The sequence below is a fragment of the Epargyreus clarus genome, unplaced genomic scaffold (genome assembly GCF_041222505.1).
Source record: "Epargyreus clarus isolate Ecla_fem2 unplaced genomic scaffold, WU_Ecla_fem_2.2 ptg000001l, whole genome shotgun sequence".
In the NCBI taxonomy this organism is placed as follows: domain Eukaryota; kingdom Metazoa; phylum Arthropoda; class Insecta; order Lepidoptera; family Hesperiidae; genus Epargyreus; species Epargyreus clarus.
In genome coordinates this window covers 10559040-10703218 of record NW_027332209.1, presented here as the reverse complement: position 1 = coordinate 10703218, position 144179 = coordinate 10559040, and the positions used below count along the sequence as shown (strand labels likewise).

Below are 144179 nucleotides of genomic sequence, written 5' to 3'. Positions count from 1 at the left end.
ATGTCTTCTTGTTTGAAGGGTGTGGTAAGGAATACATATTTTTCCGAGGCATTCCATAATAGTCCTCAGGCCTACCGTCTGTGGCCGACCTCAGATAAGATTAGATTCACTCTGTGCTCCGGCACACATTTCCGTGGGTGGCATTGCCACTTACTGCATGCTCGTCTGCTACTCTTGTATTATAAAAAAAAGTAATGAGTTCAGAAACGACATAGAAATATAAGTAGGTACTTATAGAAGTTTAAGGGCTTAATTTATGACAAACCATGTGCTTTCGGTCTACACACCTTTTCCTAATAGATTATGAGGGTTGGAAGAGGTAAAAGCGCTTTGTAAGTCTCTCTGGATAAAGGTTCTGAGATACATAGGTATGAGTATGAACGGAGATATTCGAATGAACAGAAACAGTTACTGTTGTTTTACATTTCCAGCGTACAGAATACAATAACAGAAATATTAATTATTTTTTCTTTACAAAAATTGAAGAAACTTTCTTAAAAATATTTTTCAATCAAACGATACTGTTAGTTTTATAGTTTTAATATAAAATTCTCGTGTCACAGTGTTAGTTACCGTACTCCTCCGAAACGGCTTTACCGATTTTCACCAAATTTTATATGCATATTCAGTAGGTCTGAGAATCGGCTACTATCTATTTTTCATACCCCTAAGTGATAAGAGTTGTTCACCGTTAACATTTTTTTATTTTTATGCCAACACGACAATACAATTTTCTTAAACTGTTTTGCCATGGGTCGTTGGTTTGAGTACGTAATCTTTGGAAACAATCTTTCCTAGTCTAACCTTAGAAAATTACAGCTCCGAGGTGTAATATTCCACAAAGGAGCGCTGAGATCTTTTGTGAAAGAACTCTTTGTATTTCGGAGGAAATGCGAAAACTAGGAGCATAGTCCTACAAATACACTCGCCTCGCCGTGACTGCGCACGTGCCATTAAGTTTCGCCTTATGTAGTCATAAGTATGTAAGAGGCGAAGAAAATTACTATTGTCACTTTGGATGGTATTTTCGGATTACGGACTTTCAACAGTAATTTTTAGTGAATTTTACATAATGGAAGGAGAAATTAGTCAAATCAGTCAAAGCAGTTGGTAAATATCTACAATGAACATAAAGTAACAGTTATGTTCTATCAAAAATACGCAGTGATGTATATATATTAAAAGAGGTATAGTCCGCGTAAAACTGCTAGTCCGCTCTGAATATAGAAATGAATCGCTTCGCCATAGCAAATTGTATGACTACACCTGCTCGCAATAACTTCAGAGCGGAATAGCAGTTTGGCGTGGACTATAGAATCACTCCATATGTGTACTTTTGAAGACTAATTAAAGCGCCCTAGGATTCAGGGTAAATGCTTTTTTAATACGTATAATTAGCATTACTTTTTAAATCAGCTATCGATTGTCGATAAAACATATTTTTCTATTACCTGCTAGGTACCTACATAATATAACTTTGTAAGGTACAATACAACACATATGATTTCTCTTTTATAATATAAGAGTAGTAGACGAGCATGCAGTACACCTGATGGTAAGTGGCTACTGCCGCCCATGGACATCTGTAATCAACCCCAGATAGGATTAGATATTTTGGATGTTTTGGACTTCAATTAAGTATATGAAAAAAGGAGAAGACATTACTTTTAGTTTAGTCTTTAATTTCAGTTAGTAATAGGTTACATAATAATATATTATCTGAGATAAGTCCTACACGTTTTCAAGCAAGTATCTATATATAATGGTTACGGGTTTGAGAAATATCCTCAGGCCTTTCCGAATATTGCGACCGCTTCCCGGATTTATTATATCCGAAGGTTGTTACGAACAAAGGATCTATGTGGTACAGAATTATTTGTATTGTACTACCCAAGTTTTAGGCAATTTTCCAAGAACTTAGATGACATAGTGTACCCGTTATGTAGGTAAATATTTAGCGGAAAAACTATTTTGGGTGAAATAAATAGGCCTGTTCAATCCCTACCTCAAATGAGTGTGTATTAGTAGGTAACTCTTGGAGTCGGAACAATCGGCCACAGGGGTACTTTTCTAAAGTTAAAATAATCCGGTTTCTTTAATTTAATCGACCCGAAAATAACCGATGTGAAGCTATTTACCTGAATTTTGAAGACATGTACATATACAGGGTGAATTTTTCAAACGGGCCTTTAGGGCCAAATCCGAAACTATAAGGATTAGCGAAAAATGCTGAAAGGAGTTACGAGGCCGATTTTGGTAAAAACTAAAACTGCATCATTCGTTTTTAAAAATATCTTTTTCCCTAGCCGGGAATCGAACGAGTTCATTTTGAAAAAAATACACTCTCTATTTTATTCCACTATCTGATAGTGTTGCTTATAAGGATCAAATTCTGGGAAGTAATGTTATGTGACAAATTAAAGGAAAAGGAAAATTTTGAAGGAAATACACTTTTTTTTCATACATTGGCAAACTAATCCTTAAGGATTAAACATAACAAATGATTTATGTATAATTCTTTAGAAACATACATAAGTCATACCATTGAAAAATTTGTTGGTTAATCAACTAATTATTCGATGTTATGACCATGACATACGGCTTAGTATGAGAAAGTAATAGTTTGGCAAATAAGTTACCGCCGTGTTTAGGATTTATTTTTTAATAAAAATAGATAACTGATTAAATAGTAAATCCTTATTGTTTGTTGTTTACAACTTCGTTTCAACGGTGAATATTATTTTCTATATCTCTTTATTTAGTAATCACTCGGATTTGACTCGAAAAAGTCATTCTCGCAAATTGTCAACTTTACATCTGTATTAAATGAAACTCCGCCCATAGCAAGTTAAATCTATTATAATGGTCCTAAAAATAACCTTAACTAATTCGGACATAAAAATATAAATTTTTGGAGAATAAAACATCTGTTTCGAATGATTTGAAACATTGAGCCAAAAAAATTGTAAATACACGAAATGTTTAAATTGATGAATGGCGGGAACTTAACTGTCAAATTAATATGAAAAAATATGTATTTTCTTAAAATTGAGGCTTATCCTTTAGTTCGTCATCTATCATTACTTCCCAGATTTTGATCCTTATAAGCAACACTATCAGATAGTGGGATAATATAGAGGGTGTATTTTTTTTTCAAAATGAACTCGTTCGATTCCCGGCTAGGAAAAAAGTTATTTTTAAAAAGTAATGATGCAGTTTTAGTTTTTATCAAAATCGGCCTCGTAACTCCTTTCAGCATTTTTCGCTAATCCTTATAGTTTCGGATTTGGCCCTGAAGGCCCGTTTGAAAAATTCACCCTGTATATTTTATAAAACGGATGGTAAGTAAATATAATAACCAAAATTAGCATAAAGTATTATTTTGTGTTAAAGTATGTAAACTAACTTCATTAGCTATTTATAAAATACAGTAAAAATGTGTTTACGATGTTGCGAAGTGTCGAAGTTCCACCGATGTTACGACACTCCCCAATGTCATATCTGAAACGATTTCGCATAATATTAGGTACACGAACATGTGAAAACCCGAGAAAATGATACTTCGCACGAAAGGTGCCCATTATTCCACTTTTTCTACTTTATTAAACTGGAAACCATTTTGCTAACAATAGGTAAGTACCTGGGTACAACTATTTTATATTAGGCACTTGCAAATAGAGTAAATTCTATAATATTTTAACTGCAAAGTCACCATCACACTTTTGAGCTGCTGTTTGACCTGGAGGGCCTGGTAAGACAGATATCTACTAATATGAAACGTTGAGGACAGCAACGCATCTCCTACCAAGCTCTGTAATGACAGTTCCGTAAAGAATCACACATTCTTTCCGTGGATATTACAGAAGGTAACTACCTTAAAGTCCAGATGATAAGAAGCAGTGTCATGTACCACTATCATCGTGTTGACTACCGCATACTCTCTGAGTATCCACAACCAAACCACCTCCTATAACCAGCAACCATTCCTGTACCCTTACCAGGAGTTTTTACGTTTCGACAAATATGACTGTTTTGTTATTTGTTTACCTATTGGCCCATACGATTTCACCATCTTTATAAATTGAAGTAGCAAGCTAGCATGCTAGTCCATCTGAAGAAGGGGCTACCTAAGAATGTGATCTGCGGTGGTGGAACCGGAGACAGCGACCACTTACGTTTTAGGCCACAAAAAATACGCAAATTATCCTTGTTTAATTATCTTGGTTAAATATCTTCATTGCGAATATTTTCACCATTAAGTTAAGTAATTACCAATTACTAAAAGAACATAAAACAACAAAGTAACGAAATATACAGAAAGTAACGAAATATTTTGTAAAGCTACAAGAAAAACATGCGAAGGTAAATAGGACCTAATTCTAATTAGAACGTTCCCCATCTTACCTCTATTTGATTATTTACATGTTTGGCTTAGCTTTTAATTAATTACAAATATTAGATGTTGCCTTGTAATTTTGTGAAACACTTTAAGTGTAGAATCAAAATGAATTTAATGGTGGTAGAACATCTTATGGTCGGACGACGTCGGTGCCGTCTGCCTCATGCGTGATGGGTGACATCATTTCTGCCTCATAAAAACACTGATAGGTACAGTTGTTTTCCTCTCGGATCCCGGGGATCCCGGAGTCCCCTACGCAGCGCCGAGGTCGGCCACCGGGGGGGTTTTAGTGCGGTAAGAATCCCACATAACCCCGTGTCGCTCCCACGGCATAGGATTTCCTAGTTCTGACACAATGCGCTAGGGGCGCTGATTGGAATTTGTATGGGCAAATACGTAAACAAATACCAAAACAGTCATATTTGTCGAAACGTAAAAACTCCTGGTAAGGGTACTGGCTATAATATTATACCTATTGTCACTGAACAAATAACTAAACTTTCTTATTACAAGTTAATTTAACACTTTTAGGCATTCCAATCAAAGATTACGTTGCTCGCGAAACATTAGTAGAAGTTTAATAGAATTATAACGAGGTTTTGTAAACAAATTAGTTGGTTGCTTCAGAAGCAACGTCGAATTCGCAAAGTTTTAAGTGGCTATTTGAAGTTAAGCAGAGATGAAGCGGCATAGTAACCTTTTAAAATGTCCTTTAAAAGCTATTTAGTTACTAAGTACACGTAAATAGGCAAGTTTAGTTAGTGTCCTAAAGGTTAAAGTTCCTAATTGTATCTACATTGTCTAAATTTAAAATGGAAAAGATTTAATATTCTTGGATATTTTTTCTACAAAATAGATTGTGCGTAAGAAAATTTAGGTTACAAAAATTACACTGTATACTTTTATTTCAGTTTTCTCTTTTACGTAGATAATGAAAGTTGAGCATGTAGTTGACCTGATGAAGAACCTTCAAGGATATCATAATCTTTAAAAATAATGAACTGCTCAAGTGTCCACGTTGCTGTCAAAAGTTTTTACCCATTAAGAATACGTTAAAATATAGACAAGAACAAAACAACAGTATTTTTTTTTTGTTTACGAGGGGGTAATCTTCAAAAGGTACCCTATGCCGTGGGAGCGACACGGGGTTATGTGGGATTCTTACCGCACTAAAACCCCCCCGGTGGCCGACCTCGGCGCTGCGTAGGGGACTCCGGGATCCCCGGGATCCGAGAGGAAAACAACTGTACCTATCAGTGTTTTTATGAGGCAGAAATGATGTCACCCATCACGCATGAGGCAGACGGCACCGACGTCGTCCGACCATAAGATGTTCTACCACCATTAAATTCATTTTGATTCTACACTTAAAGTGTTTCACAAAATTACAAGGCAACATCTAATATTTGTAATTAATTAAAAGCTAAGCCAAACATGTAAATAATCAAATAGAGGTAAGATGGGGAACGTTCTAATTAGAATTAGGTCCTATTTACCTTCGCATGTTTTTCTTGTAGCTTTACAAAATATTTCGTTACTTTCTGTATATTTCGTTACTTTGTTGTTTTATGTTCTTTTAGTAATTAGTAATTACTTAACTTAATGGTGAAAATATTCGCAATGAAGATATTTAACCAAGATAATTAAACAAGGATAATTTGCGTATTTTTTGTGGCCTAAAACGTAAGTGGTCGCTGTCTCCGGTTCCACCACCGCAGATCACATTCTTAGGTAGCCCCTTCTTCAGATGGACTAGCATGCTAGCTTGCTACTTCAATTTATAAAGATGGTGACGCCACATAAAATTACCAATATCGCTCGCATACGCAATATAATAAATCCTGTTGCACTCTGTTTGTCCCCCATGCGTGTGGCTTGCGTGACAGGAAAAGTATAATAATAAAACAGCATACAAGCACCACGCATGCGAACTGCTCCCTGGTTATAAGAACATTTCTGTCTAATAACACCAGCGTTAAGCGCTGTTGTTTGTGTTTTGAAGGGTGTGTTAAGGGAGATATACGTATCCGAGGCATTCCAACTTAGTCCTCTGGAATATGAACGCATCCGTGACTGACTTCAGATATAGCCTATATTTCGGCTACAAATATCAGTTTTTTTATATTATAGGAGTAGCAGACGAGCATGCAATCCACCTGATAATAAGTGGTTACTGCCGCTCATGGACATCTGTAATGAACCCCAGATAGGATTAGATATTATTACCTGAGGTCTGTCACAGATGGGCCGCTACCTCTGATGACTAAGTTGGAACGCCACGGAAAAATATGTCACCCTTTTAACCAGAACAGAGCTTAATAACAGCAGCACTTAACACTGCCGTTATTAGGCAAAAATAAAGGTCCGTACTTTAAAATAGATGGAGTTAGTACTTTTTACATGAAAATAATATGGACTTTTCACTTTATAAGTGTAGATGTACTTAATAGTAGGAATTAAAAGGGGTCAGCAGCATCTGAATCGTTATGTACTAATGTTAAAGAAACAGCTAAAATAAAATAAAACACCCTTACTAAGGCTAGATTCAGTGAGGAAAAAACCGTACGACAGAGGACCCTTTCTTCTTTGTAATTAGCGTATTTACTGCGGGTCATTTAAGTGGAACGGGAAGCAGGCGTTTGCATAATGAAGAAATTGGTCTCCAGATAAGGTTCAAATGGCTTTTTGTGTGCGGAAAAGCGAGTTAGTTCGCATAAAAAATATACGTGTAGGTCAATGTTCAGATTATTGGATTTCTTTGTTATTCTTGTCGCAATCCAAAGTAAAGTATGGTTTGTATATTATTGAATAAGATTTATGAATTTGTGTAAATGAAGTACCTACATAGATAGTCCTTTTTCTTGTCATGCGGATTAATGTTCGCTTGCGTGTCTCACTCGCATACGCAATATAATGTATCCTGTTGCACTCTGTCGCTGTGTGTGCACTGTGTCGCTTGTGACAAGAAAAGTATAATAATAAAACAGGATAGAACCACGCATGCAAACTCCTCCCTGGTTATAAGAATATTTCTGTCTAATAACACCAGCGTTGAGGTCTGTTGTTTGCGTTTTGAAGGGTGTGTTAAAGGAGAATATGAATAATATGAATCTCTAGAATATGAACGCATCCGTGACTGACTTCAGGTGGGGATCGATCTTATCTGGGGTTAATTACAGATTTCCATGGGCGGCTTTAGTCACTTACCATCAGATGGACAGCATACTTTTTTGCTACATGTATATTGTAAAGAAATTCATTACCTTATTTGGTATTAAAATGGCAATACTACATCGATAGGTGCAAAAATACAAATTTTATAGGTTAATCCATCATTCTTTTAGACGACCCGTGTGGCGGAGCAGTCACTTATAGTGACTCACTATAATGGTCTGACGCGCAAAGAGTTCCGCGTTCGATCATCAACCAGAATGGTATCTAAATGATAAATTTGAAAATATGTTCTTGGTCTGGGTATTTGCGTATTCATTGTGTGTGTCCATGACACCCCCTGCACCGAAAATTCTAGCGAGGGGCTGCGTGTGGAAAGCTTCTGCCTCGTAGTCCCGTAGTGAGAACCAAACATCATTAATTACAGACAGCAGACAGTCTGATAATGCCGTTGTCTCGTAAACAGCTGAACAGCTGAGATGAGGACCGTTCTCCCAACGACGTTGACTAATTGTCTTATGAAATGTAGATGAGTCGTATTAGCGAGATGTGCATTAGTCAGGAAAACAGTTTCCAATTGGTTAAATAGTTTATCAATGATAATACAATTGAATTAAACGTTAAGCTTTCTTAACTTAAGATGATGAGTCGATATACAGGGTGAATTTTTCAAATAAGCCTTCAGGGCCAAATCCGAAATTATTCATAGTCCGAACTTAGTCATTTGTTTTTATAATATCCACCTGATTGTAAGAGGCTCCTGCCACCCATGGACATCTGTAATCAACTCTAGATAGGATTTCAAATTCCAACTGACGTCCGCCACAGAGACACCGCTACCCATGAGGACTTAGCTGAAACGTCTGGGAAAAGTATGTCTCTCTTACCGCACCCTTCGAACCAGAACACAGCAGCGCTTAACACTGCACTGCATTATTCAGAAATAGGTGTGGTGTCACTGGATTTGAACCACATAGGGTTCTACCACCTTCAATAGGATATTTTCATACCGCCCATAATCTCAACAACGGCCTGTTATCTAATGCTAATAAGCGACTGACGACTTAATGTGCTCTCCAAACTTCCGAAGCACAGAAGCGCGGATTAAATTTAGCCTACAGGCCCCTAGGGGTCATCCATCCAACTCCGCAGCCCGACGTTGCCTAACTTTGTAGACTGTTAACGATCTACAAGGTCTCAGAGCTATACGAGATTCAAAGCTCCTTGATCCAAGACTCACTGTTTGAAAAATTACTGTGAATGTGGTAATTGCTGGAACGCCTCGGAAAAGTATGTCTCCCTTACTACACCTTTCAAACCGGTACACAGCACCGCTTAACACTGCTGTTATGAGGCAGAAATAGGTGTGGCGGTGGTGCCGCCGGATTCAAACCGCAAAGGGTTCTGCCACCTTCTATATAATAATATACCACTTCAAATAGATCATATCTTTTTACCTGTAACCGATCACAGATGTGTTGCCAATCCCAAGGACGAAGATGGTCGCCTTATATGTTAGCCGGCATTCACAAAATGATGTCCTACTGATAGACACAAATCTCTCCTGACATCACTACAACTAAACTTGAACTGGAGCAATATTTCCCTGCTATTACATGTGTTACGCTATTATAATAAACCATCAATCTTGTCAGGGAAACAGAAACGGAATTTTAAGACGGCAACACCTGACCCGGGCATGAACTAAATGATAAATCTCTTTAAGGTAGAGCGAGAATAAATCGCAGACAAGTTGTTCATTTGATTGATGATACGATCTTTCTGAGGTCCACACTCGAGCTATTCAACTCATCTTCTGAAGAATCTTTTCTGGACTCACGCTTTAAGTACTTTTTGCAGGAAATAGTTACACGCAGAAACGATTTCCTGCAAAAATTTGAAAGAATAAAGTTCATATAAGTTACATGTAAGTAATTTGAAATGAAAATTACGAAATGAGTTAAGTAGGTACATTAAAATTAAAATTTTTCTTAATTGTATTTATGAAATAGAAGTAAAATATAGATAGTTTTCTTTTATATACATTCAAATCAGCACCATGCAAATAAAAATATAGATATACCTACTTATCTCAGTATTATTTTTTTGATTTTATAATATTAGAGTAGCAGACGAGCATGCAGTCCAACTGATGGTAAGTGGCTACTGCCGCCCATGGACATCTGTAATCAACCCCAGATAGGATTAGATATTATTACCTGAGGTCTGTCACAGATGGGCCGCTAGCTCTGACGACTAAGTTGGAACGCCACGGAGAAATATGTCACCCTTTTAACCAGAACAGAGCTTAATAACAGCAGCACTTAACACTGCCGTTATTAGGCAAAAATAAAGGTCCGTACTTTAAAATAGATGGAGTTAGTACTTTTTACATGAAAATAATAAGGGCTTTTCACTTTATAAGTGTAGATGTACTTAATAGTAGGAATTAAAAGGGGTCAGCAGCATCTGAATCGTTATGTCCTAATGTTAAAGAAACAGCTTAAATAAAAAAGACACCTTTCCTAAGGCTAGGTTGAGTAAGGAAAAAACCATACGACAGAGGACCCTTTCTTCTTTGTAATTAGCGTACTGCGTAGTTTACTGTGGGTCATTTAAGTGGAACGGGAAGCAGGCGTTTGCATAATGAAGAAATTGGTCTCCAGATAAGGTTCAAATGGCTTTTTGTGTGCGGAAAAGCGAGTTAGTTCGCATAAAAAATATACGTGTAGGTCAATGTTCAGATTATTGGATTTCTTTGTTATTCTTGTCGCAATCCAAAGTAAAATATGGTTTGTATATTATTGAATAAGATTTATGAATTTGTGTAAATGAAGTACCTACATACATAGTCCTTTTTCTTGTCATGCGGATTAATGTTCGCTTGCGTGTCTCACTCGCATACGCAATATAATGTATCCTGTTGCACTCTGTTTGTCCCGCCTGCGTGTCGCTTGTGACAAGAAAAGTATAATAATAAAACAGGATAGAACCACGCATGCGAACTCCTCCCTGGTTATAAGAATATTTCTGTCTAATAATACCAGCGTTGAGGTCTGTTGTTTGCGTTTTGAAGGGTGTGTTAAAGGAGAATATGAATAATATGAATCTCTGGAATATGAACGCATCCGTGACTGACTTCAGGTGGGGATCGATCTTATCTGGGGTTAATTACAGATTTCCATGGGCGGCTTTAGCCACTTACCATCAGATGGACGGCATACTTTTTGCTACATCTATATTGTAAAGAAACTCGTTGTATTATTTGGAATTAGAAGTTAATGGCAATACTACATCGATAGGTGCAAAAATAGCAATTTTATAGTTAAAGTCATCATTATTTTAGACGACCCGTGTGGCGGAGCAGTCCCTTATAGTGACTCACTATACCGGTCTGACGCGCAAAGAGTTCCACGTCCGATTCCCAACCAGAATGGTATCTAAATGATAAATTTGAAAATATGTTCTTGCTCTGGGTTTGTGCGTTCATTCATTGTGTGTGTCCATGACACCCCCTGCACCGAAAATCCTAGCGAGGGGCTGCGTGTGGAAAGCTTCTGCCTTGTAGTCCCGTAGTCAGAACCAAACGTCATTAATTACAGACAGCAGACAGTCTGATAATGCCGTTGTCTCGTAAACAGCCGAACAGCTGAGATGAGGACCGTTCTCCTAACGACGTTGACTAATTGTCTTATGAAATGTAGATGAGTCGTATTAGCGAGATGTGCATTTGTCAGGAAAACAGTTTCCAATTGGTTAAATAGTTTATCAATGATAATACAATTGAATTAAACGTTAAGCTTTCTTAACTTAAGATGATGAGTCAATATACAGGGTGAATTTTTCAAATAAGCCTTCAGGGCCAAATCCGAAATTATTCATAGTCCGAACTTAGTCATTTGTTTTTAACCGACTTCAAAAAGGAGGTGGTTATCAATTCGGCCGGTATCTTTTTTTTTTTTTTTATGTATGTACACGAATTACTCCGCCGTTAGTGGACCGATTTTAATAATTCTTTTTTTATTGTGTAGGGACAAGCTGGAAATTGGTCCCATTTAAATATGGTTAGAATCCATCGATGGGTTCTGGAGAAAATGAAGGGAACTCCTCCACCCATGTAAATATAACAGCCATAACTTCGCCGTTTATGAACCTATTTTAATGCCTTTAATTTCGTGTGTGGACAATTGCTACAAGTTGGTCCCATTTAAATATGATGAGGATCAGAGTGGGTTCTGGAGACAAAATATGTAACTCCTCAACCGATGGGAATAATTGAGTTGTGTTTAAAGATATTTGGTGTACGTTCTAATGAAATTACAAAGCCAGTTCATCATTGACTATTTAAGGGTCTGATAATGTGGCTCGGAGACAAAATATGTAACTCCTCAACCGATGGGAATAATTGAGTTGTGTTTGAAGATATTTGGTGTAGGTTCGAATGGAATTGCAAAGTCAGTTCATCATTGACTATTTGGTTAGGTTAGGTTGGAACATATAAGATAATATAAAACTAAGCGAGCAGGGCGCGGTAGCGCCCTGCGAGCGGGCGATTCCAATCAATGTAAATTCAGACCTTACCTTCATTCATGATCACGTTTTTGCAATTTTATATTGTATTAATATAAATGTTTGTATGTCATCACTAAAAAGGGTGAAAATAATTTTTTAACAAAAAATACAACCGACTTCTATGTCACTACAAAGTAAAAAATAATTGAAATAAATGTTGGTTTAGTACATATTTGTGAAGTCGGCGCTCAATATATTTAGTTGGATAACGATGTAAACAGCGTGTCTAATATGATATTTTTTGTTAATTTTTTTTTATAATATCCACCTGATAGTAAGAGGCTACTGCCACCCATGGACATCTGTAATCAACTCTAGATAGGATTACATATTCCAACTGACGTCCGCCACAGAGACACCGCTACCCATGAGGACTTAGCTGAAACGTCTGGGAAATGTATGTCTTCCTTACCGCACCCTTCAAACCAGAACACAGCAGCGCTTAACACTGCACTGCATTAGGCAGAAATAGGTGTGGCGGTGGTGTCACTGGATTTGAACCACATAGGGTTCTACCACCTTCAATAGGATATTTTCATACCGCCCATAATCTCAACAACGGCTTGCTATCTAATGCTAATAAGCGACTGACGGCTTAATGTGCTCTCCAAACTTCCGAAGCACAGAAGCGCGGATTAAATTTAGCCTACAGGCCCCTAGGGGTCATCCATCTAACTCCGCAGCCCGACGTTGCCTAACTTTGTAGACTGTTAACGATCTACAAGGTCTCAAAGCTATACGAGATTCAAAGCTCCTTGATCCAAGACTCACTGTTTGAAAAATTACCGTGAATGTGGTAATTGCTGGAACGCCTCGGAAAAGTATGTCTCCCTTACCACACCTTTCAAACCGGTACACAGCACCGCTTAACACTGCTGTTATGAGGCAGAAATAGGTGTGGCGGTGGTGCCGCCGGAGTTGAACCGCAAAGGGTTCTACCACCTTCTATATATACCACTTCAAATAGATCATATCTTTTTACCTGTAACCGATCACAGATGTGTTGCCAATACCAAGGACTCAGGAGGTCGCCTCATATGTTAGCCGGCATTCACAAAATGATGTCCTACTGATAGACACAACTCTCTCCTGACATCACTACAACTAAACGAGAACTGGAGCAATATTTCCCTGCTATTACATGTGTTACGCTATTATAATAAACGATCAATCTTGTCAGGGAAACAGAAACGGAATTTTAAGACGGCAACACCTGATCCGGGCATGAACTAAATGATAAATCTCTTTAAGGTAGAGCGAGAATAAATCGCAGACAAGTTGTTCATTTGATTGATGATACGATCTTTCTGAGGTCCACATTCGAGCTATTCAACTCATCTTCTGAAGAATCTTTTCTGGACTCACGCTTTAAGTACTTTTTGCAGGAAATAGTTACACGCAGAAACGATTTCCTGCAAAAAAATCCTTCAGGAATTTTAAAGAATAAAGTCAGGGCCGGATTTAGAGGCCTTGGGGCAACAAAGGTGTGGAGGCCCCCTGGCCTCAAATTTTTTTCCGAATAAAATGAAATTTTTTTTCAGTTGAGTTTTTCAATAAATATTTTATTGTGAAGCACAGGTAGATTCTTCTAGTATTCATGTTTGTACAAAGTACTGTAGATAAAGGGAAAACAGCGAAAAAAATATCAAAGGAAAAGATATATGTTTTTTTACCAGTGTTTACTAGTCTGAATTAAGAAAAAAGTCTCTATTGTGGGGGCCCCTCTTTTGTGGAGGCCCCGGGCTGCTGCCCCGGTTCCATCCCTTAAATCCGGCCCTGAATAAAGTACATATAAGTTACATGCAAGTAATTTGTGATGAACATCCAATTAAAAATAAGACATTTTCTTAATTGTATTTAGGAAATAGAAGTAAAAAATAGATAGTTTGTTTTAATATACATTCAAATCAGCAGCATGCAAGTAAAAATATAGATAAACCTATCTACTTAAGTATTATTAAGAATACCTTAGAGAATAAATAAGTAATGTCCAGCAAATTTCCAATTTCTTAGCATATTTGCAGAAAAGACTTCTAGATGTTTTGTTTATGTATCATGAATATTATGATTAAGTACTTATATGAATAATACTTAAGTGGATTACAAAAATAATGTGTATATTCAAACAAATGTTTTCCATATTTTGGTAATAAGAACAGACTTAGAGGCTTAAAGTATGAAAATGATTCCTAAGAGTAATGAATTAATTATTGCTTAAAGACTTTATCGGAAATTTAACAGATTCTCAAAAGAAATAAGAGTATAAATTCAATTGATTAATATTAAAGCAACGAGAAACATACTTGGTTTCTGGAAGTGATGAAAAAAGGTTGTGTCACTATATAGTGAGGTTCTTGATGCAATATTTATGTCAGTAGCGGAGAGCAAACGAAGTCATATGTTGAATAATTCAAGAAGGTCAATCCATTAAATTTGTTTATAGTATATCCTATGTACAAGGAAAGCGATATAAAATCAATTTGTGTAGAATATATAGGTATTCGTGGTATTTCATAGTGTTAATGCAGATTGGATGGATAGAATATGGCTTGGTCATTGATATACCTCTAGTAAAAACTTTTTTACTAGTAGTTGTTTTATCAATGGGCTTAGTCCTACTGATATTACCTATAGATAATACGTTATTTGAGGTGTTAAATTGTTTAAAGACTACTAAAGACTAGTAAACTCGATTCCTTAATTAACTGGACAGTTCAAATTTCTGTTCAAAATCCTATACTAAGTTATCCTATACCTGTCACCCGAAAATCTATGCCTGAGAATTTTTCCATAAAAACTTTTTAAAGCCGCGTGAACTCCACAAATCTAATAAGCGAGCGTACTGGACTATATCATTTTCATTTTGAAAGGTGAGTCGGTCCTATCAGTAGTCATATAACGTAGGACAGTGAATAGTTTTATAAAAATATTCTGCTTCTCTTTTTGTTATAAATAAATTACTTATTCAACGTTAAAATAGTTATAGTAAAACTAAAAAACACGCTAAAATCGCCAAGGAAAATCGTTAATCCTGATTTCTGATCATCCTGATGAAGTGAATGGGATAAAAGTATTTAAATCGTGTATTGTCATCGGTTCTTGACAATTGTTCACAATTTTAAATTATTCGGACCGTTCAAAGTAGGTATAAATCGAGTTCAAAGATTCCGTTACATATATACATACATACAGGTCAACCTAATAAAAGCGTGGTAAAAAGGTAATATTTGCTCAATTGACATAAACAATGTTTTCATAAATTTTTATAAATAACTAATGTCTCAAAGATCAAAAGTCAATAGATTTATCCTAAAAATAAAAATATAATTGAGCGCGTAGGATTTTGAAAGCCTTATCACACCCACTGCAATATTTATGACGCTCCTAGTCCGGGGCCAACGAAGTTATACACTGAATAATTCAGTTCGCAACATTGCGGCTACTCTATTTATTTTGCACCTCACTCGGCAAAAACAAACTGTTTTTGCGAAGATTAGTTTGTATTACCGAATCGAGATGTAAAACGTTGCGATGAATATGGTAGGGTCCAGATTTTTAAATATTTTATGTAGGGTCCTAATTAATGATGCTTGTATGAGTAGCGTCTATGTTCAATTAGGTATATGTATAGATACAGAGGACAACTTTGTTATCAGTATAAAGAAAATTTCAATATATATCCGTAATTCCAAAATGCCTGTTAATTGAATATTCTGTATAATGTATTATTTTCTTATCTTACATATTTATTTACCTACATATATATTAAAAGCAGTGATAGCCTAGAGTTCAGAAACTCGGCCTCCCGATCGAGGGGTCAAATCCTAGGTACGCTCTATGTACGCTAAGTACCTCAGATTTTTCAAAGTTATGTGCGTATTAGAAATTAATTATCACTTGCTAAACGGTGAAGGAAAATATCGTGAGGAAACCTGCATATCTGAGATTTATGATATTTATGCGCGGTGGACTATGGCCTAATCCTTCTCATTAGTAGAGGAGACCCGTACCCAGCAGTGGGACAATAATGGGTTGTTGGTGATAATGATGGCATATATACATTTTCTGCTTATAACGTCTTTTCCTGAGTGGCTGTCCTTACATCCTCAGATCGCCTAACAAATAATATAAATGTAGTAGACGGGCTTAACCGTTCTTTTTATAGAAAAAGAACTTTAATAGTTATTAAAATCATAAATAGTGAAATATTTTATTTCGCTTCATCTGTGACACCGACAAGTAAATGATAAAGGTTCAATACGCATTTCACTGAATAAATTCCACCCTCATACATCCATACAAAGTTACACATTTCTCAATCACGGAAGGACATTTCTTTGTTCTGTGTATTGCTTAGGGGAAACGCCACAAGAAAATACGTTACCGCTGAAGATGTTTGCGCTTTGTGGTAAGGCTTTTATTAATAAAAATACTGATTGTTTGTAGCTGTTTTACAGTGATATTTCCTGCACAGATAAAATAAAATGTTAAGAGGATCTGTGAAGCTAATAGACTTCGTTTAAGTCAGCGCGAAGAAGCCAATGTATTGTAGTTATGTTAGGTTAGTGTGTGTTATGTGTATGTGTGTGTGTGTGTGTGTATGTATGTGTATGTGTATGTGCGTGTGTGTGTATGTGTATGTGTGTGTGTGTAATGTGTATGTAAAACATTAATGCTTTCAAACACGGCTTTCAATTAATATTCAATAAATGTAATATATTTTGGACTATTTAGATGTAATTATTAGAACTAATTCACACTGACTATAACGTTTACGTCACGGGCGGTGACTAGGTCAAAACCGTCTTTCCCAGAAGATAACTTTCGTCAGCACTGGGCTTATAAGGATATCTCATATAGATGAAACTATATCAGACTAGCAGAACCCGCGGCTTCGCCCGCGTAAAAGAATATGATATGACATACAAATAACTGTAATCGTAAACTTGTATCTTTAACAATTTTAACGATAAAGTAGCATTAATATTTAATTAATAAAAGCTTTTTTTTCGTCACTGTGTACCTAAATTGGTCAAGCTTTCCTCAGAAACATACACTAAAACTCTAATTAGTGGACTGTAATGAAACTTTCTTTAAAATATAAGTTTCATGTAGGGTACAATAATTATTATCATTTACACTATTCCATAGGAACCGTCCATGTTATATGGGGCCTTACATATAGTGGTTCTTTCCAGGGTCTCTGGCTGGGCGGTTAGAGCTCCCATTCTTGCCGCCCGCAACTACAGAAGTCCCCCTTTAGTCTCGTACGACAGGCAGGGGATACTGTAGCCCTGTTTTAGCCCAAAATTTTAATTCAAGGTCTATGTGTCTACCACATCACCATCACTAATCCACGCATAGCTACAACCATACCCTACGGCAGGACAAAATGTTGGCATGCAGTGTGTCCAAAGTAGTTGCGATGTACCTAATCAGTATAAGAAAATGTAGGCCAATTTGAATAAACTTACGCATTATCATTATCATTTATCTGAATAGACGTTATCTCAAATTTCACGTATCTAACTTCGAACCTAAAAGATCCCCGTATACATACATATAACACTTATTTTACCTCATTAGTAGAATTTCAAAACATTCCTATGTACATATGCATCAATAAATACTTTATCAGCAAATTTCTGAAAGCTAAAATTCAACACCAGCGGGCGGCAACCCGACACCCACGGGTGGTGTGTGGCCCGCGACTTTCCCTTGTGGCCCGCGGGTCTGCGTGTTGCTAATAATTGGCCAAGTGCAAGTCAAACCCGCACCTGGAGGGTTCCGTACAACCAAAATTCTCATTTTTCTAATTTCTAGTATTTAATATTGCTGCAGCCATTGAAGTACACACATTGTGAAAATTTGAACTGTCTACCTCTAACGGTTCAAAAGTTAGTTAAAAAAATATCGAATAGCAGTTTGTTGTATGAAGACCCCTTTTTGTTTTCAACTTTATTTTTATTTTTATTTGTTGTTATAGCGGCCACCGTTATGCATCCTCTGTAAGAATTTCAAATGTCTATCTATTGCGGTTCCAGAGATAGAGCCCTGTGACACACGAACAGACGGACAGACAGCGAAGTCTTAGTAATAGGGTTCCGTTTTTATCCTTTAGGTACGGAACCCAAAAAAACCGCTGTTCTGCACTTCAGCACGCGCAATACATTCCCATGTTAAAATATATGTTACTACGGCCCGTGGAATTTCGCCCTACACTAAACTTCTCTGCACTCTGTTCTTTTTCCAGACACGTCAAAGGAAGTAACTTCAATAACGGTTTTTAAAGAAACTTTCTTTACTTATAGTACCCTAATGGGGTTGATTGTTTAGTTGCTAAAAATGCTGAAACAGATGTGTAAACAGAAAGGCATAATGCATACACCTTTTTATAGCCGTCTTAAGGGTTGATCTAAAAAAAACAGTGACTCAGATGCTTCATTGAGTCCAATGATAATTTTTATAGTGGTTGCTTTCAATTTAACGGATTATAAAATAAAGTTTCAACCCCTATTTAACGACCTTAAGGGTTGATTTTTAAAAAATGGAAAAATGAGTGATATATTATTTACAACCAAAAAGCAAAATACCAATTTTCATGGACTTTGCTTCAAAATCTGCGGACTTCTAAACGAAGTTTCTACCCCTATTATACCCTCTTAAGGGTAGATTTTCTTTAAATGGTGTTAAAAAGTTCTATCATTCCGAACCAGAAAGCCAATTACCATTTTTTACAGCCCTTGCTTCCAAATTAACGGTTTTTAAAATAAAGTTCCATCCCCTATTACCCCTCCGAAAGGGTTAATTTTTCAAAAACGGTAAAATAAGTATTGTTATATTTTCAATCATAAAGCAGAATACTAAATTACATAAGACTTTGCTCTGAAATCTGCGAACTTCTAAACGAAGTTTCTACCCATATTTTATCCGCTTAAGGGTAGATTTTCCATAAACGTTGTTAAAGAAGATCTATTATTTCGTACCAGAAAGCTAAATCCTATTTTTACAGTCCTTGTTTTCAAATAAACGGATTTTAAAATAAAATTTCATCCACTATTAAACAACCTCAAGGGTTGATTTTCCAAAAACTGTGAAATAGGTGTTCAATTATTTTCAATCAGAAAGCCAAATAACAATTTTCATAGACTTTGCTTAAAAAGCTGCGGACTTCTTAACGAAGTTTCCACCCCTATTTTATCTTCTTAAGGGTAGATTTTCCATTAACGGTGTTAAAGAAGCTCTATTATTTCGAACCAGAAAGCCAAATGCTATTTTTACAATCCTTGTTTCCAAATTAACGGATTTTAAAATAAAGTTCTATTCCCTAATAATCGAACCTAAGGGTTGATTTTCCAAAAACGGTAAAATAGGTGTTAAATAAGATAGCTGAATACCAATTTTCATACTTTGTTTCAAAATCTGCGGACTTCCCAACAAATTTTCAACCCCTATTTTACCCTCTTAAGGGTAGATTTTCCATAAATGGTGTTAAAAAAAAACTATTATTTCCAACAGGAAACCCAAATGCAAGTTTTTACAGTCCTTTTTTCCGAATTAACGCAGTTTGAAATAAAATTCCAACCCCCATTTAACGACCTTAAGGGATGATTTTCCAAAAACTATGAAATAGGGGATTAATTATTTTCTATCGAAAACCCAAATACCGATTTTCATAAAGTTTACATCAAAACTGGAGGACTTTCATACAAACTTGCAACCCTTATTTAACCCACATAAGGGTTTATTTTCCAAAAACGGTAAAATTAAAGTTCCACTATATCTAACCAGTGAGGCAATGACTAACTTTCGTAGCGCTGGTTTTCATATTGGCAAATTTTAAAATAAGCTGTCAACCCCTATTTTACCAACTTAAGGGTTGATTTTCCAAAAACAATTAAATAGGTGTTTAATTATTTTCTACCAAAAAGCTAAATCCAGATTCTCGTAGAGATTAGATCAAAACTGGGTGATTTTCATACAAACTTACAACCCTTATTTAACCCACATAAGGGTTGATTTTCCATAAACAGTAGAATTAAACTTCCACTATATCTAACCAGTAGAGCAATGGCTAACTTTCATAGTGCTGGCTTTCAAATTGGCAAATTTTAAAATAAGCTGTCAACCCTTATTTTACCAACTTAAGGGTTGATTTTCCAAAAATGGTGAAATAGGTGATTAATTATTTTTAATCGAAAACCCAAATACCGATTTTCATATAGTTTACATCAAAACTGTGGGAATTCCATACAAACTTACAACCCTTATTTAACCCACATAGGGGTTGATTTTCCAAAAACGGTAGAACTAAAGTTCTATTATATCTGACCAGTAAAGCAATGGCTAACTTTCATAGAGCTGGCTTTCAAAATGGCAAAAATTAAAATAACCTGTCAACCCCTATTTAACCACCTTTAGGGTTGATTTTGGAAAAACCCTTAGATTAGATTTTTATTACTTTAAATTAAAAAGCTAAATACCAATTTTAATCCAGTTTGCTTTAAAACTGACGGACTTTCATACTAACTTTCAACCCCCATTTAACCCCCTTAACGGTGGAATATCAAAAAATCCGTTCTTAGTGCGCATCTACATTATAAAATGAAGCTATATTTCAAATTTCATGATTGTAGCTTCAGTAGTTTAGTCAAAACCTTGATTAATACGTTTTGAACGTGAGTATCTTTTCGCTTTTATATATATAGATAGATAGATAAATACACGTGTTTTACGAGTACGTTAGTAAAATATCTAAAAACATTGGTTTTCATCTAGCTGCGACAACAGGAAGATGAAATGGGTAACAAAAAATGTTTTTACGTCATAAAAGTAGATAACGCCGCGGCGGAATAAGGTACAGTCAACCTTTTCTAAAATAACAAACCTTTTTATTCACAGAATACACATAAGCGTTCATGCTTAGTGGTGCATACGGAGGAAAATGGGAATATAAACAGGCATGATAGTCACCTTAGTTAAGACAAAAAAATACAACGCCTTGTGGAATATTGTATTGAAACGCAATTTGAATTGTACCTACCCTTATAAACACACGATGGTAGTTTAAGTTAGTTTTCAAGCTTTTCATATCATAGAATAATATAACGAATAATCTAAAATACATTCATTTGATATGAGTTAAAGGTATGCAAAAATTTCGATTCCAACAGTTGAATAAGTTAAGAAAGTTGATTCATATAAATATGTAGTTTTATAACAAGCTGACCTTTACACTTTAGGGCGTACTCATTGATTAAAACTTTTTTCAACCAAAACAATTCGGTTCAAAGACTAAGCTAGTTTTACGACCTACGATAAACTAAATGGATTCTGCGACAAAAGCGATCAACGAAACGATGCGATAGTATCCAAACGTGGAAAGAATTTGCGGAAGATGAAAAGAGATAATGTGGCGAAATTGGGAAAGAAACTTTTAAATAATACGACCAGGAATCATAAAGTTGAGTTGGCTTTACTTGTTATTGTTCTACTTGTGTTTGTTGTTGTAAATATGTGTTGGTAGTGAGAAAAATATTTTTTCTTTTATTATTTATCTTGGACAAGGTTGTAGTTTCCCCAATGTTTTAAACGTTTACTGTTGAGATTATACATCTACCCGAAGCCAAAAAGAAAGTGAAAAACTAGCATGGGAAAGATAGAATAAATTTTCCTTATACTACCATTCAACTGTTGCCGCAAACCGCCTCAAGATAAATTCAATAACAAGATCACAATATCAAAATACCACGCAAGAATTCAATTCTACTAGACACATAAAAATTAAATGAATAAATGAATGACACATCATCATCATCATCAACCCATTACTGTCCCACTGCTGGGCACGGGTCTCCTCTAAGAATGAGAAGGATTAGGCCATAGTCCACCGCGCTGGCCAAGTGCGTATTGGTAGACTTCACATACCTTTGAGAATTCTTTTTATAAATCTCTCAGGTATGCAGGTTTCCTCACGATGTTTTCCTTCACCGTTTAAGCAAGTGATAATTAATTTCTAATACGCACATAATTTTGAAAAATCAGAGGTGCGTGCCTGGGATTTGAACCTCGGACCCCTCGATCGAGAGGCCGAGTTTCTTAACCACTAGGCTATCACTGCTTATACTGCTACTGAATGACACATCAAATCAGATAAATTTTGATTATAGCAACTATTTGTTCCTACCTTTGTGTATGTTTAAAGCACACGAGGTACAGAATAGTACCTATGTGTAGTATGAAGCCGTGATTTTAGTTCATTCTTTATTATTTATGCATAATATTTACATCCCATTAATATTTCTCCATTCTAACTGAACTGGGCAGTTTAATAGGCTCACCAAAACCATTAACCGAAACAAACTTTTAGGGTTTGTTATCCCAAACTTTTGAAGTCATAAGCCGCGGTATGACATCCCTGTTACAAAGTTGTTGACATGCTATAACTTATAATTTAGGTATCTACCCATTGTGCTTTTAAATTAACAAGATACCTATGTAGATAGTTATACAATCTTCGTCATATTTTTGTCGTATATATGACGCATAACAACACAAAATATTATTCACGGAATAAATACAATGTTACAATTATTTCACTTATTAAATAGTAAAAACTGAATAGAATAAAATTAAACTGTCAATTTCTTAATTAAGTAATAATTAAATGTATATTATAATTAAAATTAAAAAATAATAATTATGTTTACGTGAGAATAGCAGGATAAAAAATCTTACGCTAAACCATTTTTGTCCCTGTAGTTCCGGGACCAGAATAGGGCTACGCTATACCCTGCCTGTCGTACGAGGCGACTAAAAGGGGGCTTCCGGGCGGACGGCAAGAGTGGGAGCTCGAACCGCCCAGACAGCAACCCCGGGATGGACGGCGGTATGTGTGGTCGCATACCGTCGCGAACACCAGATAGTGTGGTGAGGTTCAAGCTCACCTGGGCGGAGCCCGACGGGGCAACGCGCTAAGTGGACTCCGGTTGCGTTCCGTTGGAGATCCCGGAGTCCTTTACGCAGCGCCGAGGACGGCCACCGGGGGGGTTTTAGTGCGGTAAGAATCCCACATAACCCCGTGCCGCTCCCACGGCATAGGGTACCTTTTGAAGGTTTCCCCCTCTTCAACAAAAAAAAAAGCTAAACCACGTTAATATGTTGCTATTATTTGGTAAATATTGGTGAATATTATTAGTAATAAATGCTTTCTAATTTCATGCAATATTTTTAGTACGGAAATGAAATTGAGTGCCAATAGCGTGCTTATTTCGTGCTATTTTTGTCGTAGATATTATTTTGTCGATATTCTTTTTAGTGATACACATGTCACGTACAGTATTCTAGTCATGTCCAACCGTTCCGACAAAAGGAAGTTTGGAAATAACAACCATGTTCTTTATATCCTTCTGGGAAATAAGGAAAATGTTTCAATATTTTCTTATCAATTTCTGCATTTTACGGAAATTGTAAAGGTATGTTTGTAGTATATTATGTTTTTTATGGATATTGGTAATAAGTATGTCGCGATGTACTCATGCGAAATAAATAGTAAACTAATATAGTTAGTAAATAATCGTTGACGTAGTACGAAATAGTAGGTTATACACAAATAGCACAAAACAATACCGGACTAATGAACATAAAGGAATATGTTTCATAATACTAATATCATTGAAAAAAGTGACAAATGTGTTTCAAATCTTTATTTAAACTTACATGTAATTCTCCTAGTGGTAAAATTTATCTATTATATCTTTTTATCGATAAGTTGTTATCGATAAAAAAAATTCAATAGATAAATCTCAGAACTAGGGAACAAATAAAATGTACGTTGACAAACAAAGAAAAATAATCAAGAATCAGTCTAAGAACTGCTTTAGACTGATTCTTTATAAATAAATAAAAATACAAAAGAAAGAGACACGTGGACCGACATTAATAAAAGGGCCATATTGGAGAGAACCGCTCTTTGACTTGTCTCAATTGAATTGAATAAGAGGGACTGACAATGACAGATTCTGGGAAGACAGTTCTAATTCGACATCTCAAAGAGTTTTTGAAGTGAATACTTTTTTAACAGGGTTGTGCACTTTTTGTAATAGGTAAATATGTTAAACTCGCCATGACATGTGGCCTGATCGAAAATTCGTAAGATGGCAAAGCAAACTGCAAAAGCCAAGATGTTATCCGGTGTCAACATAGAAAAATATGTCAATGGGTGTCAGTTTCATTTAATATTTATTATATTTTATTGTTCAGGTTAGGTTATATTCATGGGTTCCTTAGTAAAGAACCCATGAACAACAACAAAAAAGTATGCACTTAAATGCACAGCATACTTATATGCCTTCCATATACACATCAGGCACAGCACCTGAGGGGTACGAAATAAAACTGAACATTACCAAGTTTCTATGGTTGATCTCTACAAAAAATGACAAATCGCGAAAGAAAGTCTCGTTGATGGAAGAAAATCAATTTCTTCATAAAAACAACTGTCAGAAAAACAAGGAAAATCCATTGTTATGCTGAGAGCCGCCGTCAGTTCCTCTGTAATCGGCTCGAGTTCCATCAACAGCTCTCTTCATGACATATTAAATCTTCAACGTGATGTAACGTTATGAAAATATCTTAAATAATACTTATGACCTGTAATTGGTATCGTTTAATTGATATTTAATTTCTACTATGCACATAACTTTTTAAAGTCAGAGATGTATGTGATATAGACGTACCGGAGATTTGAACTTCGGAACCCTCGTATGAGAGACGAATTTCTTAAGCACTAAACTATCACTGCTTTTGTAATGCTGCCATTAAATAATAATAAGTATGATGGTAATTTATTTAATTAATTAGGCTTTCATTATCATTACCAAATATTATCCATTATTGTTCTAATGCTGCGTACGGGTTCTTTCAAAATGAAAATTATATAAATTATAGTCTACTACGTTAATAACAATCTACACATATGAGTACGAGTAGATTTGTAGACTCTACAAACCCTTGAGTCAGTCTGTTGAGTATCTAATCCGGAACTTTTAACACCATGAATTAAATTGAATTTTTGCACCACGCAATACTTTCTATTTCATTTTAAGTTTTGATTATGATTCCCATGCAAGGAAGGTCTGCGTTTGCAGCTTTACCATAAAACGTCAAATGCCGTTAACCTTTTATTTATGGGGTGGCTGGCGCCATCAAGTCCCGATAAAACATAGAGATTTTATGGTTTATTTAGATCTCATGAAATATTGACAAGGTACGAGACGTTTTATTTCATAAACCAACGCAGTTTTTATATTATCTTATTATTCTACTCAGTTGTTATTCATTCTGTTTTGCTGACTAAAGAACTAATAAATTTGAAAGGACTAAAGTAAAAGATAAAATGAAAACAAATTAATATCATTAAATTTTGATTCGGCTATTTCAAATTGGAGTAATAAATAAAATTCACTGATGAAGCACAAAATATATTTAAATTACTTTTACAATCCAGTTAGATAAAACTTCCTCCAATCTTTTCTGCTTCTTCCTAAACTCTCTGAATCCTATATTAATCTTTTACAATCCACGTTTGGTTAAATGCTTCTTCCAATCTTTCCTACCTGCTTTTAAGCTCTCTGAATCCTATACATAACAGCCTCTTAGTATCATCAATTTATCTGATCATGATATAGAAGATAGGTTTAGCCATCAATAATACCGTAGCCGTTGCTTCGGCTTTCACACTGATAGTGATAAAAAGTTATGCAAATGCATCCGGGTCTAATACCCGGGCAGATCGATTAGGGGCGGGAATGGACCGAGAGATCAGGGGTTTTTGCTCTTCGAAGCTTTTGCAGTATAGTTTGCATAACGAATGCTTTTTCATATAATAGTAGCAAATAGCGCTTAGTTGAATTGATATCATGTCGTCATTCATACCAATTCATACCCTTCAAACCAGAACACAGCAGCGTTTAACACTGCTGTTATGAGGCAGAAATAGGTGTGGCGGTGGTGACGCCGGAGTCGAACCAAAAAGGGTTCTACCACCTTCACTGGAACAAGCAACAGAACAGAATCTAGAATAGAACAAGCACAAGCACCTGTCTAAAGTTAGAATAAGAAGTTGCACTTGCACTCTACCTGGCAAAAATGTAAAATGAGCATGCAGTACAACAGACTAATAGTTTGGATTATTATTACAAATCTTCAAGAACACAAGTGATCACTCACTTGTGTTCTTGAAGATTTGTAATAATAATCAAACATATCCACGCTAGAATTTTCCCTGTGTCATTAATGCCATAGATACACACCGAACAAACAAACAAACACTAACACAACCACACAAACTAAAAACAAAAATCTAAATTAATCGTTTAATTTTGGATAACTCTCTGGCTGGGAGTCAATCGAAAATTATATTACTTTTGACTCTTATATTAGTTAATAATAAAACTCCTACGAATTAAAATTTACGAGGGCATTAAACCGTCAGTCAATCTCCATGCCCTTAGATTAAGGGCATGGAGATTGACTGACGCAAGCCAACTAAAAGACCCATAAAACTAATTCTATACACATAGCAGTGTCCCTTGTTCCCATTAGCAAGGGTCATTAGCCACAAGCCCCTGAATGGTACAAATTGATTAATTCCTCCCTGGATTACCCAGTGAGCAAGAAACTGCGGTCGGAGTTTTTCATGTGAATATCATGGGTGATATCATTACACGCAAAATTGAAATGGGTGCAGGTATGAATCAAATATCATATTTGCGGTTTTATTATGATATCCTTTTAGACTGTAGTTTTAAAAAAATACTTATTACGCTATTCTTAGATACGAATAAAATTCTTAAGTAATAAAAAACGATGAACGTAGCAAGAAACATCCAACAGGACATTTTGAGAAAAGGGCATTATGAGCTTACACCATCCATAGCACTTCTATTCCCTAAGTGTGGGTACCATGAGCACAAACACAAATACAAGTATTTGAAAGATGGTGGAAGTAGTATGATTCAACCGGGGAGGTACCACCGCCACACCTTTTTTTTCTGTTTACGAGGGGGAAACCTTCAAAGGGTACCCGACGACGTGGGAGCGACGCCGGGTTATATGGGATTTTTACCGCACTAAAACCTCCCCGGTGGCCATCCTCAGCGCTTGTTGGAAAACTCCGGGATCTCCGAGGGAACACAGCCGGAGTCCTCCAAGCGCGATGCACCGATCGGGGTCTGCCCTGGGGGGAGCACTTTTGGCTCCTCCCACACCATCTGGTGTTTATGACGGTATGCAACGACACATACCGTCGTCCTTCCCGGGGTTGCTTGCTAGACGGTTCGAGCTCCCACTCTTGCCGCCCGCTACCCTGGAAGCCCTCTTTTAGTCGCCTCTAACGACAGGCAGGGGATACTGTAGCTCTATTCTATTCCCGGGACTACAGGGACAACCACCGCCACACCTGTTACTAGTCTGAACCAGTTCTTTCGTTTCGTTTGAATGAATGTTGATGCTGGTTGAATTACATAGTCATAGTTCAGCATCTGCAATGTATCTGTGATCGAATAGTAAAACCTCTATCTTATAAGGAGTTGTTTCTGCATGTCCAGTAAAACCGTGCGTCAGTGACCTCTTACTATAAGATGAACTTTATTGTCGTTTGCCGCGTCAAACAAAAAAAAAACCGCATAAAACATCCACAACAAAAAATATGTTATCTTCATAAACGTAATATTTTGAAGTAGGTACGTAATGTTTACGCTTAAATGCTGACGGAAAATATCGCGAGGAAACTAATTTTGACAGCTCTCCATTTCTTAAAAGAAGTGCCTAAAAAGGTCTTCTGGCCTTGAGGAACGTAAGCTAATATAACCTAAATAATAAAGTAAGTATAATTATTTTCAAATCTAGTTACGTATAAAAAACAATATTTTATACGTACTAAATTTTTGATCTTGTTAATAAGTTTTCGTTTATTTTCTTAAGGCTAATATTAAACATTGATTTAGTTATTTATATTATTATTATCTTAAACTTTCTATTATGTAGGAGTAGTAGACGAGTATGCAGTCCACCTGATGGTAAATGGCTACTCCGCCCATGGACATCTGTGATCAACCCCAGATAGGATTAGATATTCCTACCGGAGGTCAGCCACAGATGTGCCGCTACCCCTGAGGGCTAAGTGTTGCCGCCGAAGTCGCATCACAAAGGGTTATACTACCTTCAACTGTTTATACTATGCTTGCTGATATTCAAGTATTTACTTATGGCTATTTTGAGAGATCAATATTGAGTAGGTAGCGTATTTCGAATTGGGTAGGCTATTCAACAAAGTAGGGTCATTCTAATGACTTTTTGATGGTGTTTCCAATTTGAAAGATTTATAACTTACTGGGACCGTGAACATTTTCTACGCAAGTTCGTGACCTAATTGACGTCCGTTATTTGTTGTATTGGTGATAAATTCTAACGAAAACAACTTTGTTTTTGGACAAAACAAACTAGAGCCAAATGTTTTGGTCATTTCGTCTGACGCAACACTTGGTTACATATTATTATACTGTTATGTTTTCAATGACATGTATTAGGGAACTTTTGTCTAATTTTTAGCGGTTTTAAGTAATAGTAGAGAATATAAAACCCTTTGTGGCTAGAGTTCAGCAGCACGATGACTGCACCTATTTTTGCCTTTTAATATTAATGTAAGGGAGAGACTTACACGAAGCGTTCGATATATTATTGAAAAGTAGCAATGCATGCGTTGATGTCAACGAAACAAAAAAAACGCATATCCAAATTGAAATGCAAGTACAAGGGTTGAAATCTAAGTCCGATGTCCAAAGTCCAAGTACCACGTCAACCACCAAAGTCAAAAGTTTCTGTCTAAATAAACAACGAAAAATATCAATGAACAAAAATGAAGTCAATAAAATATACCGGTAGTATCTTAAACTTCTACTGCCTTCAAACTCTAAAAATACTTTTCAAACAAAAACAGTAAAGTTTTGTGCGAAGTATTTTACATTTGAAAGGCAGGTAAGTATTTAATGGCCGGCAAACAGCTCTCGTGGAAGCTTGGTGTAACGATCTATCATGTTCTTGTTGTCGCCGTTGTTGTTACACGTGTTTCAGTTTTTATTGTTTGCTAAAATTGTATAGCAAAAACTTACAATGTATTGTGTTTCATATTTTTGTGACAAATTGTCATTTTATGTTATATTGTTTATTTTATCCGTTGTTTCCAAGTGTCTGCTGGATACAGGTTTCCCTCCACAGCTTAGAGTAGCTTGGATAAAGGTTCGGCAAATTTTTCATATATTCTCAAATCCTCTGATAAGGTTTAATGACTATCCCACACTGAGTTAGTCATTAAACCTTATTCGATGTTAACAACTAGGATTAACGGCTTAACGAACCCTACAAAGCATGGAAGCGTAAGAAAAGCCACTAGCGGTCACCCATCTGTATTGCTTCATTTTGGATACTAGTTAGATGTATGCCATAAGAGGCATGCTAAACATGCAGTTAAATACATCTATGATTTGTTGCTAAGATTGGAGTGGCAAACGCCACCCGCAATCTCGGATGCGCCTTTTTAGTCACCTCTTGCACAGGGACAAAGTCAACCGACTTAAAATTCCCTTCGACCGAAACGCAAGATCTCTTCACTCTTCAATAGATGGCAGTAGTAACTTTCCGGTCCAACAATACTAGCTCTTTCACTTATCAAATTTCATTTTCCCGCGCAAAACATTAAAATCTAGTACAATTTCGTTCAAAACTCCCGAAAATGATTCTATAGAAAACTTTAATATCCTCACTGCCGTCCATTTAGAAACATCGCTCAATGTTTTAATGTAACGTGGCATGAATATTTAAATTACTTCACTATGAGAACAAGGCAATATACGTTCCGTTTTACAATTAAAACATTGGTTTACTTTCGATGGATAACTCACATCACGATTTTCATGTATTCACTAGAAGTGGTTTTCGTCATGAGATTTTTGAAGGTGGTAGAACCCTTTGTGGTTCGACTCCGGCGGCACCACCGCCGCACCTATTTCTACCTAATAACAGCAGTGTTAAGCGCTGCTGTGTTCCGGTTTGAAGGGTGTGGTAAGGGAGACAGACTTTTCCGAGGCGTTCCAGCTTAGTCCTCAGGGGTAGCGGCGCATCTGTGGCCGACCTCAGGTAGGAATATCTAATCCTATCTGGGGTTGATTACAGATGTCCATGGGCGGCAGTAGCCACTTACCATCAGGTGGACTGCATGCTCGTCTGCTACTCTTATATTATAAAAAAAAAATCATTTTTGGTTGTATGAATTAAACACCTATTGTACAGATTTTTTTGGAATATAGAAGTAGCCAATGACCATGCAGTCCATCTGGTAGTAAGTGGCTACTGCCGCTCATGGGCCATCTTTTATCAATCCCAGATTATCATGAAGTGGAAAACGTCCATATTATACTACTTCTATATAATAAAAATGATAAAAGCCCTGCTCTAAAGGCGAAGTCCAATGAAGAGCTATTACCATATGCTAGTTTTTTGGTTCACATTATTGCTAGTCGTTTACTAAAATTCCAGATGCTTAATACTGCGACTAATGTAGTATCTCGTCGACAGAAATATACGACGGCGCGCACTACTAGTTAGTAACTAGCGAAGACATTTCGACCAGTAGGTATATAGTTAAAGCTAAGCGTTAAAAGTTATAGGTACCCATTTGAGACAACTTGGCCAAACTTAGCATACATAGTTTGAAGAACACCAATTAATGTGCGCCCTTGACAAATTAACCAACTATCTAATAGTTAGGTAATAGCTCAGCATCTGATAGTTAATAGCTCTCAATGGGACCATGCCTACAAGTCATCTCTGCCTCTTCACAGAGCATTAATGTATGAAGTCATTGACTACAGTATTTAATTGCGATTGCATGCATGTGTGACACATCTCATATGGATTAAAAATGTCATACGTATTATACCTGAATATGACCATTTTCTACTTCAGAGGTGTCAAGTAAGTACTTGTGACCTTCGTCAAACTTACTCAAGTTTCTCAGAAACGTGTCTTAAGATTTTAATGATCTTTTTAAAAAAACCTTTTTAATTATATGTAATTATTGCCGCCCATGGATCTCTCAGTAGGAACGCCTTCTGAAACCTTTTTACTACATCTTTTGAATCAGAGGGTGAATGTGGGATAATACTGGTGCCACAGTATTTGTTTTTCTATTTACATGATACTAATTTACATAGACTTTTACTGAATAATATTGTTTAATCGACAAAGGCCATTATATAAATGGTCAAACATTTTTTTTATTATATGTCTAAGAGTAGCAGACGAGCATGCAGTCCACTTGATGGTAAGTGGCTACTGCCGCCCATGGACATCTATAATCAACGCCAGATAGGATTAGATATTCCTACCTGAGGTCGGCCACAGATGCGCTACCCCTGAGGACTAAGCTGGAACGCCTCGGAAAAGTCTTTTTTTTCGGTCAAAACATTTTGCCGTACAAGTTCTTGTCGGTTTGAGCCAATTTGTTACCCAAATTGATACCAGGTACAAATTGCAGGCTATAACGACCTCTCTGGGACCCAATCCTGATACGAAACGCAGGTTGATTTGTACCCTCCCGCACGATAGTATTGAGGAAAATGGGAAAACTATCTGTGACGTAACGGTGACATAACGTTATGTTACGTGTGACAAACAGTGTGTTTTGTGTACAGTCAGCTTCATTAGTAGATGAGCAGATCAAAATTGCAAAAATACCTATACACCCAAAGGTTTATAAGTAGCTAAACACAACTAGCATCATAATTAGATGAACCTCGTTAAGTTTCAAAAGTAGATGAACATTACAGTATCAAAAGTAGACCTGGAGGCCTACCACCATCTTTTAAAAACCATCATAGTTCAGGAAAGCTTTATTTCAATATTGCATGGAAACTATTTTTTTATAAATTTATTCGAAATTACGAATTACGTAATTTCAATGTATGATTAAAATAATATTGTTTTTAGAGATGGTAGTAACCCCCCTGTTCATCTACTTTTGGAGCTGGCTGTATCTACAAGAATAGCCGTGTGCCAAGCTATACATACGTCAGACAAAACAATTGGCCAAGTGGGAGTCGAACTCGCGTACGAAGAGTTCCATTTCACCAAAATTTTTCAGTATTTGTTATCATAGCAGCCATAGAAGTGAATGGATTATGAAAATTTGAAATGTCCATCTATTACGGTTCATTAAATGGAGTGAGAAACGCCTTCTTTCTTGTATGGCGACCCCTATTTACTTTTAAGATGTTTTCCACCGTCCACCATCCACCGTCCACCTTTACACATATTCCGTGAAAATTTCAAGTATCTATCTATTAAGGTTCCTGAGATAGAGTCCTTTGACAGACTGAAGGACAGACAGCGGAGGCTCAGGTATAGGGTACCGTTTTTACCCTTTGCGTACGGAACCCTGAACAGGACCTAATATTCCGTTGGGTAAATATTCCTGAAAATAGCTGTTTTGTGCCTTTGAAGGGTAGAGGGTTCTAGCGGTAGAGGATATAATAATGGCCTAGTAATATGAATTTCTCTCACAATGAGGGTCGACGTTCAAGCCTCATGGGAATAAATATTTTTTGGTTACAAAATATTTTGTCATCCTGTAAATCTTGTAACTTTTTTGTACAAGTTGTATAGGTGACCGGTAGGTGTTGTGAACGATTAGGGTCGTTTGTCGTTTATTAGAATAATACTAATCATAAATATTTTATTTATTATTTTAGTTAAGACACGACAATACAACGAATTGCGACGAATTTGCATCATCACAATTTTAGTGTTATATGTAATCATAATAATAACCTGTCCCTAAAGTTTTACACAAATCAGCATACATTTCTAAAAATACCATTAAAAAAGCCAAATTACTTTTATTTTACAGACAGACATATCAATTTTATGTATATGTTAATATTATAGTAACAACATCAATCACGTATAAGTAGGTCAAAATAAAACCGAACACAACAAGATATCCTATTACGCCCACCAAGGCCCTTGTACTTACATAATTTCCCTTATTTCTGATACTTTTCTTTGTCCTGTTGACAAACTTCGCCTATAATTTAATGTAATTTTCCGATGAATGGATAATGACTAGCTATTGATAGACAGAAGCCTTACTTACTGGCGCCATTCAAATTAATGTTTTATTCTATGAAGGATTCATTTCTACTATTATATATTTTTCAAGTTTCCAGATTACTTCAAGTCCACCTGAACACAGTATAAATGCTGTCTTTGTCTGTTTGTTAATTCTAAGAGCTATTTGGCTAAGTTATGTACGTCAGCAGCATGCAGTCACAGCCTTGGGTAGAGACTCGGCTTCTCAATCATCAACATGGTACAGTATGGCCCTAAACCCCTCTGAAAACGTACTCGTACCCAAGGCTGGAAAGGTAACGGATTGACGACGTTTGTTAACGTATATCAAATTCTTCATAACTGGTTATCTAAAATATCGAATAAGACTTAAATAAGACAATATCTCACTTCCCCTGGCGTTATATTGTATTTTTATTGCTGTTCTTTAATCGCAATTAACAGCCAAATGAAGCATTATGACAGAGTCTATAATGAATAAGTAATTATAATCAAGAACGTTCACTTATATTGCATGAAACAACATTAAAGCGTTATTTTCCAATAAATCGATTATAGTTTAAACAATATACAGTTTACATTGCAATTACATGAGAGCTATTACGGCAGGACCACAATGATTTAATCAACAAGGCATAATTACACTGATAGCATCAGCGCTGGTTTTAATTAAACCTCAATTACATCAGTTGCTCCTGAAGGATTTAATATGGCTCCGTTTAAATTGAACAGTCTATTCGACAATAGAATCCGATTTCGTATGTATGAACTTTGATATTGAAGTGGGATATCTATGCCTATGAATTGACTGTCTGACTATGATTTCAAAATGAGTATTACTTTCTGAGGACATGCTCTTATTTGTAGAATTCCAGTATATAAGACCTTAAAATTAAAAATCTTTCGGTATGATCTAAAATAATGTTTTATGGGGCGTTAGATTTTCGTTCTCAATGGCCCTATAGCGACCTTAAATCTCTTATCATATCTGGAGTACATGTAACTTACCATAAATTTTATGCTCATTTTCGACTGCCACATTAAAAAACTAAAGTCTGATGGTTAATTATAGTTGTAGCACCATGCTACTAAGAGAGTGCATGTCTTATTTTACTTTTAACAAGTAATCATTTCCTACACTTGATGACACAATCTCCTTACAACGGTTTTATGGTGATAGATTGTTTTAAGTTTCCGATCTGAGGATCTACCTATTTGTACTATATCACAGCAATTTTAAGAGCTAAGTATTTTATTATACACAAACCGTTCGAACTCTTCCAAAGTAGCGTTTCAACCACGGACCTAACCCAAAAAACAAATACAGGTCTGTAGTTCCAACTATGGCCGATGTCTGGTAGTACTTTATTCCTATCTAAAGTGGATTACAGATGTTCACTTGCGTTCCAATAAACAAAAGCCACATCAGCCCACAAAAATAACCCCACCCACCTGATTGTAATTTTAATACACATTTTTCATAAATATTCATCATTGTTGCGTGGGTGTCGAACTCGAAAATGCGTGGGTGAAATTCCCAAAAATTTCATAACAACTCACAAGCGTATCCCAGGGAAGGCATCTAATAATTAAATTCGATTAACAACGTTTCGTTTGAAAAGTTAAGAAGGAAATTTTACCAATTTAACTGTGTACTTAATAATTTTATGACAGGAAATTTTGTGAGATTGTATTTTTTATTTATGCCGTAGACACCTCCTTTAATTTCCTTGTAATGCTTTTTTATAAGTGAATCTATAATAGATTTAAATGTAGAGTCAATATAGTTCGACTTGGGTATTACCCCAACACCCATTTCTAGCGCATATCAGTTTTGCATTTCAGTAGAAGGATTTGGATGCTGCTGACTTACACATGAGGCGACTGTTTTAGTCTACAGGATTGGTAACGTATCTGTGTTCGGCTTTAAGTAGGACCTGTTCTATTGTCCCTGTAGTTTCGGGACCAGAATAGGGCTACGGTATCCCCTGCCTGTCGTAAGAGGCGACTAAAAGGGGGCTTCCGGGGTTGCGAGTGGCAAGAGTGGGAGTTCGAACCGCCCAGCCACCGGCCCCGGGAAGGACAGCGGTATGTGTGGTCGCATATCGTCGTACGCACCAGACGGTGTGGCGAGCGCCAAGCTCACCTGGGCGGAGCCCGACGGGGCAACGCGGTAAGAGGGCTCCGGTTCCGTTCCTTTGGAGATCCCGGAGCCCTCTACGCAGCGCCGAGGACAGCCACCGGGGGGAGGGGGTTGGGGGGTTTAGTGCGGTAAGAATCCCACATAACCTGTTCTGTATTGAATTGGTTACAGATGTTTATGAGCGACAGTGTTCACCGTCAGATGGACTTCTAGCTCCTTTGCTGCTCCATATATCAAGAGTATGTGAAGTCTATCACTGTTCACTTGGTTAGCGCAGTGGACTATGGCCTCTCTCACTCTAAGACGAGACCTCTGCCGAGGCAGGAAGACAGTAATAGATTGACGATAAAATTCCTAAATTGATGTACCTAATATATGTTGTTTACGGGATGTGGGATCAAAGGGCGGTGTACAGTAGGGACCCATGAATATTACATTATGCTCGTATGTCAATCTCGTCGGGAGGAACAGGTTTTTCTGAGGGCTTGTAAAAGTAATTCAATGAATATATCAGTGAAATTGTTTATGAGATTGTCTAATGCAACCTTGTAAATGCATTTTTGGTAATATTTTTTTTAAAGGTATTGAAGAAGAACATTTCATTTGACAGTACCTTGCATGGAAACACTAGGAATAAGCTTTTTTATAATGGTTAGACAGAAATAAAGATGAAATGTTTGTTTTTGCAAAACACAAGTCTCCTCTCTATAATAAACATAAACATACTTTATAATTTTAGTTCCACAAAGGTACTTGCAAAAATAGAAATCTTCATCAAAACGCCCATTATTTGTTTAGTTGCCTTCAGCTTAATTTATAAAAATATTATTTTAATAACATAGAAAATTAAGTTAATTTTCTGTTCCCAGTGAGTGCGGACTCTGCTAATTCCATTAAGTCCATTGTGCCGTAATGACTTCATCCCCAGCGTCGCCGCCAAACAGTCGCCGACGCGGCGCCTCCGAGTCTGCAAATATCTCCTTCAAACAAGCCTTCGATTCACACAACTTTAGTCTTTACTGCGTTGTCTGTTTACCTAAATTCCTTTAAGGTGACACTTGCTGTGCTAAGGGGCCGATTACGTCATGCTTACATCGTCATGCCAAGTCACTTAACCAACTTACGTTGACCCCAGTTAAAATAGAATATTGGCAACTATAAGAGTTCTTTTTTAGTAGTTGCACGTAATCCTAGACATTAAGAAAACGGTTCCAAGGTTGCGTTCTAGTTCAACCTAATAATGTCAGAGGTCTGTGTCAAAACAAGACCTAGGTTACGAGGCATAAACTTGATCTACTTCTCGACACATTTTAATATCCCGCCGGCAGTGCTATAAAATTTATAGCATTTCGCAACTACTGGAATGAGGGAAACTACGCTATTTGTCTTTGAGAGATGTGTATATCTGTACCTGTACCTATCGCTTAAATAAATATATAATATTATGATAAATTTCAGTGTGCGACAAGAATTTGTGTATTTTTTAATATGGTAATTTTTATTTGACTTCAATAAATTCCATCCTTATCTTCCAGTCCTTAATAGCCAGATAATTTACAGGAAATTTTATATTAATTTACCCGAAAAGTAAATTTCTTTTGAATTAACACATTTTTTTATTTAATTCAATAACTAATACATAATAACGCATAATATATTATGCCTAAACGCGCTTCTTAAATAAATAGTTAATATTTCAGTTATATTACCTTTTCTTTACATAAAAATGTAAGTAGAAATAAGAGAACACTTTTAATAGAACATAAAAAGAAATAAAACTTACACTCGGTTGAATGAAGCATAATGAAAGAGAATATAGAACTTTAGAAGCCTTACGGATAAAAGCATAGCCAACGTGAGACCGACAAATAAATGAAAAAATATTACACAAAGTTAACCTTTTCGTAAAAGCTCTTTTGGAGCTTCGTAGCTCTGTGGCCTGCACGTAGGTGCATTGAAGTTTCTATGAAGAGAATATATATTTTTAAAATCTTTTACTCGCAACTCGAACTGTATGTGGATTTGATGCCTACTACTATTACATTTTTAACGCAAATGGAACATATCCATTAAGTATCCAGTAGTAGTAGCTGAGATTAACTCGTTACTGTTGTCAATGGCAGCTCATAGAGTGTCGCGTATAAAATCATTTGTCATCGATCACAGATACGAGTGTATTCCTAAGGTAAAATAAAATATGTAAAAAAAGTTTTATCATAATCGCAATGAGATATGGAAAAATGAGTTCTGAGAACATGTAAAGCCTTTTGGATTCAATTTATTTCAATGACTTTTACCTCTTTAGCCTTTCGCTGGTCAAACAGAAAATATGTAAATTAAATATAAGGTGATGATAATTTTACCTTGTATATTATTTATACACTCAATCTTCGAATTTAGGTTCCTTTTAAAAATACTAAGGCAATTACGTGTACTAATAAGATACTTATTAAAATTTCACAAAACCGAATATCATTAATGTCCTTCTCTCTATGTATTTCTATCTCTTTAATATTTCAATAGAGTCCTTCATTTCGTACTGTAAATACAGCGCGTATAAATTTGCATAGTAAATATCTAGCAAATAGAAAAAAATGGACGTTGAAAACCTTTAAAAATATGGTCGGTATTTCAAAATTGAAATGGTCTGTTACTGTACATTATATTTTTATACTATAATAAACGAATTTGAAGGCAATAGAACGTGGTTCGACTCTGGCGACACCGCCACACTCATTTTTGCCTCATAACAGCAGTGTTAAGCGCTGCTGTGTTCTGGTTTGATGAGTGTGCTACATACACTCCCATACTTTCCCGAGGCGATCCAACTTATTGCTCAGGGGCAGCGGCGATTCTGTGGCCGACCTCACGTAGGAATTGTAATCCGATCTATGATGGATTGCAGACCATGGGTGGCAGTAGCCACTTACCATCAGGTGGACTATATGCTATTTTCTACTTGTTATAAAAATAAATGGTTAATAGTATTTAGTTAATTTACTTGTAAACACATTTGTTATAAAAACACAAAGGTTCATATCGTCTCTTGGTAACTCACAATTACAAATACAATCATCCTTGTAACCACATTGTGATATTCCAAACAGTAGAACCTTTACAAAGGATATCCATTAAGCAAATAACCGCCGACGTAATTAAAACTACAAGGCACTAAACACAAAGCTAATTAGCTGAAGTTTCGAAAAGTTTACCGTTTGTGAAAATACGAGTTTTCATAGTCTCGTGTGAAAGTCTTTTTGAGAAGGTACAGAAAATAGTATTGTAAAATTATTATATTTTTATACATAAACTGGTATATGAAAAAAAAATGTGGCTATGAATGTTTATTAGAGTATTGCTATCATGGGTTTTTCCTTACAATGGGAAATGCCCGGAACATATTCTTCCATGCTGCTCCATTGCCAATTTTTAAAGGATTAAATAAATACATCGACGATTTCCCACTATTTTCGATATCTTTTTACAAATTAAGATGATTTCTAAAGATTTTGGAAAAATATACAGAAATAGTTTTTTAATGTTCTATGAATTCAACTCTCTAAAGAATATTTAGAACATCTTTAAAATAAAAGTATATTTTAATTCAAAGTTAGACACCATTTGGGACATCAAGAAATGTTTTCATTCAGAAACCTTTTATTACCTAACCTACAACACCTATAATATATTTAATACCATTGAGCAGATCATTACTAGTTAGAACAAAACCATCTATTTGTACCAACCCACATCCCATTTCACAGGCTTCGTGAATTCGCTCCTGGTATAATCAGCGTATTTACCGCTACAATGTAGACAATGCCGCTCGAATATGAACAACGAATGAACAATGCTGTGCGTAGTTTGCTTCAGCGTCATTAGGTTGATTATTTTCAGGTATGCAGCCTGTGTAATAGGTGGGTATAAAAGTTTGTGTACTGGAGAAAGGCCTGAAACATATTCCTCCACGCTGCTCCATTGCCAATTTTTAAAGGATTAAATAAATACATCGACGATTTCCCACTATTTTCGATATCTTTTTTTAAATTAAGATGATTTCTATTCTCAAAAATAAAGAATTTTGACGACCGAAAAAAAACAGAAATCATTGTTTAATGTTGTATGAATTCAATTCTCCGGAGTATTTTTAGAACGTTATAAAAACAAGGGTATCTTTTGATTCTAATTTAGACATCATTGGGAACATTAAGAAATGTTTTAAGTGAGTCAGAAATGTTTTATTACTTCAGATGTATTCAATCCCGTTGAGGTTAGATCATTACTAGTTAATCTAATCATTAAACAAAACCATCTATTCGTACCAACCCACATCCCATATCACAGGCTTAGTGAATTCGCTCCTGGTATAATCAGCGTATTTACCGCTACAATGTAGACAATGCCGCTCGAATATGAACAACAAATGAACAATGCTGTGCGTAGTTTGCTTCAGCGTCATTACGTTGATTATTTTCAGGTATGTAGCCTATGTAATACGTTAGTATAAAAGTTTAATAGTTAATTATTCCTAGGGATAACTCTATCAAATGTAGAAACGAATGTAATGTTATAAACACACCGTATCATATTTTATTTAGGTATTCTCTTCGGTAATTTTTTAAATAATAAATCATTTACAATGTTGATCCTAGTAAATATAACCCGATTCATATCATATACTTATTCTATTCTGATGTTCGTAATATATTAGGTGGAATATCAGAATATTTGCATAATGAAACACTAATGATTAAGGTTCTATTGTACGTAGCATGACTCGTAGCACGCTCGTAGCACTTACGACCATCGATCGTCACGCTCCACCATTTTAATCCTCAGGAGTGGCCACGCAATTGTGATCGCAAGAAGATCCTGACTTCTGTATGAAGTTGGTTGATTGGTTCATAGGTAATATTGACCACTTACCACCGGATGGAGAGCAAACTCATTTGCTTCTTCGATCAAAGAAATAATACAATTGTTAGGGACGTTAATAGAAGAGAATAAAAATAATTGTAAAATGAGGGTAGTAACTAAAAATAGGCGTATAAAAGGGCACTGTAGATCGCCTTCTGGGCAGTTATTTTCCGATTATTGTAAAGAACGTTACTCTGCCACTTTTGTTGTCGAATCTATAATTTGTATGCTTAATTGCTATTTTGTTAACTTTGTAAAGTAAAATGTTCTCGGTTTTAATAATAATTTTAATAATTTCCTGACAAGTTTTCCTAATAAGTTATACTTTTTTGTTCATAAAATATCATAGCTATTATTCCACGATTGTCGAGAGCGACCCAACAGCAACCGTCAAGGGAAATTACATTCACTAGACAATTCTTTTACTTAATTAAGCTTAAATGACGTGAATTATAAGAATCCCATTAAAACTTTATTTACGTAAAACGATTCATTATCTTTATTATGAGATCATTATTACTCCCATCAACCTATATAAATGAAATTAATTCATCATTATAATTAATTATAAACCTATAACTCATAAACTCATAAGCTTTCTTCACTAATAATAACCTTAACTTGTCATCATCAACCCGTTACTGTCCCACTATTGGGCACGGGTCTCCTCTTATAATGAGAAGGATTAGGGCAACCTTAACCATAACAGTTACCTAAATGACAATTCATTTCTAATAAATAAGCAGTATGACTAAGAAATATACGAGTTTCTTCTTAATATTTGGGGCCTTTCCACTTCTTATAACGTAGTTTTCAACTTGTATATTATAGCTTTACTCTTTTCTCTTTTTTCCAAGAAGGTATTTATTTTTTGTCTATCTTAAATCACAAATATTTTATAGCGTCATATATTAAAACTTTATATAAAGAAACGTTGCACAGAAAATCAAGTTCCCAGTCGTACCTCGTGTCTGCTAATACTGTTTATCATTACATGTTACAACAGTAATTAGATACTTACAAATATACAGGAATAATACATAAGTACTAGATCTATTCAGAACGAGACATAAGTTAAAATCATGTTTGCTTTTACTTACATGTATACGAGCACGTACAGAAAGCTGTATCGAGTTTCTTCTCGCTGTCTCATGAATAAATAAAATTTGATTCCCCCTTAATTTCACCGTCTCAGACATGGAAGTAATTTTAGACGATAACACATATGTATGTTCATTATCTTTTCGTTTAATTAAAGTATACACCCTTTTAAGGTAAGTACCTATTATCCAAATGTAACGTTTTAAATTATGTTCTCTTTTATTGTGTTCGGCTATAACATAAAACAATGTATTGCGCTGAATAACAACACTTGTTCTCTTCTTCTGGATGTCTTATGAGATAAATGACGAATGAAGAATTGAAGCCAAGGTCTTCATAAAGTTATCTAAGTCCATCTATGTGTGAATATGCTAAACCCTTCTGTTTAGATGAGGTTTACGTCCAGAGGGACTTCTATGGACTGATGATGACGATAAAATTGTGAACACGGGACTACACTTCGGTTCCATTCCATGATTCACCATTTATAGTGAAATTGCGCTGACGGAAAACAAAAACCAGTTTCATCAATCCAATTTTGATATAATAAGAAGTATAGTCCGCGTAAAACTGCTAGTCCGCCCTGAATATAGAAATGCGCGTCGCCATAGCAAATTGTATGACGACATCTGCTCGCAACAACTTCAGAGCGGACTTGCAGTTTGGCGCAGACTATAACTGCAGAAATAAGAAGTATTTTCGTATTTTAATACCCCTTACTTTCGATATTTATTGGAGATTATATGTTCTATACTATCCTTATAATGGCTCCCAAAACTATAAGACTTGAGCTTATCTTAACTATGAAACTAAGTCTCGGCTGTTATCATTGATCATCGTTGTTGGAAACTAAGTTGCAGTTTAAAAACTTCCGCAATTGGCTTAACCACTCACTGATGTTATTCTACAAAACTAAAGTCATTTATTCTTTTGATTAAGAATAAAAGGATCAAATCGGCGAAACTTCGATCACAAAATTTGACAAAAACAGTTAATTAGATTTAAAAAGTGAATTTTGTATAAAGGTGGTAATTGAAAGATAAAAAAAATATGTCAACTTTGCTAACTTACTCGTATTATTAGCTTACACCTGTACCCTTACCATGAGTTTTTACTGTTTTGGTATTTGTTTATGTATTTGCCCATACAAATTCCAATCAGCGCTCCTAGCGGATTGTATCAGAACTATAGTGTCAGTAACGTAACAATAAATGTCTAAATTGAGAAAATGGCGCTTTATGTTTTGTCTCTCTTTTTTGCGAACATGTGAGGCAGATAAAAATACTTGAGGACTTACTTATTGTTACGTTACTCAGTCTACTGAAGCAAACGGAACAAAATAATGGATTGAGTAAACTTAACGTAATATTATGGGATGTTTTGAAAACTCTTGGTTAGGGTACTGCCACTAACATCATGATATTGTGATTTTCTTGGAGCACATGTTTTCGCCCGCACCGCGCGTCCTACCTACACATATGCATTAACTTGTTACATTCTTTTCCAACGATAGGCTGAATATGGCACGTATGCGGGGCGCATTAGGACTTGAAAACGCTTAATTTATATTCGAAAAGGAATAGTTTCCCAAACAATTGCCAAACAATTTGACTTAAACAGTAGTCGAAAAGCGCGGTAAGTGGCTCAATATCATTCGAAGCACTACGCTCAAGGAGAATCATGGCGGTCATGACTCTCAAACAAAACTTAAACAAAACTCTACTTAAACAAAAAATGTAGACAATTAATCTGGATTAGAAAACTTGTAAGACTAAATAAATTGAGGTAGATAACGGATTTAAATAAATAATAGACTCGAAGAGTAAATAATGTTAAATGAAATTATAAAAAGAAAAGAGAATGCCATACAAATGTTATGATATCTGCTGCGACTGGCAGACGCCGTGAGGTTTCTCAAGGACAACGCGGCGACACTAAGTCTGATCTCGAACAAAGCCTTGCGACATGTATTATGTATTTTGTAGAAACGAAGAGGGTATGAAATCCATCTTGAAATGTCCCTACTGCATATAAATCTTGTTTTAAAATGTCAGATATCTCTGTTCAGTGCTAACGCAATGCTGAGAATATTGAATTTTTGGATTCGAATTTAAATTTGCTGAATATGACACGTAAGTATTTTCAGTTGCAACCCTTGTTACGTCCCACGAGTGAACAAGGATCCCTTGGAGCCCTAGCCCTAGCCCTAGGCCCTAGCTGGCGGCACGTGCATTAAATATTTTAAATGAAAACGTCAAGAAGGAATCTATGTTTAAGAGTTATCAATATAACAAACTAGAACTCTTCATATATACTATGCATATGTACTATGTATGTCATATGTTAACATACACGTTAAAAGAAACTCATCATACATGTATATTAAGAACATTTATTTCCAATTGATATCTATAATGCTTACTATGTTCTTATTTAAATAATTGCAATTATATACATTGCAATGAGCATACTTGACAGAAATAAAATCACAGAATACAACAGACCATTAGGCAAACTCAAGCAGAGAGGATATTTCTACGTAACAAAATACTTATATTTATTTAAATTGCCTTACAATCTTATGTTTTGTGACACTATGCAAGGTTCATAATAATCCCGACTTTCAGTCGCCAATCATCCCCTAAAGGGCAAAGAGGCGTCGGTCCGTCTGTGCCTAAAATGCGTATGACAGTGTATACTGTTTATGAACCTCTTTTAGTATTAAGTTAAGATTAAAACTACTTCGCAACAATCCGCTACAAATATGTATTATGATATATATTTTAAACCTTGCAGTATGTACAGAAAAAAATGCATTCTAGAATCTGATTATACGAGCGGTAATTGTACTCGTAAGTCCTTCAAGTATTCGACTTCGCTGGTATCATCTTACTTACTATAGTAATCATTGTTCTGTTATGATTTGATCTGAATATTTTACTACATAATATACTGCCTTAAACTCCCGACATTGTGTCGCCATACGAACCCTCAAGGGCAACGAGGCGACGGTCAGTCTGGACGTAGATAACAAATTTAGAACAATATATTCTGATTTTAATCCTTTTATATACTTAAGTAAGGGTTGTAAGTAAAAAGTTGTAACTCCTTGTGGTTCCATTGCGGTGGTAAGACTGCTCCAAAGATTACTGCCTTATAGCCGCAGTATTTGCGCCTCACTTCCTGGTTATAGATAGTGTTTGTATTTTAATTGGAAGGAAGTAACAAACATGCAAGAAATTCCTCTGAAAATGGTCACTGTCTCCCATGGAGACCCATGTCTTATAACGCATTTAAAAACAGTTCAAGCAGCGTCTAATACTGCTGTTATTAACCGGAATTAGATATGGCGGGTAGCCTTCCGTGGCTAACCACAAAATCATGTACCACCTTCAATTATGGAGTCCTTTGCTTTATGTGTGTGAGTATAGAAGAGTAATTTACCATGATAAATAGGAGTAGGACACGTAGTTATATTGCCCTCATGTTGTTTAAAACTCACCGAACTTCGTTCTAAATTGAGCTCGAGTTTTAAAACAGTAATAGCCTGTAGTACCGCGCTGTCCATTAAAAGTTGCTATGAGCACTTAAATTTTAATATTTTGCTGTTCATTTAAATTACTACGTACTTGGGTTCTAGAAAGGTTTTGTACACGTTTTCAGGCATTTACAAAATTATACGACGATGTGCTTATTATAATACTTTTATAAGGTTATTAAAAATAAAATTAAAGTTTGTTTAAAATAAAAATGGGACAACAAAAGTGGACTGTGAATGACAACTTCATTCAGTTCAGTTTATGGACTCTGGAGGTACGGATGACATACCTATTTCACCCAAATAACGGGTGTGTTGCGCACTTCTAGGTTGATTACAGATGACTATGAATTGCAGTATTCAAAAAAACTCGATGCAGCTCTAAAATTTTTTGTCATACATCGAGTAGCTGGAATATCAATGGCCGAATCTATCGGTTGATAATGTGTATCTTGAAAGGACAATTAAATACTAGGCATTTAAATTTTCATGGTATAGTTTAGTTAGATCTCCTGTCATTTTCGAGATTGTATACCTATTGAAATTCTTTAATACGAAAAATATGTTTTTCACGAGGTCTGCTCCATAAATTTGAGAAAAAATATTCAACTGATCAACTAATCAGTAACTGATCAATAAACTGATCAACTAATTTTATGTAAGCTAAATATATTCCAAATATGTAGCGGTGAGGCAAATCACGTGTATGTACATTTGCTCTCTAAAATTAAATTTTATTAGTCTAGTCTGATAGCCAAAATTACGTATTAGTGTTTGAATATTCTCCTAAACAAACAGTGTCTGGCTGCTGTCTGTGTGTACCTTTCATTTATTGGAGTTAGTCTATTAATATTAGCCAATGGTGACTTATTTACTTAGTAAGCATCTTCTCTGAATAAGAATATTGTGATCTTCGTGTTTTACTTATAATGCAATCAATTAAGTTGTGCTTTTTGAAGACTGGGTAAGCTTGGATAGCAGTCTTTCACACTGTCCCAATGATGACTGTAAACCCGTAATTAGACTCAATGACTATCGGATTCCTAGAATGCATGCTCCTGAACAAAAATCGCTTTCTACACCCATAACCCCGCGCTAGACACACACACAGAAAAATACCCAAGAAGAAATTTAAACCCGTACAGATTCCTGGCTGATCGCAGACCGAACCCTGAGCTCTATAAGTCGCCGGTGATCATTTTCGCACAAGTAACTGTCTAATTTAATTGCAGAAAAAAATCAACGCGTTGCACTCCGGGAGTGCCGGCAGAAGTAAACATTTTTGAAACCCAACCTGAATAATAAAATATAATAAATAAAAAATGCAACTGACCCCCATTGACATATTTTTTCTATGCTGGCACCAGAGGACATCTTGACGTTTGCAGTTTGCTTTGAAGTCTTACGAGTTTCCGATCAGGGCACGTGTCCTGGCACGAGTTTAACATTTTTACCCATCACAAAAATTGTACAACGCCGCTTAAGAAGTTTTCACTTCAAAAAAGAAAAAAATAAACAAAAACTACAAAGTGACGTACCTATAAACAATAACAGTTAAGCGGTCACAACGTTGAGCGTGTTTGGTTGCCGGTGATGCGATATTTTCGCTCCAATTCCGCGGGTGTTTCGTATCGGCTTTAAACGTTCGACGTTACCGCTCGCAACGGCTTGAATTTTTATTAAAAAAAAAATGTTTGTTAAATATTTTGTTGTATCGCTTTTTTTTACTAAAATGTATAGTTTTTCTTGAATTTAATTTCGACGTTCTTTACCTACCTAATAAGTAAAAACGATACTTTATTACTAGTTGTCTGTCTGTCTTTCTTATGGATCTGACTTTTTAAATATAAGTCATGGACATTTGAAATTTTACAAGAAATGCCAATAATATAAAAAAAAATAGAAATAATGTGGATCACCAAAAAAATCTGTTTTCGAGTGCTTACGGCCTATCTTCTCAATTTAATATTAACATTTGCTACGTTAATTTAGAAAAAAAAAAAACAAAAATCTACTAGTAGTGACGTTTAGAAGAAACCTTTAGAAGAAACTAGTATTTTTTCGATGGTTTTCGATTTATCTATGTAATCTTAACAGGTAGACTCTCATAATGCTCATAATCTCGTCGTCCTGAAACTATTACTTATTCTCCTAACGGAATGAAACAAAAGTTCACAGAACATCGTACCTATAGTTTATTGTAACATTAGCTTCATATCATTTAAGTTTAAATAGTTATAATGTTGAGCGTGAACTTTATTTGATCCCAGCGATATTGTTCGCTACGCCAGGAAAGTTTAATTAAGCGCTCCCTGACATTAACCTTATTTTCAATGCATGTTACAATATAATGTGAATTATTATTTCCATGTTATACGCTCCTACAAACTCCTTCTGAGGTGTTGATTGTCAGTATTTGAGTCTTAGAAATGTTATTTATCCTTCAATGGTGAATTCGTGATTCGAATGCAACTCTATCCGAGCTAAATCTATTTGAGCATTACTGCAGGAAAGTAGTGCTATTCCATTCTAGTTTGAAGGCTTTATTACGTAAGGCAGAACTACTAACTGGGAATTGTCAGACTTCAAAGACCCTTGGGGACTTTTTCTAAATAACTCTCAAGCGTGTAACGTCCTTGTTAGACCCTGGAGTCGAATTGAGTTTCGAACCTTGGACCCGCCGATTGCGAGAATATTTACCTTTAAAACAAAAGAATCTAAATAAAATAGCTAATACCACCCTCATATAAATTTGATTAGATTTTCTTACAGGTCAAATGATGAATTTGATAATCTTTCATTAGCTACCGAATTCAACGAGATAATTATTATCTGAAAGTCAATTCCAAAGTTGATTCGTCCTTTAAGGGTCCGTCAAACTTTGTTCATCTTGGTACTAAAAAAGTTACTTTTATTTCAGCTTATTTTTCCTTCGTTCATTGTATGCTACGCAAGGACATTACTAAGTATAAGTACATTTGGTTATTAATTTAAACGTATAATTTCTACGAGCATGCAATATGTAATATCAAATGTGCTTTTTAGTATGCTAGAGGAAGAGCAATACTATTTTCTTAAACATAGCGTATATAACGTTTACATTCCAACAAAGAGAGCATTACTACCGATTATCACTATCAGAAATGCTTCATTCACTTATTTACTTTATTTAAATATATTATCATTTCATACTTAAAACTTTAATCCTTTAAGCATAATGAGACGCAGCGAAGTCTAGGTACAGCTCTCATGAATGTTTTAACGTACACCTACTTGCGTCAAAGTACTCTGATCTGACACGCGAGGTCCTAAATATTCATAGGGGCTCGTTTCAGTAAGAAAGTTCACATAGAGGTGAACATTCATTATTTGAGACCACGATGTCATTATTCCGACCGACGATCTCAGTACGTGATATGGAGGTTGAACCTATTTATAGTCTTACCAGAAAGCCAAATACAATTTTTCATAGTGCTTGTTTTAAAGTCGATAGATTTTCATACAAACATTCACTTCTTATTTTAACCCCTTAGGAGTTAATGTCAAAAACAATGAAAACTATATTCTTATATATAAAATTCCCGTGCCACAATGTTAGTTACCGTACTCCTCCGAAACGGCTTTACCGATTTTCACCAAATTTTATATGCATATTTAGTAAGTCTGAGATTCGGCTACTATCTATTTTTCATACCTCTTAGTGATAAGGGTTGTCCACCCTTAACATTTTTTTTTATTTAAATGGCAACACAACGTTTGCCGGGTCAGCTAGTTTCATTATATATTCCAAGAATGCCAAATATCAATTAGAAAAAAGAAAACTTTATGCCTTATTTGGTCCCCTCAGGGGTTAGTATTCTAAAATCAGTGATAGAGATGTGTCATTACATTACTGACAAAGTAATTTGATCTAACAAGCGAAAACCTTAATATTCATAGGGACTCGTTTCAGTAAAAAGTTCATTTAGAGGTGAACACTCATTATTTTGGGACCACGATATTATTATACCAATCGATGTTTTCAATACGTGATATGAAGGTCCTATCTATTTATAGTCGTCCTCGTAAATTATATATCATTAGTTACTCCTACCCCAGTCGAATTTACGAAGCAAACACCCCAACTTGTAGCGAAAGTTATACTTAATCAGAATTGGGTTGACGATTGAATTTGTTTTATATACTATGAAATGGTTTTGTATAAGAAGTTTAGAAGACTTGGATGCTTCTTACATAAGTTGAAGACAATTTATATGGCGGTATCACGACAGTTATCAATTGTAATGCTTTCCACTATACAATAAAGGTGATAGACACAATAGTAATTTGACTTCAAAAGTACTCGAAGGCGCTACAATCCTTATACCCTACCAACCTTATCCCCCAAAAGACTATCTTATGACATTAGTATTTTTCGAAAGCGCTACTATGCTTACAGGAATAAGTGAGGTAATCGCATATATACAAGAATTTTAGTTTTCTTAAGTTACAACGCCTATGTAGATTTTATATAAACATCATGAACAGCCATTATCACGATATTCAGCATACTCGTTCGCAACTTATCTTTAAAAAATGTCGTGTGTCGTAATGTTCATCGAAACGGCAGTAATGTCGTTAGTCTAAAAGTCCCTTTACGTATATTCAGCGCGGAACTCTTGTTAAAATGAGTTTTAAATTCATCACACCTACGCAGAATTACTGGTAACGCGCTACCACCCCTCGCCTTTTACGTACCCCCAGTTAAAACTTGACACCTTAGCACATTCTATTTGAGAACCAAGTAAGCATTCTGAGCGTGTTAATCTAAAAAAAGGATTAATAAATGAAAAAAATATGTTGTATGTATGTATTCTGCATACAAAATACTGTCGAGAAAATATACCCTTAGTATAAGTTTTTACGTTTTTACAAAAAATACCCCTTAGTATAAGTTTTTACGTTTTTACAAAAAATACTGTTTTTGTTTCTGTTTACGCATTTCCCATACATTTCCAATCAGTTCTGATACAATCCGCTGAGGGCGCTGATTGAAAATGGATGGGTAAATACGTAAACAAATACCAAAACAGTCATTTTTATTACTAGGGTACTGATTAGGTGATGATGATTTTTTATTGGCATATTTTTTAAGTCTGAGCCTTTGTATACACGTCTCGAGACCGATACTTGGAATTGTATTGCCTAAAATAAAGAACGTAAGTACGAAACCTTAAAAAAGAAATATTCCTCTGTACTATATTTCTTTTTAATGCCTTTTTTTGTTATGTCTCTGTGTGCACAAATTTGTAAATAAATAAAATAAAATTTTGCTAACTTCAAATTCGAGCTTTATTAATAAGTCGTAGTGACCGTCAATAATAATTAAGTTTTGCATGAAATACGCCGTTTAATTTTTATAATATAGGAGTAGCAGACGAGTATGCAGTCCACCTGATGCTAAGTGGCTACTGCCGCCCATGAACATCTGAAATCAACCCCAGATAAGATTAAATATTCCTACACCACAGATGCGCCGCTACCCTTGAGGATTAAGCTGAAACGCCTCGGAAAAGTCTGTATCCCTTACCACACCTTTCAAAACGGAACACAACAACGCCTAGCACTGCTGTTATTAGGCAGAAATAGGTGTGCCGGTGGTGCCGCCGGAGTCGAACCACAAAGGGTTCTACCACCTTCAAATATATACAATACGAATAAAAACAACTAGGTACTATTGTGTGAAGAGTTATTGTAACTGTAGATAACATTGTGCAATTGTACAATTATTTATTGCAATTACTTTTCCTCTACATTTTTTACAGACAAAATAAAATCGAGTGGAGCCGCGAACGAATCTAGTTAAATCTAATTTTAAATGTCTATCCATTCGCAGTATATTGACACTAATGGAGTAAGATTTATTACACTGCCATACTGGGCCATTATCTTTTCTTAGACAAATTTCAATGTTATTACAGCCATAACTCTCTCAAATGAGCAGATCCTCAACTCAATGACGTCGGGAGGGTTCATTTCAAAGGAACTTTACAGGTGTATAACAATCGGAGAGCTTTAGGTCAAAATATGCATTATTTTTTGTTTTTATTTTTATTAAATACAAGTAGCAAACGAGCTTGCGGTCCGTGTACTGGTAAGTCACTGTCGCCCATGGACATTTGTAATCAACCCCAGATAATATAAGAGTCCTACCCGATGTCGGTCACGGACAAGTTGTTAACCCTGAGGACTAAGTTAAAACGCCTCGGGTGAGTATGTCTTCTTTAACACACCTGCTAACTAAAACACAGCACCTACTGTGTAAATCAATAGTCCCTGTAGTCATATCCTACATTTAGCGGTGAACCGATTAGTACATCGTTTCTACCATTTTCATATCTTTCTGTATTATTCACCTTCCAAATTTTCACAGCATGCTACACATATAAGCCAGTAACAGGTATGGAGATGATACCTTGCAAAATTTTAGTAAATTAAATTATTTTCATGTAAATTTGCAAAAGCTCCCAGCCTACAAAGAGCTCTTGACGAGGCTATCCAGAAATTTCATTTCACTCGTCAAATGTAAGCGATATTCACTTCCTTGTACTTTGGTCCCTGAGTAGGATTATTACAACAGGAAGCAAAATCAATCGAAAGTCCCTGTCAACGTGATTTAAGGAAATAACGAAATTGTTTTTTCACTTAATTATATAACCTTTAATAAAATTCAGCATAGATTGAATATTTATGTTAATGGTATATTAATTCTACTTGTAATGTCTTGGCATTATTTATCGTGACTAAAGTGGCTTTATTGTCATGTCTGCGTTGAAACAATATCCCATATTTTTGACTAGACGATTCAACACCGATCTTAATGTAAAATGAGATTTAGGCAATAAGTATATTTAAGTTTATGTTATTTTTTTATTTATGTTATTGCATATCGAACCCCTGAGAAGGTGGACTGATGACCTGAAGGAGACAGTGAAAAACCATTGGATTCAGAAGGCACAAGTTAGATAAGAAAAGGCCTTTGTCCAGAAATGGATTCGATTGATTTAAAATGGATTTGATAGACATAAGGTTATCAAGGATAAAAAGTTGTTTAAGGTGTGTAAAGTTTAGTAGCATGTTAGTCTAAACATGGTACGACAGAATAGATATTCTGCACAGAAGTGTCCAGTACCCTTACCATGAGTTTTTACGTTTTGAGAAATATGACTGTTTTGGTATTTGTTTACGTATTTGCCCATAAAATTTCCAATCAGCGCCCCTAGTGGATTGTATCAGAACTATAGTGTCAGTAACGTAACATTAAATGTCTACATTGTCAAAATGGCGCTTTATGTTTTGTCTCTCTTTTTTGCGAACATGTGAGGTAGACAAAAAGACTTGAGCACTTACTTATTGTAACGTTTACTTAGTCTACTAAGCAAACGGAACAGAATAATGGATTGAGTAAACGTAACGCAAAATTGTGGGATATTTGAAAACTCATGCTAAGGGTACAGTAGTGAGACAATAACCGATCGAATAGCAATTAAAAAATAAAAGCGTATTAATAAAACTGTACGACGATTGACTACACTAGTTCTCTATTTGATTTGTCATCGACATGGTCGAAGCCTGATCAGTTTAATTGCATTATTGGTTTTCGATTCCGCCATGCCACTAACCGATGTCGAGTTAAGTGCCCCTCCGACAGCTAACTGTACGAATAATACAGACTCATTTGCAGAGAAGTTTCAACTCTGTTTCTCGTTAATAAATTGTATGAGCATAAATACGTTTTCTTCTAAAGGTATAAGAATACGCATTTATTTATTTACTATATAAAAATACCGACATACTGTTCACTATTTTAAATGTTCAAATTAAACAGTTAGTATACCTACAATAGCATGTCATAATTAATTTATTCAGACATTGACTTTTTATGCCGTCGACACCTTTTATGCCGTCATGCTCACTGACGACGCCAAATTCACTTGTTTATGTGTGAGTGGCGTATTATATATTTTGTTCCCTTCGCCTTGTGGATGTACACTAGTATTACCTTTACTTAGGAAACTCTACGTTTTATTATGTTATATTTATCAAACCGCAAGTCCGCTCTGAAGTTTTTGCAAGCAGGTGTAGTCATACAATTTGCTATGGCGACGCGATTCATTTCTCTATTCAGAGCGGACTAGCAGTTTACGCGGACTATACTACATATTTAATTATTGACCTCTATCAATTTCAACCTTTTTCATAACCATTTCACACTTCCCTGGTATTACATGACAGTTACAATTTTTGTACCAGAATTTAAACATAAATAAAAGCAAAATCTAGATAGAATAAAACAGTTTTACACATGCAGCATAATAAAATCCCGTCGTACTAATTAACGCAATCAAAGGACCGCATCCTAGTTTTAATCTGTCGGAGACTCAGCTCTGCTGGTGTGATAAATTCATTTGGATTATCGGTTTTTAATTTACACATTTTCAATTACTCGTGACTATGATCTACACTGTGCATTGTGCACTTCACAGCTTTAATATAAAACCTTAAGTATAACCTAAAGTTTTATAATATATGCAACTGTGGAACATTAATTTAAGGTAATAAATACAACAAAAACATTATAATAATCAAAATAATATAAAAACACAGAATCAAATAATATTACCATATTTTAAATTAAATATAAAAAGCTACATCTAAATTGCTGTCCCTGGGATGGGCTGTCTCTGGTTCCCAGAATACTGGCAATATTTCCTTGTTGGATAGCGAGGCTAATTCGCTGTCCGTTCAACCGTTTGGACAGATGCTTAAAGATAATCTAACATTGGAACCCCACGGCCCCAATGTTTCAACACCAAATGGCAGAAATATGTAGTCTTTAATAACATCTGCATATTTCTGCAACTTGCGAATTTCAACGTTAGTCGCCACGACACCGGCTGCAAGTATTTTAATTATTATAACGTTTTTGTTGTATTTATTACCTTAAATTAATGTTAACACCATATATATTAATAACTGTGGAACTGTTATTTTTATATTTAACTGGAATGTATTTTAATTAAAGTCTAGTCAGATAATAAATCTAATGACAATCTGGAGTGGTTAACAATTTTGATCTGACGTGCAATGAGTTCTGGATTCATTCCCCTGCCAAGCAGATATCTAAGATTTCCGATCAAAGAATCGGTGTTTTTGTACTCTTCCTTCTATGAATGCAGCTATGACACATACAATCTGTATGTATTCTACTTTTACTACACTGCAGATAAATATTTTGTTATTACTCGTAATTAATCTTGATCAAGTTAATTTTGCTACTAATACCGAAATCTAATTAAAGGATACTTTACCGCCGCCATCTGTTCACAGACAGATGGATCCCAATGCGTTATCGGTATTCAATCCTGTATTCCCAGTGCCAGCTTCAGCTGAATGCATGTCTGGCATGTTATACCAGTTATACATGTGTGGTATAATACAAGTACGTTCTTGTTCAGTATATCGAGTACTACTTGTTTATTTAATGCAATTCAGCGAATTTATGACGCTGTTACTAGGTAGGTAGGTTTTCAAACTTTTCCTTTGTATTAAATAGCAGCATGTCTAAAAATAAAAATAATTAATAATAAATAAAATAGACCTTTTAGGTATATAAATAAAATAAAGGTATATAACTAAAAAATATAGGATAGGAGCAAGAAGGAATAATCACTATTTTAATTTCCAAAAGATACTACAATTTTGAAGTCTGTTTCAGAAAAAAAAAAACATTTACTTAATTTCATTTAAAAAACTGTTAGATATGTTAGATAACGAAGTTTTTTTTCGCCATTCACTTCTGTACCCTTACCACGAGTTTACAAAACATCCCACAATTTTACATTACGTTTACTCAAACCATTATTCTGTTACGTTTGCTTCAGTAGACTGAGTAAACATAACAATAAGTAAGTGCTCAAGTCTTTTTGTCTGCCTCACATGCTCGCATAAAAGAGAGACAAAACATAAAGCGCCATTTTGTCAATTTACACATTTAGTGTTACGTTACTGACACTATAGTGAAATGAAATGAAATGAAAATAGTTTATTTCTCTCACAAATGAGAAATGATATTTCTGATACAATCCGCTAGGGGCGCTGATTGGAAATTGTATGGGCAAATACGTAAACAGTATTTGTTCACGTATTTGCCTATAAAAGTCATATTTGTCATAACGTAAAAACTCATGGTAAGGGTACTGTACTCGGCAACAATAATGGTGGTAGAATCAGGTTTAGTGAATATTGATTAATCAAATTACTAGTCTCTAATACTTACTTACTCGTTCTAACCACTTAAATTCCAGTGGACTACTGTAGTGTATCACCTTGTGGGTAGTTTGTCTCGAGCGCATACGACACGGAATGAGAGCGGTCTGTGTGGCGGCAGTCATGCTAGACCGTCGGTGAGGACGGGCGTGTTGATGCGTCAGCGAGCCAAATGGGGTTTAAGTGATACTACTTTCCGGACGTTGAGTCGGGAACACTACAACTACAATACATGTTTTCACTCAATTACAAAAATATGCAAGTAAATGATCCTGTTTTCATTTCTTATTGCTCTATTATGTTTGAATAAGGGGCTCGGCTATTACTGACACAACCAGTGTACGATATACTCACGCTCGTGCAATATATTAGTCGATCGCGTCTTCAATAGCGAGAGCGCGCACTGAATCCTAATAACTGCACGTGAAAGAGCATACGATAAAATATACTCGGAGAAGATATTGAAGTGTAGGCATTTAATGTAAATTTAATAATAAAATGTTAAATGAAATATAAAAGTATCATATTTTGTTCCCACGAGATACCTTAACCGATATAAATTTAAAAAGAGTAAAACAAACAAAAACGTAACATGTAAAGGAGAGTAGGCCGCACTTAACTTTATTTTACTATGGTACTCAGTATATAGGAGATATATAGATATTGAACATAAGATAACAGAATATATGTTATCAGGAAGTGAAGGATAGATTTCATAATCGAGATTCTTGCTTATTGTTTATCAGTTTCAATGTGTATCACATTCAATCTAGTATAACGTAATCTAATTCCGATAATTTACAGTAAAGAGCTTTTTCATTATAATACATAGATAATATCTTACGGCAATTAGTTTGTAAGCGAAATTAAAGAACAAACCAGCAAGTTGTAAATAATACGAATAAATAATAAGTCAGTAAATATGAGTATAACCAATTAGAATATATCCAAGCAGAATTAAAGAACAAATCAGCAAGTTAAAAATAATACGAACAAATAATAAGTCAGTCGGTAAATCAGTAGCTAGCATCTACAATAATTAAGCAAATAATAAGTCAGTAAATATGAGTATAAGCAATTAGAATATATCCGCGCGCGCTCAGTATATTGTTCGGGGTTTTAATAGCGGGAGTACGCCGGATGAATGATAATGGGTAGTATCGGGATGTGTTTTATTGATACTAGAATATTGATGATTAATGTAATAAACGCTTGTTATGTTTAGTTTAACATGATTTTATTTTGTATTGATATTATATCTAATTCTATATGTACAAAGAGCTTTCCTACTATTGCACGGTTAATATCATACCGCATCTCAATCCTATTTATAAATGTGATAGTGAGATTGTTTGTTTGTGTGTTTGCTCCGCTTTCAGTTTGTAACTAGCAAACCGATTGTCATGATATTTTTTACACACGTTATTAGGGGTCCAGATAATGACATAATGTAACAATTATCCCGAAAGAAAGTATTGTTCCCGAGGTATATATAAAAACCTTTGACTGCGAGCGAAACCGTGGGTAAACGCTTATCATTTTTTTAATGGAATTAAAGAACAAGGCAACAAGTAATAAATTATATGGACAAATAATAAGTCACTCGATTAATTAGTAGTAATTAGTATAATTAAGCAAATAATAAGCACTGGCTTATTATTATTTACTGAAATATGAGTATAAGTAATTAGAATATATCCGTACGCGCTCAATATATTGTTCGGGCTTTTAATAGCGGGAGTACGCCGGATGAATGATAATGGGTGGTATCGGGATGTGTTTTATAGATACTAGAATATTGATGATTGGCGTAATAAACGCTTGTTGTGTATTTTAACATTGTTTTATTATGTATTCATGTTTTATATAATTCTACCTAATAAAAGCAGTGTTAAGCGCTGCTGTGTTGGTTTGTAGGTGTAAGTAGACTATACCGAGGCGTTCCAAGTCCTCAAGAGTTACAACGAATGTGGCCGACCTCAGGTAGGAATCTAATCTTTTTTGATTTTTTTTCATGGGCGGCAGTATCCATTTGACATCAGTACCCTTATTTTATTTTTATTTATTTTATATGTTTTAGTACACAGAGAAAGTAATAGATAATTAACATAATAGAAACAAAGTACAAAGGACTGCTTTGAATTTACCTTACATTACTATGAGTTTTTACGTTTTGACAAATATTTATTACGTATTGGCCTTTACAATTTCCAAGTTCTGAAACAATCCGCTAGAGGCGCTGATTGGAAAGTATATGGGCAAATACGTAAACAAATACCAAAACAGTCATATTTGTCAAAACGTAAAAACTCAAGGTAAGGGTACAGGTTTGTCTTCTATTTCAATGTCATAAAAAAATAGACATTTCGGGTAATTTCGTATTAAGGCATTATATCAAAGGTGAAAAATAAGTCGTTTAAAGTATTTTTGTATAATCTTAAAAGCTTGTGGACTCCAACGGATTGATATATTTTAAAATATAGGTAAGGTGTCAATCTTGTATTTTAAAACCCGTCAAGCCGTTTGTGCTGTAGAGTGTACCAACGAATGAGACATACATAAACACATACATACATATATATATATATATATATATATATGCTCGTTAAACATTACCTTCTACAGTCGGGTAAAAATACCAATAACATCAAGTTGTTTACGCGTTTCCACATGATAAGTGGCGTGACGCTGACTTGACAGCGTCTGAGCGCTTTACTCCATTTGTAGTAATATAATAGAGGATGAAAAATTGTTCTGTTAAGTGAATATGTATGTGTGCTGTTAAGGGAGAATTTTGTTAAGAACACGTTGCCTTCTGAGATGTTTTTAATATACGTTTCCAAATGTTTCACTAGTGTTAAGAGATGATTTTTTTTCTGTATTCATCATAATTACTTAATTTATTTACACGATTGAGTAAATAAAGTAAAATTTGCATTAATATTTAGGTATCTCAATTTCTGCGTATTTTTCCGGGTAATGAGCGAACTGAATTGATTTTTATGGATCTTTTAGGCCAAGATTGTCAAAGGCTTCCTGAAAGTAAAACTTGATGAAAAATAGAATTGTGGCAAACAGCGAGACATACATTAACATAAATATAGGTACACAATTATATTCTCTCTACAAACATTACCCTCCGTCGGAAAAATACCTATCACACCAAGTTGTTTACGCATTTCTACGTGATAAGTGACATGACGCTGACTTGACAGCGTCTGAGCTTTACTCCATTTGTAGTAATATAATAGAGGATGAAAAATTGTTCTGCTAAGTAAATATGTATGTGTGCTGTTAAGAAGGAGGATTTTGAAAACTTTTTGTGAGATGTTTTGAAATGCACAGTCACTATATTGCTCCAAGTAGGTATATAATTTATTTTATTGTCCATATAAAGTTAGTTCATGATTATAAAATTTATATTTTTTTCATTCATCATTATTATTTTATGGACGTTACAGAATGAAAATTTAAAATGTTTTAAATTATCTTTCTATTCGGGGCTTCCACCTAATCAAATTGATCAGATTTTGAACTTTTATGCAAATATCAAAAAGGGGATCCTACGTAAAATAAAAGTAGAAAACACGCAACAATGGCCGTAAGGCTCTCTTAGGTATGTACGTAACTACATACCTAGATTACCTAGATAAAAGTGCATCAAGCTACGGTATTACACGTGAAATAACTACAGCTGAAAAAAATTATGGTACAATATGGTTAAAACAAAACAAATAATTACTTATTGAATAAAAAATTACTTCTCCATTAGTCGGCCAACAACAACAAACTATCCATGATTAAGCAACAATTTCAGCGCGGCTTTTGTATAAATAAATCCCTCCACAATTCTTTTATTCATATCTCAATTTCTATAGATAGATAGGTATCCTATCGTATCTATCCGCCCTACGCCACACAAAGGAGCCGCCGCCGCCCAGATGCGTCTCTCTGGCGCCAGTGCGTGAGGCTATGTGTTTATCACTCTCCTTAATATATTACTAAACTAATATTGCCCACAAGAGTTAAAACTTTACGAAAGTCATTGGACATTATTTTACGAAAAATATGGTGGTAGAACCCTTTGTAATTCTACTCTGGGAGACAACAGAGCAGTGCTGAGCACTGCTGTATGCCGGTTTGACTGTTGTGGCGAAGGAGACACACTAATACGAGAATCTACGATCGATCATAAGTAGAAATCTAATATTATTTGGAGCTGATTATATTACTATTAATTTCCTCGAGATGATCATTAGATCTTTTAACATCAAATGGACTGAGCACGTTTCCTTGTAAAATTATATTATCTTACAAGCCTAATTACTTAGGTGTATACTTTACTAAACAAAGTATATATAGGTAATCAAGTTACTCCAAGTAAGTTCTAAGTTACGGGTCTCAAAGCGACTGTATGCCTTTCATACTTAAGTTTACAAAGTTTGGTTCCACATAAGCTTACTATCCTACATGTTTAGTTCATTTCGTTTAAAATTATATCTTGTATAAATTAATAAATTCACATTAATATTAATTTAATTTAAGATGAATGGTATAAAACTTAGTTGCGTTACAAATTTTGCAAAGATATGCAATCTTGAATTTAAATGAACTTAAATTAAGTACTATGTACTGCCAATGTACATATGTCGCAGAACCGATGGCCGATGGGGCAGGCGAGTTCTCGAGTGGCGACCACGACCAGACGGAGTGTAGGACGCCCCCCGGCGCGCTGGACCGACGACATAAAGAAGGCTGGTGGTAGTGGCTGGATGAGAGCAGCACAGGACCGGGTGCTGTGGCACACCCTAGGGGAGGCCTTTTTTTTTTTTTGTTGACGAGGGGGAAACCTTCAAAGGGTACCCGACGCCGTGGGAGCAACGACGGGTTATGTGGGACTTTTACCGCACTAAAACCCCCCCGGTGACCATCCTCAGCGCTGCGTAGAGGACTCCGGGATCTCCAAAGGAACGCAACCGGATTCCTCTTGGCGCGTGGCCCCGTCTGGCTCCGTCCAGATACTTATGAAGCTCGCCACTCCGTGTGGAGCGTACGACGGTATGAGGTCACACATACCATCGTTCTTCCCGGGGTCGCTAGCCAGGCGGTTAGAGCTCCCACTCTTGCCGTCCGCAACCCCGAAAGCCCCCTTTTAGTTGCCTCTTACGACAGGCAGAGGATACCGTAGCCCTATTCTGATCCCGGAACTACAGGGACAAGCTTAGGGGAGGCCTATGTCCAGCAGTGGAACGATAAAGGCTGAAGTGATGATGATGACTGCCAATGTATACTATCCCACTGCTAGGGTGCTGCGCGGGTCTCCTCTCAAAATGAGAAGGAGCAAGTGTTAAGTTATTTCTAATACGCACATAATTTTAAAAAATCACAGGTGCCTGCCTGGGATTGAACTTCTGACCCCGATCGAGAGGCCGAGTTTCTTAACCACTAGGCTATCACTGCTTTGCTTTGCACTTTGATATAGGTATGCCAGAAATATAAATCAACATATTGGAATTCAAAACATTGAATTGATGATTTTCAAATGACTACGGTATGCTATGCTGTGGATATAAATATAAATGTAAGTGGTCATCTATTAGTTGAATTGCCTTGCATAAAATATTATTGGGTTACAATATGAAAATCATTAAACATTTAAAATAACTTATACGAATAAATTATTTATGTAAGTTTGAATACTTGTGGAAAATTGTCGATGGGTAAAACTTGTCACAACATTTTCCTTTCGAATAATTTTCATTCGAATGGCTGAACCATCGATATACTACTAATAAAGTATAAAATGTCATTGGGCTGAACATATTACACATTTACATTATTTTATGGACGTTTCATTCTGAATTATTTTATTAATATTAATTTTATTTTTAAATTTAACTTTTGATTCTGAGGCACGTGGAGTTTAATGCGAAAAGTGTATTTGGGGCTTAAATTTATTTAATAAACGGATTATTGACTGGGTGTATTTGGTTTGCTTGCCGCTTTGTGCTTGGCGGCACATCAAAGGCTCGCCCCGCTTTGATCCCGCCGTCACGGTTCGCCGCCTCCGATACCGTGCCACCTCCGCTATTGCTCTTATGAATGTAATAATAAAAAGTTGTTTTAGGGAAGTATGTATTGGAAAATGAAAACTTTTTAATACTTAAAAGTTAGTAATTAAGAAATATTTAATTAATTGAAAACAGTAAATTAGTCTAACTTTAATCAGACTCATTTGTGATAAATAGTAGAGTTAGAGGTATGAAAGTTGATGTCTAGATTAGAAAATCATTGGTGCCACTTATGCATGACTCTCCGTCTTGTTATCTTCCAAGGACCTCAGAAAACTTATATCACTAAGAGTAAATTTTCAAAGATAAGTATATTAATTATCTAAATCTCTGAGAAGACCCACCCGCAGCTGTGTAGAATGGGTTCAAATTATTTTCAGTTCAGGTTATTTTCTGCTAAATTTATAAAGATGACCCTTTTACATTTCCTTAAATTAATGTTTCAATACTAATCTATATTAAATAGCTGGAGTTAAGTAAGAATTGTAGGAAATCCTATGTCACGAGTTGATTTATAGGTACATTTTCAACATGATCAGCGTTCCAGAAAGGGTTGTCAGTCATTAAAATAGAGTTTAATAGAGCCATCTTAACACCGGATGCTTCGCGAGAGCGTTTGACCTAATTGCCTGATTTCCAGCCAAGGAAATGCGGATTGCACTAACGAAGCGAAGAAAGTGCTTGAGACATCGAAGTTCCTAGGACATTTTAGGTTGAGTACTAACATACTGATCATACTATAGGATTAGTGTTTAGGTAAGATTTTTAAGGTTAAATATGTAGTGTTTTTTCCTGCCGCGGCGAATTATATACGAGTCATCCTTTTTTTGGTATCGGGGGAAATCTTCTAAAGATTCCTGATCTTCTGGGGAAAAGACCGAGATAAGTAAGATTTATACTCACTAAAACCCGTCGGTCGCCTCACTACGCATAAAGAGAAGCATCGGGATCTCAAAAATGAACGCACCGGTGCTTCCCCAGCGTGATGCCTTTAGGCCCTTCTCGGAGCAAGTAGCCCCTTGCACTTCAAAACAGCAATGCATACGTGCTACTTGCATCCTATCGTTTCATAGATAATTTTTCTGTCACGCATGTGAGACGCAGAGAGGCTGCAGGGAGTTAATACAGGTGTGTGTGGTCGCCGCTCACACATTTTCTTGTCACGTGTGTGTAAAAAGACTCGAACTTCTTTGAATTTTCGTATTTTCTGACAGAATTCTTTTTATACCAGATGGATGGAACCTAAATACTATTTACAATCTCCTTCTAACTTCTACTTAGTTCTACGGACCCTAACAAATGTTTTTACAGTATTATTTTTGTTCGGCATCGCTTTATTTATTTATTTCTCAGAGTGAAGGGTGGTTATTTATGATACCGATTTAAGGACCCCCTTATCTACAACCGTTTCATTGCAATGGGGAAGAAACGGTGAAAAAATGTCCATAAGATCTGAGATACAACATTATGATGCTAATAATTTCCACTACGACAACATACGAAAACTTAAAAAATACGACTTAACTTAAAAAATACATACACTACTTAAAAAATACATACACTACTTAAGGTAAACATAAGATCAAATTAACTAGAATTTCTCCGTGTTGACAATGAATAAGTTTTCATCAAAAGGTAGAGTCCCATTTGTCTGAATGGTACGTTCATCAAACCTGATAATTGAACACGATTCGACAATTTAGAACTCCGGAATTGTGGTCCCGACCGACCTGTAGCAATTAACGAGGTAAACTTTAAGGCGGTAATTTTTGGTAATGTCTACTGAATTCGAAATGTTACTGGGGTTTATTGATGATGCTATTTTATTCAGTGCAGATGAAACTATTCCATTGGCTACGTGTAATTAACACAGTTTAACTAACAATTATATTTACAGCCACACTTGTTATGAGTTATGGGTTCGATTCCAAATTAAATGGGAAATTATAATTATTCCCAATTAATTGGGGAATTTTATATCTACAAAGCTTGAACTTTCTTTCGCCGATGTATTCATTTTCGAATTATTTGTTTCACACATATTATAGGAATAATAAGGTTTAGCTTGGCTAAGTCATATCGATTCCCAATTAAATGGAAATCTGAACACCTAGCCCGTGATTCAATAACAATGCTTCCGGCTAAATTTGAGACTTCCAACAGTTCCAGCCGAACGTACCCAGTATATATATAAGTGAGATGTGTATATTACATTACTCTTTTTATTTGTTCATCATCAACCCATTACTGTCCCACTGCTGGGCACGGGTCTCCTCTCAGAATGAGAAGGATTAGGCCATAGTCCACCGCGCTGGCCAAGTGCGTATTGGTAGACTTCACATACCTTTAAGATTTTTTATAAATCTCTCAGGTATGCAGGTTTCCTCACGATGTTTTCCTTCACCGTTTAAGCAAGTGATAATTAATTTCTAATACGCACATAAATTTGAAAATCAGAGGTGCGTGCCTGGGATTTGAACCTCGGACCCCTCGATCGAGAGGCCGCGTTTCTTAACCACTAGGCTATCACTGCTATATTTTTTTTGTTCACGAGGGGGAAACCTTCAAAAGGTATCCGATGCCTTGGGAGCGACACAGGGTTATGTGGGACTCTTACCGCACTGAACACACCTACAACATAACATAAAAATTAAGTATAACAAAGATACGTACATATTATTGAAGATCTAGAGTAATTTCGGTCTGTTTGGTATTAATGTTATCGATTTAAAAAACAACTTCGAGATTCACTTTTCGTTATAAAAAATCCGGAAACAAACAAGAAAACCGTGTCCAAGCTAATTAAAATATTCGAGGCATGCCAAGAATGTAAAACGCCTAAACAGTCCGCAGGGTAAGTGAAGATTGTAATTAAATCTGTTAAGGGCAGCGCCAAATAATTGGATTATCGGAAACGAGACGAGGGCCCTCGGAATTTATGTAACGAGCTTCTTCGTTTTTATATCGCTTGTACGTATTTGTACGAAGGAAGTTATTGCAAACGAATGCTAATGAGAGGATTTGGATGTAATCTAAAATGCGGGTACGGCGAGATTTAAGTATTAATAAATTGTGAAAGAAATAATATAAAGTTCCATTGTCTAAGTTTGATGCCACTTTAAATATTTGGATTTGAATCCAAACCTTCACATGTTTTTTTTAATTATGTCCATTCATGAACTCATAGAGTCCGTTTCTGAACATAGACATCTCTTAGTAATACAAATCTTGCAGATATATCGTGTTACGCTACTTATTTCTGTGATTTATTTCTTTATTTACGAAACAAACGAATACATACTGCTAATAAGTTAAGATTAAAACTACTTCGCAACAATCCGCTACAAATATGTATGATGGTATATATTTTAAACCATGCAGTATGTAAAAAATATATACCATCATACATATTTGTAGCGGATTGTTGCGAAGTAGTTTTAATCTTAACTTAATAGCATGGATTTCCGCAAAGTAACGCCTGATACAATTAACTTTAGAATACCTACTGCATTTATTCTATGTTAAAAATAATAAGTACCTGAATCACTAAAGTTTTCACTGTTCCAAGTGATCATAGAAGATGCTATAATATTAAAGGAAACAATCTGTCGCTTCTTAAGTGTTACTCGTAATAAAATTCATATCCATTAAATGTTGTTTTCACAGACTTCACAAAAGGAGTAGTTCGGATGTTCAGCTCTATGTATTTATTTATTTTTTACACGAGTATATAGTATCTCCCTATATACTCCCTTTAAATAGGTATACAAGTAAGAAGATAATAAGTACTTACGTAAATTTGATATTGACTGTTCTGTGGTCCAATTACGCTTTATTCTCTTAACTCGAATACCTTAGATAAATATACTACGAAGCTAATACTGATAGATTAAAGCCAATAGTAAAAGGCTGTCGATAATACAAAGTCCTGAAGCTTGCACTAATTGCTAATTGGATCTGTTTAGTTTTTCTCATGTTGAAAGAATACTACATAGTACTTTATAGAATATTAACTTAAGTTATATTATTGATAATAAGTACAATTTCGTTATAACTAATGAGATTTTACGAAGTAATATTTTCATCCCCTCTTTTATCCTTTTGGGGGTAGAATTGATCAAAATCCTTTCTTAGCGGATGCCTACGTCATAACATCTACCTGCATACAAAATTTCAGCCCGATCCGTCCAGTGGTTTGAGTGCATGGAGTTGCATTTTTTTACTTTTCCTTCACATAATCGAATAAATAATTTAAAATCTGGATTATTATTTATAAACAAAAAATAAGAATCACAATAGCATAATATCTGTGCTGTTATAAACGAAAGCTATCTTTGAGCTTTTCCAATTTTATAAAAACACCTGTGAGCCGACTTTTTTCTCAGTTTCTTTTAAACTGAAATCTCTACAGATTCAGTTTATAGTTGAATTTGGGAACGCCTGTATTGGTTTTACAATAATCTCAAACGACGCCCTTTCGACCAGCTAGTTATACCAGTCGAATGAAATCGAATTTTAAAGTATAAGGCGTGATTCTTATCCTTTGAATGAACCATAGCTATTTGAATTTCGCTCAACACTTTTTTATTAACCTTTTATAAGCGACTAACAGACCGTGAAAGCTTCCGTATAAAGTAGCTTCATTTTATATTGCCAAAATAATACCGTGATTAATCTTTCGATTCAAATACAAAATATAACATTTTTACCTTAAAATATTTAATCCATGTTGTTGAAATATGTTACTGCCTATCACGAATTTAATCTGGTCAACAAGAGACCATGTTTCAAATCTGATATTAGGTGGTTACAGTCGCCTATACACATTATAACCACCCCCAAATGGGCTAGAGGACAAATAGAGGTCGATCACAAAACCGGCTCGCCTATGTGACAGAATAGAAACATCCATTTATATTTCTACATTACCTATACTACCGGTTACGAAAGATATTATAATATACATTTTTACACCTGCTTGTTAATGTAAATTATTGGCGGCGATCTCAGTCTAATCGCATATAGTGAACCTAAGAACTACCTTTAAATAAATCACATACACACATATGTAGTGTTATCGTCGTTAATACGAAGCTTGGATAATAACGATATCGCATTTTTATAATAGTACTTTAAAATAAAAAGTCACTCATTTGATTACTACGGTTCAAACACAGATGCAGTGGGGATGTCAAGTGGGGATGATATCATGGCGGCGCTCGAGTTAACAGAGAGCGGCATTCTAGTCAGAGTCTTCAGCAAGAACAGTTTAATAACGGGGATATAGTTATAATACCTCTAATCACTAGTGTGTACTTACGTGTTATTGTAATATCGTTACTCCGGACGGTATATGTGACTATACTTACACATGACTGCCTTCAAGATGACGTCAAGTATAGTAGTATTAGAGTATTACGATGCTAAACTTTTAGAGATACTAATGTATTTCGATGTAATTCATCTGATTTTATATTGAGAGAAGAATGAATTAATACTAAGGATGACATCATTCTTTTTGTGTAAGTATAATAAATAACCTTCGAAAGGACAATAAAGAATCGGCACAAACGGAAGCCGGCGAAAGAATCAATACGGCAAAAAGAGACTTCAAATAAAATGGACATGATTATTGGCCATCAATTCTTTGTAGAGCACTATCTCTCAAACGAATTAAAGATATTTGAATCTATAGGGATATACAAAGGTTTCTTTGATACAGTATTGTCTTTTACAAGTTACACAAAAAAAATAATAAAATGGCTGCCCGTAATTTCAAAATAACTTTTCTTTTGATGTGAAACATCTATAGCCGCACGTAAAACCGATTTCTGGCGTGGCGACGCATGCCGTTGCGACGCATGCCGTGGCGACTGGTCGCCACGCTATACGGTGGTATATATATACAGTATATATGCAGTAGTGTGTACGGTGTGGCGACGCGTCACCATGCGCAATCGTAATATTTTATTTTATCATTATGACATATTTAGTTCCTATCACAATATGTTCTTTTCTGCATATTACTTTTACAAAATAATGTCGATGTTTCACATCTGCCAGGCGTCCCGTGACGGCTCACATTTTTTTGAATATTATTTGTATTGTTTGCTAATTTGTTTGCTTTGTCAATTCAGCTGAAACTCATTACCACTATTCGCTCTTTATTATTAACCTCAAACCGTACTGTAAGGTAGTTACTGCTTAATCAATGAGTGTCACAAGGTGTCTAGGAAAAGGGTGTTTAAGGAGGCAAGAGTCCCCTATATTTGATGTAGTGTATGTATCTATTAAATAGATATGTATGGAAATTGTCTCACGTATGCCAGTAGAGAGGGTAGCTGTCAAAGTCAGTCTGGTGACGTACGAGATACGGATCGGACGTGCAGCCCTGCTCGGAGCTGGTGTAGTGGTAAGCCAGTGCATGTTAAATAGCCCTTGAGGTTCTTACAAACATTACATTTGAGATAATCGTACCGTTCTTGATGTAGTTCTTCTAAAAAGGTCAGTAATTAGACGATTACATAGTACAAGCTCGTTCAATCCACAAAATTTAGGGGAAGAGAATATCCAGCCTAAGCTAAGGATTAATGGAGTGGGGAAAGGCTATATTCCTTATGAGAACATTTTTTATTATCTAAAAAGAGCAAACGAACATACAGCCCACCTGATGGTAATAGACATTTGTAATCAATCCCAGATGATGTACAGACACTGAGAAACGTCTTCAAATCAAAGCAGTTCTTAACACTGCTGTGCTCAGATAAATATAAGTGAGGCGATGATGGCTACCAGTATCGAATATCGAAAACTTGTACCAACCAATATGTAAGGTGGTAGAACTCTTTGTGGTTTGACTTCGGCGGCACCACCGCCACACCTATTTCTACCTAATAACAGTAGTGTTAGGCGCTGCTGTGTTCCGGTCTGAAGGGTGTGGTAAGGGAGACAGACTTTTCCGAGGCGTTCCAGCTTAGTACTCAGGGGTAGCGGCGCATCTGTGGCCGACCTCGGGTAGGAATATCTAATCCTATCTGGGGTTGATTACAGATGTCCATGGGCGGCAGTAGCCACTTACCATCAGGTGGACTGCATGCTCGTCTGCTACTCCTATATTATAAAAAAAAAAAAAAAAACTTCAAACCTTAAATATGAACCCAAATGGATTACAGATTTTGATTAGTGTATCTCAAAATATAAATCAAATTATATTCAAAATAGGTACTTACGATATAGCGCTAAGGGTGTAAAATATTATGATCCCCCTTTATTGCCCACTACGCTTTAAGGGTTCGAATGCAAAATCATAAAAATAACGACCTTCATCCTAAAATCTATTAAGGTTTAAATACGTAATAAAAGAAAGAAGATTTTTCATGTACCAGGTCTGCATTATTTTAATATGTAAGAAATACTCGTATATTTGTTCAAAATTACAGATTCTGTTCAACTGTCATTTTAACTATCAAATAAAAAAATCAAACTTTGTTATCTTTGCCTTTTAGCAAAACAACACATTTGATTTTTTTTCGTTTTGCTTGGCTAGTTAACAGTTTTAGTAATACCTATAGAAACAAGCAAATTCATAAATGTGTTTTTTGTCAAATTTCGGTGATTAGATAACAGTAGTAGATATAATTTAAAGAAAGAAAAGAGAGAGAAAATTTCAGACATACATTTCTTTTCAAGGCTCAGGTGTATCGCTTCTAATAGATACTTTTTATCGTTATGTATGGTGTGGTGGACATACTTATCCGAGGCATTCCAATCTATTCCTCAGGGATAGCAACGCATCTGTGGTCGATCTCAGCTAATAGGTACTGTTATCTGGGTTTAATTACAGATCCATGAGCGGAAGTAACCACTTACCATCAGGTGAACTGTATGCTCGTCTGCTACTCCTATATTATAAAAAAGAAACTTCCATATAACAAATAACCCTTACTTGACAGTCAGGTAAAAAAAAACACCATTATTTTTCACAAAAAGGCGCTACAAACATAAAAATTCAAATCGAATATGTTGGGAAGCAACCGAGACCCATATTTATGGAAATAAGTGCTAAATCAATGGGGATCTAACAAAACATTTCTGTTTGCAAATAAAATGGAAGGGACGGCGTTCATAAATTGGTGGACATTTTTGCCCTCAAATGGTACACTAGGGATGCTGGTCACGTCACGGGATAGGACGCTCCGTACATATTTAAGATAGACGCTTAAACATTATGTACTTTATTTAATTAAAACAAATTACTAAGTTAATAGTTCTGACGATGGGATATTCGAGATGCGAAATATTATGAAATACTGTATCTAAGTAAAATATAAGTGTAATTTTTAAAGATATCTTAATTTCGTAAAGTAATTGATACTTGGACGTAGATGATCTAATTTAATAAAATTTTCATACATTTCGGAAATATTTCATTACAGTAACTCCTACATAATTTCCTCCCTAACTAGTTTGTTTTCTTAAACGGTACTTTGAAGATACGAGTATATATTACAAGCTTTTTAAGATAAAACTAAAAAGTTATTAATATTTTTAGCTAGTCAAATTACTTTAAATATAAGTTATGTAATTACTTAACGAAATATAATTAATTGCATATTTTTAAATCACGCGGGTTGGGACGCATGCAGTGCTGTGTCCACATGCATGCGTTTCTCGTCCTAACGTTTCATAAAAAATCAGGTAATGAGTCACACTCACGTGGAGGTCGAGAATCTGCAACGGTTAAACTCACGCATGCGGGAAACATACACGCGAACATAAGCCCGCGTGACAAGAAAAGGGTCCTTAAGCTCTATTTTATATAATAGGATTGTGTTTTTCCTAATATTTTATTCAATCAAAAGTCAAAATATCATCTCAATCTTAATTTGTCATTAGTATTTTTAGGTACGTGGTTGATTTAGGAATAGGGTAATAAATATTAAAAACAATTACATATTTGTAACATAGTTTATTGAAAATAATAAACTTCTCTTCTTCGCCATACATAATTTACAGTTGAAAATATTTTAATTTAGCATTACATAGTCTACACAATACCCAAATTGTACAATTTTTCGCTTTAGTAATAACATTAAAAGCGTGAGTCTTATTCATATTATCTACAATTATTTTATTCGACATTTTTATTAAATATACAAGTTCTGACATAATTAAATACTAATCCGGTTTAATAATAATAAGCTATTATTTGTCCGTAGAAAATGTTGAAGGCATAAACAATGAACATATTTTTATTTTTAAGTAACGTTTTATTTTGATTGACAATAATTGGTATAAGGGCTCTGGTAAACACACAGCGAAACGAACACGTGGCGAAAACGAAGAGCTCGCATACAAGTACTACTTGCAAACGAACTAAACGCTTCGCTCTTACGTCGCATTCTCTCTGTCTGTTATACAAAATCAACTACAACCATTTCTCGCCTCGCATTCAATTTTCGCTGGTTGTTTGCTCCGCTGGTGGTTTGCTCGTTTGCTCCGCTGCGTGTATGACAGAGCCTTAAATCCATGTATAGAGTTTGGACAAAACTACTTTGAAAAAACGTATGTTGTACTATCCATATAGTTTATTTTATTGCAAGCGTTATTAGATGGCAATTCATGAATGACTTTCGTTCGATGCATCCAAATGACATAAAAAAACTACATTTACGAACTTACTTAAGCAAATAAAAAGTATTCGTTATCCCATAATACATAGTAGCGTTGGTTTAATTATAATACCGTTTAATTTACAATTATAATCTAGTAGTAGGCTTCAATCCTTAACTGGTCGATTGGGTTCACTTATCTTAATCGATTTCTAATTCATTGGCACTTTACTCTGTACTCTTAATAAATATTAACATATTAGCTATATAATTTATGTACAAGCATATTATAATGTAAAATACTCGCAGATAGGCATTATAATGATATAAAATAATTACACAATACACCTAATGTAATACGTTGCAAAATTCAGAATAGACATTGGTTCCTTTTGCAAATAGGTTAATATTATGTTTTTCAGCGAATTTCTAATAATTCTTACATATATATTTACTTTATATTAATATCACCTTTGGCATTATAAATGTTTACTGTAAACTAATCTAATATACAGCCTAAAATGACGACAACAATTTTACGTGTAAGTTTGTGCACCATTTATGTTAGCTTATACTATACACATCAACATCAATACATCATCATATACAAAGGGACACGCGTATCTGGCGTAAATCCTGTAATTTATTATGTAACTTCAAGAAATTGAAATTATGATATCAAAATATTTCTTTTTTTGTAAATTATGAATTTCAAACATTTCCAACTTCATAATTTGCAAGACGTTAAACTTCACGCAAAAAATTAATGTCGAAATGTACAAAATCCTCATATTCTTTAGTTCTAACAAAGGTTATTAGGTACTCCAATGGATTTCCATTTGCATATATTATTTCGAAACGAGCTGAAAATCTTAATACGAACGCAATATTTACACGCTCATTCCTCATGTATTATGATGATATATCGAAAACCAAATATATCGCTTCTCATTAACTCCAGCGCCGAGAGCATGAGTTGCAATACAGCTTTACCCTTAAGCCAAGAAGCGTGGCTTAAACACATCAAACTTGTCACAAAGGGCTACTAACGACCTCGAAACTTAGTCAAAGGACTTGCGGTAACATTACGTTTGTAAACGAGAGGTTAATCCACCCAAAACTTTGCCCTAAATCATGTTCAAAAGTAGCGTTAATTTTTTTGAGCGTTTGAAGTTAAAAATAGGTTAAAAGCCGCGAAAATGGAGAGATTTCATGAAATATTTAACTAAAATTTGGGTAAATGTTTCCAATTACTCGATTATCATGCCGATTTTATACTTATAAGAAAACTGTTCATGTATTTATTACTAATCTAGATGACAAAAAAGTTGTGGCTCTATTGTATTGTTATATTTTCAGGGATTTATTTATGAATGTTATACTCATTTAAATCGACTATGAGAATCTTTAAAAGGGCAAACAACAAAAAACGCGTACGCGTTTTAAAGGAAGACAAGCTAATCTAATTACCGAAAGGTTATTTATATTGTGTGTTAAGCCAGTTTGACTTAAGACTAAAGTCCATAATAAACGCTTATAAATACAACAACAACAAGGCACTGCCTTACAATTAAACATAGTTATACTTAGTGAACTACGTCATCCAGCCTTTGTAGGTCCACTGGACATAGGCTTTTCTTAGCGTCACAGCTGGTCCTATGCCCTTTGAATCCAGCATTTTTTCTGCTTTCTTCGGGACATGTGTTAAAGGGCTAACTGGGCTCCCTTTTCGGTATTTAAGGAACCTTTTTTCTCTAAAGATTTGATAAATCGTTTTTTGAATGATTGTATATAATGTAATGGGTTCGAATTTGGAATTCATGTGGAGTGTATTTTTTATAAAAAATGTATTTTAAAGCAATCATTTTGTTTATTTTTAAAAGATTTTTAATTGGATATTTAGAGATAGGAAATCTGTTAAAACTTATCCCATGTAGGACATTTACCTTTTGCGATATTTTCGTTTTAATATAAATAATTATTGATGGAAATTAGTGCGATATAAAGTAAGCACTCAGGATTAATAGATAAACGGATGTTTATTGAAAGTTTGATGATTTAATACAGTGATTATTCCCTACAAGTAATTGACATACTGGGGATGGGTTAGGGTCAATCCTTTGATCAGGATGTCTGACTTCATCTAAGCGTTAAGCTTTAGTTTCTACATTTGCGCATTAGGTACATATAAAATGCATTTATCTAAAAATGACATAAGAATGTCTGAACAACAGTTTCATTAACAAACAGTTATGGACGAAAATTTTTGTCAGCAGTTTTACATTTTAAGTATTTTTTTATTTCAATTCCGTTTTTGTTAATACCCATCTATTTCACAGTACAGAAAGCCCGTCTTCCAGAATATTGGAAAATCCCAAAGCATATATAAACGCATTATTAACTTTATCTCACTTATACGACTTCTCTAACGACATTGTAGTCTATACGAGTACCTATATAAACATTTTACTGCACCATAAAAAGTCAATAATTGCACGATAGAAGCGCTATAGGGGCGTCTCTTCTCCAGATTCAGTGAGCGGTAACCTTACGACCTTGGCTCCCGACAGAACACCAACACCTTCCAAACATGACCTCCTGTTCGCGAGTACATCTCTTAGGAACGCTCTTCTAGGACCAGCTAAGTCTGTTCCTGTAATAGATCTAGTTAACCTTCTTAAGGCCGGCAGCTTTAAAGCCTCCTCGTACGATGGGGGCTCGTCTGTTGGTGTGGTTAGCGCTCGACCTCCAAATGGATCTCTCGAACACGTCGGTGACAACTCCCTAGAATAGTATAGAGTGTTTTGCCCTTGTCGGATACCTTGAGGTTCCGGAATCGGCTGATAGCTGGCCGGACTACTACTAGTTAGATCGTCTAACAATTGTCTGGCACTCCTAGAGCCGGTGAGAACACCAGCCCACGATCGTCTATTCTGTTGCTTCGCTTCATTACTCCTTGAGCTGGCTGCAATATTATGGCTGGAGTGGGTACTAGCTATCACTACTTTTGGTCTTCGTGGAGTTTCGTCGAACGACGCCGCCTTTATTGCTGGTCGGTTTGGTCGTTCCGCTTCGATGTCTATTAGGACGGGCGGGTTTTCAGCGGGTTCTTCCCGAAGGGCTGCATCGATGCGCATAGCTTCGGAGTAGGATGGAACTAAGGCACAGTTACCACGGATGGCAGCGAATAGTTCAAGGCTGTCGACGGTGGAGGCGTGAGAGAGGGGTAGCGTACGGGGAGGACGGGGTGCGGAGCAGAGTACAGCACTCTGCTCGTCAGCGAGTGCCCACGCGTAGTTAGTAGCGGGTACCGGCGGCAAAGTATCTGATAAATGCGTGTCTAAATCGAGTTGACGACTCGGATCTAATTCGTAGTTTGTTCCAAAGATTTTCGTTATCTGTAACAAGATACTGGTGTTATTATTTTGAGGATCAGTTTCTCTTAGATTATATTTATCTTCCCACTCATGTAATCATCAGGTTAATCTCCACACAAGGGGCACTTTTTTCTGAGTGTACTCGCGATTTTACTAGTATTTTCTAAATGTCAAACGAAAAATCTTTTCTAAATATTCATATATGACCACATAATTGTATTTAATGCAAAACACCAATCTTTAGTAAATACGGTATTACTTATTGATATGATATTACTTATTATATGACTGTTTTCGTATAATTCGCTACAATTTATTTCTTTTTTTCCTACTACTGGGCATGAGTTCTAATAACTAAGGAGGATCAACGTGAACTTTTAAGATTTGAATAACTTTCTATTTTAAAAAAATTCAGTATAAAATAAAAAGAAAAAAAGTCAACCTCGTTGCTTAGGGAATAGTAATATTACTCAGCAAAATGCTTCAACGTGGTCCTTTGGGCCCAAACACCGCATCATTTAACAATTTTGATCCGTATTCTTTATCTAATTACGGATACTTTCACGATTTTGGGTCGGATAATTTTCATATGTACTTTTTTGGGTTAATCTAACTTTTTTCTTCTTGACGTCAATTCTGGAATTGTAATGGTCACTTTTATATATGTATTTTGCCTAATGGATGCACTTTTTTTTCTTTCTTTTTGCTTACTTTTTCTAATATAACAAGTATACAATAATAATACTTACAGTATAATGAACATAAGCTGTATTGCACTCTATTATAATACGAAGAGGCCAGGAAAGAAGTAAACAGGATAGAGTCCAAAAGAGTATTTGAGATGAATACCATGGGCATCTGTCAGCATCCCTGGAATAAGAAAGTTAGTTAGTTTCTGTAATTTTGACACCATTTTTGTGAGATTGTGGCAAATCGTCACAGTTTCTTTTACGGAACCCATGTACTGTCCTCCTAATAATTAATTAATCGACGTTTTGGCACAATTCAGTTTTTTGCAGAAATCTCATCAAAAGACTATCATAGGGGAAAAAAGGTTTTAAAAAAATGATCAAATCGTAACAAAAATGCATTATTTGCACTAGAATTTAAACGCATTTTTCTTGAATCTGAAATTTTGAAAATACTGCATTCTTCATTACGACGACAGTATACATATTATAAGGCAGATAGCATATATTCGTAGGTTGATATCTCAGAAAATTAAGCTGGAATGCCTTGTATTGATCTTTACAAACAAATAAAGCAAAATACTATAAACTGGCGCTGCATCAAAAATAATACGATTAAACACTTTTTATTATTACAACTAATAAATGACACTCTCACTATTATTCCCTCAGAATAGTTAAGCTAAATTAATTAAATAAAAGTATTGGTCATTTCTCATCTTGCTCAATATTGTGAATATCAAAAACATTCATTATACTGTTTTCCCTTTCCTCACAAGTCATTATGAATATCTGATGACTGACTCACCTTGGCCCGAACCCCGGAACCCTATTCAACCGGACCGTAAGCCGAACCCTATACGAAGTAATTTATGAATTTTGACCTCTCACATGAAACCAATCCTTTCGCAACATACCTACTTATAGATCTATACTTTAGGTATATTCTTTCCCGATTGCGGGAATATCTCTTATGTATGTTCGTCACAATCTTTAGTTTTTTTTTTCTTTTTTATAATATAGGAGTCGCAGACGAGCAAGTGACCACTGCCGCCCATGGACGTTTGAAACCAACCCCAAATAGGATTAGATATTTTTACCTGAAGTCGGTCACAGATACGCCGTTACTCCTGAGGACTAAGCTGGAACGCCTCGGAAAAGTATGTCTCCCTTATCACACCCTTCAAACCAGAACACAGCAGCGCTTAACACTGGTGATGCCGCCACAGTCGAACCACAAAGGATTCTACCACTTTCACTCTACTAGTATGCTCTACAGCCCAAACAACTTGACTTTAATCATACGGGGGGTAGTTAAATTTGTCTAAATTTTGGGAGTGACATAGGCTTTCATCCCACTTCACGCTGACCCTATTTCGGATTGATTGACGTTTCACATATATTTCAGAACAACTTATCACCAATTGGTAATAACTTATTAACGTGCAATCTTACCTGTAAGCGACCATGTATTCCTTAAAAGAGCTAACTCCTATCAAGTCTAATCCTTCTCGCATTTCCATAAAATCATCGAACCGTTCGTGTTCCGCGAAAAACCTTGAACGCTGGTCCTCGAATTCTGTAAAAAATATCACTTAGTAACCGACAGGAGTATTTTACTTATTCATTTACATAAAAGAAATTCTTTGAAGCTTCTACAAAAAATGTTTGTGTTAAAACGATTACAAATTTATGAGATACTCTGAATGATTTAAAATGTTTTGAAGTACAATATTATGAAACAAATGAATAAAATTTTGGATTTTTGGATCCATTTGTACTAAATTACGCCGCATACATTTGTTTGCTTTGGGATCAAACAAATACCAATGTTTTCCTTGAAAAACTGACATATCGATTATCATACTTTAAAAATCCTAATCCTAACTAATATCATAAATGCAAATGTTACTAACTACTCGTATCAAACAAATTGTCATTAAATTTTGTATCCACGTTGTCAGGGGTCCAAAAAAGGACAAATGGTTTTTGTGAAGTCGGTTAAAGTCATTTGTTACAATTACTGTGAGAGATTTATTTTTGTTCAATTTTATATAAGAGTACATCATATATAGACCAGGGCCGAAGCCTTTAAAAATGGTAAAAAATGAAAAAAAATTACAATAGAATGAAAGCCATTGGAAAAGGAGGGGAATATGATCAAAATGAAAGGAAAAATAAATTACGGTCGATCCGAGTTCGGGAAGTGGGAGGGGGTGAGTTTTTAAGGGTAAAAAATGGTTTATCTTGATTTTCGGCTAGACTACACGTCCTATGCGAATCGACCGTAATTTATTTTTCCTTTCATTTTGATCATATTTCCCTCCTTTTCCAATGGGTTTCATTCTATTGTATTTTTTTTTTATTTCAAAAATTATCGACCCTGGTCTAATAAGTTATGAATTAATGTCATAGATATAATAATCCTCAGATTGATTTTGTTTTTACTTTCAAGTAATGATTTTCACACTATTAAATTGACGCGTTAAAAAAATGTACATATAATGAACGAACATTCCACCATGTTTCCATGAAACGCGCCATGTCAACATTACTTAATTAAATTGAAACAGGTATGCCTCTAGGGAACCACCTTTTATTACGGGAGGTTCATTATAGCGAATGGGAATCCCTAATGAAACGAATTAAGACTGTCTATGGGCAGGCGTAGCGTAATCTGCGTAATGCGGATATTTGTTTTTAATGGTCCAGATGTGTAGTTACTACGGATATCCGTTATTAATTTTTCTTCATAGTTTTTTTTCGATTTAGTTATAAAGATGCATTGCAAATGCTTTTATTGGAATTGTTACGTAATAGTTAGACCAGTACCAAAATTACTGTTTTGGTATTTGTTTACATATTTGCCGGATCGTATCAGAACTGATTGAAAATATATGGGAAATACGAGTACGTAAACAAAAAGAAAAACAGTCATTTTTGTCAAAACGTAAAAACTCATACTAAGGTTACTGGGCTGGACTTCCTTTATTATCAAAAACAATCATTCAGCAATGGGTAGATGAATTCGTGGACCTCTTGAAGTAGCTAATCACTGACGACCATTGACATCTGTGACGGACTACGTGGACATTTCTATACATATGTTGAGAACTTTCACAGATGCAGGTTTCCTCATAGTTTTCTTAGGACTTACCACGGAACCTTAACGTAAGAGGCCGCGGGCTACGAATTACACTTTATAGAACTTTACAGTACCTATATATTATCAAATTACTACACGACCACTTCTTCCTAACATCACATTATGTTAATTAACCAAAATTTGCATCTTCTTACCGCTAGCTGCTTCGATATTAGCAAACGCGAACCCCTTGCTGAAGCGGACCTTGGTGATGGGTGTCTTGGAGTCCAGCACCAGATTCCTGGAGGCATCCCGCTGGCCACAGCACGCGTGGGCGAACGACGTGCTCGCACTATGAGTGTTCACACGTTCGTAGTAGACCTGCCCACGAAATTGTTAGGTAAGACCAGGTGCTTATAAATGAGCTGTAGCCTGTGTATCCAGGCAGATACACGAGGTTCTAATGTGTATGTGTTGAACGTTACATAAGTAACTTTATTTTATACAGGAGTAGCAGATGAGCATGCAGTCCACCTGATGGTAAGTGGCTAGTGCCGCCCATGGACATCTGTAATCAGCCCCAGATAGGATTAGATATTCCTACCTGAGGTCGGCCACAGATGCACTAATTCCTCCGAGGAGTAAGCTGGAAAAGTAAGTCTCCTTTACCACACCGTTCCAACCAAAACACAGCAGCGTTTAACACTGGTGTTATGAGGCACAAATGGGTGTGGCGGTGGTGCCGCCGGAGTCGAATAATAAAAGGTTCTACCACCTTCTACTATAACCACGAGGCGTATTGCGAGCGCCTTTACAGTTGCAGCTTGCTATTTAGTATGAGGCTTTATGCAAAGTTACCCAGGTTGTAATTCCGCAAAGGTGAAGGTAAACATCAATTCAAGTTATCCTTTTTTTTAATTTTAAACTTTTGTGAAATAAAGCTATTATTTTTTAAATATTTCGCACCAAGTAATACATTCTACTTTTTATTTCTATCTTTAATAAAATACCTTAGGCGTATGAGATAGGCATATGAGTCGTCACGATTTGTATTTTTACAATTAATTAAGTCGAACAATATCAGCTATTATAATCAGCTCATCTTAGAGGATGATTTTTTGTAATATTTTACACATAAATACCTGTCTGGATTAGATATCGGAAATTGGATTAGACTTTTTAGTTGTTCTATTAATTAAGTCGAACAATATCAGCTTTTATAATCAGCTCATCTGTATCGAATGCATGTATCGGTGATCAGTAACCCAACTACTAAGTAAATTGTAAGCTCGATAGAGCAGCATATGTGCTGTAACCTGCTCCTGTTTAGTATGCATTGAACCGGTTACCGTTCCCAAACTTCGTAATTTGCATGTGAGTTACCTATCTGGTTCAGATATGAGAAGTTTAGTTAGACTGTTTATATTTTATAAACTACAGTGAGATGTGTTATATGTTGAATATGCTTTATTCCCTATTGAGGTCCCTTAGGGGACATTTTTTTTTAATATTTTACACATAACTACCTATCTGAATTAGATATCAGAAATTCGATTACACTGTTTTTATTTTATGCACTACAGTTATGCTTATGTTGCATATAATAGCCATCAAGTAGCCCGTCTACCTTATTTGGTTTACTTATAAAAAATATCCATATGCTTATCTCCAAAAAAATATCCCCTTTTAAAACCCCTTAGGAGATAATCTTCAGTGCAAAGTTTGATATTTCTAAACCCGCTAGTTTAAGCTGTGTATTCTGACAGTCACTGTAGAGTTTAGTAAGTAAGTAAGAGTTTAGATGGCATAATCCTAGTTGAAGTAAATATGTTAAAAGTTTGCTTCAAGGATCTGTATTCCATGAACACTTAAACAAAAATATATACACTTTATTTTAAAATATTTCACATGTAAAAGTTTGAATTTTAGTTCAAAACTCTACTAAAATTTTAGTCAAAATAAAATCACATTATAGCAAAATCTGAACATTGAATGAAACGGTTTAACGTTCTAAAATATATATTCAAAGAGCTACAAACGGTCCATTCGACAGCTACGACATTGAATTCGAATTTACGAAAGTAACACGTCACACCTGCGTTGCAATTTCTCGGAGACCTAACAGTATTCAGAATAGTATTTGAATTTTCATACGCAGAAAATAGTCCTTACTTAACGCTCATTGGCTGCTATCGCTTGAGCAAACGGTGGCTTTACTTTACTTTAGCTTTAACATTATTTTTGCTTTAGCTTTAGCGTTAAAGTAGTGGTTAATGTGACTGTTAAAATTTGCTCAACGACTATTTTATAGCTTATGATATTCGACTAATGATGTTTTTTTTTAAATCAAACATGTGCGTTAGTTCAAAGGAGAAATATTGCCTTTAGATATTACCACTATTATACATAAAACTAGCTGACCCGGCAAACGTTGTGTTGCCATATAAATAGAAAAAATGTTAAGGGTGAACAATCCTTATCACTTACTGGTATGAAAAAATATATTATTAACATTATAACCATTTAAACAACTATACTAAAACCTTTTATTATAACGGTTTGGATGAATAACGACACACTTATCAATAAAAAAGAAGAGGATATCCGAATAATAAACATATTTTAGTAAAATCATGCTCTTAAAATATTTCAATAGAATGGTTTTAAAATTCAATTAACACATGCAAGAAGAATAAAAAAATATTTTAACAACGATTAAAATAAAAATACACTACTTCGTAATAACAAATCGCTTACGTCACCAACATAAACATAACAACTAACCAACAAGCCAACAAAAAAACATTTGTGTCACAGGGGTAGGTATTTTTGGCTTATAAGAAAAAAAAACGCTTTCTACACTCACAACCACACACTAGAATTCCCTGTATCGTGGGTGCTTTGGACACACACAAGACAACTACACAAACACCCAGACCCAGAAACATAAATCTAAATTCTTCATTTAGAAATCTGTCTAGCCGGGGATCGAACCCGAGACCCTCTGTGCGTCAGACCGGCATGGTGACCGCTCCGCCACGCGGCGAAGATTTTCTATAATACAACAAGACTGTAACACTAGGTTTTACTTAACTCCCGTTTTCAAATATTTTACCTACCAACAAGCAAACAAAACATAAATCACATTACACATCTTCCAACACATATACGTGGTATAAGGGGGAACATACACCACCCACCTGCGTCGTCGTGTACGCATCACCGTTCCTGTAACGCGTCACCTGCCGCTTCCGACGCACGTAGTGATAACATATCGCTTTCCACCTGCGAAAAAATCAATGATATTATTCATGTATTAAAGTTCTCGTGATGTGACAGGATATTTGGTTTGTAAGATTTTCTATAATATAACAAGATTGTAACACTAGGTTTGGCTTATCTCTCGTTAATACATGTTTTGGCTAACAAAGATCGACATTAGACAATTTCTGCATACTAAAAATGATTATATTTCGATTCTTGGCATGCAAAATTTGGGTTGATTGAATATTCATATTAGGCGTAAATGGCGTGGTTTCTACAACAGAAGTTTATTCAATGTATGTCCGTTTTATAAATAATACCTATGCATCTATGGAAATATCCAATGGGACAGCCTCCTAAGACTCCTATTTTATTCAAATTATTTTAAAATAACGTTCAACAGCAGTTAAAACTATTCATCATAGGGTGTACAATAAATTACAATAATTTAGAAATTATATTAACTGTGGAACTTTTAGCCAGAATACTCAACATAAAAATTGTTTGATTGGATTACTAGACGTAGGCCATATAGAAGCGATGTGGGACGCGGACAGGGAAAGACGCGGCCGAAGTTATTTATATGAGTAGTTAGGGTATTGTATCGCTCGGCTTCGTTTTCTAAAATACTTATATAAAAGTAGAAAACAATAAAAAAAGCACCGCATTTGCGCCCGATATCTCTTCTACCTGACTCGTGATTTTAATGGAAATCAGACAGCTTGTCAGAAACTAGTTGAAAACGCCTAGTCGAGTCTAGATAAACGATTTCACAAATATAGGCTTTATTTTTCCTGAGAAATCATTTTTCATAAAATGTAGCAATAATGAAAAATTAAAACCTCGGACCACGAGAACTTCTTAATGAGTTTTTATACGAGAGCTTTTATTGCAGAGTCCTTGAAAAAATAGGCTAATGAAGTTGAAGCGTCCTAGAAAAGCAAAGCGGTAAACTTTTTTGGATTAATAACCGTGTAATTAATTAGTTGGTCTCATTATCCCTAAGTATAATATTTAATTTAATATGTACAACGCCAGCGTGAACTTTTGTCAGTGTTAATGACCTTCGGGACTAACTTCGCGAGTCTCTCCAAAGATTAAGTTGTGAAAAGTATTCTGTATTTTGTGCTTCTGTATTTTCATTTAGAGGCTCACCCTCTAGCCCTCCCCTTGCACTCCGGCAACCCTCGTGAAGCAGAGGGACGAGGTGGAGCAATACATCGCTGGACAAATCAGGTAAGACGCCAATCCTACTTGACATTTGTGAAGGATGTCCATTCGTGGTAGAGTTTTAAGTGGTGTGATTAATCGTTAGGTACTTCAATCAAGGTTTGAAGGTGTTAGAACTATTTGTGGTTCGACTCCGGCGGCACCACCGCCACACCTATTTCTACCTAATAACAGCAGTGTTAGGCGCTGCTGTGTTCCGATTTGAAGGGTGTGGTAAGGGAGACAGACTTTTCCGAGGCGTTCCAGCTTAGTCCTCAGGGGTAGCGGCGCATCTGTGGCCGACCTCAGATAGGAATATCTAATCCTATCTGGGGTTGATTACAGATGTCAATGGGCGGCAGTAGCCACCTACCATCAGGTGGATTGCATGCTCGTCTGCTACTCTTATATTATAAAAAAAAAACTTCAATCTTAGATAAATAGGCCTGCATAAGGCTGTACAAACCAAATGCAAGTAACCTCGAAGATTAAAATCCCTTGTATAAACTTACAAAGAGCCGGATCCTTAAATAAGGCGGAACGCATACGGCCCGCGGGCCGACGATTACCATCGCCTAAACCAGCGGTCGGCAACGCGCGGCCCGCGGGCCGCTTGCGGCCCGCGGACGTCTTACTTGCGGCCCGTGAATGTTTTGTAAATAGGTCCTAATAATATCAAAATAAAAGCATGAATGAACCGCAAACAACCCGCGCAACAACAACCGCAAACAGCTCGCGAATGAACAATAAATGACCGAGTAGTAGTAATTTTGTAATTTTAGCTGTAAACGTAATGAATTACATTACGTGTACTAATTAAATTCTGTATGTTTTAAGAATTGAAGAGCATTTTCATTTTTTCTAAGGGATTTGTTGAATTATACAGGTATATTCGGCTTCTGGGGTTTATATAAGGACGCCATATCTATAACTCAGTTCAAAACAAAGACTCTGCTAAAGTCTGGAAATTTCTAAGAACTTTAGGAGTGGGAAAGTCTCGCCAAGAGTGTCCATCAAATCTAAATTTAAATCTGCTATGTCAGCATTTCTCCACCACTTCTTGCTTTGATAGTGCAAAAAAACAACAGACATTGAATTATCTTTCTAACTTTGCCACTCCTGGACATCCGGCATTTGAATTTCGCGCCTTCACTGATCGTGATGTTGAACAGAGCCTTCTCACTATCCACTCGGACTGCGTTGGTTGTGACGGCATTTGTCGTAAGATGATCATTCCTATCATTGACATCATAACTCCTATTTTGACCTATATCCTCAATTACTCCATCTCGACATGCAGTTTTCCTCTTATCTGGAAAGAAGCTCAAATTATCCCCATTCCAAAGAAGTCCAATCCATCTAGCTTCTCTGATTACCGTCCTATATCCATCCTACCTTTTCTGTCCAAAGTTCTCGAGCGTCTCGTATACCAACAACTCAGTTTCTTCATATCCAAATATAACCTTTTAAATCCCTTCCAATCTGGTTTCCGTCCCGGTCATAGTACGACCACTGCCCTGTTGCATATCACGGATGACATCCGCCGAGGCATGGACAACCAACAGCTTACAGTGTTAGTGCTATTGGATTTTAGCAGTGCTTTTAGCTCTGTGGACCATGATGTCCTTTTGTCCATTCTCCGCTCGTTCAACATATCTCCGACAGCGATAGGCTGGTTTCAAAGTTACTTGCATGGTCGCCGGCAACGTATTCAGGTACAGGATACTCAATCTGCTTGGTCTGATATGCTTGCTGGGGTACCACAAGGTGGCGTTTTGTCCCCTCTTCTTTTTTCTCTCTTTATTAACTCCATAAGTAACAATTTAACTTCTCTCTACCATCTTTACGCAGATGATCTTCAAATATACCAGCGAACTACATTAGGAGATCTACCTAGCACCATCCACTCGGTACATGATGATCTGGCTCGTATTTTAGCTTGGAGTGATGCTCGAGGCCTAAAAGTTAACCCTAGTAAAACACAAGTTATTATAATAGGTAGTTCTCGCCTATTATCTAAAGTTGATCTCAATGTGTTACCTAATGTAAGTTTTAATGGATTACGCATACCATATAGCGATAAAGTCAAGAATCTCGGCTTATACTTTGACAAACACTTATCATGGGCACCTCAAATTGATGAGGTAAGTAAGAAAATGTTTTCCGTGGTTGGCTCGTTCAGGAGGCTTCGTAACTTTCTCCCTACGGCGACTAAAATTGCGTTAACAAAATCCTTACTCTTCCCCATTCTCGACTATGCCGATGTTTGCTATCTTGGTTTAACTGAAGAGCAACTTAATAAACTTGAGCGTCTTCAAAACTTGTGCATTCGTTTCATATTTGGTATTCGCAAATATGAACACATATCCGATTATCGAACTAAACTCAAGTGGCTTCCAATCAGACTTCGCCGGAATGTGCATATACTTTCTGCACTTTACTGCGTGCTGTTTAGCCCCAATGCTCCTTCCTATTTAAAAGATCGTTTTAAGTACCTTCACCTTACTCATGATCACTGTCTTCGCTCTTCCATAAATCTCTCACTCCAAACTCCCTCTCATGCTACATCCTTCTTCAAAAATTCCTTTTCTACTTTTGCTGTTACCTTGTGGAATAAACTGCCCCTCTCCATACGTCGTGCTAAATCTCTTGATACTTTTAAAAAGGAAGTTATAAAATTATATTCAAATCCATGACCTTCCTTTTCGCTATCGTCATTTGTATGTATGTCAAAGATATTATGTTCGCTATCAATATTTATTATCCTGTCATTTGCTTCATGTGTTTGTGTTTATTTCTCTTTTTGTTTTTTGTGTAGTATATTAACTATACTATGTTTAATATTCCTCCCCTAACTTGATACACACTTCCCACTTTCCTCACTACCCTCCTTACCTTTTCCATGCATAGGTTGTCTGGAAGAGATCGCTGCTTAGCAATAAGGCCGCCTATTGCATACAATTAATTAATATAATTGTGTACTATTTTTATGTTCTATTGAAGTGTGCAATAAAGAATATCTATCTATCTATCTATCTATAACAAGTGCGGCCCGCCTTTAGTTTATTTTGCCACTGAGTGGCCCTTGCCTGCTAAAAGGTTGCCGACCGCTGGCCTAAACCATTCGAAAATTTTAATAAATAATTAGCTGCCAAATAAGTTATTCGAAGTTTTTGTTTTATTTTTCTCGAATTATGTTATTAACCGACTTCATAAAGGAGGTGGTTATCAATTCGGCCGGTATATATATTTTTTATGTATGCACACGAATTACTCCGCCGTTAGTGGACCGATTTTTATTTATGAATACTTTTCGAATAGCATTTATTTTTGTGTCACAAGCAAATTCAAGCACTAAACACAAGTCAAGCAAGTCGATTCGTTAATGTTATTGGATAAGTTTTTGCCTAGACGCGCTTTACTTATTCGAGATTAGTTTTTCAAGTATACGAAGTTATTACTTCTTTTATTACATACTTACATGTTGTTGTACACTCAGACATTATTACTGAAAATACTTTTTGTTTTGTTTATAACGTATTTCAATGTATTCAGATAACTTTTAGTCAAGTAATCAAGACTAAACGAAGCTACAAATTCTTGAATAACATAGAACTTAAACATGAATAAAAAATAAATTTACCAGGAGAGGTTTATTAATTACATATACCTACATATTATTTTATATATTGTATCATTAAACTTTCAAGTTTAATGATACTAGTATTCTAGGTCTTTGTTTACTACTTAAATAATTCAAGACCCAATCAGTATTAGAGTAAAGTCTAGAGTTTGAGAGTAGAAAGCATCTCAAAGAGACCACGAAACAGCCAAATTTGGTCGTATTGTATAACTATCGCCACTAAGAAATTTGTGATCATCAAAGGCGGATGCCACATATGTAAGTCAGCTGACATTGATAACCTACCACCGAAACGCAGTTCACTTGATTTTAAATAGCTACTGCCGTCTATGGATATCTGCAATCAACCTCAGAAAAGACCAGATTCCCATCTAAGGTCGACCGCAGATCGCCTCCTTCGCTACGTCGCTACCCTTTTGTTTCCAACCTGTACCCTTACCATGAATTTTCAAAACATCCCACAATTTTACGTTACGTTTACTCAATCCATTATTCTGTTCCGTTTGCTTCAGTAGACTGAATAAATAACAATAAGTAAGTGCTCAAGTGACGATGTCTCCCTCACATGTTCGCAAAAAAAGAGTGACGAAACATAAAGCGCCATTTTGTCAATTTAGACATTTAATGTGACGTTACTGACACCATAGTTCTGATACAATCCGCTAGGGGCGCTGATTGGAAATTGTATGGGCAAATAAGTAAACAAATACCACAACAGTCATATTTGTGAAAACGTAAAACTCATGGTAAGGGTACTGAACTGCATTGGTAGTATGTCTCCCTCACACCCTTCAGACCAGAACAAAAACGCATAACACTGCTGTTATTAGGCATAAATAGGTGTAACGGTAATGACGCCTGAGTCGAACCACAGAGGGTTCTACTACCATTAATATCTCCTTCACCTTATCTTCTCATATATCTATCACTTTTCATTCAGTTAGTTTATTAAAAACTTTGCTTGGAAACTCACCAGACTCGAGGCGTAGCGGTCCTCATAGCATGCACCCTGGCGCTGACGGCAGCGACATCTACCCGCCTCGCCAGCTGGATCCGCGCGGTACTGTGGTAGCACTCCACCAGGTACACCAAGTAGAGAAGCAGCACGAACGCAATGGGAATGTACGCGTAACCCACGTCGCATGGTGACTCCCGGACTGTCCGCTTAATCGGGTACCTAAGAGATATGATACTGATTTAAAGGTAATCGGTTACTGATGGTTGTAACAAATAAATGGAAATTTAAATACAAATTAATATTTTTATGTAATCTATTACGCGATAATATATTAATCGCATTAATCAAAAATGTGTAGGTACGAGTACCTTAACATTTTATGTATTCAATCGATTAATGCGTTGAATATAATTATCACTTGCGTGGAGAATATGGTGAAAAAAGAAACCTACTTAAAAGTTTTTTCACTCGAAAAAGTTGTCAAAAGTTTATATAATTTACCGCATTTGGCCTGCGAGGTGTTCCACTCTGCTCAATAATGGCCAGTGGCAATGAAAAGGACAATGGAAGTTTTCCGTCTTCTATTTCGGATTATTCGTGTCGTTGGGGCTAGTGACTTCAGATAGGCTCATTTACGACCACTTCATAAAGTAATAAACATTTCGGTGTTTGTAGTTAGATATAAATAAATAAACTGCTGTAGAATCGCCGAGTAGCGAAGCAATAACGTGCTTCCGACTGTTAAACACGAAGTAATAAAAACTTTTACTCTACGTTGCCGTAAAACTTTGTGTTTCAGTTCTAAAACCACATCTAAAGTTTATAAAATAGCGACATTGCAATGTGTTATAAGGTGATGGCAGTAAGCAGTGATAGTCTAGTGGTTAAGGTTCAAATCCCAGGAAAGCACCTCTGATTTTTCAAAGTTATGTGCGTATTAAAAAATAATTATCACATGCATAAATGATAAATTTTAATAATAATAATAAGGTACACACAACATTAGATAGGCTCATTTACGACTTCTTCATAAAGAAGTAAACATTTCGGTGTTTGTAGTTAGATATAAATAAATAAACTGCTGTAGAATCGCCGAGTAGCGAAGCAATAACGTGCTTCCGACTGTTAAACACGAAGTAATAAAAACTTTTACTCTACGTTGCCGTAAAACTTTGTGTTTCAGTTCTAAAACCACATCTAAAGTTTATAAAATAGTAGACACTGCAATGTGTTACAGATATTGGGATAAACTTTGTTATAAAAAAAAAATTACCATAAAATTTCACTATTCATGAAACATATTATTTTCTCTTTTATGTCCTATAGTCTAGTTTTAGAGTCCTATAGTCCCTCTCAATTTGTATAGGTTGTTACTAATATCCTAAGAAAACAAGAAAATATATTTTTAATTTATAAAGTATATAAATACATTCAAAAGATTATTTCTACTATTGTTTTATTAATAGTCCGGATTTAAATAAATCCATAATATCTATCCAAGTTACCAACGCCTACAAACATAAACTTTAATAAAAATATCATACATTTTTTATGAAACTTCAAAGTTAAAGAGGTCACAATAATTTGAGAGGCGAAATTGTAGTCATTATGTGCAGGCGGTGAACGGATGAAGTGTGGAAGAATAATGGCTGCAAAAGTATGTTAAAAATGTAGCACTTGAGGCGATCTAACATTATTTGAATAAAAAATGAACTTTTACTTTTGTACCTTACTCTACAGTTGTATATGCGCGCACTTCTTTGCAGAAATTCGAAGGATGTAGGTAATAAAGCAAAGACATTTACACTAGTCGATTAAACTTCGTCCTCAAGGTAGTAACTGATGTGTCTCCAAACTCAAGATTAATATTAATTACATTATTATATCAAATAATCTATACTTATAATAAATCTGTAGAAAGGTCAATTCTGTACATGAAATATATTTCCAAAATAAATATCAGGGGGTGATTAGGGATCGATACTGATGCCAATAATGCAATCAGTACAATTTTTGTCTGTCTGTCTGTCTGTCTGTCCGTATAACCGTTATAGAAACAAATTCTACTCGACGGATTTTAATGAAACTTGGTTCAATTATTTTTCATACTCCTGAGCTCGTTACAGTATACTTTTCATCACGCTACAATCAAAAGAAGCAGAGCAGTGATAGGAAATGTTGGGAAAACGGGAGAAGTTACTCCATTTTTTAAGCTTTCGTCGCGTGTGAAACCCTAATGGTTAAAGCTACACAGAAATGATGTATGACGGAAATGCTCTCCTTAAAATTATATACAAAATATCCAACGACAGCATATGTCTATCTTTTATGGTTAGCTCATAATAACACGAGTAACTCCCGATAGTTTAGCAGTTCGAAGCTTTCTGATTATATTTGTCTACTCCTACGTTTATAACAGTCATTCCTAATTTAAAAAGTTGTGACAAAAAATAAGGGTTGTTCACCCTCAATTTCTTTTTACTTAAATGGCAACACAACGTTTGCCGGGTCCAGCTAGTTTTAAATAAATAGTTGGTATAAGCCTCTGACAAAGAAAACTGCATGTTTGTTATAAATCCTCAATTACATAAAAATACCTAGCTTTATCCATATCGCTCTAAAAATAATTACCACTTGTTACTTCGATAACAAAAACATGCAATATTGTGCTAATAATAGTTACCGATGCCCACCATGCATGCATGGTAATATTTGCATAAATTATGACCACACGCATTGCGATTCGCGTCACGTCCTGCCCCACAAATAAATCAACAACAATAAATTACAATGGGTGACGTCGCCTAATAAATTATACTGGAAACGTAGCGTAGTAAAACGTAGTGATGACGTAGGCTATATTTTTTGTCATGGCTATTTGTTTTACGGCTGGACGGTTGCAACTCTTTTTACCCGAGCGTATGTATGTATGTAGGAATGTCTCACTTTTTGGCAAGCCTTTCGACCCACAAGGATTGATGGATTTAAGATATGTGGTGTTGCTAGATTCGTCTAAATTATGGGATTGATATAGGCTGCAAACATTCCCTTTTCAGTTATGGTTAAGCAGTCCAATATTTGTTTTTATTATAATTACGATATATGTAATATGCTGGGATTGCTGGGCACAGATCTTTTCCTGCAACTGTAAAGTTACTCTGCACCACGCTAGTCCAATAGTTAAATGGTTAAGGAAAGTACGGGCACAGTATAGATCCTTATACTATGGTACGGGTTATCGGCTGTATAAAATATTTGCATCCGGAAGGTTTTCGACAAGATTTTACGACTGTTTTCAACTATAAATCGGAAACCCGGAATCGGAAATGAGAATTAGTCTCTAGCGGTCACCCATCGCACTCACAATCGCGACCAGCGTTGCATAAGAAGAAAACTGAATCTACATTAAACTAACATTTATTCTTTTAATTATAAAAATAGAAAAACTGCGCCGTGTTTATAAAGAAATACGGATAACAAAGAAACAAGCAATATTCATATATTGCACAAGTTTAATATTCGCGCGTAAATAGCGCTTTTGCTATACTCTGGACCGTCAAAGGGTACGCCTTTGTTGCATGTACACGCATCAATGCACACGATTCGAGATATTGGATAACTTGTTGCATCCAACAATTTGGCAAGTTAAAAGCTATACGTAGATATAACTTGTTTTGATTCTAGATTTGCACAAACAATAAGGAATGATAAACGAAAATTAAATTAAATTAATAGTTTCGGGGCATACGTAGATCTTAACCGATTTACAAAGTTAAGCACTGTTGGGAGCGATCGGAAATTGGATGGGTGAACGCTAGTGGCGAAATTTTACGTGGCGTAGTGCTTACGTGCTTCAGAGGGCACATTAATTTGTCGGTCCCGGTTATTATTATTAGGTAGCACTCGTTAACCTAATCGCTTACCTGATGGATGGAATCGTCAACTCTCGTCGGAGATCTTATGAGTCTATGAGTAAGTCCAGCAGTGGAACGTAAAATGGGTTGACGCTAAGGGACCCACGAGATTCAAGAACATCTTCTTGTAATACATCTAGTGTACCAATAAACACTTAATGCATTATAACAATATTTGTATTAAAGAAAGGTTTGTGTAGAGGTAGATACTGTTTTAAGAACTTAAGGATAGACATGTACACTATATTTTATACTAGCTGACCCGGCAAACTTTGTACCGCCTCAAAATCTATTTATCAAATATCGTGGATAATGTAGCTTTCGAATGGTGAAAGAATTTTTAAAATCGGTCCAGTAGTTTATGAGCCTATTCATTACAATCAAACAAACAAACAAAGTTTTCCTCTTTATAATATTAGTATAGATAAACACAACGACAAATGTACATGTAATGATCTAATATCCCATGGAAGTAACAAAATAGGGAAAGAGACTCAATAACGTAAAAGCTTCCTACTGATTCAATTTAGATGTTTTCAGAAAAACGATGTTTTTGTTATTCCTATTTACTCGTACATAAAGATACACTTCTTTTTTATGTTTGTGAAATATGAGCACTAACCAGAAATGTTCAAAAATGCTTTTTTTTGTATCATAGAAGTAGTAGACGAGCATGCAGTTCACCTGGTGGTAAGTGGCTACTGCACCCATGGATATGTGTAATCAACGCCAGATAAGGAAACAGAAGAAGAAGGAATATGGAGAAGAAGAAAGAATTAGGAGTTGGAAGATCTAGTGGCCGAGCCGAACATCATCGGTGAGATAAAAGCACACAGACTCCGCTGGCTCGGCCATGTTGAAAGGATGGGAGAGGATCGTGCTGTAAAGCGAGCGTACTTGGGTCTGCCAAGTGGGCGCCGTCCGGTTGGCCGCCCCAAGTATCGCTGGAAAGACGAAGTGGTGAAGGACCTGTGCGACCTCCGCGTGGACGATTGGCGGGAGATGGCGCAGGACAGACCGAAATGGAGGCTCTTATTGTCGGAGGCCAAGACTCATTTTGGGTCCTCGCGCTGTCCCACTAACTAACTAACTAACGCCAGATAAGATTAGATTCCTACCTGATGTCAAAGATACGCCGCTACATATGAGAACTGAGCAGGAATGCCTCGGATAAGTATGTCTAGGGAGACATACTTATCCGAGGCATTCCTGGTAAGGGTACCACACCCTTCAAACCCAATCGCAGCAGCGCTTAACACTGCTGTTATTAGGCAGAAATAGGTGTGGCGGTGGTACCGCCGGAGTGGAATTACAGACGGTTCAGCTACCTTCAAAAAGAATAGTATTGGCTCAGCAAAAAGGAGGCACTATAATAGGCAAACCAAATTACGACTAAATGTGACAATTACATGTTGAAGAGCTCAGTCAAAACAAATAACCTTTATTGATAAACAGTATTTGTCAAAGGCCTTAAATAATAACGTTTCGCAGTTTTTATTGAATTCCCAAGACAGTAGACAATAATACGAGAATTTAAGGACCAATTCAGAAACATTACAACGATTACTGTAAAAAAAACTTAGAATGGTAATGAAAACTTTCTTTGTCGTTCATTTTATTTATCAGAAACATTTATGACATGGCTGGGCCGTGGACAATATTGCTTTGGAAGTTCTTAAAACTAATTCGAAAACCTTGCAAGACACTGTAATAAAAAGAAGATTTATGTTTTATTATGAGTTTTCAAATGCACCATTGAATTTATTATCGCAATTGTTTATACATTTTACATTGTTTGGTCAGTGAGCAATATTGCTTTCAAATTTCTAACCGCAGCAATATTACTTTGAAATTTCTGAGAACTAATTCGGAAATACTTCATATTAAAAACTGAAGTAAATAGTTTCTTCTTTAAAATTTAAGTTGAAATAACTCATACAATTTATCAACGCCATTATTTATTATATTGCCTGATCAATAAGTCAATTTTCAGTTTTTTTTAAAATTCTAAACACAAATCAGGAAATACTATAACTGCGAGATACCGTAATACCGAGTAAAAAGGGCCGAGAAGTTAAACCAGCTTTCATATCGACCTCACGGTAGCTCGACGCCCAGGGCCATTACGCTGACGCATTATGTTCCTGAAGTTTATTCTGTTAATAAAGCGTAACTTTTATTCAGGTAAATCCATATCGTCATATTGTAATAAAATTTGGGACTAATTAAAGCATAAATATACTAGACATAGAAAACAAAACATTTTATAAAGTTAAAAATCCCAGTAACCTATTTTTACATGAATATTGTTTTTTTAACCAAAATACTGCTAAACATTGATGAAAGAAAACTGGAAGGTTTTAAGAAAGAAGAGCAAGGTTGGTCAACGGGCAATATTGCTTTGAAAGATCTGAGCCCTTATTCGGAAACAATATACTTGAAAAACTGAAACGAAACGAAAAACTGAACGAAAAAGTTTTCTTATTAAAAGTGTTTTTTTAAATAATCCATACAATTTAATTCTGCAATCCTTGATAACACTGCCTAGTTTGCGGGAAATATTGCTTTCAAAGTTCTAAACGCAAATCGGGAAATACTATATACCGTAATACCGAGTGAAAAGGGCCGAAAAGTTAACCCAGCTTTCATATCGACCTCACGGTAGCTCGACGCCCAGGGCCATTACGCTGACGCATTATGTTCCTGAAGTTTATCCTGTTAATAAAGAGTAGCTTTGTTCCTTTGTAGATATTTTTCACGTAATTTCAACATAATTTTGTACTAAAATACGAGTGAAGCGTAAATTATAACAAGCGTCGATAAAGTGAAATTTATTAAGCTAACAAATCCCTGTAATGTTTTATTGCTTCAATATATCAATTTTCTATAGAAACGCCGTTAATAAAAAAGATAAGTGGTGTTCGACCTCTCTGATGTTCTTATTTCTTTATCCGACAGTTGTTTGCACTTAATACTAGGCTATCTACTATCTTTGTAATATCAATCAGCGAATATAATAGGAGCGTTTAAACGTTTAAGATTACAGTTTTTGTGTCAAAACTTGTCAACATGTGGTTTAAAATATAAATCTCTATTTAAAATTTAATATTTATTAGGTAGTCTATACACTCTTTATTACCCTTTACTTTATTAATAACACCTTTTACCTTATATTTTGTCACTCGACGAATACATAAAATACTTTCTAGTCAGAATAAAGCTACATCTGTATTGGTTATTCTCAATAGGCATTGTTGAGCGAAATTCTTTGTTGCGTTCGTGTTCGTGTCAACTGCAAAATTGCATTTTCACGGAAATGCATTACTGAATCGAATGAAAAGGTTGAAGGCTATTATTATGAAATTCACTTGAAATTGTATAAACGAGCTTCATATATTTATTTATTGCGAAGCATCATTTGACGTTACGCCATTTATCTTCTACCCATTTAACACTGTTTTTCGCAAGTAGGAATATCTAATCCTATCTGGGGTTGATTACAGATGACCATATGCGATAATAGCCACTTACCATCAGGTCGACTGTGCGTCTGCTACTACCATTTATTCATTTATTAATACTTTATTGACCAAAACAAAGTTGTGGTGCAAAAGGCGAACTTAATGCTAAATAGCATTTTCTCCCAGTCAACCTAAAGGAAGTTGAAGGCATTTCAATAACTACTTGTCACAACAACCAATAATTTCCATCTTTAATGATGAAATGGGTCCTGTTTTTACATTTCGTTCTCGCTTGACATCTCTACTGCTTAATTTGCACGTATTTAATGTGTTGATACAACCATTTCGACTATTGAATTTAAACTTCCCCTAATTGGCGTTGTTACAAGAGGTCCTGAGCAATCCGAATATAGCTTTGTCCCATTATCGATTTCAATTTATCGATTCATATGTTTGAGGAGTGAACTATACTGCTTTTGCTTTGGAGAGGTCGCCGATCTAAGATCTTCCCCAATAGTTTTCGGTCTTTAGCCTGTTTATTCTGAGAGCTATATTGATAAAATTTGCTGATCTCCATTTACCATGATTCATTAGCCTGTTCAGTAACTCCAAACGTGTGAGGTGAGGTCTATCTAAGTCATCCTTAACTCATTACTGTCTCACTGCTGGGCACGGGTCTAGTTCCAACGCTATCGTTCACTACTCTAGCCAAGTGCAAATTGGTAGTTTTCAGACACCATTGAGATTTTTTAAACTCTCAAGCTTATAGGTTTCTACATGATGTTTTCCTTTAGAATTGAAGCAAGTGATAAATAATTTCTAATAAATTTGAAACATCAGAGGCGTGAACCTCGGACCCTGCGATTGACAGGATCGAGGATTAACAACTAAGCTTATCAGTGTTATCGTAACTAACATACTTTAAAGTACTTACGTGTTAAGGTCAATGAGCTCTCGGTCGATCTCCGCGGTGCTGCACCACGTGACTGAGGCCAGGCAACCGGCGATCATGAGTGTCAAGAGGAAGCACTTCCAGTTGCCCTCCCGCCTCAGCACGCCGCCCAGGCTCTGTTGCCTTGGTCGCTGTGGACAAATATTACAAGGTTACATTGATATTTTGGCGAATAACGTGGAAAATATTCTTATTTTTTATTATATAGGAGTAGCAGACGAGCGTGGAATCCACCTGATGGTAAGTGGCTACTTCCTCCTACCTGAGGTCGGCTATACATGCACCGCTACACCTGAGGACTAAGCTGGAACGCCTCGGAAAAGTATGTCTCCCTTACCACACCTTTTAAACCAGAACACAGCAGCGTTTAACACTACTATTAATAGTCACAAATAGGTGTGGCGGTGGTGCCGCCAGAGTCGAACCAGAAAGGGTTCTACCACCTTTAAATTATTACAATTGGGCCCGCAGCATATTATATAAATTCTTACGCAAAGTAAAGGTATAATAATATTATATTTAAAAACTTACAAGCCATCTCGCCCAAATAATGATAATAATTTTCAAGATTAGCTTATAAATACAGTCTTACATATAAAAGCGAAGTGCACACTCCGTCGCTAAGTCGCTTTAGTTAAGGGATGTACCTATACTTATTGTATTTAATTAACCATAAGTAAACAAAATGTCTAAGTAATTTTCATAGCACGACAAGTATTTTTCTGACATCAACTTACATAAATGTACAAATAATTCGTTCTGAGCCGATAATCCAACAAATACATCTCTTAAGTATGTTCTGACAAGTCACCTTCAAACTCGAAAAGTTCACAGACTTGGTACTTGACAACAAGGATTGTACAGATGCGTCACGTAATATTCAAATCAAATAAAGATACGTTTACAAAGTAAATAAGTCTGTTCGGATATTTCCCTCAAACATTTCATAATATATTACAGATTCCTTTTCATCAGAAAACAAATACAATGGAATGCCGAAGAATAATCTAATAAAACTACGAAGGACTGGTAGATGAAATAAAGAAGTTTTTTGTTTGGTCACTGTTTTTCCATTAATGTTAAATGCTCATTGTAATAATGCGTTCCATGTTTTATGAAAGAAAAGTAAGAAAAATATGTTGCTTAAATATTAAATACTTTTAGGATTTAAAATAATAATAAAATAAAAATATATATAATAAAATCGGGATTGTCAGTGAACCCGGTGGATGTCCAAATGATTATTAAGGTTTCTGATATAGGTCTCAGTAATTTATGTATCTAAGCTCGCATTATTATTGAAGATAGGTTATTTTCACTATTTCGAATATTTAATACTTGCATTAAAAGGCATCTGTGACCGACCCCTGAGGTAGTATTTAAATCCTATTTGTGGTTGATTTCAGATATCGATTGATGGTATTAACCACTAATTATCAACATTACTACATGCTTCCTTATTATATTAATTCATTACAAAAACAGAGCATACTGTACTGTACATAGGTATATAACATACACAGTTTTAATTGAAATCACTCACAGTTTCAATAAATACTTTAAAACCTAAATAGAAGTTTTAAGTGGTTCTGTAAAACGTCGAGAGCATCGAAAGAATAGAAAATAGTTTCGGGGACATGTTGACGGCGCCCGAGGAAAACTCAATTGAAGAATCCTCCCACTTTATTTACATTGTCCTAATAACTCCGTCCGGGTCCCCTTAGGGACTTGATCAAATATTTTTTTGGCCAGATGAGAAATTTACGACACAAAAATACTTTAATTCAAAGCCGGCTTTTTATGTTCAATGAATTGGCAAAACGAAGTAATATTTCATTGATTAATTTTGGTTGCTTTCGTTTTTATAACAAAATATACAGCCTTTATAGGAAACGATGCCTTTCAATTTAATATTATGTTAAAGATTCTATTCAAATCAATTCTGAAAAGAGCTATTTTTACATCTTTCAATATTAAATTGGCGTTTACGTAACTTGTTTACTCATTAAGTATTGAATATTTATCTACGTATATATCCAGGACTCCAAATGGAATGGTTAGTAGTTTTAACAAGATCAAAAAATAACCGAACACATTGAATAGGTATATATTCTTCCAACGTCCAGCAACAGTACTTGGCCAGCATGGTGGACTATTCCCTTTTCTAGGAAAAGCCACTTGCTAGCATTAGGCCACTAATGAGTTGACCACGATGCAGTCTATTACATGTGGTTGGGGATCAAATCTAGCCATAATTGCATGGCAAAGGGATCATCACGGTGATATAAGCGTTATAGGTAACAACACGACACGTAACAACACGACACGCATAATCTCCCAAGTGCGATAGTATTTCGCGAACCTCTACTCTTAGTTATTGCTAAATTATTCCCAATATGAAATCCATACTTAAAATGTTTAATACGTGATAAGTTTTAAATCCCCATATATCCTTTAATTGAAAACATCCCGTAATTGTTAAATGCTATTTAAATAATAAAATGTTATAAAAATATACTTTTAAATTTTATATTACTTTATGTTTTTTTCTCTTTTACGGACACTTCTCAATGCGCCGTAAGCCTTTTATGGCTTTGCGACCTCTTTGAAACTTCAGACTTGGTCACTTGTACACTTTTGGTCCACACTTTGATAATTTACTTTTAACTTCAGTGGAATTACATACAGTACTTAACTTAAATACAATAAGTACAGCATCCCTGAGCACCCATAACTTAGCGAGACTGATCTCATGAGGCTTAACCGATAAAATCAGTACGTGGCAAGCAATAAGTTAATCAGCTTATGGCATTGGTAAAACAAATGATTGAATAAATTACAGAATCAAATAGTAAGCTTCTCTAATCTAAGTAGTATTAAGTGTTACAGTTGTTAGTATTAGTCAGTATTATAGATATTAGTCAGCAGATATTAAAGTTAGACACTAGTGTTTCATTCTCATTTTTATAATTTTACAAAATATAATAAAGGCATATTAATGTTTTTATTATGGGATTCCCTAAATATCCTGATAGTATCTATTAAAATTATAGTTGTAGAGAGCTTTAAATTAATTTTGGTTATGACATCTAGTGTTGTTCAGACGAGTGTTTTAAATTTTAAAGTTGTATGCAAACATTAAAACAAAAGACTAAACTTTTTTACCACCACCATAACTACATAGGTACATCTGGTTATAAGAGTATTAATACGGCTGTATTCTGATTTGAAGCATATTTTTTAAAATATAAGAATAGCAAACGAACTTTTATTCCATCTGATGGTAAGTGGCCACTGCCGTCCATGGATATATAGGTATCTGTATATAAAACATTAAATAGTATTGAAATCCTACCTGAGATCGCGAACAAATTCGCCGCTATCCCTGAAGACTAAGTTGAAACACGTCATAAATCTCTCCGCATAACCTCGGCAGCTAAATGTAAAATTAGGTTTTGTTTGCACAAAGGCTAAAGCCCAAACAAACAGCCGCTCGCTACAGAATTGCATTTAGTTGGCTTTTCCATGCGTAAACAACGTGCAATTGAGCTGAGAGGGGCTTAAAGCTATTTATTATCTATAATGACATTTTGCCGCTATTGTTTGCTCTTGCATTAGCTTCCTACGAATCTCGTTGCTGATTGAGACCACTCTGATTGATTTCTATCACTAGTATGATTATGTTGATCGATTATAGAAAATAGAATCAGGTTTTGTAGCAAAGTAAGATATCAGTTAATTAAAGTTATTTTATTACTACTAAAGTTATAAGAATAAATTGGGTAGACGATTCCCGTATCGCATTTTAGCAACAATATAAGGAAACCTCAGTGGTAGCATCGCAAGGAAATTAGTAATAGATGTAAATAACCATATAACACAAAATCAAACCTGATGTAAAATTAGGTTTTGTTTGTACAAAGGCTAAAGCCCAAACAAACAGCCGCTCGCTACTGAATTGCATTTAGTTGGCTTTTCCATGCGTAAACAACGTGCAATTGAGCTGAGAGGGGCTTAAAGCTATTATCTATAATGACATTTTGCCGCTATTGTTTGCTCCTGCATTAGCTTCCTACGGATTTCGTTGATGATTGAGATCGCTCTGATTGATTTCTACCACTAGTATGATTACGTTGATCGATTATAGGAAATAGAATCACCTTTTATATGGAAGTAAGATATCAACAAATTGAAGTTATTTTATTAGTGCTAAAGTTATAAGTAAAAACTGCGTAGAAGGTTTCCGTATCGCATTTTAGCAGCAATATAAGGAAACTTCAGTGGTAGCATCAGCTAAATGTAAAATTAGGTTTTGTTTGCACAAAGGCTAAAGCCCAAACAAACAGCCGCTCGCTACAGAATTGCATTTAGTTGGCTTTTCCATGCGTAAACAACGTGCAATTGAGCTGAGAGGGGCTTAAAGCTATTATCTATAATGACATTTTGCCGCTATTGTTTGCTCTTGCATTAGTTTCCTACGAATCTCGTTGATGATTGAGATTGCTCTGATTGATTCCTGAGCTACCGTCGGTGTAATTATGTTATGGATTAAAGCGTATATGAGAAAGTAGTAAGTATCCGCTATTTAAAATTACTTATTGAGGTTGAGCAACAGCAGCAGTTGAGCAACAACTACCCTCGAGGATTAAGTTGGCACGCATCAGATAATTATGTCTCCTCTAACAGACCCTTCAAAACGGAATACAGCAGCGATTGGCACTGTTAATCTTAGGCAGAAATAGGTGTAGCTTAAATGTGTGTTACCTCCGGAGTCACATAAGATTACTCCGGAGTCACTTTTAAATAATGAAGTAGAAAACAAACATACATTCCACTTGTAGCGGCTTTTACATAAAGCCGATACATTGCTATTTCTGAGCACTACAATCATATCTAAGTCAGCAGCCACAATATTTCACCAAATCACAAGTGATAATGGTGGACACGAATAATGTAAGAAAGGGATCAAACCATAGGACCAAAGTTCTAAAAATTTTAAGTACAGTAATACTTTTTAATTTTTAACTCATTGCTATAATTACTATGAGTATGGTTTGAAATTGAAGTCAGCCTTATTCTAAGCCTATAAAATCTCCACTGCTTCCCTCCATTGCATCAGCATAGCTAAATTTTTCAGTCCATATACCTCCCCTAGTCAGGGCTCACCCAACACAGTTCACAGCTTTAGTTAATTAGAACACATCAAATCACCAACAAACATTGGTGGAAACTATTCTATTAAATTTGTCCAGTTTTCTCATGCGTAAACAAAGTGTAACTGAGTTGAGCGCTAATTGTTTAAATACTATATTGTTGAAGAGAATAGTGCTGAAGCACTAGTGCATTTGGGTTCTAATAGGGTGTGGTTTACATGTTTGTTCTATCTGAAGTCGAACACAGATAGATAGACAGATAGATAGATAGATAGATAGAAAGATAGATAAATAGAAAGATAGATAGATAGATAGTTGCCACCTCGGTGGAAGATGGTCGACTCGTATGTAAAAGTTGCCGACATATATTTCATTTCAAACACAAAAAATGCTTCAAGTTAGCCATATCGAACTTTTCTAAACATCTTGCATAAATACAAGCTCCGAACTGAGCCTTTTTTTTATAATATAAGAGTAGCAGACGAGCATGCAGTCCACCTGATGGTAAGTGGCTACTGCCGCCCATGGACATCTGTAATCAACCCCAGATACGATTAGATATTCCTACCTGAGGTCGGCCACAGATGCGCCGCTACCCCTGAGGACTAAGCTGGAACGCCTCGGAAAAGGCCATAGTCCACCGCGCTGGCCAAGTGCGTATTGGAGACTTTACGTTCCTTTCAGATATTTTTTTTTATAAATCTCTCAGCTATGCAGGTTTCTCACAATATTTTTCCTTCACCGTTAAGCAAGTGATAATTAATATCTAATACGCACATAACTATGAAAAATCATAGGTGCTTGGGATTTGAACCTCGGACCCTTCGATCGAGAGGCCGAGTTTCTTAACCACTAGGCTATCACTGTATTGATCCCTTCTATATCCAAAATCCATTAGTTCGACAAAGGTTCCCAACAGGTACGTTGTCTAACAAAGGCGAACCAACCTTGCATGTTCTTGCTAACAGATATTAATTAGACTCCAGCCGAACCACGAGCGTTTCACACAACCGCATAATTGCATTTAGCCATGTAGGTATACAACCGCATCGGTGTGGGATACGCTAAGGCTTAGCACACACTGAGCTTAAACGCCAGCGAAATAGAAATAGCTGGAAACGCAAAAACGCATACGAACACACACTGCTGGTGGCTTTTGGCTTAATTTTATTTTCAGTATCATCATGCATTTGTGGAAACAGCATGTGTTGTGGAGTTAGTTTTATCGATCGCCCATTGATCTGAAACTGATAAAAAACTGAATGCGTTTAAACGCAATGCGTGCGCCTCCATACTATTATTATGGGTCACAAAAATAATGTGCGATCGAAATGTAACAATTTACGTTTTTTAAATCAATCACTGAAAATAGTCATTAGTGCGTGTACTTGTATAGAAAGCAATGTGTTACATTTATTGCGGTTATACGTGGTTTATAGACCAGGGTCGATAATTTTTAAAACCAATTAAAATCGTAGTAGGATGAAACCCATTAGAAAAGGAGGGGAATATTATAAAAATGAAGGGAAAAATAATTTACGGGCGATCTGAGGTCGGGGATGGGGGTGAGTCTTTAAGGGTAAAAAACGGTTTTTCTCGATTTCCGGCAAAACTAAAAGTCCTATCGAAAAAAGTCAAATCACAAAGTTGTAGGTAATAAAAAGATCTAAAACTTTTGTAAATACACTTTTTTCACATAACCTCAAAATTTATGTGAAAAATTCAAAAAACCAAGTTTTTGGTTTTTTATTTTTATCTTTTACAAAAAAATTTTTTTTTTTAACGAAATTTGGCGAAAACTTACCTTTTTATGTCCCAAATACACTGTAATTTATTTGATTAAAAATATTTATTTTTTCACCTTATTTTGAATTAATATCGAAAAAACACCCTAATTTTCAATCGAAAAATCACCCGTCAAAATATCAGCTTTTTTCAAAAAGTTGGTATGTTTTCTGTTCGTTGAAATCTCTACTTTTTGATGGTGAAAAAAAAAATATATGTTGCTATAGTAAATCTTCTCAGAAAATGCAAAAAATAAAAAAAAACTCGAATTCGAAATTTGGATTTGAATTTGAAATTTGGAAGTGCTGGATACCACTAAACGACTCAAAGCTGCTTTTTTTATTTCATACACTTGCTTATCATCTGCCTTATTGCAGATGATACGCACAAAGCATTGCACAAAGGCTAAAGCCCAAACAAACAGCCGCTCGCTACAGAATTGCATTTAGTTGGCTTTTCCATGCGTAAACAACGTGCAATTGAGCTGAGAGGGGCTTAAAGCTATTATCTATAATGACATTTTACCGCTATTGTTTGCTCTTGCATTAGCTTCCTACGAATCTCGTTGATGATTGAGATTGCTCTGATTGATTCCTGAGCTACCGTCGGTGTAATTATGTTAATGGACTAAAGCGTATATGAGAAAGTAAGTAAGTATCCGCTGTTTAAAATTACTTATTGAGGTTGAGCAACCGCAGCAGTTGAGCAACAACTACCCTCGAGGATTAAGTTGGCACGCATCAGATAATTATGTCTCCTCTAACAGACCCTTCAAAACGGAATACAGCAGCGATTAGCACTGTTAATCTTAGGCAGAAATAGGTGTAGCTTAAATGTGTGTTACCTCCGGAGTCACATAAGATTACTCCGGAGTCAATTTTAAATAATGAAATAGAAAACAAACATACATTCCACTTGTAGCGGCATTTTACATAAAGCCGATACATTGCTATTTTTGAGCACTAAGATCGCTTCATATCTAATTCAGCAACCACAATCTTTCACCAAATCACAAGTGATAATGGTATACAGGAATAATATAAGAAAGGGATCAAAACTTAGGACCAAAATCTAATAATTTTAAGTACTGTAATAATTTTAAATTTTTAAGTCATTGCTAAAATTACTATGAGTATGGTTTGAAATTGAAGTCAGCCTTATTCTAAGCCTATAAAAACTCCAGTGCTTCCCTCCATTAATCCATCAGCATAGCTAAATTTTCGAGTCCATATACCTCCCCTAGTCAGTGCTCACCCAACACGGTTCACAGCTTTAGTTAATTAGGACACATTAAACACCAACAAATATTGGTGGAAACTATTCTATTGGTAGAATTCTATTGAATTTGTCCAGTTTTCTCACGCGTAAACAACGTGCAACTGAGTTGTGCGGTAACTGTTTAAATACAATATTGTTGTAGAGAAATAGTGCTGAGGCATTAGTGCATTTGGATTCTGAATAGGGTGTGGTTTACATATTTGTTCTATCTGAAGTCGAACACAGATAGATAGACAGATAGTTAGATAGATAGATAGATAGAAGGATAGATAGTTGCCACCTCGGTGGAAGATGATCGACTCGTATGTAAAAGTTGCCGACATATATTTCATTTCAAACACAAAAAATGCTTCAAGTTAGCTATATCGAACTTTTCTAAACATCTTGCATAAATACAAGCTCCGAACTGAGACTGTCGCAGCACGGCCGCTCCCCGGGCATGATCACCTAGCCCGGCGGGAGATCTCCCATTGCCAAAACATATTGTAACTATATAATGATAAGCACTAGCTGTACAGTACACAACTAACTCGTTTTCAACTTCAAATGTAATAGAAAATGTAATTATTCCGACTTCATTTTGCATCAAGAACAATCATTCCAGTTTCTTAAACAATAACTAGAAGTGTTCATATTTCTGTGGCATAAATCCGAACGAGTTTAAAATGAATACTTATTGCAGTGGTAGAAGTCGTAAGTTGAAATAAATTAAAAACTTATTGCACACTAAAGTCAGTAACACAATGTTTACTTATATTTTTGTTCGTGTGTGGGTTCATCATCATCATCGACCCATCACCGTCCCACTGCTGAGCACGGGTCTCCTCTCAGAGTGAGAAGGATTAGGCCATACTGCACCGCGCTGGCCAATTGCGAATTGGAAGACTTCACATTCCTTTGAAATATTTTTTTATAAATCTTTCAGGTATGCATATTTCCTCACGTTGTTTTCCACCACCGTTTAAGTAAGTGATAATTAATTTCTAATACGCACATAAGTTCGAAAAATCATAGGTGCTTGGGATTTGAACTTCGGACCATTCGATCGAGACGCCGACTTTCTTAACCACTAGGCCATCACTACTCTTGTTTGGATTGCCAATACCAATATAAAGAGTATTGATCCCTTCTATATCCAAAATCCATTAGTTCGACAAAGGTTCCCAACAGGTACGTTGTCTAACAAAGGGGAACCAACCTTGCATGTTCTTGCTAACAGATATTAATTAGACTCCAGCCGAACCACGAGCGTTTCACACAACCGCATAATTGCATTTAGCCATGTAGGTATACAACCGCATCGGTGTGGGATACGCTAAGGCTTAGCACACACTGAGCTTAAGGGAAATAAAAATAGCTGAAAACGCAAAAACGCATACGAACACACACTGCAGGTGGCTTTTGGCTTAATTTTATTTTCAGTATCATCATGCATTTCTGGCACACATCATGTGTTGTGGAGTTAGTTTTATCGATCGCCCATCGAAACTGATAAAAACTGAATGCGTTTAAACGCAATGCGTGCGCCTCCATACTATTATTATGGTTCACAAAAATAACATGCGATCGAAATGGAACAATTTACGTTTTTTATCAATCACTGAAAATAGTCACTAGTGTATAGAAAACAAAGTGTTACATTTTTTGCAGTTTCGGACCTGCGGTTAAACGCGCGCGTTTAATCGTAGTGTATGCTAAGCCTTAAGGCGTATAAATAGACCCACTTTGAATTCAAAGGGATGGGACTCTCCACTAAGTCGAGCATCACACGTGCTTTTATAATTAAGCATTTTGAGTGTTAACGTGATGTAGGTACATCTTTTAGAGGTCACGACTGAAATGTGCGAAATGTATAAGTTTTTAGTGTTCTTACATATTTAAAGGTCGTGATCCATTCATGAGCCTTTTGAGTTCCACTGTAATCCTGTGTCCTCATTATTTTAGGTCATCCGTCAGCCGGATCAGTTGTTGTGCTCCCAAAGTCACCAAGAACCGTACTTCCCCATAAAGCTATATCGGTGATAGTTCGTTTGTCTACGGATTTTATAGTTGCGAATTATGCCTTGTAAACAAGCCGTTATTTCAATCGGCACGAACGTAATACTCTTACTAATTTTGTTTCAGCGACGTCACTAATACATAGTTACTTAAACCATCTCATCTTCATACTATTGCCATAGTCCAGTGTTAGGCAACTGGACACAGATTTTCCCCAGTGAATGCATATATCATTGATGTTTAGGACGCATAAGAATGCGGAAATATAAGAATATGTCCTTATGTCTGTTAGGTAACAAGCAACTCATACTCGTATGTCTACGGGAAAAAAGTTCTCGAAAGCACGTTTTATCCATTAAACAGAGGATGTCTCTAACTTTTAGTGTATGAATACTGACAGTTACGACGTTAAATTCTCTAGGGATTTGAATGAAAGACATTTAGATGTTATAGATATATAGATTCACAAAACTGATAGCAAAATTGCACATACCTCATCATAATCATTCTCATTGACGAGACATTATTGTCAAGGCAAGCACATAATTGTCAAGGCAAGGGACCCCTCTCAAAATGAGAAGTGTTACTCCATACTTCATCGGCCAAGTAAGTTTCGATAACAATACGTTAAAAAATGCTTAAAGAATCATCAAAATCGGTTCGTAAACGACGAAGTTATCTGAACAAACATAAAAAATATATATATACGGTCGAATTGAGAAACCTTTTTTTTGAAGTCGGTTAAAAAACGGTGCGTTCTTTTGATTCACACCCCATATTTCCAGCGTAACGAAATTCAAACCATTATAACACTTATCCTTATTAATATGCCTCTACCATTACTATTTAATGCAATCACATTAACACCGTCATGTAAAAACTTTTCACGCCACAAAAATTATAACGTTATCACTAATTACTTTACTCCCGGTAAAAATATGTTGGAATTCCAACGCGGTAAGTTTCCACCATGTTGAATCACGAAATTAGGATTTCGTAGGAAACAGTTTAATATTTTTATAATTATTAAGTGGCGAAAAATCACGCAACCCTCGAACGGTGAGTAATTACTACATGCTATTTAAGCAATCATGGTTTTATTTCTATTAAGGGTAGATTATTTTTTTATTTTTTTACCGGTTTTATTTGCTAAAGTCACGCTGTCCCAAGTTCTCAACCATTCGATGTAGATTAGGCCTAAAGAATTTTTGAAAATATCATCAATTAAGGGATCTAAATAAGGAATGCTTCTGTTTTCTTTCTTTCTTACTAAATAATTGAAAGTAAAAAATAGGCGGTGTAAATACATGACGTAATGAAACATATAGGTACAGATGAATAGCAAAATCAAATAATATAAAAACTGTATCCGCTTCGTTGTCAACTTATTATTGTCCCACTGGTGGGCAAGGGTGAAAGACCGGCTTCAGCTCAATGGGATCCACTCAAGAGAACAGACCATAATCCACCTCCAGTTTTTAAAAACGTGTAGGTTTTCTTATGACGATTTCCTGCATCTTTAAAACAAGTGACAATTAAATTCTAACACATACATAACTTCCATAATCACGGGTCCTTAGATTCGAACCCGGGATCCCCAGATTGAGAATCCATTAGGCTAAGTCTGTTAGCTTACCCCCATATCGAAAACTAACTAAACGTAACAGTTGGCTCGATACAAACTTTCTTACTACGAGCAGAATAACAAATAAATCTAAATAATAGAGAAAGTTGGTCAAACGTAGTTTATAGTAGCTAGACGAGGTACGGCCAAAGTTAGTCCATTTGAGATTTCCCAGTTGTACTCAACTGTGTAAACCACTGCGCAGTAAAGCAACCGCTTATTAGCACAGCCAATGAATGCACAAGTCATTGAGTTTTAGAGTTATTATATACAGAATTAAAAATTAATCGTGTGTAATGTCATTTATCTTTAGTGCATTATCCGAATTCGGGTTTGAACTCGCTGAATCCAACATTTTTTGTATATTTTCGATAAATCTGATAATTTAATGAACATCATTATTTCATTATATATTTATTGTTTATTAAATATTTTATCAATATTGAAGAAGCAAGCGGACAGTTTACATTATGTCAGTATTGAATAAATAACAATAAGAAAAGTAAGCAAAGTCTTATTTAGTAAGTAAGATTTTAAATCAATTTATTATTGCTAGTAAAAAAAAATACAATATAGAGTAACTCATATAATTCAAATCAAAATCCAAAAAGTAGAAGTACACTTGACTTCCAGTACTTTAATTCATATTCGTATTGTAAAAGTCACGTCTTGTCTCTTGTTCTCAATTCCCAGTCGGCGATCCGTTTTCATGTGCACTTTGAACTTTACTTTAATAAGATTCAATGTATTTATTATATTCTCCTTACAAGACAAGGATTCTATTTAAAGCCGAATAAAAATTGTTACATAATGAAATAAAAAAAAACTTGTATTTCATATACATAAAACATTGTAAGTCATCCAGAATCCACACCCTTACACCAACACTTTACTTTGTGGTTCGCCTCCGGCGGCACCACCGTCACACCTATTTCTACCTAATAACAGCAGTGTTAGGCGCTGCTGTGTTCCGGTTTGAAGGGTGTGGTAAGGGAGACAGACTTTTCCGAGGCGTTCCATCTTAGTCCTCAGGGGTACCGGCGCATCTGTGGCCGACCTCAGGTAGGAATATCTAATCTTATCTGGGGGTGATTACAGATGTCCATGGGCGGCAGTAGCCACTTACCATCAGGTGGACTGCATGCTCGTCTGCTACTCTTATATTATAAAAAAAAACAAAAAAAAAAACAAAAAAAAAAAACAAAACACGCAAGAACTGCTACATGCTAGACATAGTGAAAATCGTAGGAGAAAATCAGTAAATTAAATCTCTAGAAAGTTATTCATTAACATTAATTATAACTAGGGTATTTGCTAGATATTATTATAAAGACAAAAAAGGCTACTGTTTAGAAATATAATGAACTACATAGTAGTGCCTGCGGCTTCACCCGCGTTTTAAAATAGCATGACATACATGTGACTGAAAGTTGGTAGTTTGCTAAAGATCATGACATGATCAAATACATAATTTACGATTCTATAAAGAAATACAAACAAATATTAATATGTATATAGATGTCAGTCCTACAATTTAGACGATTTCAATGACGCCTCATACGAGGCGATATGATACATTTTCTCACGCCGTTTACGCTGTAGAGCCAAAGAATGAGACATACGAGTAGGTACTTACAAACATATACCCTCGAAAAGCATAACCCTTCTCAGTCGAATAAAAACGCATAATCAATTGAAATGTCTACAGGAAGAGCTTTCTAGAAGACCGGATAATCGCAGAGCCGAGTGGCATACCGATCACAACGCCGGTCAACCGTGAAAAGAGCTATGAATCCCGGATATCCGGGATATTCAAATGATGAATTCGGATATTTACTCCGGTCTTAAGTGTTTGTGAATAGTATTTGAGCGTATTTTTATGCTATAAATGTAAACATATATTTTTATAATAGGAGTGGTAGACGAGCATGCAGTCCACCTAATGGTAACTGCTGCCCATAGAGTCAATAATCCACTCCAAATAAGACTAGATTCCTACCTGAGGTCGGCCCTGAGAATTAAGTGGGAATACCTCAGAAAAATATTTCTCCCTTACTACACCACACCCTTCTGTTATTAGTTAGAAATAGGTGTGACACTGGTGCCATCGGAATCGAAATACAGAGTATTCGACCACCAAATAATGATGATGAATAATGAAGCATCTGAAATTAATCCGTAGATATGAAAAAGTAAGTATTTATTCAGTGACACATTTATTTTAAATATGAGTGACCCAGTATCGCATGCCGTTGATATATTTTGGGACACATGTTCCCATCCATTAACTGGAATGAGGGATGAGCGGGTAAAATTGATTATTATTTTTAATATGTCGGATTAAAATGTGAGCTTAGGCTCGGGTTATTTTATCAATTCCATTCAATATTAAATTTTTATAAGCGAGTATGTTTTATTAATTTTGCTCCTCCGATATTTATAATAACAGTACCTACAGATGTTTGATGTTCTCATCCAGTACGAATCTTATATGTAGACTAAAGAAGGTAGATATTAAATAGGATATGTAAAAATACTTTCTCCACTAAAAGTTCTAGACAACTGAAATAATTATCTCTGATACACACGAAGATAAAGAGACAAACACCCAGACCCAGAACAGAAATTTAAATTCATCATTTAAATTGGTACCAGTGTACAGTCGGTGCAGTACAGTGCAGTTACCACACAAGCAATTGTGCCGCTACACATGAGGATTAAGCTGGAATGCCTCAGAGATGTATGTTTCACCAAACCCAAACCCAGCAGCGATTAACACTGTTGTTATTTACACACACAGATACACAGAGGGTGCTACCACATGCTACCACCTTTAAATGCTGAATACATGCATACGACTGCTTTTTATGAAGCTTAGCTATCAGTCGTTGCAGTTTATGTAACAGTCTTTATATATTAAATCTACGACGAGTGTATTGTAAGCGTCTTGTATTTTGTATTAGCGGTGCAGCGGAACCACAATACGCTTATACATGACGTAATGTGGAGAGCTCACTCCATTCCTACTATATATGAAAGGTTTACTATAAACATGTTATAGTATTTGTTTAGTGTATTTGTGCAATATCATTCAAACATTATTAGATACAATTATTATTCGTTACTTCTTGAAAAAAACTACACTTTAAATTTAAGTATTTTTTGTTCGTATTGCTGAGTAGGAATCTCTCTACAACTTGGAGGGGCTGGAGCATACTGCTTCAATATTATTAATTTTACTTATTTGGTGCGTTTTGTCGTTGCTATTATCCTTTGATTTTTTCTGTGTAATTTGAATTAGAAGTTTAGTAGCTGTTAAATCCGATTGTCCCTGTAGTTCCGGGACCAGAATAGGGCTACGGTATCCCCTGCCTGTCGTAAGAGGCGACTAAAAGGGGGCTTCCAGGGTTGCGGGCGGCAAGAGTGGCAACTCGAACCGCCCGGCCAGCGGCCCCGGGCGTACGCACCAAACGGTGTGGCGAGCGTCAATCTCACCTGGGCGGAGCCCGACGGGGCAACGCGCTAAGAGGACTCCGGTTGCGTTCCTTTGCAGATCCCGGAGCCCTCTACGCAGCGCCGAAGACGGCCGGAGGGGGTTTAGTTCAGTGAGAATCCCACATAGCTTTGTGTCGCTCCCACGGCACCGGGTACATTTTGAAGGTTTCCCACTCAATAACATAAAAAAAAGCTGTTAAATCCGATAGGCATGCCTTTCATTAACGGCATACAGTTCATTAGCGGCAGCAGTCCGCGAATTTGCAGATGGCCAGTGCGGTGGCCTATACCTCTCTCAATTTGAAAGCCGACTTGTGCCCAGCGAGGGACAGTAATAGGTTGACAACGAGCCTCTCCAAATGCTAATGTGATATTAAAGCGTGGTCCTTGGATAGTAATCGCCCGCTAATGGTATTTTTACGACTATCACATTTTGAATGCTATGTTAAGAGGCCATGCACATTTCTTAGTAGCTATGTACTCGTAATTTGTTAGTGCAAGTCACGTGTTAGTTATTTTTATAATTATTAAACTACGTCGCTATCTTTTGGATAGTAATGTTGTTTTGCTTTAATATGTGCTGGGGCAGTGTCGTCGCATTCGTGAGTACAAATGGATTACCAAATTAAAAAAATATTTATATTAATTAAGGACCCGCGTGACAACATTATCATCATGGACGATCTGTTGCGTAGAGAGATGGTTTCTATCTTTATCTAACTCTATGACATGTATTACGTATGGCATGTATTGTATGTGAGTTTATGAAGGCAAAAAATCCTGATTATTTAACTTTTCCGTTAACTGGAAAAACGTAATAACCCTTCAAACATTTTCATAAATCCAGCAACCCATAATACCTATGTGTTAAATAAAAGTTGTTCGTGAGCTATATTGAAAGCCTTATTCATTTAATCGCTGACATTTTAACGAGAGAAAAGCTCGTGTTACTATTTCTCGACGTAATTAGATGAATCACCTTTTAAACGTTTAGTGGAAAGTCTCTGAGCATCCGATGTCAGGTTAGATTATAAAGCAATCATGACTCTCGGCCAGATCGTAGGAACTTTAATTACCCGCCAATGAGGTTCGAATTCTAAGCTTACAGAAAAACTTGAATTTTTATTTACTCTAATAGATTTGCCAAATTGTGATCGGAGACAGGTAAGATATAATTTTAGCTTTATTTGAATAATACTGAATAGGAAAGAGAAGGAAACGAGAAAAGAGTGAAAGAAAAAAGTATTCACGAAGGATCACGTAACAGGAAGGTAAGAGATTCGTGCAAGATTAGATAAAAGCATTTTTTGGAAACAGCAGCTGGACTGGACATATCGTTTTATCAGATATATCCTTTGAGGAGCCACCCAACACAAGCAATAAAACGCTCAAAGGATGGCTCCAGTCATTGTCTGTTAAATAACCCCTTTTGTAGACCGTAATAAATATAATTTGACTTTTTGAGGATTCAAAGGAGTGTGTAAAAATCCTGTGTAAAATCTGATATTATGAACCCATGTTAAAACTAAAACCAAATTCCTAGGGATGTCGACAAATGAACACATTACAAGCATACAAAACTTGTGTAACTTTAATTCGAAGTCAAATTAAGTCAATTAACAACAGAACTTCTTAAAGCTGTCTAAAGACAATTTCGTTTTCATTCAAGTTAGTATTGATTGGGAGATACTAGTATAGTTATCAGGCACTGTCCACTACGACCAGCCCCGATATTTGTGTCAGGGTCGACGATAACACCCACTGACATTTTCGTGGGCTACTCGCAAACATTTTCTTCGACGACCCGCGTGGCGGAGCGGTTACCGTACCGGTCTGACGCGCACAGGGAATCCTAGTGTGGAGCAGTGACTTACTATTTGTATCCAACTGTCGGTACCTTTGAAACTTAATATATTTTTATTAATAGATTTCTGCCGTTTCTATGATTAGGTGACACTAGTATAGTTATCAGGCACTGTCCAATACGATCAGCCTCACGATATTCATGTCAGGGTCGCCGATAACACCCACTAACATTTTCGTAGGCTGATTGCAAACATTTCCTTACTATTTGTATCCAACTGTCGGTACCTTTGAAACTTAATACATTGTTATTAATAGTTTTCTGCCATTTCCAATCAGCTCATTTCTACTTGAATATTTTTCCATTACGGATCGTAATAGGTTTTATTTTTACGGCCCACGTAGCTCAATTGTCACCATTCTATCACGGATAAAGGTTAGGTCTCGCACAAAAATCTAAATTAAACTTTTTTATTTATGTTTTCAATTCAGGTCTATGGGTAGTTTGATTAACTCCTCCAAATCTTGATGAAGAGCTATCAACTATACATTCCTTACATCATTATGATTCTATACAACGTATTTTCATTGTACTCCGTAGTTAAGGAGTAGATCCAATAATATTCTTAGAATTTTTACTCACATTTTTTGAGAAAAGCATACAAAATTTGCCATTAAATCAAAAACCAACAAATTGACACAATTTGCTCTAATACGCTACAAATAAGCCCGCTACGATTAAGGGCTCATCAATCACCAAGATTTTGTTCAGTAAACTGCCTACTCATATTTATGTCGCATGACGATGGCATAAACCTATTTCTGGGCGTAATGTATCAAACATACGTGCTACTTCAATGGAGCTGAAAAACGATATAGGTCATATTGTAGACGTTTCTGTATTGATGCATTGACAACCTGCGCACTTTGATCACTATACTATTTTATCCTGAAGAGGGTTCAGGATTCGATTTATAATAAAATAGTTCGAAAAATGACTGCCAATCAAGGCTTCTATGAACTAATTTAGTTTTTTTGTCATTTTTTCATAATGGTGTGTGGGTATAAGAAAATATGTTGAATAATATCGAAGGATATATCAAGTTCGTCAGCAAACCATCAACCGGTAAATTTTAAACCATCCAAAGGGTAAAATGAAAATACGCACAGATAGAGGACGGCCAATATGTGACTAAGTACTAAGCCCTTATCATATATCGTTTACGCTGCCCGGTCTTGAGCCCTTCAAGGAATAGAGTTGAAGATCTTAATAGATATCACACGGCATTACATTGGAGAATTTCTAAAGAAGTTGGACTTTATCACAACCCTATCTTTGGTTTAGAAAACAAAGAGCAATGTTCTTTGTGGTTTATCTAAGGGATTATGCAAATACTGGAGTATATTGAGGCTTTCAACGGTTTCATAAGAATATTTTTATTACTTATGTTAAGAATGTATAAACATTTACATATTCGATCTGACTTTTGCAGCGGTCTTCATGCGAGTATACGTAGAATTTAGATTCAATTCCGGGTATGCATACAAAATTATGCGGAGAACCGTGTTATACTGACGTCAAGATTAAGTAAGGTTAGGTTTGATAGGTCTTTGTTTATGTACATATCATGATACAGGGAACACGACATTAAAGGTCGATATTCTATATAGAGTTAATTACAGATGTCCATGGGCGACAATGGACATCTGGACGACCTTTTACCATCAGATGGACTGTGCTCGTTTGCTAACTAATCCGATTTATTAAAAAAACAACGTCTGTAAATACTTTCTTCAACGGTTTTTCATATGAAGCCAAAAAAATTAATTCCTAAATATAATGTTTACAGTATAAAAGAATTATGTTAATATCAAATAAGTTCCATTTATCCAACGCTTTCTATAAATATGAAATATTTTCGTATCAACTATCTAAAATAGTACGAACATTACGTGCACGTTTCAAATGGAGACATTGCATGACCGTCTAGCATTATTGCAAGTTGTTACCTCGTAAGTATACCTTCGGAGTACCCACCTATGTTATTTAAGAAAGTTAAAAGGGTCACCTTTCAACCTTGACATTTTCTTATATCTACTTATTATGAAGGATGCTCATAGGGTTCCCTTGTGTACGATCCCAACCTTTACGCAGGTATCCTAAATGTCTTCAAAGTTCACTGTATATAAACATATGATGCGCATATAGTTGTGACTTGTGTAAACCATGCTGATTTAATAAGTGAAGGCAGTTTAAGCTCGGTCGGGTCTCGGATGGGTGACCACTAGTGGTTTAGTCTTATGCACGCTTCCGGGCTTCCTTAGATAGATTAAGCAACCGCAACCTAATTTTACAATTAGATTGCAAATGTTAAACTTAATCAGAGGCTTTTTTAAAAGTAGCAGCAGTGGACCAGCATAGTAAAGTTTGCGGACTTCCGTCTCTTCTGAATAGACTCATGCCTAGCAAAGAGATATAAAATAGCAAGCCTAATTATAAAGAAATAAATACCCTTGAAACTATTCAATCAATTGCAAGATTAGCCTAATAGACAAATACCTAGATTAAGTCAATTTAATCCAGTTGTACATAAATGTTTGATTAGTCTAAAAATTATGTATGTTTCTTAAATGACAAACTCTTGATATAACATTATTTAATTACTTTAAATCTTTTTCTGAAGGATACACCTTCAGACAATATCGAAATTGAGACTCGTTTGAAATTAGATCGTACTGTAATTGTTTAATCGTTTTATAATAGTTTCATAATTGAGCGAAGTGGACTCGCTTCGAGTTGAAGGGAGGCTCGGGGGTCGGTTGGGGTTGGTTGGCAATCACTATGCGGAAATCAAATTCTTGTGTTGTTCCACTACGATACTATAGGTATATAATATACGACGCTGTTAGGTAACCTCTGTTTTGAGACACACCTGTGACCTTCGTGACCTTTTGTATTTGATCACGGTAAAAATATCAAGAGGTAATTTCTCAGAATCCTATAGTCCTATACCGAGTCATATGATTGAGAAAATTGCTATTTTTTCATCTTGATATTGTTGAGGTAATTTCTCAGAATCTATAGTCCTATACCGAGCCATATGATTGAGAAAATTGCTATTTTTTCATCTTGATATTGTTGAGGTAATTTCTCAAAATCTATAGTCCTATACCGAGCCATATGATTGAGAAAATTGCTATTTTTCATCTTGATATTGTTGAGGTTATTTCTCAGAATCCTATAGTCCTATACCGAGCCATATGATTGAGAAAATTGCTATTTTTTCATCTTGATATTGTTGAGGTAATTTCTCAGAATCCTATAGTCCTATACCGAGCCATATGATTGAGAAAATTGCTATTTTTTCATCTTGATATTGTTGAGGTAATTTCTCAGAATCCTATAGTCCTATACCGAGCCCTATGATTGAGAAAATTGCAATTTTTTTTGTATTTTTATCCAGCGTGTTGGACTATTACCTAAAGGCCTTACTTTGAAAGAAGATCTATGCCCAACTGTGGGACAGTCATGGATAGATTTAATTAAATTATAGGGATCTAGGTTTACATCGGTCAGATAATTTCAGATTTAGACACACGTGTGGCTTTTGGATAAGATCAGTTTGGTAAAAAAGAAAAACAGGAAAAATGTCACGGAATCCCATATATAACAATATGGATGCTATTAAGACATACATACAGTTTGAGATTGGACCTATTACGATTAATCACGTAGGGTGTATCTAGTTAGCGTTTGTAAGCCAATTAAGGATACGCACAGGCACTACTCATGTATACTCGTATTAAGTTGATACGCAGATGATTTTGTGATTCTTCACAAACTTCTAATGTGGGATTCCGATTTTTGATTTAAGTCATTGTATACTTGTCTTTATCCAAATGTCTGTTAATAACACTCACGTTACACACTTTCAACACATTTATTTGAGTAATTATATTTTAGTCACTGACTCATAATGTATGTCTATGTCACCCACGAAACACCTTCTAGTGTTAGTCTGACTTATGTACAAGGTTAGAAAGCCTTGTTATCTTTTTATAAACTATTGATAAGTAATTAATTTCGACATCTAATTTTGACCCTTGAAACAATTTTTAAAATAGAATTTACGGTCATAAAATCGAACGTACCTCCCCTATTACTGTGAGTAAACATTTGGGCATGCCTGATTAAAAATGAACACCAATTTATTCCCGATAAACCTATTAAAACTCCAAAAACAATTGGACTTGGGGAATTCAAACAGAAAGGTAGCGTAAAAGTAAAAACAAACATTCATCCCTCACGGGGACGCTGGGAAATACAGGAAAATGGGAAAAGCTCACATTGAAACACACTTTGCATTCCTATCTCGTCTCCTCCACAATTCTTTATTTTCATTAAAGCAATTGCATCAGATTACGGTGCTTTAGAAAGACGCGAGTATGATAAATCGGTATTTATTTTTTATACTGGAGATCATCGAAAAGTTGAATAGGAATGAATTGTCTTTTGGGCATCTTTATCTTGCGTTATTGTTGTAATATTTGTAACATTACAATTTACGAAATCATATCACGTGATTTTGTGCCCATCGTAAATAATAATTCAGCATATTATTAGTGGCATATGCTCCAGACACTCCCCGGGTGCAGGGAAGAAACTCGTACCCAGTAGAAACTAAAAAGAAACGCAATATTCAAAAAGTGGGAAACCTTCAAAAGGTACCCGACGACGTGGGAGCGACGCCGGGTTATGTGGGATTTTTACCGCACTAAAACCGTCCTCAACGCTTGTTGGAGAACTCCGGGATCTCTGACAGAACCCAACCGGAGCCCTCCAAGCGCGATGCCCAACGGGTTCTACCCTGGGGGAGCAGTTCTCGCTCCTCCCACACCATGTAGTGTTTACGACGGTATGCGACCTTCCCGGGGTCGCTTGCTGGACGGTTCGAGCTCCCACTCCTGCCGCTCGCAACCCCGGAAGCCCCCTTTTAGTCGCCTCCTACGACAGGCAGGGGATACCGTAGCCCTATTCTAGTTCCGGAACTACAAGGACCGTTACCTAACGTTCAAATTGCCTGTTATAATGATAATATTCAACGCAAACAATACATATTTATTATTTAGGGTACAATATCAGATCGTAAATAAATCAACCATTCACTCGAACAAACACAGAGAAATAACTCCTAAAGCAATATATAAACAGAATATCGTATCACAAAACAATGTCTTATTCAAGTCAATAACGACAGCTGCCTTAGATGCTGCTCAAATCAACAAGATTTCCCCTTTGTCTTGTAGTCATCGAAATATCATTCCGGTTCGGATCAGATAACATTGTTTGAGATTCATGAAATGACGGTTGAAAGCACCCGGTATATATTTTATATTAATTCGAATATACTTTCCTTAGCAAAACCGCTGTGCTATTTTGGAACCATTGTGGTTCAAGGTATATTGATGTCTATATCAGTATTTCATACAAAGGTTTCTGAATTTAATTCTCGCTTCGATAAATACCTAAATGGGAAATTAAGATATTTGACACGGGTCTACGTTCGTCTCTATTATCCAAAACACGAAACTTAGTGTGGATCAAATTAGTTTAGGTTTAGTTAAAGCGTTTACTTATGTATGATCGATTACACATGTACTCTACATCTTCATACGTATATGTAGACATACAAAACAACATGTAATATAAAATTTTGTAATAATAGGTATAAGTTAAGTACAGCTGCATAAAGCCGCTTACAGATGCTTACCCCTGAGAATGAGGTTGCAAGTCATGTTATTGGCATTACTATACCACTGTATGCCTTGCCACACCCTGGAAACAAGAACACATATCCACAGTTCCATATTATAGATACCTAATACATAGCGGAAATAGTAGTGGCGATACTGATGAAATTGACAAACCACAAATAGTCTTTTATTTCGAAATAAAACATTCTTATTTTCAAGTAATCCAATGAATTAAATAATTCAGTTTTTTAATTTACATTTTTTTTAAAAACACATCACCTAAAACAATTATATCATTAGAGAATGTATTAATAATAAATATTCTATAAGTGCCACTGTTCAATTAAGGCGACTCAAGAAAAAAAAACATTTGTAGAAAAATATAATTTAATTATAATTTCCAGTGCTATGACGTAGGGAACGCCGAGTTCATTGTATCTGTCCGTCTTTGGCTATTTATCTTTTCTTTAATAAAGTGAGTGACGGCACGCATTAATTTAACAAAAGATAAGATACGACACAAGAATAATGACATCAGAAGTAAATAAAGAAATCTTTATATCTAGTTATTCTTTCATAAAGTACATCGTAGTTCATTCAACCTCAAAATGTTCGTAGTGTAGTAAGTTCTGTAAAAAATATTAAATGAGGACACGTATTCCTCAAAGGTGATTAATAGCGTGCAAATAATTAAAATAACTTCATTTTAATTTATCTTTATCTGTGTCTGATTGGAAATTAAAAAATCTATTCCAGGGACTTAAAACTGCATTTTTACCGTTTGTCAGATTGCGACTACGTACTGTCTAGAGTCTAAGCATTGCGATATCGTAGATTTATGCTATAGAAACTTATAGGTTTATCGATCTCAAATTATCTAAAATTATTCGCAAATAACCCGAATTTAGTTTAGTCGTCGGTTCTCGTAGAGGAGTGCCGCGTTCTTTGAACATAAGTCGCTATAAGTACGAATGCTCTTTTATGAAATAACATAGTTAAATATTGTATAATCACTTTTATCAAACATAGTTATAGCATAAAGTAAAATAACATCGTGACTCGTAATTTCGTTCTAGTTAATAAACATTCCCGAGGCATCAGCCTACGCCGATATTAAGAAACGTATCTGATTCAATCGATTTAAGTGAATTTTGGTTTACATTGAAAAATCCAAAAGTTTTTTGGACCTTATCTATTCGTTTCGTTTAGTAAGGCAATATGAATATAATATAATATTTAAAATGATAGCAGATCTATCAACCTATTGATTTTTAAATAGTTTGTAAATTTACTACGAAAAGAACTAGGTTTATTAGATGAATTTTCTAAGACAAAATATTGAAGAATATTTTCGAAGTACAAGTACATATTTTAAATAGTTAAGGCGTAACAACCCTTCCTTAAATTAATGCATTTTATTTATTGTACAAGTCTTACGTAGATTTACAGTCGATATGGGTTAAATAAATAAGCCTGCGAAGCTTGTTTATTTTGTCAGACCCTTCGAAGGTCTTATGTCATTGGCGCCACGGGGAAAATAACACAATATCCGTAATACACGAGAAATGTCAGCCCGTGTACAAATAGAAAACTACTTGTAATACTTTACGTCAACAACCTAACATTTCTTTTGAAGTATAATATTTTGTTTGAAATCGGGTTTGTTTTGTTTGTTTTCTGTATTTTTTTTTTGTTGTATTGAAAGTAAAAGTTATTAGGAAATGTATTAATTAGTACACGCGCTAAACTTACTTATAAGTAAGTTAGAAGTAAGTACCGTAATAGATTACGGTATCAAGGTGCGGGGTTCATTAGCAATGTTAAGTATACATTATTCTATGTAAAACTAATTTATGTAAATGAAGCTTGAAGCCGACCTTCCTTTTGGTGAAAAAAAGACTCATTCTACACTCATAGTCCCACAATAGGATACTCTGTGTCGTGGGTATCATGTACACACACAGAGGAATACACAAACACCCAGACCCAGAACAGAAATCTAAATTAATCATTTAGATATGTCTGACCAGGGATCGAACCCGAAAACCTCTGCGGACAAACCCGTATGGTGACCGCTCCGGCACGCAGGTCGTTCACGGGTGAAAGATTATGGATGACATGACTGGCTGACTGGATGGCTGACTGGATGACATGACATGACTAGCTTACTAAAGAGACGACTATCATGATCGTATTTTTAGTATTTAGTAACCCTCAAGATTGGCAACGCATCTATGATAGACTTTAGGTAGAACCTCGTTTGTATGGAGTGGGTTACCTTCAGATGTTCATGAGCGGCAGTGACCAGTTACCATCAGGTAGACAGCATGCTCGTTACTTCAACCTTTTAAATAAGATGATAATATCTAATGTTGTGCATAAAAATTGACGACCAAAAATTAAAGTAAAATACGTTTCTGATTAAAGTAATAACAAATAACATTTTATTTATCTCCGTTTAGTTTGAGTTTTCGAGATATAAATTAACATACCCTTACAAAGTAGTGCTGGAAATAGAACCGAATTGAACTTGTAACCTCTGAACTTTACCTTCAACGGCCTAATTTATTTCCATAGTATCTGTACTAAACATAAATATAGATCGAATCCGGTCGATATCAGTGGGGCCAATCGGTCCCCAGGGCTTAATACCTTGGCTAGAACTACTTGATAGCAATTTCACGATTTTGACATGTCGTATAAGATTAGGTTACTGCGATGTTATGTGGTTACTACCGGTTATGGACATCTGTAAGCAACCTTAGATAAGCTTAGATTCGTTAGAAGCGTCGTTACCCCTGAGAGCTAAAACGCTTTAGATACAAGTAAGTATGTCACCCTTACGTCAATACTTCCGAATCAAACTGCTAGGAATTGCATTAACTTTAGGTAAATAACGAATATTCAAAATAACACAACACCGATCCGCAGCTATTAACTGAAATAATATTTCAGTATTCAAATCGGTTTAAGCTATGTTATCGCAAATCTACGGGCATAATTTCCCGCCCGTGGAAAAACATAATTTACCAAAAAAGATTTACGGTACAAAGTCCGAAAGGAAAGTCCATTAATACAGGCAAATTACGTGTAATTTGTTGTAACGTAAAATACAAATGGCGAGTGGATACAATGTAAAAAATATTTATTCATGAGGCCATAACGAATAGAATAAAGTACACCTCATTTGCTTCCATTATGCTTATTATGCACAGCTCATAAATCTAATCTATGGTGATGTATAACGAATATTTTACGCGAAATTGGTACCTAAACCTTACCTTTTGAGTAGACTGTATAAAGATGAAGAGATTGTTTGTCTGTTTGAACGCGCTAATCTTTAGAAGTAACAGACCGACTTCATGACCACTTTTTACATTTGATAGACTATTTATTTAGAAAAGTTTAAGGTACAGTTTGTAAAAATCAGAAATTGGAAACCAGTGGTATAAGGAATATTTTACACGTAATTGGTACCTCAACCTTACCTTTTGAATAGACTGTATAAAGATGCAGAGATTATTTGTCTGTTTAAACGCGCTAATCTTCAGAAGTGACAGACCGACTTCTTGACCACTTCTTACGTTTGATAGGCTAGTTAGTTTATATAAAAAAAAATAGGGTACAAGTTGTAAAAATCAGAAATTCGAAACCAGTGGTATAACGAATACTTAACACAAAATTTGTACCTAAACCTTACCTTTTGAGTAGACTGTATAAAGATGAAGAGATTGTTTATTTGTTTGAACGCGCCAATCTTTAGACGTAACAGACCATCTCAATAACCACATTTTAAAATTCCATAGACAATTTATTTAGAAAATTTTAAGTTACAGTTTGTAAAAATCAGAAATCCGAAGCCAAAGGTACAGCTTGATCTATTAGAAAGCGGAGTCTTAACCGTAAGGTAGGTCTCTTTAAATGTTTTTTAATGAAGTTATAATCTGTCAGTTATGTGTCAGTTTATGAGACCCAGTTTGTAAACGCGAGTAAAACCGTAAGGCATCGCTAGTTTTAGATAAAAATGCAACAAGCCAAATTTAAATTTTAGTGGTACTACAGATAAATTACTTTCTTTACGAGTATGCTTATCTATCCTTTTACTGAAGTTTTTTAGTGGTAGATGAATATGATTTTATATTTTCTGCTGCAGATTCTGTTTAAATTAAGTTACATATTATCATTATTTACTTTGGGTAATAATAAAAATGAGCCTATTTGGAAACTATTTATTATTTATGAAATAAATTTTATCTGATTCGTATTCTCCTAGTGTCCTAAGAATACTAACAAGACATTATTTCTTATTCTAAGCTGACAGAATATTGAAGCTTATATATTATTTTGTACTTTCTTCTTTCAACATTTGTGTAAACATTACTTGAAATTGTACTATATATAGCATAATAATGTATAATTTTCTCGTCAATGTTCTCTTATTTTGTACTTTGAACCTAAAATCTTTATATATATATTTCTTATGTGCGTGTGTATGTCACTGAACTCCTCCTAAACGACTGGACTGATTTTGATGACATTTGTTGTGTGTGTTCAAGGGGACTTGAGAATGGTTTAGATTCATAATTTAGTCCGTGGGAAAAGGTTTTTTTAAATTAATTTTTAATTCGTAAGTAGTTATAGAATCTGAAACTATGCATTTGATCAAGTTATGATCTTTAGCAAAGTTGTTGTCCAAGAGCCCACGAGGGTTTGGGAGTTGGAAAGACCAATTTTCGACAGATGGCACCACTGTCATTCCAATGCAAGTACAAACCTTCCGTTTTGTGTATGTCATATTATTTCTTTAAAATGCGGACGAAGCCGCGGGCACCACTAGTATATTATATATATCATTAATTATTCACAAGCGACTTCGTTGAAAGCTTTCTATTAGAATAATTTCGGCAACGTTATTGAGTTCGTATTTAATAGGTATGCCTCTTGTTTAATTTCACGCACTCTTCATACCTTATTATACTCATATGATATGAAATTTTAAAAGCTAATTAGGCTCTCTCTATTTATAGCTAATTCTAGGAATTAATTCTCGTTTTAGTTTAAATATACAAACTCCTAGACGCAAAACCAATATGAAAATTTATCTATCTCTCTTTTAAATTTAGATATCTGATTTGGGATCGAATCCAGTACCTTCAATACAGAGGGCATTTCTGACCAGTGCAATATCATTTTATGTTTAATAAAGTACTATAGTATATATTACTAGTGTTAATGACAGGGAAGAGTGCGCGAAATTTACTACTAGTGGTCGACCGCGCCCGACCGCGCACGACGAAGCTTAACTTTCTAAATCTTTTATGATCTTCACGATCTTTAAAACTATGGGTAACCCATTACTTGAAAGTCACATAATCAGAAGTATGGACATCAAAACTTCGTTTGCTAAGGTTAACCTTGTTTTTTTTTTCTCGAGGGGGAAACCTTCAAAAGGTACCTACGACGTGGGAGCGACGCCGGGTTATGTGGGATTTTTACCGCACTTAAACCCCCCCGGTGGCCGTCCTCAACGCTTGTTGGAGAACTCCGGGATCTCCAACGGAACACAACCGGAGCCCTCCAAGCGCGATGCCCAACGGGCTCTACCCTGGGGGAGCAGTTTTCCCTCCTCCCACACCATATAGTGTTTACGACGGTATGCGATCACACATACCGCTGTCCTTCCCGGGGTCGCTTGCTGGACGGTTCGAGCTCCCACTCTTGCCGCCCGCAAGCCCGGAAGCCCCTTTTTAGTCGCCTTCTACGACCGGCAGGGGATACCGTACCCCCATTCTAGTCCCGGAACTACAGGGACATGCTAAGGTTAACCTAGCTCCTAAAAAAACATAGCTCAACTGTTCCCAAATATTTTCATATTCGAAATTATAAAGAAAAACGCAATAAAAACATCTGAAGAGAAAATCTGAGACAATAATTTAAGGGAACAGATTGTTTTGAGAACTTTCCCTACAAAGCTACGGTTGTTTAAGCTTTGTAGACCAAGGAATATTTGCCCGCAAATATTCAACCAATTTTGCGGGAAAATATTTCCGGCACTTTTAAAATGCGAAGGATTTCTGTTTTGCGTTTAGGCTGTATTGTTTGGACGGAATTGTTCAAAGCACTGTTTATATACTCGTACCTGTACTAAACACATGTCATACTCTACTCCAGTGTTGTAGACAGGTATTTCAAGGTAAAAAAGGTTTTTTGGAATTGACTTTACCTCGAGCACCGTACACTAACATTTTTTTTATAATATAGGAGTAGCAGACGAGCATGTAGTCCACTATGCATACCATGCAGTGATGGTAAGTAACTACTGCCGCCCATGGATATCTATAATCAACCCCAGATATGATTGGATATTCCTTAAGTCAGCCACAGAAGCGCTGCTACCCCTGAGGACTAAGGTGGTACGCCTCGGAAAAGTATGTCTCCCTTACCACACCTTTCAAACCGGAACACAGCAGTGCTTAACACTGCTGTTATGAGGCAGAAATAGGTTCGAAGGTAGAACCCTTTGTGGTTCGACTCCGGTGGCACCACTAACATAAAATCAAATGCTTAGTAACATGGAAACCTATGTGATAGATTCTACTGTACAGAAAAATTAAACTAAAAATACACAAACATAAGCATGATACTAACGTTTCCTTTGCCTATACGCGAAAATCTTGAAAAAAAATCGAATAATTTTTAAATACTCTATGCGGTCAATCCACCTTTTTTGTTTTTGCGCCCTATAGCCCATGAGCAATAATTGAAGTCTTATTCCTGATAATCCTGATGTCTAAATAAAAATACCTCTTAAAAGTACTCTTACCCATATCCTTCACGTAAGTACCACATAGTAAATACGAAAAATTATATTTTGAACACCTTTGTACAGTTAGGTACAGAGTAAAAGGAAAATTGTTTAATAAACCTAAACCCAACACAATACCTTGCGTGTTTGCTGAGGTGTTTCATTGTGTTAAACTCTATTTGAAAAGCAAATTAGTTCTGTGAAAAACGGTCCGCCCTATCTCATTACAAGCGTAATTTCAAGGGGCGGAACTCACAAATCTGGTACACACATTAATTGCGCAGCCCTTTTGCATATCCAAATACGGAATTATGCTAAAATACTTTAAAAGATTATTCCGTCGAGGTTTTTTGCGGTCATTGTGGTACTTTGTTTTTCATGATTGTTTTAATGTTCTACTTAATGTGTTAATGCTCTAAGGAAAGTGTTTTAACCAAATCTTGTCAATGGATGACCTATACTGACTCCCATACCCATGAACCATGGTCCATGACCATGGGGTACTCGTATATATAGGCATCTCTTCATTGGTGTCGGAGCCTTTGATCATGTAAAGTACGGTTGATTTTATTTAAAATAAGAAGCTGAAGATGATGGCATTTGAAGTTTAATAAGAAGAATATTTGCTTGTTACATTTTAAACACCATGCAGCATAAAAACCAACAAAATTAAATATCATTGATGTAGCTACAGAGTAGCCAGAGTGGCCGTGCTTACTAAACTGGGTCGGTTCGCTTATTAACTATTTCTGCCAACTTTGACGGATAACGAGGAGCTGGCGAAGTGCTGACTGGGCCGCACAAGCAAAAAACATTTGCTGCAATATCGAATAAGACTTTTTTTCACGTTAATTTTTCAAGTAATTAGATGTCACTTACCACATATTCAAGGGTACTAAATAACAATTGTCTTTTCATGAAAGTCCTACAAAAATGAGTTTCGTCGGTTCCATGCTTAGCTAAAACAAACAGGGCAGTAAAAACTAACACCTAAAACAATAAATTAATTGATTAGATATTTGGGCGGAGAATAAATGCAAAATGCATGTCAATTTTCATATCACTACGATGATAAAGTAAGGAAGTGTATAAGTTGTTTAAACTAGTGGTTTAAGTTAGGTTAGGTTAGGTTAGGTTAGGTAAGGTAAGGTTCGTTAGGTATTCGCAGTACCGTTTGTTAAACAGATTAGGCTTTGTAAATCAACGTGTTAAACTAGTATTATATTAGAATATTCGAATAAACCTTCTTTACATAAACATTTCCATCATGTACCATATTTCTTTGAAATATTTGTATATGTTATTTAGATAATCCGCAAAAAATTTCAGACGCGTCGCAAATATTGGAGAGCTAACAAATTGAATATTGGATTGGGAGGCTGGCGTAAAGTAATAGAATAACTAGGGTAAAAGTCAATACCTCTATAAATATGCCGCTATCGTCTGTACCGAACCTTCATCCCATTTCTCGTTAGACTTGTGGAGTCCCCAGATCCACCCAATTTGTCACGGAAAAAGAAATTTATCTCAGTACAACCTGCGGATGATTCAATTAATATTGGGTAACACGTAGTAAGTAGGTACCTTCGTAGAGTACGTTATTCGGCTGATAGCCTAGTGGTTAAGAAACTCGGCCTCTCGATCGGGGGTCCGAGGTTCAAATCCCAGGCACGCACCTCAGATTTTTCAAAGTTATGTGCGTATTAGAAATTAATTATCACTTGCTAAACGGTGAATAAAAACATTGTGAGGAAACCTGCATACCTGAGAGATTTATAAAAAAAAAACCTCAAAGGTATGTGAAGTCTACCAATACGCACTTGGCCAGCTCGGTGGACTATAGCCTAATCCTTCTCGTTATGAAAGGAGACCTGTGCCCAGCAGTGGGACAATAATGGGTTGTTCATGATGATGATGATTCGGCTGACACGAGCTATTGGGCTATTGCATTGACGACACTATACGGCACGGCATTGACACTCAGAACTGCTGTCAGTTGCTACAAAGAGTTTTAAACATCCATCTATCCGTTCTATCCTCATTGACTTTCGTCTTTATAATATTAGTGGGATTAGTAGGAAACGGATAGGATGTCTGGGTTGTCGGTGACGTGTCGTGTCGTAATGAATAATAGCCCATTCGATTATGTCACCAATACCACGTTCCCAAAAGACGCACGTTGGATATCTATCATTGATGTACAATTCCCTGTCACCTGGCCGTATGCCCAGTATTTTGAATAAAAGGACGTAACAAAATTCATTTTATGCAATGTTTGTTCTAAACGTACGTAACTTACTATTCACATCATCATATTTATACCATCACCATACCATAATAGTTTAATCATTACTGTCCCACTGCTAGGAACTAGTCTCGTCTCAGAATGAGAAGGATTAAGCCATAGTCCACCACGCTGGCCAAGTGCGTATTGGTAGACTTCACTTACCTTTGAAAACTTTTTTAAAGAATTTTATTACAGTAGCATGAAATAATTAAATGAAATTCAATGAAATCCAAATTACTTTTTAGTAAAGTTAACAAAATATATTTATGAAAAATTTCTAAAAAGTCTTAAAACACAAATTTAATAAAGCTGAGTATTGTACTTATAATTTGTCTTGCATCTGTATTTGAAACTTGACAACAAAGAAGTATTTGAGCTTGAAAGAAATAAATTAATTTAGAGCGTAATTTCAATGGTCCCTAAAAATAAAGTCGTCTTTGTAATGTGATTTATGCTTAGGTACCTACTAAATTTTGAAGGTCAGTGACATTAACCTCAATTTATTGTTCAAAATAATTTATTTATTTTTATATTTACAAAAACTTTAAAACGTCAATAATTTAAATTAAAAGTAGGTACCTATGTTTGTTCTTGAACCCGTGGTATGAAATCCAGCTTCTCATTTTGAAAATCCTAGCTTATTATTTCAGGCATCTATGATAAGAGACTATTAAAAATTGATTCTCATATGTTTTAGCAGAGAAAGCGAAAAAGCGTTAAGTAAATTATACGCCTATAGCGTTTTGGAAAAATTGATTTCGAAGATGTGTGAAGTCTGCCAGTGTGTTAAAGACTTGGTCAATGTGAACGCTTATGATTTAAACTAAAATCTCATTCTCATTTTAAACTAATTCTAAAAGGAGACCCGACATAAACATAGACTTAAATTGTTGAGAATTTTGTATTCACAAGTCGGTTTTTTATGCAATAGAGTCCACTAGCATGTTACATATTACATAGAATACGGATCCTTTTTGCTTATTCTTGGTATCGTGGTTTGGTATTGCCTATTTTGGTACCGTGGGCTTAACTTTCTAAAGGTACCACGTCTTGGGCTCTCCCACGGGTGATAGTATTTTTTACCTTCTATGGAACTTCTATGTGTATTGCACTGTACCTGGCATTTTATATTTAAATTGAAAAATATTTCTTAACTCTCATTGCCAATGAAACACTTACAATAATTACTTTGAACTGGCCAACTTTAGTTTCAAACTTTTAATTGTCGTTACAGTATCACCTTAATGGCGCTCTAATTAAAGCCTATTTCACAGTCAAACAAGATTGTTTGTGACAAATTGTCTTTAACTTTATATAGCTTTTATATTCTGGTTATATGGTCGTATTGTAGTGATATACTAAAGTAAGTAATCATTATTAACGTTTCAGTAAATAATCGAATTTATTTTACCTGATTTACAAAACAAATAATATTATCGTTCTTTGTTAAAAAAGATTATTTTATATTTGCATAGTTTTACAAGCATTCCCTATGTTATGATTGAAGGTACCTGAACACATGGTTCGTTAATTTTTGGTAAATATTAAAAGGCAATTTCGTAAAACAAATATAAAGATTTTATGATAATACTTTTTATGATAATAACTTTTAATTGTTAAGGGTTAACCCTAATCACTTAAGGGTATGAAAAATAGATAGTGGCCGAATCTCAGATATACTGAATATGCTTATATAATTTGGTGAAAATCGGTATTCGGAGGAGTACGGTAACTAACATTGTGACACGAGAATTTTATATATAAGAGAAAAGCTTGCAATAAAACCGAATTAATTCGGCCAGCGCAGAAAAGCTTATATATTTTTTGAAACAACGTTCATTTTTTTTGTTTTTTGATTTTTTTATTCTTTTGAATAAAAAAATACCTACATACATAACGATACGTAATTTAAAGTTAAAAGCGCATAAAATATCGATCGAAATACAATCAACAAAATTCCACCGAAAAACGGTCAAAATACGAATTCTGCGCGCAATGTTTGTTCATGTCAAACGATCAAAATAAATAAAAAGATACTAAAAAATACACTATGAATCGTGTTGGCTCACATTTGCTGAATCTATTGACTGGGATCAAATTTATTTGCATTTTAACGCGTTTCATGGAACAAAACGTTAATTTTGGACGGTCGGATCACCATTCGACCAAAGTAATTGTAATTGTTCGAGACCGAAACGTTTAGCAATTCCCAGAAAAACAGTTCACCCCTTTTGTTCATACTTATGATGTTCTATTTCTTTTTTTTCACAGATTCTATGTATTTGACAAAGAAACACATTGATTTCGTGTAAACTAGAAGTAATGCCCAACGCGCAGCCGCGCTATTTGATATGCAGAGGCAAAAATTCGAACGCATTGATATGTTCTTTTTTAATTTCAATAATGAATATTCATAAGGATGTCTTTATAAGTAACTTATTTACGTAGCAAAAGATGGGCGTTACCATGCTGTACCAGTAAGGCATATTTTGGAGACATTTTGACGTAACTTTCGCTTCGTAACATTACGACAATAGCAATACGACCATTGCAGCCCGACGCCCCGTTGCAGCGTTCACTCAACATTACACAATGGCCGACTCGCGTGCTTTTCCTTATCAACCACGTCAGGTTGCCTTGTTACGGACACGCAGCGGACCCGTCGCGTGTCGTAACACGCTAGTTTGTTGCATAGTAAAGAATGGGTTCGCTAAACACGCTGGCAATTTGTAACATTGCTAAAAACCTTCTACTATCTAGCAATATGCAAGGACCAGTTACTTTTCATATGACTCTTCAGTTACTTTTCATATGATTTATGAAAAATCGTTGATGTACATGTGTACATGATGATATGTGACCATTGCCACCCATGGACATCTGTCATCAGCCACGAGTCGAACTATAAAACGTTCCTTAAAAAGTGTGAACTATGTGATATAAATATATACATACAAAACATCATACAGAATTCTTCCACAAAATTAAGCCACAAATACGAAATTATCATTTAATCAAAGTAAAACTTCGTACGCAGTTTAATCAGAACATGTATAATGTCACGACTCTGACTTATTACAGCGAAGTTGTAGTCATTATTTAGTAAGCCGCGACACGTCATGTTCTCATAAAGTTTATATCCCCTTGTAATATGCCGACACCGCGGCATTATGCGAGCTACGATTACGACCGCGACGCCGCTTAGGCATCCACGTGAAGGTTTTTTCAAGTTTTGGAGGAACTCTAACTGTTTTTTGAGTTAGTATACCGATTTAAAGAAGTCCTATATTGTACGAGAGCACGGCAGGCCCAATCGTTTGCAGTATGACAAAATAATAAAACACTTTTTTTGTAGTTCGTGCAATTAACAAGCACATAATAACTTGAGAGTAATTTTATTCCTGCACGTATAAAAACGCCACTCTAGACAAGAGTTATAACGATATCGGCCATAGATTAGTTAAGATTAAGAAAATAGGAAAATCGAAGAGATATAAATACTGCTATTTACTACTTAATATTGTGTTTCATAGGTTCATTTCAATCGAGATTCAGTTTGTCATGCAAGATATAAATTCGATATACATGAATTACATAAGGATTTAAGTGTATTCACTTTGAATATATATGACACTAACTATTGAGAAAGCTATGAAATACAAGGTGTCTATTAGTAAAACAACAAAAATAAACCAACAACAAAAGTAATTCATGTTCGTCTCAAAAACCACAAGAGCGTAACATTAAGTTCGTACGTTAAATCACGACATGTCCAATGTGCCGCAGTGACTTATTGCCGCGAAGTTGTATTCATTATTCAGTTTGTGTAATACTGACGCACGACATTTTGTCATAAAGTTTACTCTCTTTTAAGGATATTTTAGAACGTAGCGTGGCAGCTTGTGTGGATTTTTAATAATATAGAAGTAGCATTTACTACCATTTGAGCTACCTGATAGTATGTGTCTACTGCTACACATGGACATCTATAATCAACCCCAGACAGATTAGTTCTACCGGAGGTTAGGTACAAATGTTTCATACGACATATTCAATGGTTTTAGAAAATTATGAACGCGAAATTAAAGTCATTATTTATTTTAAGTCTTCACACGTCAATGTGTCATAAAAAATCCATATAATGACACTTACTACGGTATAAATTACAAGGTAATGTCGAAAATAAATTAAATGGTACTCACATATGCATACCTATAAAAATAAAAAATATGTGTTTATAGAAATAGCCACTGAATTCATTCGAATGGAATTGCATACATAGATAAAGACTTTAGTGTTATCTTGATGTTATCCGATTCATTCATAAAATGTTAGCATCAAAGCTTTCCAGGCAAAGCTCGCTGTAGCCATAAATTGCTGAACTCTAAGCCGCCTGTTCGAGTATACATTAATAATAAAAAGATAGCGAACGGCGTACACAAGAAGCGTATAGAAACAAGAAACTTTTTCAAAGTTGGATACTTCATGCGGTAGTTTCATGTCTTATAGATAAGATAGTGGATCTACTTCCAAATTGAAAATGCATAAGCAGAAAATATTAAGTTGTAGAGACAAGAATAGGATAGTTTTTTTTTTAGAATATAGGAGCAAACGAGCATGCAGTCCACCTGATGGTAAGTGGCTACTGCCGCCCATGGACATCTGTAATCAACCCCAGATAGGATTACATACTCCTGCCTAAGGTCGGCCATAAATGCTCTGCTACTTCTGAGGAAAAGCCTGAATGCCTCGGAAAAGTGTGTCTAGTTTCTTCGGTTTTGAATAAAATCTCATTTTTATATCGCCGGGTTTTAAAATGAACACAAAACTATTAAAACAAGGTTTTAGTTCCATGATTATGTTTTTCATATTCTTCTTAGAAAACTCTTTCCATATTGAATATAGAATGACGTTGCTAACCTAATCATGCATTACATTATCTACATCCAAACTCACTAACTGTAGGAATGATTTGAATTAAAATAAGAATTCGTTTTATATTCATTACACTTGGTTGTAAAAAACATTCAGTCCTGAAATTCTTACTTGATCTTCGAACGCGTGAAGTAATAGAAAACAAAAGCTTAATAATAGTTTGAATTGATCTTATATAAATATATCTTCAAAATTGAAGGTGGTAGAACCCTTTGTGGTTCGACTCCGGCGGCACCACCGCCACACCTATTTCTACCTAATAACAGCAGTGTTAGGCGCTGCTGTGTTCCGGTTTGAAGGATGTGGTAAGGGAGACAGACTTTTCCGAGGCGTTCCAGCTTAGTCCTCAGGGGTAGCGGCGCATCTGTGGCCGTCCTCAGGTAGGAATATTTAATCCTATCTTGGGTTGATTATAGATGTCCATGGGCGGCAGTAGCTACTTACCATCAGATGAACTGCATGCTCGTTTGCTACTCTTATATTATAAAAAAAATGTACAAAGTAGTATTACATAAAAGAGAATCTGCAGACAGGAACGATAACAATAAACACAATGCGATATCTATTTTCATAATGCCTTTGAAATCACTGTAATCTTAACAGTTTCAGTTCATGACTATTAATAAGTTGTCAATAACAGTAAGTCTGCCAACTTGCAGGTAGCTATTAATTAATTCAGATAAATCCCCAGCAAAGTTATATATAATAACAACCCCATGAATGTTTAAAACAAACCAATTTCCATAATTATTCGCGATGAAATTGTATCTAGAACTTATGAAACATATGATTTTGCTCATGAATTACGGATTAGGATTTCCAACTACTAATTTGTTTATTCAAACTAGAGTTAACAACAATAAATGTTAGGGCTTATTGTATTTACAGTAGATCTACGGTAATACGGTCCTGACTAATATAGCGCCCCCTATAATCCCACAAGCCAAACTTTCATTAATGTATTGAATTGAATAGGCTATAACTAGTTATTTAGTTACACGTGTAATCCTAGTATATGTTAACTACTATACTAATTATACAAATGATTTTTTTGTATATTAAATAAACTCTGTTTTATCTATTTCTTTTTGGTTATCTGAAAAGCTCTTATACCGTACTTTTACATTAGAGATATATAGATTTATATCGCCCTTTTTTAACCTGCTAGATTACAAGGATCTTATTCTTTTGAAAAGTTGTAAAGTATGATAAACATAATATTTCCAAAATTTCGTTTTCCTTGACTGAAGTAGCAAACGGTTTGCCTAACATTAATTGGTCACTATTCATTTCACCATTTTCATGAGCATCTATTACAGATCGACCCTAAATAATCCTACCTGAAATAGAACACAGATAGGTACCCTTGTGTAGAAGATTGGAACACCTTACATAAATAGACTTTACCACACCCTTCGCTTTGCTTACGTATACTCGTAAAAGCGTGTAGGTGAAAGAAAATTCCGTTTAGATATTTTCTAACACCTACGAAAATACTATTAATAGTAGTTACACAATACAGTTACGAGTACGATCAATACAAAAATATTAATGGAAATAATTGGACTGATTTCATAAAACACAGTCATGGTTTATTCAAAATACTTTATTTTGTAGTCATCCACAACGCGTCACTGTCCCAATGCTGGGCACTGGTATCCTCTTAGTACGAGAAGGTTTGTTTTTCAAGTTTTTTTTATATGATGTAGGAGTAGCAGACGAGCATGCAGTCCACCTGATGGTAAGTGGCTACTGCCGCTCATAGACATTTGTAATCAACCCCAGATAGGATTAGATATTCCCACCTGAGGTCGGCCACAGATGCGCCGCTACCCCTGAGGACTAAGGTGGAACGCCTCGGAAAAGTCTATCTTCCTTACCACACCCTTCGAACCGGAACACAGCAGCGCCTAACACTGCTGTTTAAGGTAGAAATAGGTGGGGCGGTAGTGCCGCCGGAGTCGAACCACAAAGGGTTCTACCACCTTCACTCAGGTCACTGCCGCCCGTAGACATGTATAACTAACTACATAGAACTTCTTCCATCATATAGGGGCTCTACCTAAAGTCGATGGCAGCTTTGCCACTCCTGAATACTAAGATGCTCGTCTAATATGGTAAATGCATACTAACATGTTGAAAGGTGGTGTCTGTCCGCTAAAGACATATCTTTACGTACTTCATCATCATCATCATCAACAACCCATTACTGTTCCACTGCTAGGCACGGGTCTCCTCTCACAATGAGAAGGATTACGCCATAGTCCACCGCGCTGGCCAAGTGTGTATTGGTAGACATCACATACCTTTGTGACTTTTTTTTTTAAATCTCTCCGGCTTGCAAGTTTCCTCACGATGTTTTCCTTCGCCGCTTAGCAAGTGATAATTAATTTCTAATACGCACATACCTTTGAAAAATCAGAGGTGCGTGCTTGGGATTTGAACCTAGGACCCCTCGATCGAGAGGCCGAGTTTTATAACCACTAGGTTACTTACTAGAGTTACTGAACCACTTAACTTACTTTCTTAAACACTAAAATATAAGCAGTGATAGGCTTATATTTTACGTACTTAAGACATGCTAACTATCTGTAACCAGTTTCAAACATAACAGGAATTACAAGTGATGTTTAACTTAAAACCCATATTACGTCAATAATTTCAGTCCAGATTTCAGTCCCACTTTAGCTCGGTAGAGATATTAAGCGGCAATAGCGAGTTAACATAATGTGAAATCAATTAAAGGCAAGGTAAGGAGTATTTTTAAGTTACCTTTACTATAACTTGCTAAGAAAATATGACTAACAGCACACGAAACTCCATTAATCAGCACCTATTTTAAAACTTACTACCAACGTAGTGCCTCTAGCTAAGTTTCCCAAACTACGACCATACACCGCAGCTTCCAACATTTTATTTAAAAGTATATACTATATTTATACCGCCAATCGGCTTCACTGCAGATAGAGTTTATGTAACAGTTAGGCGTTAAGGTATTCCACTTGGAACTGGCCCAAAAACTTAGGATATCTGATTATATAACGAAACTTTATTCAAAAAACCTCACTACTAGAGATCTTTCATGTGATAAACGTAGTAAACAAACATGCAGTACTACAACCCATAGAAGTTACTACAACCCATGGAAACCTACTAATAAGTTTATTCAATGAAGAACTCTACGTGAAAATAATAAATACGTTGCTACGTATTATGACCATTTAAAACGCTTCATAGTTACAAAAGTATCTTATCTGTCTAAAAAGAATCATGAATGAAAAGGCATCTGTATTACACTGACCATTACACTGTATAACATTTTGCTATAAACTGTAAATAAATAACGTAGTAAAACTCAGTAACTTCAACAGGAATTCTCCGTATTTCTAAATGAGTTGCATAGTAACTAGAAATACTTACCAAATCCTCATCATCGTCAGTGAAAATATTCGCTCTGTCCTGAGTCGTCATGGTTTCGTTGTATTTGATAAAAATCCAAAAACTCCCTTCATGGCTCACACACACAACACAATGTGCTCCATCACAAACACTCTAACTGCATCCAAACTCGCCCTAAAGTTGTTCAACCCTCGCGTTTCGTTCGTATCCTGATTAAAAGTTTATCGATGTAACATATCAATAAAATTAATCGCAATTTTCTTTAACGATTAATAAATTTATATTAGTTCATTTTATTTTTAATAGATTAAACAAAATGTTTAATTGAAACGTATTCCGATTACGTATTCCAAGTTTCGCCGCTACGGAAAGCTCGTCCGCCCTGCACGGAATACGGGAGCTTACTGCGGCGGAGGGCGGGCAAAGCACTGCAGCGTCTCGTTTCTATGACAACGGAAAGCTTTCGTTGCGGCTGGAAGCGACAACTGAAACTGGATACTAAGTACAATGTTTAAAACAAACAACCTTGCTCTTTAAGAAATTAAAACCTGCGAAGGCTTGATGTTTTCAAAAATAATGATAGTAAAAATGAGAAAATGACTGCATTTTTAGTTATTCCAGAATGACTTATGAATTATTGACAATCTGTAAGTTTGCTTTTAGTAATTATAAAATTAAATTTTAGTGTCTAATTCCCTTATTAAGATCGTCTAAATATAACACAATCAAAATATATTATTCAATCAATCGGAAAACCATTAACGAGCCGTCTATTCGAATAATGTGCTGTTCGAGTGAAATATTTGATGTGTCTATGATCATTTATACTCTTGTCTCATTTAGGTTGAAATGGGTTTCCATGGGAATTATTGAGTTAATTAGAATTCTGATAGTGTCTTTATTTATATAATTGAATATAGGAGAATTTTAATACAATCCTGTGGAAACCTACAGGCCTTAGATTACTTTAATCATTTCATTTAAAAGAAAAAATATTCTGATAGATTGATTGAAGTGTATCATTCATTGATTGGTCAGCGAAATGAGCTATGACCTGTCTCACTCTCAGAGGGATATTCGAGCACAGCAGTGGGATAGTAATAGAGATAGAGACAATATACAAAAAGCTAAGCTAGCTGGGTCTGGGTGCTGATATTGTCTTTCTTATTGTCCATAGCACTCTGAATACATGTCATATAAAATCTTTATAAATATTTTAATGTATTTCTATGGAGAAACAGATAAAAATAGCACGCGTCAACGGTATCTTAAGTAAGTAAGACTATAGCAGTCTAGTTAAAAGAGTCTTCTAAGTTCAACTCGCGAGGTTTACTTATTTTTAGATAAGACAAAGGACAATGCAGATAAAACCGCGTCTACGTCATATTAAAACAATTCAGTTCTGCATTACAAGGTTTTGGCAATGGACTGGCCTCATCATCATCATCAACCCATTACTATCACACTGCTGGGTAAGGATCGCCTCTCAGATTGAGAAGGCTTATATCATTGTCCACCGCACTGGCCAAGTGCGTTTTGGTAGACTTCACATACCTTTGAGATTTTTTTTTACATAAATCTCTCAGGTATGCAGGCAAGCTTAGGATTTGAACCTCGGACTCCTCGACTGAAAGACCGCTTTGCAACCACTAGGCTATTGTGTATATTTTTAGGTAAGAGAAAGGACAATGCAGATAAAACCGCATCTACGTCATATTAAAATAATATGCAGTTCTGCATCACAAGGTCTTGGCAATGGACTGCCCTAGCCTTGGCAGACTATGAAATGCTACTTAGCATCATAAATTACACTTTTGCCCTACACGCCAATGCGAAGCGGAATACGGCAATGCGAATAGTACGGTTTACGGGTTTAATGTAATGTAAAACAAAGGTCAAAGTATTTTGAGAAGTTGAATTCGGAATTACGGAAGGTATTTTCCTTGATAACGTAAAACAGCTTTTGATCCACTTGTTCGTGAAAAGTTTGTGTTATAATTCCATTTATTTACATAAATTTATACGTACGTGCGTCTCTGCTTATGGATAATTGCAACCCCGAATATAATATGAATCACGGCTGAGGTCAGTTCGGATTCGTTGCCATTCCAGAAGACTAAATCGAAAGTAGTAGGTCAGCCAATAGCCAATTATTACATAACTATTGGTTGTTAATACAACATACATTAGAAATACCTTTTTTTTCGAGGGGGAAACCTTTGGAAGGTACCCGGAGCCGTGGGAGCGGCACAGAATTATGTGGGATTCTTACCGCATTAAACCCCAAGATGGCCGTCCTCGGCGCTGCGTAAAGGACTCCGGATCTCCAAAGGAACGCAACCGGAGTTCTCTTAGCGCGTTGCCCCGTCGGGCTCCGCTCAGGTAAGCATGCCGCTCGCCACACCGTCTGGTGTACACGACGTGTAGAATTCCTCACGATGTATTCTAACTTCTAATATAAGGAAATGGTTTAAAATTGAGTGAGTTAGAGGTCAATGGGCCAAAGTCATACCACTATGCTTCAATTCCCATATATTCAGTAGAGACAGACAGTCAAACTGAATTGTGGTTGTTCCACAGTGTAGTCAAATTTCTATGATCTTCATATACTACAATTATATATACTAAAATTGTATACAAGTTGTAAATATCACACAATCTTTTCATAGTAAAATGCCGTTTTACATTTCGTATAAGCTGGTGAAATACGTTTCGTGTACGAGCTGTTTATTCAAATCTATCGGTTATACGGCAGCGGAGTTATTACATTACATCAAGCGCAGGATTTCCCTGGAGTGATGGGCCGGAACAAGGAATATGCCAATCATATTTTCACATATTACCTCTTCTTCGCTGTCTGTTCTGTTCTATTCGGTTTGAAATTGAATTACCGATACCGCGTGTATGGTGTGGTCTATGTGTGTGTGTGTTTGTGTGTAGGTATGTGCATAAGTGCGTGCGTGCGTGTGTGTATGCGCGTGTGTCTGTGTGTGCGCATACATGCAAGTATTGTACATTTATAAATCCTCTTTAGAGCAGATCACCGTGTCAAAGATTATCCCATTTATTATGTTGATGTTAAAGATGTATTTAAATATTTATTGTTTGTATGATATAAACACTTATACCGTACATAACTTAATGATCAATGATTCAACGTGCTATTCTTTGCTATAAAGATAGTTATCATGCCATTTACTCTAGGTATTATAGCGAAAACCAACACGTTTATTATCATTATTTATACTCGTATTGTATGAAAATATTGAAAAGGACAACATCAAATTAACATTGTACTTTTAAATAAATGAATAAAATATAATTCCAGTCCGCTACGTCCTTAAATACAATGCAAACCAAAAGCATTCATATTGCGCAGCTACAATGGAAATTATTCTGTTGTATTTCATCTTCCAAGAAAACAAACCTTAATGGAATGCATTGAAGAAAATTTTAAAGGACTTTCAGTTATACTCCCAGGTCTGAAAGGTCATATCATTATGACAAATGACTTATGACTATCGCGTCTTGTTCATAATCAATCTATACAATCATTTACCAAACTTTTAATTTGACAAATTCTAGTATGAAATATCAAAGCCAAATGTATATCTATTTTAGGTACAAAAATGCATATATTGGTCATTAATAACGTGCCTATCTCATTTAAATTGTATACAATACGTATGTTATGACAAATTTATAAGTTATTGAGCAAAAGCGATACAATATAATGTCGATAAAAGACAATTAATGTATTCTATTATATCGATATGCAAATGATATTCAATAGAAATATACGCCTGATATAACTTAGATAAACAATCGGAAATTGGGACTTATCAAAACACAGTCCGTTGATTTTACATAATTGTATGATTGTCAAATAAACGTAACAGTATTAAATAAAGCATTCCCTTGGGAGAGCACAAAATTAGACAACAAATGAAGTTAACTCTTTATACGTAATATTTACTTTGTTACCTCAAATTCAGATTAGCTGAAACTAAGGACATGTGACTTAGGGAAAGTGAACTTTCACAAATGTATTTGAATATGTTTTATACAAAATATGTAGTCTGGTAGTTTAAGATTCGGCATCACACGCTTGGTGTCAGGATCTTGATTTTTTATAATATAGGAGTAGCAGAAGAGCATGCAGTCCACCTGATGGTAGTGGCCAGTTGGCTACTGCCGCCCATGGACATCTATAATCAACCCCAGATAGGATTAAATATTCCTACCTGAGATCGGCCACAGATATGCCGTTACTCCTGAGGACTAAGCTGGAACGCCTCTGAAAAGTATGTCTATGCTTTTCAGAGGCGAGACCCCTTACCACACCCTTCAAACTAGAACAAAGCGCTTATCACTGCTTTTATTAGGCAGCAATAGGTGTGGTGCCGCCTGAGTCGAACCACAAAGGGTTCTACTGCCTTCGAAAATTAGTAGATAAATGCATAAAAAGTAATTTAATGGAGTAGTAGCGTTTTTTGTTCGCTTAATTATTAATACTCCTTAATCTCCAAGTTAATTGTCTCCTTTTTATCATTGTTTCATAGACTGCTTTTCTACAGTTAATTATTCATCACTATATTCGGCGATGATATTAATCTTGCAATAAATACATTATTTTCTTTATGTTTTGTTTACGTTATTTTAGATTACTCACAATTTTCATTGGTTGTTTAGTAAAATGCCAGTATAGTGCGTCGTGGTAATATATCAGGTGGCCACTTACTCTTCGTACAAGGGATTTATGACTACATCTTTACGAGATTCTAAGCTCGCTAGACGATCGTATAACGTTACGATGGGAATACAAAACTTAATTCCGTAGAGATAAGGTGTTCACACAGTTTATGTCTGTTATATAAGGAAATAAATAAGAATTAAGTTTGGCTTAGCGTCATATTATGTGCAATTTAGATAAAGCAATTGGTTAATATATCTACGACTCGTAGAGTATACGGTTCAGAACTTACTCGTAGACATTTCAAACACAATGCTCAGCTTTAAACTGTCTAGAGACATTAAATTTTCACAGACGTTACTAAAAATATTTTAAAGTTAATTATTTTAGAGGCTATCACAGCATAATAAAACATTCACGTTATTTCCTTTTTAGGGTTCCGTACTTTGGGTACAAACGGAACCCTATTACTATGCCTCCCAAGTCTGTTCGTCTATCACAGAGCTCTATCTCCTCAACCATAATAGATGGACACTTGATTTTTTTGATAGAGAATGTATAAAAGGCCGCTATAACGACAAAAAATATAACGCTATAAAAATAAAAAAATATTAAAATTGTGGTGGGACGGAACCCTCCGTATGCGAATTCGACTTGCACTTGGTCAGTTTTTCACAATAAGTTCCACCAAGTAGTCCGTAAAATTATTAAGTAGCTTTCATGTCACAATTATTTTCATTTAGCACTGAATAGCAGGAACTAACGAGTGGAATAATGTGAAGGAAGACATAACGTCGCGCATAATTTAAGAGTAAACACAGAACCGGCATGAAAACGAAATTGAGTAATCCTCGAAAATTGCTTCTGAGACAAATCCGAAGTAAATGAGCGTAACAAGAGAAAAAGAGCGGAGATAACAAATAAGCAGGATTATGGCGAGATCTTTGTAATGCTAATGGACAGTGCGCGGTGTTTTGTGGCTTTGTCTTAGCAAATAAATCATATTCCGACGCGTCAAAGAACGCACATATCCATGAATCTGTAGCGAGTTGGTTTTATAAAAAAATATTCGGGGTTTGAAAAATATGGCTTTGTACATTGGCGTGTTATGAATAAATGTTTAAGTGGTGGTGGTGGTCATCGAATAAAAATATACTTAAAGATTCTTAATAGCACACGATGACCCGAACTCAGAACATTGAAACAAATTGATGAAGAATACCTGAAGTAAGTATTTTGAGAACCCATAGATGCCGTGGTATACACACTACTTGTAACACTAAACCGCTTGCAATTTATAAAGTTTTTTAAAATTTAGAATACGTAATGACACTATAACAAGCCTTTTATGTAAAGACTTTGCAAAAACGATCATCGGTAAGTGACTCCTAAAGTATCGGAGTTCGTTCGTACACGATAAAAATTCACGTACCACGATCACCATGCAGAGTTAAAAGTTTGTAAATATCTCTTTTAAGAATTATATTTAAAGAGTTGCATCTAGGATAAACCCTCAGTTCGACTCCGGCGGCACCACCGCCACACTTATTTCAGGCTAATAACAGGTGTGGTAAGGGTGACATACTTTACCGAGGCATTCCAAATTAGTCTTCAGAGATATCGGCGAATCTGTGGCCGACCTCAGGCAGGAATGTAATCTTATCTGGGGTTAATTACAGGTGTCCAATGTCCATAGGCGGCAGTAGACACTTACCATCAGAACTGCATGCTCATCTGCTCCTCTTATATTATATAAAAAAGGACTAAATGATCCTGGATAGCTCCGACCTGTGAGAGGGATATTGTAATGCTGTAAGAAAGTTTTCGCAGTCCATTTTCCTTTACTACCCATTCCAATTTCACAGTGAGACGGGTACCGTCCGCTCGCCGCTATTACGACATAATTTGTGGTAGCTTTCTTGTTGTCTTTTTCTAATTACCATATATTCTTAAAAGAAATATATTTTTTGTACATTTGCTTTGCTGTTATCTATAATTATGTTATTAATATAAGAATTTCTAAAAAATGTTTAGCTTTTTAAACGTATTTTCTTAAAATGTTTGCAGTGAGATTTAAAATATTTCTGAAGATTAATAATGTCCATCTAGGTAGGGATTGAACCCAGGAACTTCTGGATAATCGGTTAATAAACGATCTTATCTATTTTTTTGTATTACAGAAAACATATCCCATAAAATTGACGCATTATTTATAAAATAAATTATTCTGTAAATTATTATTTTCAAGGGTTAGCGGAAATTATGTGTATTATCTCTCATATTACATTATTTTTATGATTTAAAAGATTAAAAGGGACAACCGAAGTACATCTGTATACATAACGAATAAATAGTTAGTGCTCTTTCGCCTATCTGCTATGCACACGCAGAGTGGATCGGGCCACTATCGTTACTTATTTAGGAGCAACTTTACGTGTGCTTCAGTCAATGTTGACAATTATGCTAGGGCCAACGTAGTAAAACTTTGCAAATTCTTCATTATGCCAACAACATCATAGTAATAAAACCCTTTGGATAAAATTTTTAAAGGCTTTTTATATTGTGATGCGAAATTTTGCAGTAAATATAACAACGAAAAGCATTGAGTAGGGCGCCCATCAATTAGATAATCCTAGATTTATCTTTTGGGCAATGTAAAAATTATACTGTCTGAACTGTTTACTGGATCCTCCTTCATTTAGTTAACTACTATGTATCTAATTTAAAATATTAAATACAATATTAAAATAAAAACGTCACATTAAACATCCGTCGCTGAAAAGTACAAAAATCCTGAATATGCTCTTGTAAGCCAACCGGCACGGAAAAACGCAATACGATTAAGTAATCTCTCGGTACCGGAGGCGAAGATCCTCTTTGGATCGTTGAGACACTGGAATAAACAAGTAAATATCGGAATACAACTACATCACATCTACTATCACTATATTATACATCGGAACTGGAATACAAGTATATAGTAGTGGAGTAAGTAGTAAGTAGATATTAATCGCGAAATCCAGCTCCTATATGTAACGTCCAGGTTTATATCAGCTAAAGTCAAAAAACTATAACCGACTTGGAAATGGAAAGGTAATGACGTCATTCGCACTGCGTCATGTCGTCCATACCGATGTGTGTACCATCGAATGTAGAGTCAGGGGTAGTAATGCACCTGTGACCGGCGACCGTCGAGGCATTGACCTCCATTAATATACGAGGTTTTAAATAACAATAGGGACCTTTGTCTAAATCAATTGAAAAAAATAATCTATCTGAATATTTAAAATCATCAACCTGCCATCTGGCGGTTTGCCCACTTTTAAAAAACATAATCTAGGTATTAAATGTTATTAGAATCATGAAATTAGTGATAAATATGTAAATAAATAATATATATGTATAATTAAAGATCTATCGAATTCATATAGTACTGATACTCCTAGGGATTAGCGTGTTATAGTATATTTCAGGATTCCACAAATACATGTAAAAGCTACAGTTTTACTTAAAAAATACTCCTTCGGAGTAAAAAGTAAAAAGTTTATTCCGCGTCAAAGGAATGGCCAATTTTTATCCTTCTGCGGCAAACGCCTTAAGG

At 35.6% G+C, this 144179-nt stretch overlaps 1 protein-coding gene across 1 annotated transcript; it reads right to left on the bottom strand.

The window, feature by feature from the left end:
• Positions 1–71003: 71003 nt before the first annotated feature.
• LOC140747959 (transmembrane protein 151B) lies at positions 71004–136128 on the bottom strand. The gene is made up of 8 exons (XM_073080662.1): positions 135907–136128; positions 95552–95700; positions 87258–87461; positions 81369–81453; positions 78384–78549; positions 76539–76662; positions 75144–75264; positions 71004–74415 (listed from the first exon to the last, which is right to left on the bottom strand). The coding sequence occupies exons 1-8, from the start codon at positions 135955–135957 to the stop codon at positions 73525–73527; spliced, it is 1791 nt and encodes a 596-aa protein (XP_072936763.1). The 5' UTR covers positions 135958–136128; the 3' UTR covers positions 71004–73524.
• Between the last annotated feature and the right edge of the window lie 8051 nt (positions 136129–144179).

What these genes read in the sequence shown, in the direction of transcription:
- LOC140747959 (XM_073080662.1), bottom strand. Translation starts at nt 135,957, where the DNA reads ATGACGACTCAGGACAGAGCGAATATTTTCACTGACGATGATGAGGAT. An exon ending in GAGCTCATTGACCTTAACAC is followed by an intron (nt 87,462 to 95,551) that starts GTAAGTACTTTA and finishes CATATCTCTTAG; the next exon opens with GTACCCGATTAAGCGGACAG. An exon ending in ACCGCTACGCCTCGAGTCTG is followed by an intron (nt 81,454 to 87,257) that starts GTGAGTTTCCAA and finishes ATTTTTTCGCAG; the next exon opens with GTGGAAAGCGATATGTTATC.